At 43.9% G+C, this 144,179-nt stretch overlaps 4 protein-coding genes across 13 annotated transcripts in view; 3 read left to right on the top strand and 1 right to left on the bottom strand.

Moving 5' to 3' along the window:
• The window catches only part of dennd1b (DENN/MADD domain containing 1B), a 106,228-nt gene extending 71,293 nt beyond the window's left edge, over positions 1-34,935 (bottom strand). The window contains exons 1-3 of one of the 6 annotated variants that reach the window (XM_085137059.1): positions 34,598-34,935; positions 34,051-34,115; positions 11,613-11,656 (exon numbers count right to left, since the gene is read on the bottom strand). In XM_085137059.1, coding sequence (XP_084993185.1) covers positions 11,613-11,656; positions 34,051-34,115; positions 34,598-34,614 — 126 coding nt within the window. In that variant the 5' untranslated portion in view covers positions 34,615-34,935. The other 5 variants (XM_085137056.1, XM_085137058.1, XM_085137057.1 and 2 more) reach the window with 5 other exon arrangements.
• A 5,339-nt stretch (positions 34,936-40,274) lies between these two features.
• Positions 40,275-53,074, top strand: c17h1orf53 (chromosome 17 C1orf53 homolog). 3 transcript variants are annotated; one of them, XM_085137080.1, is made up of 4 exons: positions 40,275-42,616; positions 45,570-45,671; positions 47,582-47,674; positions 49,622-53,074. In XM_085137080.1, exons 1-3 carry the CDS (start codon positions 42,329-42,331, stop codon positions 47,651-47,653), a joined length of 462 nt encoding a protein of 153 aa, XP_084993206.1. In that variant the 5' UTR covers positions 40,275-42,328; the 3' UTR covers positions 47,654-47,674; positions 49,622-53,074. The 3 variants fall into 3 exon arrangements, with proteins under 3 accessions (XP_084993206.1, XP_084993205.1, XP_084993204.1); XM_085137079.1 differs by having other exon boundaries at positions 47,953-53,074; XM_085137078.1 differs by lacking the exon at positions 49,622-53,074 and having other exon boundaries at positions 40,278-42,616; positions 47,582-47,796.
• A 3,921-nt stretch (positions 53,075-56,995) lies between these two features.
• lhx9 (LIM homeobox 9) lies at positions 56,996-73,856 on the top strand. Of its 2 annotated transcripts, none has more exons than XM_085137074.1 (5): positions 56,996-57,175; positions 57,915-58,117; positions 58,964-59,322; positions 62,175-62,377; positions 65,403-73,856. In XM_085137074.1, the coding sequence occupies exons 1-5, from the start codon at positions 56,996-56,998 to the stop codon at positions 65,457-65,459; spliced, it is 1,002 nt and encodes a 333-aa protein (XP_084993200.1). In that variant the 3' UTR covers positions 65,460-73,856. The 2 variants fall into 2 exon arrangements, with proteins under 2 accessions (XP_084993200.1, XP_084993199.1); XM_085137073.1 differs by lacking the exon at positions 65,403-73,856 and adding an exon at positions 62,966-65,396.
• A 204-nt stretch (positions 73,857-74,060) lies between these two features.
• nek7 (NIMA-related kinase 7) lies at positions 74,061-142,035 on the top strand. 2 transcript variants are annotated; one of them, XM_085137077.1, is made up of 11 exons: positions 74,061-74,327; positions 88,487-88,690; positions 99,577-99,664; positions 110,664-110,804; positions 111,490-111,552; positions 115,888-115,998; positions 121,653-121,761; positions 122,813-122,920; positions 129,743-129,837; positions 137,967-138,080; positions 139,934-142,035. In XM_085137077.1, exons 3-11 carry the CDS (start codon positions 99,605-99,607, stop codon positions 140,042-140,044), a joined length of 912 nt encoding a protein of 303 aa, XP_084993203.1. In that variant the 5' UTR covers positions 74,061-74,327; positions 88,487-88,690; positions 99,577-99,604; the 3' UTR covers positions 140,045-142,035. The 2 variants fall into 2 exon arrangements, with proteins under 2 accessions (XP_084993203.1, XP_084993202.1); XM_085137076.1 differs by lacking the exon at positions 88,487-88,690 and having other exon boundaries at positions 74,063-74,327.
• Positions 142,036-144,179: the final 2,144 nt, after the last annotated feature.

The raw sequence follows: 144,179 nt of genomic DNA, 5'->3' as shown, positions 1-144,179 counted from the left end.
GTCTATGTTGGCGCTCAACGTCACAAATGCATTTCCTTATCTGAGGGAGTTTCATGTCATGATTCCAAGATGTCTCCGCTTACATTTTCCAGGCAGCTCATCAGATTGGAGATGCCCGATGCAAACACGTGTAGAGGGGAATTTTTCAGCAGATGTCGAGCACGGACAAGACAGAGACGAGGACTGAGATGGCAGGGAGACGGGGGAGACGGGGGAGATGCCGGATTTAGCGATGGAATAAAAAAACTACAAAATGAGAGAGAAGAGCGAGGAGACGAGCAGAAGAACAATGGGCAGAGGCAGAGCTTCCTCTGGCCGCTGCAGACCTCAGACCCTGCAGAGATTCCTTTCATTAGGCTTTAATAGTATGCTGCCGGCTTGCCATTCTGACCTGCACTCTGTGCCGGTAATAAGAACGGCCTTCAGAGCCGGACCAAAGCAACAGAGCTGCTTGAGAATAGTGGGGGAAGTGGGATGGGGAGGCGGTGGGGAGAGAGGTGGAGGGGCACATGAGCCTATAAAGTGCACTTTCAAATTGACACGGGGGCGTTGCATTTTCACATTCTTGCTCGCTCTGCCCCGGCTGATTGGAGAGGGAGACGGAGGGAAGAAGGAGTTTTGCCCTTCTGGATTTTTTTCTAATTCCCTCTACGAGTTCCTGTTCCCGGTGACCCCCTCTGGTGCAGCGCGTCTCGACTGAAGGAGGTTATTTTTGATTAACAACATCCCCGTGTTGTCAGAGCCACTGCTCAGATGGTGCTAAAGCTGGCAGACTGATCCCGCGGCCTTTTAAAGCACCTACCGACACCTGACAGTCGCATTTGCCTATTCCTGCTATATGTGAATTCGCCACCTCTACAGCCGGAGACACACTTTGGGGTCGTGTCAGGAAGGGCGTCCGGCACAAAACTCATCCAGATCAAACAGCGAAGCTACCTGCTGTGGAGACCTTCTGCAGTAAACGAGCAGCCCAAAGTACCACAGCAAGAATTAAAAAAAAGACAGAGCACCCCTCGACTAAAAACGTGACGTCACGTTGCATTCACGAGCAGATTGACTCGGTAATATCCAACAAGGGGAGGAAACCGTTTCTCCGATTGCTTTTCTACATTTTTAGGACACAACACACACGCATTCAGTTATAAGTCAGTAATAATAAAACACACGACATCCCCTTAACCTCCGTCTGTCCAACCCCGAACTCGCTCCATGGCCAACAGCTGTAAACGAGTCACCTCCGATTTTAAAGCGCTCTACTGGGGTCGGTACATGGCATCTACTGTATTACACCAATTTATTTTCAGTTTATTCCTCAATGGGTGCATTTATGTTACGAGGAGGGGCGTCAACAATAACACTGCACATTATTCCAGTGCTAATACCCGTCCTGCTGATGTCCTGTCTACATATCACAGATGGGCTCAGACAGGGGAGAGCAGCAGTATTATGCCTCTGCTGAGATCTTCCACTGAATATATAACCACGTGATAGGGAGTGAGACATCTCCCCCTAACACACACACACACACACACACACACACACACACACACACACACACACACACACACACAGACACACACACACAGTTTTGGGCCAAGAGAGCTGCATATGCCCCAAACATACAAGCATGGGTTTCATTAATGAAGTGCCAGGAGGAGAGGGAGAGGGATATAGAGAGACAGCACGTGTGTGTGCGTGCATGTGTGTGTGTGTGCGTGCATGCATATGTGTGTGTGTGCACTGAGCAGCCGGGGGGGGATTTCCTTCTTTAAGCTTTCAACTCCCACCGGGCTTAGCTCGACTGTATGAACCCTGATGTGGGCCTGCCTCTAACACATGGCGTCACACACTCTCGACACACACACGCACACACACACACACACACACACACAAACAGAATGTATACACTGAAGCTCAGCAGGGCGCAGTAGTGCAACACCGGCTCCTAAACATTTGGCGGTGGACGTCTCATTGACAGATGTACAAGGAATCTAGCAGAGAGGGTCAGGGCGTCGCTGCGTCCTCCTCTTCCTCCTTCTCCTCTCCATCCTCCTCTCCCTTTACACCCTATTCATTTGTCATTTTTGCCATTTCTGCCTCTGACTGGTGGCTGCTGGTTGCGCCTTGTATGGGGTAGTTAAGGGAAGAAAAAAAAAAAGCATGCCCAATTAAGCCACATTGTTGTGCGTGTGATAGCTCTCCTGGCAACGGCGGTATGCAGTTCGTCTGCAACCATTAAAAAAGAGGCTTTCCTGGTTGACAGGAGCAACCTGTTTGCAAGTGTAAAGCATTCGTTTCCTCATCTGTGAGTTCGGCCATAACACACAAAGAGTTCGGCAGGATTCTCACGTTTTTTGGAGCAGATGAGAATCTGAGGGTCTCTTTAAAGCCAGTTTGCAGACGTTCAAGCTGCGAACTCATCGGCTGCAGTCGGCAGACTCTGTTTGGGGACTTCTGGGTAGCCAGGCCAAGACTTCCTGTTTCAGGAGGAGGTTACAGGTTTACGACTAGGGATGGGTACCGGTATCCGGTTCTGACATAAACGGTAGTAACCAGACCGAAAAGCAGCGCACATTTCGGTGCTTTATTTTCCTGAGATGTGATACTTTCTTCTTCCTTACATTTGTATTGGCGGTTGGCAAACAAGTGAAAGGTGCATTACCGCCACCAACTGGTATGGAATGATACACTTTAGATTCTAGCCAATCATTTTACGTTTCTGAGGATAGTAGGCGGGTCCAGGTACGTACGTTCTTTTAGAGCAGAGCTACAGATTAAAAATGCCCAAGGTGAAGCGGTCAAAGTCTGGCTGTACTTCACAGCAAAAGATACAAACTCAGCAGCTGCAACAAGTGCTTTAAGCTGATACTGTGATGCTGTCAAAGGAGGTAACACCTCAAATCTGATGAAACACCTGGCGACGCATAGCGTTTTTTTAAAAGCCGAGAAATGCGCCGTATTTGATAGCTTGCTGCGAGACCTCACACCGAGCACATCTACTGCGGGTGTGGTGCCTGTTATCGACCCGGAGTTAGCAACATCCCCCAAAAACCCGAAGAGGAGAGTCCTGGCCCCTAGCCCTGCCAGTGTAGCAGAAATGATGAGGATGATGATGCAGCAGCAGCCGTTCTTCTCTGCGTGAGTAGCTTAATTAATTTACGTTGAGTAGGCTAACCACGTTATTAAATTAATGCATGTAAGGTGAACTAGCAAACACCATCATAGCTACATGCAGCTGTCTTCTTGTTTGATGGCAGATACTCCCTTCACCCTGGACAAAAAGGCTAAAATGACCAAAGAAAAAGTGGAAAACAGTTAAACATGAGAGGTTTTTGGACAAAGTTTGTGTTTTTTTCCATTGTTTAAGCTGCTTCCAGCCAAGAGTGATTCCATATATGCCCCATAGCTGCAGAAAAGGCTAACATTGTTATCTTTTTACAAAAAAACAGCTGAACATGAGAGGTTTTTGGACCAATTTTGTGTTCTCCATTCTTTAAGCACCGTTTAAGCACCGGTTTGAGCACCGTTTAAGCACCGGCACCATTTCAAAAGGACCGGTTTGGCACCAGTATCGGATAAAACCTAAACGATACCCATCCCTATTTACGACCGCAGATAAATTTATCATCAGACGATAGCAAGCACCAGACATCCATGGATGTTAATTTCTGGGGTAAAAAGAAAAAATGACTCGTTTCTGCCTAAATTTAGTCAGGAGGTGAAAGGACGCTGTTGAAAAGTGGAGGGCTTCAAGTTTAATGGCAGCACAACCAAATTATCACTGTGATTATTATAGCTGTGTATATATGAGCTGGTTCGCATGGGTCTCATTTTGACTGTCCAGAGTCTGTCTGGATGCGACTCTGCATCCTTTCAGTTTTCAAACACATCCAATGACGTCTTTTCCTAAAACGTCCTAAAAGAAAAGCCGTAAACTTTTTATCCAACGTTGTGTTGACAGCAGGCAAAAATCCGCTTTTTGGCGTCTCTTCAAAAACAACCAAAGCCCGTCCAGACACGGCGGCTCAACACAAAATGCGACGACGGAGATTCAAGTGCAGAACCTGTTTGCAGATAGCAGCACGTTGAACAAAGACCTCCGATGACCCGTGCAGAAGGAGGTGGAAGGATGTTTTGTCACGTCGCTAAAACTCTCCCGGTTCCCCGTTTCTAAATTTCTGTTCCCTCGCCGCGGCCACGTGTGCAACAGCTGCCTCCAACACAGCTTCCCGGCTTGCACGTATAAAACGGAGGAACATAATAAACTTACTAGTTTATTCTTCCAGATAATGTACAGATTAACTGCATACATCTGTGTATGTAGCTGAATCCTCTACTCTTCACCTGCAGGGAAACAGCCAACACTTCTTTCCTACCGATTTCTTTTCGCCAGTCATTCGCCGATATCGGAGAGATGTGAGCAACGGGGCGTGAAAACACTTCCCCTGCTCTCCTTTTCCCTCTCTACTACTCTTCTTCTCCCAGGAAGGCAGCCCAGAGGTCAGCGCAATCAAGACCCATGAGCAACAAAGGGCCCCTAGTTAGGCGTCCAGCTCAGTGCCTGAGCCAAAGGCCAGCTTAGTGGGGCGAGACTGTCCATTAGGCAGGACCCTGGAACACCCGAGGGATGTGAGGTGAAAAGGGTTAGAAGGAAGAATAAAAACAGTATCAACCCCGTCACACACACACACACATTCTCAAAGACATACACAGATCATACGAGGCCTTGTTTGACACTGCTGTCAGGGTGCAGTGAAGGGGAAAGACAAGGCCCTGTGACACGCTGAGCACACACACACACACACACACACACACACACACACACACACGCTTACATCTCTCCATACGTGTAAACCCAAAGAAGGTAATAATTTCCATGTTTTTACAGACTTTCACAACAGATTCTCGCAGCTTCTCGATCTACAGCACTTCCTCCAACCTCCGTCGCCGTCTTCTCCTTTTACTCTAATCTAATTCAAATTATTATATCCATCTGTTCTCCTACTGCTTTTCTATTTTGCTCCACTGCGCATCAACCGACAGCAACGCATCATCGTCTTGAAGTTAGCATGTCTGGGCCCTGCCACCCAACCTTCGCACACCCACAAGGACTCCTTCACCACCGCCCTCGCCCACTTTATCCTCTTCTCCTTGGGGTCAACCCTCAGTTCCCTCAGGGCTGAAGTCACCAATCATGTCCACCGGTTCCTCCGCTTTACCTCCATCCCTCAGACCGCTGCTGTCTCACCAATCCAATCGACCTCCCTTTCCCTGCCTCCCCCACCCAGGGCCAAGTCCACAGAACTGTGGCCACCAATCACAGCGTGTCAGGCAGCCGGTCCTGATGGAGCGCGGTGTCAGAGCAACGCTGAAAGCTGCCGAGGATGAAGCCTCGAGAGACCGCTGCCTCTCTTCGCTCTTTCTCTTCCTCTGTCTGTCCCTCCCCTTCTTCCTGTCTGGCTGATGACTCGGTGAGCTTTCCAGCAGAGACAGATATACGGGACTGTGTGAAGGGGAAACACGTCAAGTTTAGCCTGAAGTCATGACATCTCGGTGACAACGGTGGTCACAATTAAAGAACCACAAAGACAACAGCTCTGTGAGGCTTTAGGTGTCAGGGTGAAAACAACCCAGTCATCTTTACAACATCACAGTTTACACTCTCTCATTAATATTAAATTAAATCAATGCAAATGCAGAAGCAGTGAGTAGTACTGAACACTTTTTAGGTTCGACTGTATCAGTCAGACATGTTTGTGATCTTTAGCTGACTGAGGTTTGTGGGCATTTGCCCTCGTTTCAGTTTGAGTGTCCTCGCAGCACCGTTCGGTCGTAGATCTGCTGCTGTGCTTGCCGTTATTTCCTGTTTTATGACCCAATTTTAGGCCATACTTGTCTTTAATACAAAGAGGTTCAAGCCCAGATCACCTCCTCTACTCACACCACCGTGCTCGACGATTGGTGGTGATATGCCGTAAGGTTGGGAGATTGGACGAATATATCGACAATCGATAGGCCGAGCCCTTCACCCATCGTTTTTCAAGAGCCGTTTATTTATTTGTCCAAGAGTAAGTTTGCTAATAAGGTTGGTTGAAGCTAAGAGAAGCAGTCAACGGAAAAAATAACAGCGTTTTAATGGCGGCGTCTCCAGCTACAAGCAAAAGCAGCGATTCATTTACTTAAACTTGTAACAGAAAGAAAGAACGGCAGCAGCCTGTGTTCAGAAAAAACACAAAACATTTTATTTAAATTAAAAAACAGAATGGAGACGAGGGAAACAACAAATACAAGATTAAACAAAAAAAGTGGTCTCTTCCAGCACACGTTAAAAAAAATTGATTTTGTGATTTGGCACATTTAAAAAAAAAAAAAATCCAAAAAGTAGCTGCATTATGAATCTCATCTCTCTCATCTGCATTAATACTGGTGGTGCAACGGATCACTGTAGATCCGTAATCTGAACCCACTCAACGGTTCGGCACGCACGTGATCCAAAGATTCGAAAAAGAGGAAAAATAGGTTCGTGTATGGTGGCGTGGCGGGTCTGACAAGCATAGTTATGGTCAGCGGTCCAGGTGGAGGAGCAGAGGAGTTTGCGGTATTTAAGCAGCCCTTTGCTGCCCAGTCCGACCGGCTGAAGCTGTTACAGAAGCTATTGGGGTGTTTAGCTGCAGACGGGAGGCCGTCGTGTGTTGTTCAAAACAAGGGGTTTAAACTATGATGAACGTGCTTGAGCCACGCTATGATTTCCTGTTGCGCGTCCACTTTAGTAGCAAGATCGTTCCAAGCATGTATGAGCAGTTAAAGTTTAAAGTTATGGCTGAACTGATCCAGACACCTTCTGTTGCCCAACTACTACAAATGGGTGGAGCTGCAGGGCAACGGAAAGCTACGTGACCGTCACAGCTCATTATATCACAGTGGAGTGCGATATAATGAGTGGTGTGTATTATTGTAGGGTCTACCTTACATTATAAAGCGCCTTGAGGCGACTGTTGTTGTGATTTGGCGTTTTATAAATAAAATTGAATTGAGTGGTAGATACAAAGACTGTACTGCCCTATATTGTACCATAATTTTTTTTAATAATTGTGTGGAGTCTTGAGTTGAATGTTTTTAACAGGCAAAAAATACTTCAATAAATAAATGTTCAATTTTTTTTTGATGATCCGAAAATTGATCCGATCCGTGACTTAAAACCGTGATCCGATCCGAACCGTGAGACTAATTAATACTGAAACAAACAAGAAGAGAAGGTAAAATATTCCCTCCAAACAAAGCTTAGAAATTATAAATGCGCAAATCAGCCCGTGCATGGTTACGTTGCTCCGCCCATTAAAAAGTCAGCGCCTGTGCGAGTATATCGCCTATCATCGGTTATTTATGGAAGCCTGTTTCCACCACTAAAAAATAAAAAACAAATCCATAACTTGAAATTCTGAGTTATTTTCTCGAAATTTCGAGCTAATGAGTCGAAATTTCGAATTATGGATACTTTTTTTTGGCAGAAACGGGCTTCCATAGTTTGTTGGACTGACGATTGTTGGTTGGAAAATTTTTATATATCGCCAAACCGTAATATGCCGTGTTTGGTTCACGCCAAACGTAGAGGCGTATCGTGACCAAACGTCTCCATCCTTCGATCGGATGAAATTTTGCAAACCTGAGCTGTGAATCCACACAAACACACAGCAGGTCTGTCCCGAGGAAACAAAGCGAATTTTAACTTAAAAATGCACGGCAGCAAAAGAAACGCACACAGCGAAGAGGAAAAGTACATTACTATAATTTCTCCACAGAATAAGTCCCAGAATGCATTTAATAAAAACCTGATTTCTACACAGCGATGTATCAAAGCACAGATATTTCCTTAAAATCGAATTTGAACCGCAGCCTTGGCATAAATGAAAAACAGCGTGTTTTACAGTCAACTCGATGCAGTTTGTAGCAGGAAGATCAAAGCGTCCTTATTACAGTAAAATGTGTGGAATAGCCACGGAGAGTTAACATCAACCTTAATAGTTAAAAGAAGGCCTCGCAGTAAAAACTATTCATAATTCAATATTTCCTTTATTTCTCTCTTGATATTATGCTGAAACAAGAGTGGATGAGAAAAAAAAAGCGTGTGTATAATTTGCAATTTCATGCAACAGTGGCTCATGAGGGGAAATATGAGAAGGATTGTGGAGACGTGAAGGCTGATGAAGCAGAGGGGAGCGTAAGGACGGACGGATCTGTGTGTGCAGAGATGATGTGACAGCCACAACAAGACCATCGTTACAAACATAAGATGAGACCACTCAGGAAATCGACTCAGCGTGGATTTCCTGAGAATAACAACAACTCGTTTCAGTCGCCACAATCATCTTCAGCAGATATGAAACAGCCCAACAACACGTGCAAACATCTATTCTCCTGATATCAAATGGTATGGATAACAGAAACACTCCCACTGGGGGGTTCAGGGTCAATTTGGATTTCTGTTTCGACGTTACTAAAAATAAATCGGATTTTTCCAACCAATCGCTGTCCAGGTAAGTGGACTGTGGCGATGCATCGACTCTGTCTCATCGTTTTTCCACACTTACATAAATTTAAGTCTTAACCTTCTCGTTCCCCGAGATGATTCACGTGTTTCATTTTATGCAAAGCTTAAAGGGCTCAACTACGTGACTATTTGTTAAACTGGTTAACTAATTAAACAGAGTGAACCCATATGGAAAAGATATATATAAATCTTATAGTTTATAAGTTTTTATCTGTCTTGTATGAAACTTGTATTAAAAGCATACAAGAGTGAAAGATTCAAGATCCCTTGAAAAATTATATGATGAAACTTGTATGTTTTGTATACTTACTAAAAAAATATATGAAAGTAATGAGAAAGTGGCCACTTTCATGAGTAAGTCATATATGTTTTTACTATTTCTTTTCCATATGGGAAAGTAAAAACAAGGAAATAAAACTGCAGCGTTGGAGATGGAAAACTGAGTTTTACACTCAAAGCAGAGCAATTTGCAGAAGGGAGTGTCCGAGTGACGAACTGCACATTTTGAAATATGGTGGAGCTGCTGACAGTTTCTGCAAGTTGGTGGAACTTGCTGAGTGTTTATCATATCATCCTCTGTTCTTTACACAGAAGTGGGCCTTCTATACGCCACACTGTGTGTGTCTGTGTGTGTGTGTGTGTGTGTGTGTGTGTGTGTTTCCACTACTTTGGGATGAGATCTGAGAGGAAACGGACAGATTTCCATCTGTCTGCTTCATTTGCAAAAAAGAAGAAAAAAAAAGTCCTTCTTATGATTCAAATATATGCTTTAGCCACCTCTCCCTCCCCTCCCTCTCTCCCCCTCCTCCCTCCCTCCCTTCCTCTCTCCTCCATCTCTGCTTCTCTCCGTCCAAATGGCATCTGTGGATGACCAGGGCACAAGTCTCAGGGGTTGCTAGAGGAATCGTGTTGGGGGGAGAGAAGCGAGCACCTCTCGCTTCACATTTCCCTAGCACCACCCCGGCATGCCAGCCAGCCTGCAGTCTGTTCTCCTTTGAGCTTTCTATTCTACCACTGAACAGGAGAAAAAAAATCAATTCATATTTCCATAATCCACACTCCTGTCTGTCTGCATGTCTTTGCCTCTCCCCCCTCCTTCCATCCCACTCTCTCTCCCTGTCTCTCTCCCTCTCTCCACCCCGTCTCCCCTGGGGTAGACTAACCCCTCCACCCTGATCCTACGGCCTACAAATGTCATTACGCTGAGCAACAATAACGGCCTAAACAAAAGGAGGCCTCGCTCTGAGCCGCGAGCCCCTCTGCAGAGATCGCTGGCTGCTGCCGCCATATGCCGGCCAGCTCGGGCCACAGAAAGAGAGCGAGACTGTGGCTACAGAGGACTCCAGCCTTCAGAGCCACAAAGGAGGAAAGGAGCCTTAATCCTGGTAATGAGGCCCGTGAATACAGCCTTTATGTATACGGGGGAAAGGGCCAATCCCTCTGTACACAGCAGGCTAACTGGCCATCTTAAGGGCCATCTTATCCACACAAACGATCTGGTCGACAACAGAATGAAAGAAAAGCGAGGTTGCGGGGGGCTAAAAAGGACAGCCACGCTGGAGGATGCACGAGGCCCGCGTCAACACAAAAACCGTGTTGGGCCTATGTTTACGTCTTCATTTCAGTTCCCCCCCCTTCGCTTCCATTTCCTGTTCTTCCCTCTGCAAGTGTGTAATTTCTTGCTCGCTCTCCCATTCCCTCCCTGCCTTTACCTCTTACTCTGATAGCACGCTCTGGTTCTTGTGGGGCAGGCAGACGTAGCCTGAAGCATCTTTCTACAACTCAGTTTATTTCTCAAAGTGGATCAGAGAGGCAGGAGAGCTGTTTAAACTCACTAGCTATGCCGCTGTGTTGAAGTCTATCGTAACCTTCGCCACATATTGGAGTCTATCAGCTACACGTCTGGTTATTCCCTCCTCTCAGCTGACAGGCTGCCCAAAGTCATCCGTCCACAACGCACAGCCCGTCCTGTCTTCTCTCTCTCAGCCTCCGCTCGCCGATGATGGGCACACGCACGTTGTTAAAGGCTGCGTTACTGTTTTGATCGAGTTGGGTTTAAACTGTAAAGGCGAATCGACAATAGAGAAAACACGACGCCCCGCTGGGCTGCTGTATTTTTCTGAGGGTAAAAGACTTTTAAATGAAACGATATTTAAGAGTTCACGATTTCCCCGTGAGAAGCTGAGAAAAGCTGTGACGAGCATTAGGAAGGTTTTCAGGTCACATTCACTCCCTCATTGCTTCAAATAAGAACCAATGAGGGAGTGATGAGGCTCGGGGACTGTTTGCGTCCCAGGAGAGACCACGGCACTGGATTTTAACCAAAAACAACGTGTATTTAATGTGAACCTGTGGTTAATGTCTGCCATATAGGACTGGAGCATCCTTAGAGGGACCCAGGATTGAGCAGCTGGACGTTTGGACAGACTCAGGCTTAAAACGTTTGCAGCCCGTTCGACCCTGTGATCACCTGACTGCTTAACTTCATCGCACAAATGGTTTTCCCACATTCTCTGCTTTGGTAAGAAACTCCATTAAAGTAAAGAAAAATAAATAAAGTCGGAGTATGATTGGAATTTAAGTCACACAAACTGGTAACAGACACCAACCCTCGAGTGATTTCTATCAGAACGCTGAGCCAAAGAGCACAAAACAGATGTTTTATTCTTATTTCCGATTTCAAATGAGCACAATAAATGGAAACAAAAGGCAAACAGGAGGACAATGAGACAGAGAGGAAAACAGAGGTGCGCATTCCTGTCACGGTTGCATGATAATTACTGATTCGTCAGTTATTGAAGACCTGCTCACTGCTTTTCATTACCAACAACAGACGTACAGTGAGACGGAGAGTAGGAGGGGAGAGAGAAGGAACGGCGGAGGTGGTGGTGGTGGGTTTTGGGGAAGGTTACCACAGGATGGCAGGGTGAGTGAGGGCATTAGGAAAAGGAAGGAAGGGAGATGCGAGAAGAGGAGGTGGTAGAGGTTGTCTGTAACGTTGAACCAGGGGAAGATTTGGGGGGAGAGACAGACAGAGGAATGAAAAAGCAGAATGTGTTCCAACCTGGTCTGTGTGGTCCTGGGGGAAGCTCCACAGCACGGTTGGATCTGGAGGTAATTGACAGACAGCATTAATCAGCGGGTGAGAAACACACCGTCTTTGCTAGCTGCCTCAGAACACATACATATTAATGAGAGGGGTGGGGGCAAGGGTGGCTGCTGTGAGTCTGTGCACGCACGCACACATGCGTACTCGCACACACACACACGTGCATGCACAGAGTGAGCAGCGCACAGTGAAAGACAAGACACAGAGTGTCTCGGCTGCATGTGCTGCAAATATGCAAATCCATACTCTCGTTGTAGATATGAGTTTATACTACACACCAAATCATGCACGTTTAAGCCGCAGTAACACGTACCCCAGTTTATTTGCTTAATTATTGCTACATTGATTCAAGCCTGGTTTTGCTGAGGAGATAAATCTTACACTAAAAGGTTTATTATTATTATTGTTATTATTATTCTACAGCAGCGCTGCATGAAACCGAGCACACTGTGATATCCATTTGTAGTAAACAACTTAAAACAACACTGATGCTGACAGATTAGCCAAGGTGATTAACTGGGTTTGAATAAAGGAAATGAAATATGTCTGATACCCGTTTTATCAGTGATAAGAATACAGGAAATAAGGCGTGTTCGGCGTAGAGAGCGCTTCTATAAAACACTCTGTGGTGCACTTTTGGCTTCTGATCAGACAAAATTCAACTTCTGGTGAGAGAATTCGGTGTTTTAGCAGGAAAGCCTCCACATATCGTATCCTTGCTGCACCAGATACAAACTGGTAAGTTAATAACAGACAGACCAGCCAACAGTACTGCAATCATCCAGCAGTCCTATGTATTTAGCAAAGACAGAGCACAGAAACAATTTCCAGAATATCTGGATAGTGAATAAGGGCGTGTTTGGCACACGTTAGGGCTGCCACAAACGATTATTTTGATAGTCGACTAATCAGATCATCATCCATTCAACTTAAAATGTACAGCTTATTGCACTAGCATGCATCTGCTCTTATATAACTATCATTAGCTTACAGCTTTAAGTGTTTAAGGTCTGTGCTAACTAAAAATAAAGGCAAGATGATAGTTTATTAAATTTGACTTATATATCATGTTTAACCTGAGTAGCGAAAGACGGCGGTGGGTTTGAAAACTATTAGCCGGGAGTCCGGTGTTCTCACGGCTCTAGTTAGCCTAGCCCCCGGCTAGCTATCGAGCTAGTGGCTAACAGACGTCTCCGAAAACGTCGGAGCGCTTTTGAAAATATGTGGTGTCTTGATAAACTGAGCAGATATTTGAGGTTTACACAGCTACATTCTCGCCTGAAAATATGTTAAACGTTTATTTTGTGACCCAGAAAGAATAATAAGAGTAATATTAAAACTAACTAGCTGCCGCCATTGTTGTAAACTGAGCTGGGCTGCGCTATGAATTCTGGGACACAGCTTCTTCTTCTTCAGGGTTTAACAGCAGCTGGCATCCTTGTACATGCAGTGCTGCCATCTTCTGTTTCAGTCCGTTATTACACTCTTAAATCCTACTACTTATTCCTGCGTCTTTTGGGATCTTACAAAGCTTCAAACGACACGTTGACTATTAAATCAGTCGTCGACATAATCATGACTAGTTGACTAATCGTGGCAGCCCTAGCACACGTGATAAAGAACCGCGTAATCGGCGCCTCGGCCGACGGTTGGCTCAGTGTGATCCACGAGCGTCCAAACTACACACACTAGTTTCTCTCAGGCTTAATGCTTCGTGTTTGAAATGAAGCGATCACCGAGCCACAGCCAGAACACAGGGGTCTGTGGTAAACATGGCTTCCACAGCTCCAAGGTCACCCCGTGACCCTGGCGAGAACAGCGAGGGTTTGCACAGACAAGCTCACACATGCCAAGTTCACTGTCACGGCCGCAGAAAAAGGCCCACGGGCTCATAAACACACCCCCACCTCTATGTAAACAAAGCCGAACGATGAGAAAGTTCACGTGAAAGCAGCAAACCTCTGCGAGAGTTCACCCGGCCTGAAGCGCGAGGACGACTGAGCCCTCTAACAGAAAGCTGAATTTACTCGATGGACCTCGAGCCTAAAAATAACGCTGAGAAGAGAAGACGACGGATGAAGACGATGTGCAACACCACGAGTAGCTTTGCGGCTAACGCACCGGGCTGTCCACGAGAGACAGGGGGACACAAAGGACCCACGGATGACAGGACGCAGCACAATCAATGATGGCTTACATAATCCTGTTGGATCATTTCATGGGCCCCATCCTGAAAAGACTGACAGAAAAAAAAAACTCCAAGCTCTACGACCCCCCATCGCCCCGACAGTTCGGCCTATTTTATGCTTATTTACTGGGTGAGAGGATGGGAACTGCTGCTGGCGAACGATGCAGGACAGAGGAACCAGACACCACCTCAAGTATTGATGAGGAGATATTCCAACCTATTCACGGCGTATGAAAACCATACGACCTTTAAATCGGCCCCTTCGATCCAGGAAAAGTCCCTGCGTGCCGACCTGACACGTTCATTTTGAGTTTGGAGTCATGCCTCGAGCAGAGAGAGAGACTACACGCAAAGACTTTTCTCGTGCAGCAGGAAGAACTTCTGAACATCACAAACACCCTCCTTTATCATTCATATGTCCTTCTTTCCTCCAGCTGTTTATTCTTTCGCCTCGATTCATTTTCTCCATCCCAGCGATTTCAGCTCTATCGCTGCTCCTTTCACACTCCCCTCGTTTCTCCCCCCTTCTTTATTTTTCTCACCGTCTTGCAATCACATACCCCTCCCCTTCAGAACGACCAGGGCGTGTGGTGGACGCAAGAGGGGGCCCGAAGGGGGTTAAGGCTGAAAGTTGAAGGTTACAGAGGTGAAGAGGACCCCCGCTGCTCCTCCAGGGGACACAAATGTCACTATGACAGATCCTGCACTGGTTTCTCCTCCCTCCCCTCCTGCACACGTGCACACACAGTGAGATACGTCTCATTCTGAAAAACACCAGAGACACCTGAACTCTGCAAAGACCGCTCCGATTTATTTCCCTCTGAGAACGACGTGCAAACAACCTTTCATATTGTTTATGACGTGATTTGCACGTGCACTCTCTCCGCTGTGGGTCCAGTATGATGTGGACGTCATACTTGCATGTTTTCTGTTGCTAACAAGGACAAAAACCACTTCCTGTGTCCAGCAGACAAGGCTAGCAGTGTGTGTATGAGCACATAGAATAATTAAAGGTAAAGGTGCTTATAGGGAACCTTTCTAGTCAAATCAGTTTCTGCTACAAGTCTTATTCATCACACACACACAGCGTTTTTGTCTAACATCCAAACAGACACACTCACACCCTGATGGATGGATCTCTGAGTATCTTGCATACTTTAGCACGCGGGCGCTTCCGACTGGTAGACGACCCCCACTCTCCCGTATCCCAAATGACGGGACACTCGTGCATTTGAACTGGAAAAACTTCAGCGCCGTGGTCGAGGACACCTCTGAAATGTCCATAAAACCAAGCTACTGCTTCCTGCTGTTTGCTTAGACGTCCATCACGCACGGGTCTTTGGGCCCACGTGCAGAACAGACTGATCTGATAGACGTACACGTCTCCATGTCAATCAAACTACAGCTGACAGATTCTATACAGAGCTGTTGCCGCCCAGATTAAAACAGGACATTTTAGCTAGAGTGGCAAGGTGAAAACAACCTCTAGCATATTTCACCCCGGTGGGGTGTAAACAGATTCAGTGGGTGAGAATTGAATTGAAATCACCTATCGAGGGTTAGATTCCTCCATTCGCACCTGAGAAAATTGATGTGGGCAAACGTGGCGATGAGTGAGGACTGACCACTGGTCTGTTTGCAAAGCGTGTGCGTGCCCCGTGTGCAAATGTGCACCGTGTGAGTAGATGCGTGTTTACAGATAGACAGCGAGCTCAGGAGTGAATATTTACAGTACACTAGCTTGTCCATTGATCCCCGAGGGCTTTGAGCATGGCTGAACCCCAACAGTCACAATGGGGGCAACAAGCCGGCAGCCCCTGAGCCGTGACACAGATACTGGTGAGAGGAGGGCGGTGCTGGTTGATCAAAAATCAGTGTTTTGGCAATTTCTGAGACATCTGCCTTTGAAAGTCAGTGGAGAAATGGATTAATGGGGAAAGGGTGCTGGGGGCGGCGTGCAGGGCGATGTGAGGAGAGGGGGTGCGTTGCCTAAAGGCCGTCCGCAGATGAAGCAATTTGCTCGTCACCCTTCGCTTTGCAGCTGACGGTTGGTCACTAGTGAACACGCCAGGCTCTGGTAACCATATTGAAAGTCAGTGAGCCCACTGGCAGTCACCTCGATGCCTCACCCAACAGCTGATGAAGTTTAGTCCGAACCCACCAATTTGCTGCTAATGGCAAGATTTCACAGTCGCCATATTGCTGCTAGTGTTCACCAGCAGAACGATGTGGTTAAACAAAAATAGACCCGCGAGCAACAACGAGGAGGCCGACAATTTCTGCAGGGCACGAAATCTAAACCGGACCCGTCGAAAGCTTGCAAAGGCAGTCGACGTATCAGTGCCCTCGCGTCCTTTTTAGGATGAAATTTGGTGGATTGTAACTGACAAATCGTTTGGATTGTTAAAAAAGAATCTGATTACATCTGTGAGGATTTATTTCGGTGCAGATTCAATAATGTTTATACAGATTTTACAGCGTCTTTTATCCTGTCTTGCTTCTCTCACCCCAACCAATCACAGCAGATGGCCCCGCCCCTCCCTGAGCCTGGTTCTGCTGGAGGTTTCTTCCTGTTAAAAGGGAGTTTTTCCTTCCCACTGTCACCAAAGTGCTGCTCATAGGGGGTCATATGATTGTTGGGTTTTTCTCTGTATCTATGAAGCGCCTTGAGGCAACTTTTGTTGTGATTTGGCGCTTTATAAATAAAATTGAAGTGAATTGAATTGAATGCAACATAAATATGGTCAACATGACGAGTTGTCAGGTTTCATCCTTGGATTTTGCAAGATACAGCAGGTAAAACAAGTACTGAACACCTCACCAGTTTTCCAGGTAAATCTACTTCTAAAGGTGCTGTTGACATGAAATTCTCACCAGAGAACGACCTATCCACTCCACACATGCACAGAAATCAAACCACAGGTGTCCATAAATTATGTGTAATAATGAGAAACGAGACGGGGAGAAGTATTGAACGCATGAAGAACGGGAGAAGCATAAAGGCAGCGCAGTCACGACACCATGTGACATCTATCAGTAATTAGAGTCCTGCCACTTGGTGCAAATTAATATCAGCAGGTTCATTTACAGCTGATGGCAGATAAAATGCGTCATACAAGAAACATCTCATGATGGGTAAAACCAGTGAGCTCTCTCAAGCAAATAAAGCTACTAGATGACCCAATTCAAACCTATGTAAGAACTAAAGGTCAAAGTTCATTGAAGACGCCCATGAAACCTTTATGTGGAAGGCTGGGCCAAAATCACACCTGAGTTTCTGCACACAGGAGGCGTCTTGGAGCACGAGGAGCATTAACCCTTTAAGACCTACCATAGAACCAAGTCCGCCAGAGCTTATATTATATGTTTACATGCTGTGGAGCCATTTTTGGGAGCATTTCAAGTTGCTATACATCAATACAACCATTATAGCCCAGATTTTAATAATATGTCTGCATTAAGTGCATAGTAATTACATAAATTGCAAAAAAGTGCAATAAACTACAAAAAAAATTAAAATCGTTTTTGTTTTTTTAACATATATTTCTAGTTAGAGAAATTTAAGAGGCTTATCCCTCAAAACTGTAAATACAAAAAAGTTGCACAAAATAGTTTCCCACCACAGGAAATTTATTTTGAGTGTCTTCATAGTTTTATTTTTGAAATACACCAATTTTTATAAACTGCAGGAAAAACAAAAATAAATATTATAATGCAAATTTGCAAAAAAGCAGCATATGCATCAAAATAAACTATTTCCAGCAGCAATATGAGTCCTAAGCATCCCAGAAACCACACAGAAAGTCATGAAGTCAAAGATAACTTTTAAAAACACCAGTATAGGCTCATGAGGCCCGGACGGTAAAAAACTACATTTCTGCGAAAATGACGTCACTTCCGGTTTCGGGCAGGTCATGGCGGATATGCAAAAGTTCGCGCTGACGTTCGTGCCGCTCCGACCGGCTTTAAAGGGTTAAAGCATGTTCAACACTGTTTTCTCTTTGTAATTTCTCATCATTGCAAAAACCTTAATTTATGGACATCTATAACATTTAGACATTTGCATGTCTGGATCGGACGGTTTGTTACCGTTATGTCAACAGCGCCTTTAGAAATAGATTTAATTGGAAAAATGGTGAAGTGTTCAACACGTATTAACCTGGTGCATATCAGACACTAACAAAATGCCAATAAAGACAAAACACATTTCTGCAGCCGTCCATCACATGAGTTATTAGTTTGAACAACCTCAGGAACGGGCGACGGGTCCGACACAAACTCGTTTCTTCCCGTTTCACCGCCGATTTGATTTGAGAGTAAAAATCTGAATCTAGACCCAAGTTTTTTCAGTTTTGGTAAAGATATGAGATCAGCACAGTTCGACTGACTGGTTTTGGTCACTGGTGGAAGAACGTATGAGACAAACCAATAAACACGACGTGGTAACTCTACCTTTCCTCCGATATCTTTAAGTCTTTGTATAAATTTCTATCCGATACTTCTGGCACATTCAAGTAAGCAAAAAAAAGAAAAACGCTGGCATGTTCGACTTGGCATAAATCTATTGCTTCTTGGGATTTTCAAGTAGGCTAAAAAGAAGCTGTTGGCAGAGGATGTCATTCCTAACGCTGCTGGTCGGGAGAAAAAGTTGGCTCGTTACAGCAGCGTGTCAGAAACCTCTCGCTGCCCAGTGCAGCATGGCAACTCGCTCGACTTCAAGTCACTTTGTCACCAAACTAAAAAAAGCACGATGCTAAATAAAAACGAGTCTTTTCAAACTATTCGAAGAACCCCGATGATGATGGCGGTTTACGCTGCGCTGCAGAGGCGTGTGCGCGTCCTTCTATAGGATCGCCTCAACAACAGCAACCTGAATGCGCGGCTTTAAAACTGTTTTCAGCAAAAAGCCCTAAATCCAGTGTGAATACACATTTAGATGAAAGCCCCTATTTTATAATTCTCTATACTATGTGAATCAAACAGACTCGCAGCCCTCGTGGCCATCCACTGTTCTAAAGGCATAAGAAATGCACTTTTTTCACCTTATTCCACGAACGACTGTGTGTTGCGAGTGAATAGGGGGCCTGTTTGTTAAGAGAGGCCAAATCCCATATGGTGAACAGCAGCTCCTCTGGTGAGAAGAGAATCTGCGAAAGCCACCGGCAGCCCCTCTCCTCCATCCGAGCTGCAGAGATGAAGGGATGTAGCGCCTGCCTCTCCTTGTTCCTCCTTTCTCCCACTCCCTTTGCCTCCCTTTCTTGGCCAGGGGTTAAACTGCTGCACTCTAACCTCCTTGGCAATGATTTCATTCATTTCAGTTTCTCTCACTCACTCTCATCTCTGAGAGATTTATTTCACAGTGTGCAGTGGATTAGGCCCCCCTCGTATGCCCCGGGACAAAAGCATTGTTTTAGCGCCGGCCCGTTCGCTGTAACTGGAGGAAGCCGCCGCTACCCGGCGTCCACAATATGGCCATTGTGGACACGGGGCTAGAGGGACCCTGCCTCCGAGGCCGTCTAGACTTTGAGCCTGGGCCGAGTGGAGAAACGGGGAGAAAATCCCATCAGGCAGTGGAGTGAAAGTTAACTAAGGTAACCTGCTGTGAACCTGATGAAGATGTCAAGCCAACATATGGCAAAAAATGTCTATTGTCAGCTTTCTTCCCTCTGAGGGAGGGTACGGTAGGAGGAGGCGAAGGGTGGCTAAAGAAAACCGGGGATGGGAAGGGGGTATGCAACCTAAAGAAAGGAATAACTGCGGTGGTCATCGTTTTACTTCTGGATCAGTAGTCTTTTTCTGGCCGGGAGGAGGCCCAACCCCTCCGCTCGCAATTAAAGGCGTAAGCAGATTAACTGGCATCTCTCAAAGGCGAGAAAGAAAAACACTCGCAGGCGCTTTAAACTGTTTTTCCCTTTTTGCCCATCGAGGCTTACATTTCATGCCGATTTAGCGAGCAGAGGTTCGGAAAGAGAAACTTCTTAAACCATGATATGGTTCTTAGGTGTTCTAACACCGATTGGTCACACCGTGTCGGTACACGATTAAATTAACTGACGCCGCAACACAAAACACCGTATAATCGTTCCGCTGCGTGGCACCGCTGATCTAGATTGAATCCATAAATAGGTCTTGATGATATTTAATTCCAATGCTTCGAATCTGAATAAACAAAAGGAGAAAAGAAGAAAAAAAACCCTCTAAGGTAGAGCCTGCTTTACCAGCCAAAAAACCCAACTGGCAGGCTTCACATGCGAGAGATGTCGGCCTCGGGGATTTCGAAGCCATCTCTACAGCTACATCTGAAGAAGATAAACAACAGTCTCAGCTGGAAGGAGAAGAAAGAAAGAGCTGCATGGAGATGATGTGACCCTATTAATGCCACATTAGTTGTTCTGTCTTTCCAGCTATGAGAGAAAAATGCTTCAGTGGGATGTGCGGAGAGAGAGAGCGAGGGAGTGAAAGCGATACTGTCTCCAGGCTAGTTGGGATGCAACCCAATTTCACAGCTTCACGAATGAGCGGCACAGCATATGGATGCAACCTTTGTGACAGCCTCTGTGTATCACCACGTATCAGCGGTGATATTCCCAGTCAGATTCCATACTGGTCCAACATTATGTCAAACGCTGGCTCCGCATGACTGCATCTTCAGCGCGACACCGGCGTGTTTGTCGGGAGGAGGCGGGTGTTAGCCTCCTAAGCTAAGAAGAAAAAAAACAAACTGGCGTCTCCCAGGACAGACTCCTCTCTACACTTCCTGCTCGACAACAATGAAACCGATGATGGCAATAAAAATCCCTAAAATCTGAGATATAACCTGGAATCTAGTTATGACCTAGATTTTTCTCTGTGATACTAAAGCAGACGAGTTTTGATTACAGCAGCACAAGTTTAAGGTGAGGATCTCGCCGCCTGGCTGCCGGCTGATTGGTTGGAAAAACCCAACATATCTGCACATAGTCACGGATTTCCTTCCATATGGTCCAACCATCTGCCTCATCTATAAAAGCAATGTAAACGAACGACTCTATTATTAGGCTAATATGCATAAGAACAAGAGTGAGGGAGCAACTTTGGTCATTTTTTCCTCTTTTATTCCACAAATCTTGTTGAAACTTCCAGAAAACGTTTGTAAAAGACACTTTGTTGCAAAGCAGAATTTGCTGGGTCATGTGACAGACAGAGATGGGCAGTAACGCGTTACTTGTGACGCGTTACTGTAATCCGATTACTTCTTTCAAGTAACGAGTAAAGTAAGGGATTACTATTGCAAAAACGGTAATTAGATTACCGTTACTTACCGTAGGAACGCTGCGTTACTGCGTTACTAAAACCGTGATTTTTTGCGAGAATGTCTCATGACAGTGACGTAAGCGAGTGCGACATTTGTGACAACAGCTGTGTGCAGATCAACAATGGATCATATATCGAGTGCAGAGAGAGTATGAGCGTGCAGCGTTTAAAGCGTGGAAGTACTGACCTTACTTTGAGTTTGATTCCATAAAAAGTGACAAAAACATTAGTGTCCGTTGTGCGTGGGAAGAAAACTTCTTTTTACAGCGAAAAAAACCCCTAAACTTCCAAACAAGCACCGAGTAGCTACGACGTAATGGGAAACTCACAGAGAAACTCGCGGATTCTTCCACTGACCGCTGCACACCTGCACCAGGGTAACCCTCCGCCTACCCCACTCCTGCTTTACAGGTGAAAATAGAGCAACAGGACCGCTAGTCTTTGACTTTATTTATTTTCTGCTGTGTTTTACTTGCATCTATTTGAAAGACTGAGTGTAAACACACAAAATATTTTATTTTATGTGCTGGAATGTGCAGAAAATATGTTTAAATGTTAAACTAATTTCTTCCAGTCAGAGAATGTTGCAGATAATTAAATCTTTGCTTGATGAATAAAGTTAAAAGATTAAAACTAATAAAACAAGTTTTAAAAAGAGACTTTTCCATTTGATTACATTTTGTATGATGATTATGTAGAAAAAGTAGAATTGGGCTGAAAGATCTATCACTTTATCACCTATTCAGGTTGTAAATCGTGTTTTTAAAAAGTAACTAAGTAACTAAGTAATTAATTACTTTTGAAAATAAGTAATCAGTAAAGTAATGGGATTACTTTTTTGGGGAAGTAATCAGTAATTAGTTACTGATTACTTTTTTCAAGTAACTTGACCAACACTGGTGACAGATAACGTATACGGTTTACGGTCATTGTCAGTCGGATACTTGGGAGAGACTTCCTTTCCTTTTCTCTGAGGTGGCGGCAGCAGCATCAGAGGAAACGCTGTGCAGAACAGCAGCTCCTTGAGATGCTGAGGGGATCGATCTCTGTTAATGTCATATGGCACAGCACCCAGAGGCAGCCGCGTGGTACTGATGACAGTGTAAAGCCTTGCCTTTGGCGGCTACATGCTCGGTGCTGCCGAGCTGTGATTTGAAGTTCACATGTAAAGGCTGGCAGACAGACAGCTCTCAGTCAGGCAGTCAGTCAGTCTTTCCACAGGGATGACAATACAGCTGTTAAAAGCATACAATAGCTCCTAATCTCCAACACGTTCACAGGGATCTCGGTGCTCTGCAGGACTGATGGACAAAGGACTGACAGAAACACACACACACTTCTCAGAAATGTAATTGGCTTCTGCAGAAAAGTGCGCGCCAAGTTTTGCAGAACAACAACTTATAAGGGGAACACAGCACGTCCTGCAGAACGCCATCTCTAAAAATAAAGGTAAATAACAGCTTGCATTACCTTTTCAATCACACATCACCGTGTAAGCATCCTGTTATTTAAGAAAAAAAATCATCATTACTCACTTAATCATTCTGCAAACAGAACAATGAGTCAGCAAAACTCCTCCAGAACAAACTCGCACCCAACACAACATTTATCAATAGGCTTCATATTAAAGTAAAACCACTGTGTGTCGATACAAAAACAAAGGCCCGGTGGCTAAATGATGATTTGCAATGATAAATGGTCTCAGACATCCACACTGACCTATATTCTCCGTCCTGAAAAAATAGGCCAGAACCCAAATTAAGGGCCAGCAGGGGCGACTCCACGGATGTAAACGCCATCGTCTTCAGAGTAATTGTGGGGTGTTAGGCAACGTCGGAGCAGCCTTGGGTGGAGAGACGTAGCCTGAGGGCAAAGCTGCTGGCATGTAAATAGTGAGAATAGAAGCTGAGGTGACAGCACAGACAGTTTTATTTGGCATTAGACACTAAATTAAGGTCTAAAGGACAACAGCCTGGATGTCAGGATACCAGCGCTCGCATCACGTCAGTAAGTAGGCTGATTTCCTTAATTGCCGGGGGAAACGTTTCTGTCTTTTACATCACTTTACGTCGCTCTATGTGGCATCAGCCCAGCGAGATTTGTGGTCGTTTCCCAGTTTTCCTGTCTTTTTTACAAAAAGCTGGGAATCTTTCACAAACAGGACGACCTGAGAAGCAGAGAGCGGTCTGCTTTTTTGTTTTTAAATCACACAAAGTGGTGTACCGTTTAACACGGTTGGTAACCATATTACTCGCCTCATTCCCGCTGCACACGATACAGGAAGCGGGCCAATTCATGCAGTCATGAAACGTGACTCAACCCCTAATCCTTTTAAAACGCCGTCACCGCGGCGCTCTACATGACAGGCGCAGAAGTCCACGTATTTCCCAGCACAACTTTTTTGCCTTAATGAATCTAATTTGCAGACCAGGTCAGATTCAAACTCTGCAACATTAAAACAGGGTCTGTGCTAATCCTGTTCATCGGTGGGCTAAAGTAGGCCACGCTGGTATTACACGCATACGAACCAGCCAATCATTATTCTTTCAGTCTGAATAATTGGTTGTGTGTGTGTTTGTACCATCTGCTGCTCTGCACACACACACTCCTGCCCATCAGCTGAGTTTAGCAGCAGGAAACAAGCCACCGACACATCTTAAGCTGCGAGTGGAGGTAATGTCATGAAACTCTTCTGCTTTCATCAAATTCATTTTAAATTATTGATCCATCCCTGCGTTCTCCCACTTTTCTTCTCCCCTCCTGTGGAAGGGGAGAAAGTCTAAAAATAGCCGGTGAGCGTCGGTGCCTAGAAGTCTTTCCATGTTCTCCCAGTCTGGCAGCGCGAGTGAATTCAGATGAGCCTCCTGCAGCTCCCACAGCCGCTGCGTCTCATCTCATGCGCAGCCTCGCACATCCGTACCGATGTGCATACGCGTGCACGGCCTATACATTTAAAACACGTACCTGCTATCACGCAGTCTCACACACACAAAGAACTGTTTGCCCTCGAGTTCGAGTGCTGTGTCAGTCCGTCGGAGAGCTCAGCGAGCAACCCCCCCAACGATTCCCACCTCTCCGTTTATAAACCACCGCCATCAGCATAATTCTTCCTCGCATACCTGCCTGCCACACCCTGCCTCAGTTTGCCCCAGTTCCTCACACTTTAGCCAAAAAGACTCTATTTTAAAGAAACAGCAGTTAAGATGATGCATGGATCGGCGAAGCAGCATCACCGTCAGTCCTGGTGAAAACAAGAGACGACAGAAAGAAAAGGAAACTTTTTAATGACCGCAAAAGCAACGGTGTGATCTCACTGGAAGCTGAGAACAACACCTTTAAAACTCGTGGGCTTGAAAAATGCACCAGAATGAACGAGCAGAGAATAACGACAGTTTGGTGTCCACACGAGGAGGCCTCAGCGTCCTGCTGCCACACCAGCAACATCGGATTAACAAAAGCACCAAAGGGGTTATTTTTTTCAGTTTTCCTCCCATAAAAACTGAAGTGTAACATTCATAGGTCACGATCGCAGCCAAAACCAGTTACCCCAGCAAACACAGACACTTCTGGGGAGCAATTATGGGGAAAATTCAAAAAGAGCTGGAAGCAGGGGATGACATCGTGGCTGAGCGACAAATGAGTCCAGAGCAAAGCAGCGGCGACCAAAACAGCCTCTGTTGTCATCTGTAACCAGAAATCTAAACACAAACGAGTTTTAGCGACACGCTGCAGCTCACTGTGTATCAGTGTTGTTGTGGATAAAAACCACAAAGCCATCCTTTCATATCCAAACTGCTTATTCTTAGTTTTTTTACTACATACGCCTTATTTCATCCAACTTAATGATGATGCTGTAAAACAGACTCATGCACCTGTTACTGCTGCTAATATGATAAAGAACAGGGTGCAGCACAACCAGCACCAACTTCAACCTGAATAGGCTCGATAAAGTCCGAGCAGCAGGAAGTCGAGGGACTCACGCCGTGCAAACCTGGGGTTTAGTGTCATACCTGAGCATACGTGCAGGGGTCAGGGATCGAACGACGAACCCTGTGATTAGCGGACAACCCGCGTTAACACCCGAGCCGCTGCCAGCAGGAAACGGATAAAAGATAACAAAGAGTTTGAATATTCTGTGCAAAAAGAGCCAATTTACCAAAGTCATGAGGGTGAGACGAGAGAGAAAGGCTGAGAGATAAACAAAGTGTGAGACCCTAGGGTCCTCTCAGGAGTGCGAGTGGAGGAGTGTGGGCTCTCTAATGATCAATCAACACCCTCCTTGCTGCCATGGCATCTGTTAGTACTCCAATGGCCTCCCGTCTGAGTGTGAGCCCGCTGCAAACTCGACACACAGCTGGTATCCAATCAAACTTCACAACTCGCAGAGCCTGGGTCAAGGAGCAATTCTGACATTTTGTCGAATGTCAGCGTTCAACCTTTTCTAAAAGTTCGACGACACGGGAGTTTGGCTCTGTGAATACTGAAGGGTGGAAATGGGGAGGAGTGAAAGGCAAAGGAACGAAATGAACATTATAGAGCTGCTCGAGGGCGCTACAGCGGAGAGAGGCGGACCGATGACTAACAGGGGACGCCGTGAGACCTTCGCATCTCAGCGAAAAAGTTCCCAGTAGGTAGAATAAAACTAACTTTTCATAATTGGACAAAGTAAAGCCATTAGGCTGCACCTTACTTTCTTAAAAACCCTCCCAGAGTCCCCGAAAATCAGCGCATTCGCAGTCCTCCTGCAGCAGGTTTGAACACTGGCAGGAAGCTACGCCGAGCACTGAAACCTGTCACTTATCTCAGACAAAAGCAGACACTTGCTCAAAGGTATACAACTGACAGGCACAAACACGGCATGGAAACAAGATCACAAAAAGTGCTTTCATCCATCCTCCAAGGGCAGAGGATCTCATGCTTCACACATTGAAGACGTCAGTCTATCGGCAGGTTTTGGGGAAACAGTCGCGAATATTCATTCAGAAATTCACTGACAATTTGTAGGCCGCAGTTTTTGAACTGTGGAGACAGTGCAGACAGAAAATAGGTTGTAGTTTATCGAACAGAGAGTAAACGGGAGCCGCGTTTCAAAATAAAAGACCTCCGTGCATCGTTCAACTTTCCTCTGTTTCATTTTTAAACAGTAAATCGTTCCCTTAATTGCAGCATGAATGTTGCTGTAAAACTGATATGCTGATCTATTAAGTTTATTGCTTTGTTAGTGGGAACAATCTGGCTGGAGGGAGCGGGCGAGGACAGGTAGCATCTGTCCCCACCTACTGCCTTGGCAGCATTAGCGTCATCTGCTAGCTTTGGCAGCATCTTGGAAGCACATCAATATGGCTTTATGTAGCCAGGGCCGCTAGTAGCTAGCATGCCAGTCATGCTCTTAGGCGACGCCTGCTCACAGCCTGAGCATCCACAGAGCAGCGAGCCAACAGAGCTAAGCGGAACTGAGCTGAGGCTGAACAGGGAGGCCAGGTCTCCGTGGACCAGGACCAGTATCTGTCATCTATCCACACATCCAAGCGTTGGGCCAAGTCCTGCGCACACTGCCATCATTGTCAGCTTTCTGTCTCCTTTTGCTAAACAGCACTTCTGTTGGGGAATGCTGAGGCTCTTTAGATTTACTGATGCATTTGTTAAGGAGACTGACAGTTGAAGCATCTTTGATTTTTTAAGATCATTTCACTTGTAGGGCAGTGGACTACCCCGACGAACTACTGCTGTTACGTTGTTATCAGCATTTGCCAAAAAAAGGAAAAGAAAAACAAGCCCACCCTCGGGATTAATAACTGGGAGCCAGTCCAACAGGACACACTGGAGTTAATTATTCTAAATAACATGCTTTAAGCGCCACACTTACAAATTAGCGCCATTCTTCTTATTTACACGCAAACGTGATGTAGATTGCAGTGAGTCAGACTTTATTTTAGGGCGCAGGAAAGGTCAGGTATCGATAGCAACAAAGCCTGTGACGTTCACGGCGACTAAATGGCCGCGCTGGCCGAACATCACAGATCCTTGTAGTTATAACTGATCTCTGTGAGCACAACAGAGAAACGAGCCCAGCGCACATCTTAGACTGGTCTGCTGCCAGCTGAACAACAACGTGACAAAATGTATTGACCTGTGTTGCCTTTGCATTATCCTTCACGATGCTTAGGCACGCCAATTTTAGGCAGCTTCCTGAATCATATTTCCAGCTTAATACCCGATCAATCATCAGAGACTTGCTAAACAACAAAGTATATGTCACAGAAAGGACATTTGCCATTTTTAAGCACAAAATTGGGAGATTAATTAGCTTTTCTTAAACTGCAGTTTATCAAACTGTCTTCTTGCTCTTTATTTATTTAGCAGAAGGCTACACAATATTCAAACAATTAAAAATAACAAATGGGCCTACACTACACCCCCTTCCTTGAAGGGCCACTTTTTAATCCCACATTGGCAACTACAGGTAGGCATGGGAGGCTTTACGCATAATAGCTAATGAAACATTGTTTGTGTGGAGCCTGCGAGCCCAACAGCGGGCATGATCAAACAGTATGTGCAGTATTTTTGGCCTTTCTGAGTCAATATGTTGGGTTTGGATTCATTCAGTTCAGTTTTATTTTTCCCGAAACAAATCACAACAAAAGTCGCCTCAAGGTGCTTTATACTGTAAGGTAGATCCTACAATAATACATACAGAGATGAACCCAACAATCATATGACCCCCTATGAGCAGCACTTTGGCGACAGTGGGAAGGAAAAACTCCCTTTTAACAGGAAGAAACCTCCAGCAGAATCAGGCTCAGGGAGGGGCGGGGCCATCTGCCATCTTTGAGATTAAGCTGTGTGGGAGGTCTCACATACTGGTAGCAAACAAGGCAAGTTGACTATTAAGTAAAGATGTCACCAGAACTTATGCTCAGGGCATCAAAAATTCTAAAAATGCAACGACATTGTTTTTCTTTGGTACCACAGACAGCATAAGCACAGAGGCAGAGCGAGTGGCGTAAAACTACAAGTGTTGTAGTCCGTCCTTACATGCAGACAGAACCGCAAGAACAGGAAGAACTACAAGTGGCACAACATAAACTACAGCTGAGGAAGTCCAAGGGGTGATGATCAATTAGCAAAAGGTAATATGCAACTAACACTACTGTGCTTTGAAATACCTCCAATCTAGCAGCGCTCATAACACACCTGCATTAATATCAGTTCAATGAATTCACCCCATGAGTCACCTCAACCAATCACAGCAGATGGCCCCGCCCCTCCCTGAGCCTGGTTCTGCTGGAGGTTTCTTCCTGTTAAAAGGGAGTTTTTCCTTCCCACTGTCACCAAAGTGCTGCTCATAGGGGGTCATATGATTGTTGGGTTTTTCTCTGTAAGTATTATTGTAGGATCTGCCTTACAGTATAAAGCACCTTGAGGAGACTGTTGTTGTGATTTGGTGCTGTAAATAAAATTTAATTGAATTAATTTAATTGAGAGTCTGTTCACTTCACAGTAATAACACCTAAAGTATTATTCTTCTAATGTCAGGTCACCATATTTATTTTTGAAGAAGCTGGCACCGCTGTTGTGAAACCAGCTTTTGTTCCATCGGCTGAAATGTTTGCAATGGCAACATTAACGCTTATGCTAACACAGCGTAACAGTGCGACATTAGCCGGCTACATGGCAACCATCCTAACATTTCAATCCACGTCTCATCAACATAAAGTCAACACTTTAAATAAATGATCTGCCAGCATGTCAGCGTTTTACAATGTGCTTTATTTTAGGATCTTATATTTAAGTACACGGGATGATCATTTTGTTTTGGTATTGAATGGATAAGTATGTTCTACTGGTGCTGGAACCAAGCTTCTGGTATTGTGACATCCCTACTATTAACTATAGATTACCAATACTTTAATTCTGGTGTATTGATCAAACCCACTTTATGGAAACAGGAGTCTGAATCTCGGTGTGCTTCAAACAGACGGATCGTGTGTTAAACATGACAGCTACACACAAGTCAAACGTAATTACTGGCTTTCACTAAAGCACTACATGCACCAGTAAGAACACTGTTGTTCCTAAATAAGCCCGTCCACAACATTAACGTTCAAGAAACGAAGAGCCTGCACCACAATAATGTGTTTACAGATGACAGATGATGTCTGAGTACTTCCCCCTGAAATGTCAAACCTGCTATTATTGTTTCTGTAACGATCTCCGACCCGTGTTGTTGAAACTGCAATAGACTGATCTTTCAAAACTTAAAAGCAATAACAACAGGAAGGAAGTGAAAGTCATTATTAGCAGTCACAAAGGGGAAACATCTGACAGACGAGACTTTGTTAGATGGACTCGGTCAGATGCTGGCGAGTAAGAGTTAACGACCAGCTGACCTAATCTGGTATCATTAGGTTTCGGTTCTCTTGGAGGGAACACTTAAACAAATCCTAATTCATGCTTACAATGAATAAACCCCACAAATGACCACATAAAACAGAAGCAGCACACGGCTTCAGTGAACTGGTTAATGGAAAAGTTGCAGGTTGGTTACTTACGTTTGTCCCATTAACACAATTCATTAAGGTTTAACCCTTTATGGACTGCACTGCTGATTCAGACAAAGGTTTTCTAAGTCGATGCCTTTGAGCCATCAAAGCTGTTACAGTGCTGGTTACTTATATCCACATTAGGGCTGCCACAAACGATTATTTTGATAGTCGACGATTATTTTTGCGATTAGTCGACTAATCAGATCATCATCCATTCAACGTAAAACTTACAGCTTATTGCACCAGCAGCATCTGCTCTTATATAACTATCATTAGCTTACAGCTTTAAGTGTTTAAGGTATGTGCTAACTAACAATAAAGACAAGATGATAGTTTATTAAATTTGACTTATATATCATGTTTAACCTGAGTAGCAAAAGACAGCGGTGGGTTTGAAAACGATTAGCGGGAGTCCGGTGTTCTCACGGCTCTAGTTAGCCTAGCCCCCGGCTAGCTATCGAGCTAGTGGGTAACAGACGTCTCCGAAAACGTCGGAGCGCTTTTGAAAATATGCGGTGTCTTGATAAACTGAGCAGATATTTGAGGTTTACACAGCTACATTCTCGCCTGAAAATATGTTAAACGTTTATTTTGTGACCCAGAAAGAATAATGAGAGTAATATTAAAACTAACTAGCTGCCGCCATTGTTGCAAACTGAGCTGGGCTGCGCTATGAATTCTGGGACACAGCTTCTTCTTCTTCGGGGTTTAACGGCAGCTGGCATCCTTGTACATGCAGTGCTGCCATCTTCTGTTTCAGTCCGTTATTACACTCTTAAATCCTACTACTTATTCCTGCGTCTTTCAGGATCTTACAAAGCTTCAAACGATGCGTCGACTATTAAATCAGTCGTCGACAATTTTAATAATCGACGTAATCGTGACTAGTCGACTAATCGTGGCAGCTCTAATTCACATAGGAACTAATGACATCACACAGATCTCAAATGTCAGCCTTTGTGTCGGGCAAAAATAATTAGCTACCAACTAATAAATGTTTATTCTGCACACTGAGGAAAGTCATCATGAAACAACTAAAGCAGGGCTCGCAAAATCGCTAGCCCGACATCCCGGGGCTAGCAATTTTTCCAGTCGGGCTACCAAAATCTATCTCTGCCCTGCCCGTCGGGCTGTCATAGGAAGGAAAATATATGTCTATGCTTTTGCATTCTTTCGCCAGTGTAGCTGGGTAATTATGTCATTGGCATCGCTTGTTTTTTACTTTCACTTTCATTTTGCGATCACGGAAAGGTGTGTAGAGAGCGGCAGCACTGATTGGTGAGTGACGATTACTTGCGCACCAATTCCTCTGACATCGACTTATCAATCGTTAGCTTACTATTCAAACAAAAATTTCTGTTCAATTTGAACCAAGTATTTGAGTTGATGGTTGTAATTTCTAGACAGTTGTTGTAATTTGTATTTTAACGATTTTTTGATTAATTTTTGTTTCCGTTACAATATTTATTTATATTTATATTATATTTATATATATTTATAATATTTATTTATTTATTTATTGTACTTTAAAGTACAATAAAGGAAACAAAACATAAAAAATTGCTTTTTTTATTTGGGCTACTTAAATTTATTTTGGGCTACCAAAAACTGAAGAATGCCTGCCCGAAGGGCTACCAGAGATTTTGAAATTTTGCGAGCCTTGTAAAGACAGGTTAAGCTTTTCTTTAAGCGTGTGGGTGTTGGCTTTTTGCACAGTGCTGACTGCAGGAGGTGTGAAACACAGTTAACACAGGAAGTTTGAGGGTCGACACACTGACCAACTATCAAAAGGTCTGAGCTAATTTTACCTGCACTTTGAAACACGACTGAAAGCAACAAGAGGATGCTGCTTTTAACACTGCAGGGGTAACGCTGCCGCACATGGATCTGGTTTCAAACCTGCAGGACCAGGATGTGGTGAAAAGTGGCACAACAGTGATGCAGCATCAGCAAAACTCACACAGGCTCTTTACTCACTCAAAGGAGACTCCTCCTCAGTCGCCTGAAAGCATTTGAGTTGAAACCAAACTGCTGGAAGAGGGCGTGCACACAACAAGTGAAATCCAGCCAAGAAATCCGTCTAAAATTAAACTTGTATTCCCTAAACTGTGGAGGAGATGTGAGAACAGCACAAGGAAACTTAAACCCTCCTCCACTTCTGCAAACGCTCGCACGTTCTACATCATGTTGCTATGACAATTTAATTATAGTCTATCATGACTGCATTTTTGTTTATGTGTCTATGTGAGGCAGTTGGAAGATTATGTGTGAATGTGAAGTGGCACTCTTTGGCAAAGTACCTAATATTCGGTTGCAGGGAAAACAGCTCTAGCTTGTGGCGAGCGAGCGTGTTGGTTTCACAGCGCGGCCAGAGCCCGTTTGTTGTGAGTCACAGCATTAACTCATTCAGCTCCAGAGGAAGGAGAATCGCACATGTCAGGGCTTCTCGCATGAGTACATATAGAATATCGACGCGCCGGTAAAACAATAGACCGTTCTGACAGCTGTAACCTTTGCAAAGTGTTTTGTTTCACGCTCGCTTCACCGAAAGCCAAGTCAAAGAAAGGGAAATTGGTGAGAATCAGAGGAGAAGTGACTCATTCCTCATACGCTCGTCTGAAACTGCTGCTTTTAAAAAGAAACATAAAACAACCGCAAACACGAGTCCCGCCGGGCAGACGGGACACATTAACGTCACGGCGACTTCTCCAACGGCGGCTGTTCTCATGTCGTCCTAAACCTCAGCACAGTATCTACGTCTCATCGAAGCCGCGGCGTGCACACGCAGCTCCGTGGCTCCGCGCCAGAGAGCAGGGGGTCCGGATATGAGTCCAACCCCAGATCATATGGAGAGGAAGTCGGTTATTACAGAGCGTGCTAGTGGTTTATGAGTTTGGTTTTAAAATCCAATATGAGAATTTGATCCAAGGGCAACTGTCGGTCTGCTCTGGTCAGCCCGGCGGCTGCACACGTGAACCGTCCAATAGCACCTCTTTCTCGTCAGCACCGAGCAGCAGACGAAGACAGCTGGCCTGACACGCAGCTACAATACGCTTAAGTGATCGCCGACTTATGAGCAACACTGGATATGGATGTGAAGCATGGGTTACTCGATTTCACATATTCAGAAAAAGGTAGAAGCCGATGTTGTTCTTCAGCGGCTGCAGTCGTTTCCCAGGATAGTCCCACTGCGGGAATGTCTGACCGCTGCAGAGAGCCCAACAGTTAATGCAGCCTGCTGACCCGAGCACCGTCTTTCTCCAAACAATCCTCGTGGGGTCACGGCTGCCAGAAAAATGTCTACATTGGTGAACTCGTGCAAATCTGTCAAATAAATGAAGACTGTACGACGCTAACAGTACGACATTACAGCTGCTCCCAGTTTCACTTTTACAGCCAAAGGTCATGACCTCCTCTCGTCCCGAGGATCTTGACAGACTAAACTCTGAATCACATAAAACCAAAACCATAATGAGCACCCTCATTGTTCAAGTCTGGACTCATGCAGGAGTGAAGTGCCTGCTGTTACTCCAGCGTGTTTACAAACTACCCCATCACACACGGCGTCCTTACTGCGTTACAATTACTGCTGTTACAAACTGAGAAAAACGTCTATATCAGAAAGCAGAAGACGACTTTGTCACATGTCAGTGAAATGACCGTGAATTTTCATTTTCCAGCTAAGGTCGTCTCTTTGCGTGAGCCCACACACTTTCTCTAATTTCTTGTTCCATCGTCCCACAGTATCTGTTACTTCACAAGAGTCTGCGCGTTTGACTCTCGCAAGAGGCCTCGGGGTCGACACGAGACGCAGGGATCCAAAGATTAGCAGACGGGACTGGAACAGTTTAAAGGTTCACGTGCAGAAAAAAGGAATCTGCAAGTGAAAGAAGACTATTGAGGAAGACCCTGAAAGCAAACTTTCACTTCCATTTATGTACTTAGTGATAGAGCTGGGGGAAACTGCACTCAGATCAAATGCAGTATACCTGAGCTTCAATGGAGCAGTACAAATGTGCTTCCTGCATGCGTTTATTAAGTTAGGAAATCAAAAGGCATACTCGTCCTCTCAGTTGCTGGAAACTTAAAAATGCTTCTTTCTTACAGAAATGAGCTTCACTGGCATTTTGGTGCAGACATGTGTTAAAACTGAATAAAGTTAGAAGTTGTCTATGAAATGCCACGTCAGGCTTTCATTAACTCAGCAGAAAGGGAACAAATAAGTAAGCAGTTCGTTTATGTTGTTAAACAGGAAATTAACAGACTGATCATTTGATCACAGCTCTACGAATCACGCACAACATTAAAGTTTTATTAATAAGTTGTGCGCACACAGGCTGAAAGTTATAAATAGAAGATCACCTACCCTCATTTTCAGATGTTGGACACGCCACCTGCACAACCAGATCAAATGTTCTTTCTGGATTCGCCCTGAAAAGAACGAAACAGTGTTTACTGAGAGGTGAGGGGGGATAAAAGCAGGTGTTACATCCACAATGCGCGCTAGGACGCACAGCCGCTGGGTCACATTCCAGCGCACAGGTATGCAGGTGTACCCACTTGTGCCATCAGAGCTTTGGATTGAAAGAAAGACGGGCTCTTTGATCTCTAACGCTATCGAGCTCAGGTCACGGGACACGGCTCGTCCACGGCACCGAGCGACCGGTGTCCGCCTGCTCGGCTAGCGGAGCTGCTAATTGGTGGTCAGCTAGCAGACACGCCGACAGACTGACCCAAATGCTGAGCAGCCAGCTGGCCTCGCTGTTAAAGCCACTGCTGGAGATGATGGCTCAAATTACGCCAGACATTCCTTCGCATTTACGCACGCAGCTCCCGTTTAGCGTTGTTCAAGCACGCGTTAGCCTTTAGCATAGAAACGACAGCGCAGAGGGCAAACACTCGGAGGCTCTTACTTTATCCTGCTGTCCATGGTTTGGTTACAACATCGCGGCAGCTCCGTGCTGTCGGGGGGCTTTGCTCTGAGGGCTGTCCGACAGTATTTCCACCTCCTTCTTTCAGCCTCAGCCCGTCTCTGCTTCGCGTTTATCGGACACTGCTCGGAAGGTGCCGCGTCCGCATGCCTGGAGGTGCGATATCGTGGCAGTCGGTGCCGTCTTTCCTGCCGCTTATGTGGCCTAAATCCACGATTCAGCGCCGCCGCGGCTATTTCCCACAACAAACACCATCCAGGAAGTGCTGTCAAAGATTTGGTGACGTCAGCGCGTCCGACGAGCACCTTGGCTGCTGCAGTGAGCGGCTGCTGCTCGTCTGCCTGCCGGCGGCTCCCCGCGCTTACGCTGAGTAACAAGCGCGATGCGCACAGCAGGCCTGAGCCGTGTGATTCACGGCTTTGGTATTTTTTCATTATTATTATTAATTTAAACGGCTTTCCCCACGAGACTGTGTTATTAGTTCAACAGCTATGGCACCAGTAGCATCAGCTGCGGCTCCCAAAGTGCGGCCCTGGGAGCCGCTGAGGGGGCTAAAAGTAGAAAAATGTAAAAACAACTGGTTTTGTCCAACAAACACGGATATAAGCTACAAATAGTCTTTGTTTTATTTCTAACTAAATGTGCTTAAAGATTTTTAAAGTCTTCAGTACCTTAAGATAATGAAAACAGTGAAATAGAGTCCAAGTTAAACACACACATGGTTAATAAATGTAAGGCTGAGAGAATAAAGAAGTCTGTTTTTAAACTGACCTCAGGTCAGCGGGCAGCTTACTTCAAGACCAGGACCACCTGAAAGTAGCCTCAGCACAGAGGTGTGACTCTGAGAACAGTTCAAATCTGCACCTGATGACTGAGATGACTCATCGGGTTATAAACTGTGAGTCAGAGATACTGCGGGGCCAGACTATTGAGAGCTTTATGAATTAGGAATTCTAATTCATAAATTCTGTGTTGAGCTGGGAGCCAGTGGAGTGCGTTCAGTTCTCGGACAATATGTTAACATTTCCACTTTTGTTTAAGGACTCAAATTGAGTGTTTACACAGTCAAACCTGCTCGATGTGAATGCACGAGCCAGATTCTCTGAATCCATTTGAGATAAGAAGAGACAGAGAGAGATATTTCCTCAGAGAGGAAATATAACAAATATTTCTGTCTTGTTTCTGTTCAAGAAAACTTTCTAGATCTCCAACAGTGAATGTCATCGGTGCTTATTAGTTTGTGGACAAGTGTTAGATCATCAGAGGGAAGCAACAAGTGCAACGTGGTGGAATACATCATGATTCGTTGTAACGGTTAAAGAGTAATGGACCGAGAACTGATCCCTGTGTTGTTATTTGTGCACATCTAAAGCTACTAACTGAAGCAGTAGCTGCAGGTGTTTTGGTTCTCGAAATGTGCGCTGCTGCTGAGCTGGGACTATTCAGCATATTTACTATATTTGCAGACAAGAGTGACTTAAACCAAAACGCCTCACCCAAAACCACAAAAGCCAAAAATGCTGAAACAGTCAGCAGAGCCGAGAAGACGATTCTCTGTGGGTTTGTTACATACGATAAACCTGTTTCACATCATGCATACAGTGACTGGATGCATTGTTACTGTATTATTATCACACCGTGCACTGATAAACTGTGTGCTGTGTTCATAACACCGGAAATGCTGTTTCTTAGTCCAGCACAAGAATCACATGGTTCTCTAAGCTTATAATGAAGCTGCCATTTGTTGTCTGCTGTGTGACAGGATGCATACACGACGCACAGACGGCAGCCTGCGGGTTCGGGCTCGACAGAAGCAATGTGACAATGATAACATCTTAATCTGTGCTAATGGCTCCTAAAGATCCGAACAGACTCTGAACCCTACAGCTCACTTCCTGTTGGGTTCAGTCTAATCCTGCGACCCTGTCAGGAATAATTAATAGTTAAAAATGTAAAAACTAATGTTATCAGCACCATCTGCACTGCAGCCTTGTAACTTCCTACAACAACTACATCAGCAAGCATACCTTCAGCTCTCTTTACTAGGGCTGCCACAAACGATTATTTTGATAGTCGACTAGTCACCGATTATTTTTGCGATTAGTCGACTAATCAGATCATCATCCATTGGACATAAAACGTACAGCTTATTACACCAGCAGCATCTGCTCTTATATAACTATCATTAGCTTACAGCTTTAAGTGTTTAAGGTCTGTGCTAACTAACAATAAAGACAAGATGATAGTTTATCATCAGTGAGAACACCGGGAGTCCGGTGTACACACGGCTCTAGTGAGCCTAGCCCCCGGCTAGCTATCGAGCTAGTGGCTAACAGACGTCTCCGAAAACGTCGGAGCACTTTTGAAAATATGTGGTGTCTTGATAAACTGAGCAGATATTTGAGGTTTACACAGCTACATTCTCGCCTGAAAATATGTTAAACGTTTATTTTGTGACCCAGAAAGAATAATAAGAGTAATATTAAAACTAACCAGCCGCAGCCATTGTTGGAAACTGAGCAGGGCCGTGCACAGTTTCTTCTTCTTTGGTGTTTAACGGCAGCTGGCATCCTTGTACATGCAGTGCTGCCATCTTCTGTTTCAGTCCGTTATTACACTCTTAAATCCTACTACTTATTCCTGTGTCTTTTATGATCTTACAAAGCGTCGTCGACGATTTTAATAGTCGATGTAATCGTGACTAGTCGACTAATCGTGGCAGCCCTACTCTTTACCATTTTTATCAAACCCCTACAACAGTCTGCTAATTCTCATCATACCTTCCTGCACGCAGGTCCACGTGTCCACCTCTGGAAATGCAAAAACTGCATCTTTTGAGTCCGCTGTGGAGCAGACGTGTGGATTTATGGTTTATGGTCATCAAAATGTCTACATTAGCCATCACATTGCATCAGCGATCTCTTACTTTAGGGTTTATTTCACTCTTTCTTGCCAGGAGCTCTCTGTTGGTAAACCTACCGACTCTAACATGAGCACAGACACCTACGCACATGTATGTTTACAGTTAACACTGGAGCCCCGATTATTAACAGGTGACTCTTACTCAGCGTGTAAATGAATCCTTGGCTCATACAGTTAAATCCACATCCACACAGTTTTTTCTTATCTGGGTCTGTGCAGCACCACAGTGGAGTTTAACTAAAATAATTAATATGTGACCAACTTTCAGGTTTAATGTGTTTTAATATGTTTTCACACAAGGTTCGCATTCACTTTAATTACAGCCTGTGTTGATGGGCTGTGTGGTAGGCAGAAAGGTGGACCCAAGAGCAGGACTCAAAACCTGGAGGTTAAACTCCTCAAAATCACACTCGCAAAACTAAAACTCTGAAGATGGGAACTAAGCAGCGAAACTGAGAGCCTAACAGGCAACAAACACACAGCATGCGGCGGGTCGGACACATTAACGATGCCACAGAGAGCAAAGGCAAACACAGGGCTTATAAACACAGTGGCGTAATCAGGGAACAGGAAACAGGAGGGAGACACAGCTGGGACAAATTAGGGCTAACAAGACGGGGAAGTAAAACTGAGTACACTGACATAGGACATGGCCCTTCAAAGTAAAACAGGAAACCAGAACCAATTTACAAAGACACTGAGAGACAGACAAAGACTATAACAGAGGGAACCAGTGAAGACGGCGATTTAATACTTGGACAAAAATCCTTTGCAGTCAACGAGTGCTGAAGTCCCATAGACACCGACATCACTTCCTTCCTTGAGATGCTCTGCCAGGCCTTTACTGCAGCCAGTTTGTGTTGCTGCTTGTTTGTGTGTCTCTCTGCATTCAGTTTTTTGTGTGTGTGAAGGCTCTCCATCATCCAGGTCATTGGAGTCTAAGGGAGCATCTGGACTTCTTTGGGTTTCTAGAAGTTGACTTTTCAAGATGCTTTTCTTTCCAAGCTCCTTGGATTCAGTTTTGAATAGAATCTTTATTGGGCTGAGATCAGGTGACTCGACTCGGACACTGAAGGTTATCTTTGCTTGAGAATGTCTCGGGTTGCTTTTGCAGTGTGTTTTGGATCCATCTGCACTGAGACGTGGAGTCCAGTCAGTTTTGCAGCATTTGTCTGAATCTCAGCAGAGAGTACAAAGCTTTGCATGTCACAATTCATCCTGTTACTTCTATCATTAATAAACACATCAGAGCACAAACTGTTTCCCTCCTTCCCCACATTTCTCCTGCTGTTGTGGTTCAGGTTAACCTTTGTTTCATCGGAAAAATGAAGAATAAAGAAAAGTATCGGAGCAGTTATGTGCCGTTCTTGGGTCTAACTATTGGTTTGAACCTTATTTTTGTTTATTGCTGTATTTCTGTTTCTGAAGGCATCTCGATTGTAGACCATGACGATGTTACCTCCAGAGTCTTCCTGACTTGGTTAGATGTAAAACATTTTCTTAACTATAGAAATAATTCTGTTCTCAAGTCCCGTAGTTGTCTTCTGTGGTCTTTCTGGCCCTTCGAGGACTTCTTCCATGTTGGAGGAGGTGCTGGAAAAAGGCTTCACCTGACGCTCTGTGGTAGCGGTGAAGTAAAAGCCGTTGTTTGTACGATTGATCTGTGTGATGAACATCAAAGAGTGGTGTTTGCACCTCCCACAACTCCACTGAAGTGTTTGTTGGTATGCAGCAGGTGCAGCGTGGGGTTTGGTGTTATTGTGGAGAAGAGGCTGCGATGACTGGACTTTCAACTGCATAATTACAGAGTGTCACAAGTATGTGCAACAGAATAATCAGTGTTGGGGAGTAACGGAATACATGTACCGCCGTTACGTATTTAAAATACAAAATATGAGTAACTGTATTCCGTTACAGTTACCGTTTAAAAAGGTGGTATTTAGAATACAGTTACTTTGTTGAAATAAATGGATTACACGGCGGTACTTCCCTGTTTCATATTGTGGCGGGTCAGGACTGTTTGGGTTTTGTTTGACAGCTACGTTCTGTTGTTTACGGTTGCCATGGTTACAGGGTGACGCTCTCTCTCTGCGTGTTTCCTGGGTGAGAGAGCGCCTGTTGTTGTTGTTGTGCTAAGCTAACAGGCAGAATGCTACAGGTATAGCTCTAAAGAATGTAGCATCATGGGCAGTGTAGTCCGTGCTGCAGGGAGAATGGACTGCCATACACGTTATGTGTCTGTGAGCGAGGGAGGGAGAAAAAGGAAAAGTACGAGCTGTCATCGAGCAGAAACGGGAGCTGGAAGCATGTAAATATAATAATAACCACTGCAGCCAAGAAGAGAGCCTGACGAGCCCAGCTGTAAGTAAGCTATTAAGACTCGACTGTACACCGTGTTCGTGTTTTCCTCTGAAACAATAAGTTCTGTTGGAGCAGCCTTTCAACGCCTCTCTCTGTCTCTGCTAGCAAAGTTGACCCAGACAACAAAGTAAAGCTAGTTTTCAGCTACGAGCCGACACAGAACCCACCGTATTAGCCAGAGGTCCCTTTACTACGGTTCGGAGCCGCGGACCTTCAGTAACAGTAATAAATCACAGCAATAGTACATTCATGTAGTTGTAAACAGCATGATAATATATTAAGTAATCCAAAGTATTCAGAATACGTTACTCTCATTGAGTAACGTAACGGAATACGTTACAGAATACATTTTAGGGCATGTATTCTGTAATCTGTAATCTGTAGTGGAATACATTTGAAAAGTAACCTTCCCAACACTGAGAATAATATCAATGTCTCAGTGCACAATGATGTTACTGTTAAACTAGTATCAAGCTACTGAAAATGTCCTCAAAGTGCCACAGTAATATAAGCGAACCGTGTGGAGTCCCTATCCTTTTATATGACCACCATAATCTTCTGCAGAACTCTATATTAAAACAATGCTTGTGAAAGCGATGAGTCATTGTCCTCTTAAAGGGAAATGCTTCTGTAATAGCACACTCGCACTATTTTCATTGTAATGGGACAGGGTTTGTTCGCTGCTGTAAACCTCGTGAGCTGAAGCTAATTCGCTTGTAATATCTCAAACAAAGCGAGCCCTCACACTCGATCACTTACTTGTCAAAGGAGCAGCTCTTGGCACTTGATGACACAGTAAATTCAGAACTCGATGCTACTATCTAAAATCTTGAGACACGTTTAAGCCGCTTTTGTCTGATGGTAACCTGGAACCAGTGGCTTAGATACACCTTCTTCTCTCCCCACGAGAGTGTGACGGGATCAGAGGCAGATATCCTCAGGCTGACTGGAAGGTAATTAAATGGCAGCAGCCTGGGCCGTGCTGTTTCAGGCATCCGTATGAAATGATTGTGGAAATGTTGCCATAACATTGTGATTTTTAAAAAAATGCAGACATTTGTGAACATTAAAACAATAAATGCCCAGATAATATTCATTTAAGAGTTCCTGCTACTGAAAAAAGGACAACACACTGTTTCTCTGTCCTTCAGCGATCCCAGTAATCTGTCACAGAACGTCTTCAAACATGTTTTATCTACCTGAGGAGCGAGCGATGTATCTTCTTGAATTGAAATGTCACATAGACGAAAAGAGACAAGCAGGGTTCATGTTGGGACGGTGCAGCAGGGAGTAAATGCAGCCTGCAGCAGAGTTAAGATAAAATCATTCTGGAGTCTATTGCCAAGTGAATTTATAAAGCATCTGTTACATTAATCAGGTCGCTTTTACAGCATGAGATGATGCGCCAAAACTGCCAAATATAGAAAAGGTTTCGATGGAAAACAACGGGCCTCGGAAAATCCATCATTTGTTTGGCTTTTGTTTAAATATGTCTTCCCTTCCATGCTGTGCGTGCAAATATTTTTATCAGTGATGTGTAATTGGTCTGAGGGTAAATTGACCCCACAATGTCAGTCAAAAGACACTTGTCAGGTTTCATTACCCATAATTGTGAAACAGGGGCATCATCAGAAGTGGCTTACAGCAGCGGATAACCTTGAAAGGACTCATTAATGTCCACTCACCAACCTTGCACCAAGGCACCATGTTACTTTATTATTATGGAAAGCTGTCTGCGTTTGTTCTGCAGCGCAATCACGCAAAGAAAGACAGCATGCTGCACCACCCATATACACACAGAAGTATATGTGTGGACAGAAATATCTGCTGGTGGCTTTCATGCTGGTTAGCACTCACAGCAAGAAGGTCCTGGGTTCAGTTCCACCACAGACCTGTCCAGGGTGTACTCTCTGTCTTGACCTAAGACATAGGGGTTAGGGTTGGATGAGTTCTTTAATAGAAAGCTAATTGTAGTCCCAGGAAACATATGTACATAAAACATGTTGCATGTTTACCCCCATGAGGCTACAGAAAACAAGGCCTCAGTTTATCGGTGTGACACTGACTAATAACGCTCCAGCAGGTCGCCACTTTTTCATTCAGTATTTGTGGGTTTTTGGTGATTTTTCTAACAGTGGACTTGTACCTCCGTGTAGTGGCAGCTTTCAACCAGCAGAGGCGCTGCATGAGCCGCTGGGTCGGAGTTACGTGACGGTCACATTGGTGGCACGTGACCAGGGGCCGATGAGGAAGTAAAACACATTTCTGTGCAGCAACATGGGGAGAGGCTGGATTTGACCAGTGTAGATAACATGAGCAGGGAAAGGCGCATTCGCGTTTCTTTCCCTTTCCCACAGAACTCGCGTGTTTCCTCACACAGTGTCACAGTTGTTCTCTTAATAAAAGCCGCTCCCTGCTTGTAACCTACAGATGGTTTTTCGCAGAAGCATGTTTCGCAAAAACTACCCGAGTCAAGCGTTTGTCAGCAGACTCGTTCTTCTCTGTTTCCACTTGAATAAACGACTCGTAGCGATGTCGATGCCAAAGCTGTCGGGAGAAAGCTCCGAGCCACCGGCGAACAGCGGCGCGTCACAGATCGACGAAGGCACGACAGCGGCAGACGTCAGCGACGCGGGGGGCGAAAACGACCCCTCCTCCGCGGGAAAGTTCACAGAGGGCGAGATGGCCATCCACAGAATCCATAGACAAGCGTGTGCGGTAAGATGCATCACTGAGACAGCCAATCGTGTCATGTAGCACAATCGGACCGCAGATCCACGGGTGATTAATTACACGCGCTTTACAGAGAAATGATGATAATTCTGGGGCTGGACGAACTGCAGAGCTGCAGAACCGACGCAGACGCTTTACTTCAGACCAAGAACGGCAGAGTAACAGTTGCGAACTTGGTTACAAAGTACAAGTTTACAAGTATGTGACAGGCGATCAGCACCGGATGGAATAATATGTTAAGTGAGTGCAGCAGCTGATAATCTATAAACGTTTAGTCTCTGTTAGATGCACTGGGCTGGGCTAAATTAAGATTAAAGCACCGGTTGGACGTCCTTTGCCTTTGGAACTGTCTTCATTCTTTGTGGCACAGATTCAAATAATTCCTGGAAACGTTCCTCTGAGATTCTGGTCCCTGTTGACAGGATAGCTTCATGCAGTCACTGCAGATTTGCCTGCACATCCTTGATGTGGCTCTCCTGTTGCACCACATCCTAAAGGTGCCCTGTTGGACTGAGATCTGGTGACTGTGGAGTTGTTTGAGCACAGTGAACTCATTGTTGTGTTCAAGCTTCGAGCTGTGCGACACGGCACAAAATTCTGCTTGGAGGAGACACTGCAAGACGAATACACTGGTCATAAAGGACATGGTCAGCAGCAGTAATGTGATAGGCTGTGACGTTTACAGCGTTACACCTGAACCTCTTAGAAAAGGCAGAATGGATGTTTGTGCGAAATTCCGACCCCACGATCTGAAAGGCACAGCAGAAATCAAGAACGATCATTTTTCCAATCTTCCCGTTGTCACCAAAAATTCTTCAGTCACTTAAATCAACCTGATGTCCAGTTTCTAATTCAGCAGGTCATCTCGACCACATCTACACACCTTAAATTGTGTGATTTATAACTGTTGGACAGTGCTGGGCGTTTGCTGTACTTTTCATTTCACGATGATCCAGATGTTTCCAACTGGTGAAAGGTCTGGACCCGGTCAGCTCAGGACCTAGCCTCTTCTTCTATGAAGCCTGCGGTCATAATAGATGCTGTACGTAATTCAGCAGTGTCGTATGGACGGCAAGCTGCCGCTTCCATCTGCAGCAATGCCAGCCCAGACCATCAGAGATGCTTGCTTTTGAACTTAGCTCCAGTTAGTCTGGAGTTTGCAGCCTCCATGTTTTTCAAAACGACTTTCAAATTTCATTCTTGGTCTGACAAAAGATTCCTGCTTTCCCTCAAAGTAGGAAAGTGTCACCTGCCATCCGCCAATGCAGCGTTTCTGGATCATGTTCGCTTATATCCTGTTCTTTCACCTGCATTTGTGGGCGGCAGGTTGAACTGTGCTCACAGACAGGAACTTCTGGCTGAGGGACAGAAGATGTCGGGCATCTATTATTGATTTTCAGCGTTGTACCTTGCGCACAGAGATTTCTCCAGATTCTCCAAATATTCTGCAGATGATGACATATTCACAGTATTTGGCGTTATTCTGAAAATGTTTCACAATCTGTAAACATGTTTCTGCAGATTGATGAAACTCTGCCTCCCTAAGACGCTCTTTTTATACCCACTCACGTCACTGAGCTGGTGCCAGTTGACCTGATTACTGATAAATGTTGTTTCTTTTTAGCTCCTCCTACTTTTCAGGCTCCAACATTTTTGTTGGAACTGTTTTTTTTATTAGTCTTTTCTCTTAAACATAGTAACAAGTTAAAATATGCAATCGTCCAAAATGACGTCAATAATCTGGAACAATACCAGCATAATGTTTTAAAACTGGCCACCGTGTGTTAACAGCACGATAACCTGGCAGCTATGATGCATCTCCTTCCTGTTCCCAGGGCGGCGCCCCCAACCCTCCTCCACGTCCCCCGAGCCCTTAACCAAGTGACATTTAGGAAGATAAAACCACTTCTGACTCAGTCTTTCCATTCTAACCCGAGATAAACATCTGGATTATTTCGCAGTGAACGCGTAGGTATTGGAAAGAGGTACGAAACAGCGCCTGAACGTGGGAGGTGTCTGTGTCCACCTGTTATTGTTGTGAACTTTCACATAGAGGACCATACCTGCCCGCTGCCCCAAAGAAATGATGCTGATTGTTTGTGCTAGATCCATCATATTCACCAAACCTCACTTGCTCTTCCGTGGAGCAGAACCAGCGAGCTGTGCTGATGACGGCGGTGAATAGGTGTCATCTGCATGCCTTTAGGCTTATCTGTTGTAAATATTGTGCTTCGGAGTGTGGATGAAGTTGAGGCAAGTTGGCCGCGACCTGAGGAGAGCGGTAGGGCCTGGGTGGGAAAAGTACAATACAGAGGGGGCCCAGCTATGCCAGCTTCACTATGTGGCCTTGCAATGGCATGTGAAATGACAAGCCGTGTCACCAAAGGGCCTGGGGCCTTTTTCCCTTTGTGGCCTGTCAAAGCTCACCAACTAGTGGCTCTCAGTTTGAAACAGACTGAGAGATGACATTTTGGAACTTCCTAAGGGATGGCAGAGGAGTTCAGGGTTCTTCCACTTACAGAAGGTGTTTTTGTGCCTATGCAAGACGATTAACTGCACCAAATAAAACAACGACTGTCTGTAAAGTTGATTTTTCACCATCCTGAAAATTGTCAGCTGACGTGCAGATTGCAGGGCTACCAGCGGATTAGTCATAGCGTATTCTCACCTACTGAATTGCACGCTAATTAATTAGTAATATCTTAAGAATGAGGGTGTCTTACATCTGTTTCTATGCTCAGAGGTCACCCAGTCCTTCTTCTCCTCGAACCACAGCAATCTGTCTCTGTATACGTTCTTAGGCACTATTTTTCTTGCAGGCGTTCTTGTGTTTGGGTGAGTATATGTATCGTATGTATTTCTGTGTGCACGGTTCACATCCCGCCACATGTGTTTGTGTGTCGCTCTAATTGAATGATAATATCTTCATTATGCTCAGGCAAAGAAGCAGATGTACGTTGACCCTTCCAGCGGGTATAAGGTGTTCACAGAGTATGCCCACCTTCAGAGAGGGAAGTGCTGCGGCAGCGCGTGCAGACACGTGAGCTCTTTGTTTTTACTGGTTTTTCTCCCTGTTTATGTCCTCTGCCGTGTTTTTCCCACCCTGCACGTTTGATCCTGTCTGTTTCCAACGGTAACCGACCTCATTTGTAAACCGTGGTAATGCCAGAGCAGTTTTGACCAACGTTCGTCATTTATTTTCAGCACAAAACATGAAACAAAAGCAGGTTTGGTGGGTTGGAGCTTCCATGGTGTTGAAGAGGATGAGCTAACAGGGCTAATGATGCTGTGTGTTCGTTTCCAGGCTGCTTTCTGTACGTGCACGTGGATGGAACAAAATAGAAATAAAACAAAATAGATCAAAATATGAAAGGGCACAAACATAGTAAGTATGTAAACTGTCTTTATAACAGCAACTTTCAAGATAAGGATCACAAAGTGCTGCACACCAACAATCAACAAAAAACACAACAGCCTATACAAAGAATGATCGATGTTTTAAACAGTTAGTGCCGTCTAGGGCTGCCACAAACGATTATTTTAATAGTCGACTAGTCACCGATTATTTTTGCGATTAGTCAATTAATCAGATCATCATCCATTGGACATAAAACTACAGCTTATTGCACCAGCAGCATCTGCTCTTATATAACTATCATTAGCTTACAGCTTTAAGTGTTTAAGGTCTGTGCTAACTAAAAATAAAGACAAGATGATAGTTTATTAAATTTTAATGAAATCTGCAGATTGTTTCAGTGAAGTTTAATAAACTCCTTGTTATCTAAAATATAACAGGACACCGGAGTAAATTCTCGAGCATCTCTTTAACTAATCTCAGCCAAACCGATTTACTCAGGAACAAATAAAATACTAAAAAAGCCAAACAATAACATTTTTAAGTTATCTAAGTGACTTATATATCCTGTTTAACCTGAGTAGTGAAAGACGGCGGTGGGTTTGAAAACGATTAGCCGGGAGTCCGGTGTTCTCATGGCTCTAGTTAGCCTAGCCCCCGGCTAGCTATCGAGCTAGTGGGTAACAGACGTCTCCGAAAACGTCGGAGCGCTTTTGAAAATATGTGGTGTCTTGATAAACTGAGCAGATATTTGAGGTTTACACAGCTACATTCTCGCCTGAAAATATGTTCAACGTTTATTTTGTGACTCAGAAAGAATAATAAGAGTAATATTAAAACTAACTAGCTGCCGCCATTGTTGGAAACTGAGCTGGGCTGTGCTATGAATTCTGGGACACAGCTTCTTCTTCTTCGGGGTTTAACGGCAGCTGGCATCCTTGTACATGCAGTGCTGCCATCTTCTGTTTCAGTCCGTTATTACACTCTTAAATCCTACTACTTATTCCTGCGTCTTTTGTGATCTTACAAAGCTTCAAACGACGCGTCGACTATTAAATCAGTCGTCGACGATTTTAATAGTCGACGTAATCGTGACTAGTCGACTAATCGTGGCAGCCCTAGTGCCGTCTATAGTCTCCTTCAGTCTTCAGGTTAGAGCGAAGAACCACCGACGCCGTCAAAGACCTGCACGTTTTATATGGGACAGATCTATTTTCTCAGCATCATTTCTGACCTCTGCTGGTTTAAAGTTTCCAGACTAAGGATCGGTGATGGTGAAATGCAAAGCTGAGTGGTTCATCAGTGTGTAACAAACCAACTACACAGACGTGTTGTGGGTTTCCTGACGGTGTCAGCCCCGCTCTGCTCATATCTGCTTTGCTCTGTCCCACCGAGTCTCGTTGTCCACTCTCCATCCCTGCTCTGGTTTTGCTTTCGCCCCGTCCCATCCCATTCCATCTTCCCCCCGTCCTTATCCGACTCGTCCTTTTTTTCCTTTGCTCGATCTGCTTCTCATGTGTCGTTCTCAGTGTGACTAAAGCTGTGCTCCACATGCAGCTGTTAACCGGCGCTAATTTATCTCTCGTCTCCCCCAGTGTCCATATGGCCAAGTCAACGTGAAGGACCCCGCCACGAAGAAGCGGTTCAATTCCCTGTTTTACGTGTAGACCTTACAGACTCGTGCCAAGGTAACGCACTAGCAGCCTGTTTGGAATGGAACCCACCACACGGTGCTTGTCTTCTGCCTGTCGTTATTTGGACTACTTGAGTCATTTTTTTCTTTTAGCCGTGTAATAAATGATGAAATATGGGTAGTGTCTGTGCAATACCTATCTCTTATGAATCACAACTATTCTTAGGATTATTTTCATTCTGGCAAAATGGGAAAGGAGGAGAACGGATTTGTTCACTAGACCCTCATGCAAAACAGTCTTTTATCACATTTTTGTTTTGTTCTGTTTTGCAGATCCTTGTTTTTTCCTCTCAGTGTCCAGTGAAATGCCTTTGAGCCTCATTTTTTCTTTTCTCTTCAAGAGTATTTAATATTTTGTAGTATTCGGCTCTTCTGATGCATTTACAAGGGTTGTGGGAGTATGGAGATGAAAAACTGAGAGTGCATTTTAGATCTTTGCCCTCCAGATAAAGGGCATATAAGCGAAAGTAACTGTAAGACAGTCAGATGGAGTCTTGTGCTCTTTTGCTTCGCATCGCTTGTTATTTTTTTTCCTCTCCCAAACGTACGACTGCATGAATATTAGCATCATTTACACACCACAAGTGCTTGACTGAACTGTCTACCTTTGACTGAGATGCTGTGTTGTTAAAAATAGGAAGGTGCCAGGGGTCAGCCCTCACACTTGGCTGCGCTGCTTTTACACCACTTGATGGAATCAGGCTGTTAGCAAACATGCCACGGACATCAACAGCAGCCCTCCCCACCGGACTCGCAGCTCAGCCTCCTGGCAACACTCGGCTACAGTGCAGCTCCCCGCGGCTGCTCTCCTGAGCTGCAGCCTAATGAACTCCTGGGCCCTCTCATCCCAGGACTGCAATAGATCAGCTCGGCGCTCACCAGCTCGCTTAGACGCACACATGCACAGGCAGGCTCGCTCCATCGCAACACTGCGTGGCTCCTAATGGGCCAATATAGAATAAAGGTTGCACTTGACCGCGCGCTTCGTAGCCCTGAGCGATAGCGCTAGGTAAGGTCAAGCGCTCGTATAGAGCTACCTATGCCGTGGAAAGATGCGGCGCTTGATTTGCGAGTGCATGTGGGTAGGCGGCGTGACGCCTCCGGGCGCTCGCCGCAAACCCGACGCGCACGCTTGTCCTTCTCCGCCCGATTGGGCAAACGGTGTCGCCGTGAGAGGACGTGTCTTTTCCTCGGCAGGTGGGTCCCAAAGGCGAGTGCTTAGCGATCGGAGCAAAGCCCTGTGAGCGGCTACAAGGAGATGGGTGATCCCGACAGTGCTGGGGAGGACAGGTTCTGGGGACGCGTCGTCAGGCGGGATGAGAGGCGAGTTTATTTGGTGTTATTCTAAACCGAGGCAGCGGAGCGTGCGGCAGCAACATTTCTACAGCGGGACGGCGAAGGTGTCACACTCATCAAGTACCTGGGCCCGCTCGCCTGCCGCGGCTCTGCCGGTTTTGCCTAGGGACTCGTCTGTCACATTAAAGTAGATGCATTGCCATTCAGGGCCTCGGCGGTCCCGCAGCCTGACCATGAAATAGGCCAACTTTCATGTCTGCCTCATCCCTCCACGTCTTCCCGATCCAGTGATGGCACAGTTTGAATTTTTTCCCCCTCCATCGTCTTCCAGCCCAGCAGTTTGTGACTGAGACACAAACAGCACAGCACACCTTCCACAGATTAGCAGAGACATGCACTCGTTTACTAATTCATCCTTAATTCATCCTTAATTCAACCTTAATTCATCCTTAATTCATCCTTAATTCATTAGCGGATTGATGGAGTAGCCTGTGAGGTGCACTGGGACAATGAGTGAGAGCGTTCAGCTAGTTTCTGTTTAATCACTGAAACAAATTAATTTATCTAACGTTGATTAAAGCCCCGCCTTTTATTTGGTTGTCTCTGGGTTGAGCTGCACCACGATCCTTTTCTCTTTTACCCACAGTGCACATGTGCTCCCAGCAGCCGGTCAGACACGTGAGGCGTCTCTTTCAGGCGTTTTGGACTGAACATGTCCGACCCTCAGCTGGAGCATATGCTGCGCCGGAGCAGAGTGGCAGCTCTACGCCGCGTGCCTTTCTGCAGGATGATGGCACTAGCTGCAGAGGAAGAGCGAGCTGTCCAGTTTGGATCTGTGACCAGACGCGCTCCAGTCACAACCAGTTGACAGGCCGAGCAGCAGCCCCCACCCCCATCGCACCCCATCTCAAAGGGGCACAGCAGCCCCGCGGCCAGTGGCCCCGACCACAGTCGGTTACAGCGTCTCCATCACTGCTGGCCAGAGCAGCCAGGAACTGACACGAGGTTGGCGGGGAAAAAAACTTAAGTGTCAGCCATATGATGGCTGAAAGGAACATCAGTCTCAGCAATTGGCCGGGCACCGCTCAGTATGCCTGCCTGCGTGTGTGTGTGTTTGTGTGTTTGTGTGTGTGTGTGTGTGTGTGTGTCTTGATATTGAAGCAGCATTTGAGCAGCCCCTACATCAACGTCTGGTCGTTCTACACAGACAATGTCAGCTCGCCTCGGGGCAGCAGCCTCCACAGTGGTCATATGGACAACCGCATCCCTGTGGTAGAATTAGTGATAAAAAACACACATGGCCACTGAGTGACAGTCAGCGCACCAGATTCCTTTGGACAGACAGGGCTGCAAATAGCACAGAGGAGCAGTTTCTCCCTCAGACCGCAACTGGTGGTCAGACTCATGCCAGGCCGAGCCGCGGTCGCCAGATGAGCCCGGATAAAAGGAGAGTCGGGGGCAGTCAAAGGCACTTAAGTGCCCAAGGAGCACTTTGGCCTGTTTATTTCCCTCCTGCTTTCGCATCGCCGCAGTCGTTCGCAATATCTCATCTGCGCTTTGGACGTGTCGCCGCTTTCTTCAGCTGTCACGCCGTCTAACCTCCAGCTCGCTTCACATTACGCCGTCTTCTGACTCCGTGTCCTCGCTCACTGAAGTAGAAAGACGGCGCTTGTTTGACAGCAAAGCGATATTTACTAACCCTCTCCTGGCAAACGCAGCTCTGCCCCGTAAGGTTATGTAGTGATAAATAACATCCATCTATTATGTTTCCATGTCCTTTCTAGTGTGTCCAGATACGCACTAATACTCGCACCATTCCCCAGAAGGATACCGTGTCCCCAGAGGTGCTGGGGGCGGGTGGGGTGCATGTAGTGGTAGCTGTTCTGGAGGCAGGGAGGGGAGGCAGGCAGCAGTTGGTGTGCAGAGAGCAGCGGCTCAGGCTGGCTAGTTAAGAGCTTCTCTTTCCTATCCTCCATCTGCCAGGGACCGGGGTTGTGATTTGAGCTCCAGCAGAGCAGAGCAGGGAGGAGATCGAAGGAGGGGTGGATGGCGAGAGGGAGGGGGGGGGGTTGCTTGGAAGAGGCAGAAAAGGGAAAGTGGTAGAAGCAGGATGAGGCGGGGGAGAAATGACCAGCAGGAGGAGACGTGGAGATTCTCGTATTATCCTCCGTGTCGTTATTTTCTTAAAATCGCCGTTCAGCATTTTGCCTCTTTACCAGACGCCGCCGGGGCGGGCAGGGGGGGCGTTTCCCCTGTTTTGTGCATTTCTGATATGGCCTCTGCTTCAATCATTACAAAGTCACGTCCACTGTGTGTTTGTAAATATTTCCAGGATGTCTCACCATCCAGCCACCCAGGCTCATGTGACTGGGATTCAGCTTCACAGTGCTTCACTCCTCCCTCTGTTCCTCCTCCTCCGCCTCACCCTCTCCCTTCCCTTCCCACCCCTTTCCTTCATTCTGTCAGCGTTTAGCCCGTGGTTCCCTGCACCTCACTGGATCCTGGGAGAGCCTTCCCACCGCCTCCTCCTCTTCCTTTGCTTCTCTCCTACTCCTCGCCTCCTCGCCTCCACCACCTCTCCTAGGCTCCTTTCCTGGCCATGCTTTGGGAGTGACTGAGAGCTCCCTCTGTGAGGCTGAGTGTCACTTGAGGTGACCCAGAAATGATAACTCCAGATGAACCCTGGATGTGTGGTAATCTAACCACCGTGCCCTACAGCAGAGAGGAGCCAGGCACTCGGGGAGGTGCGGGGGTGGGCGGGGGGACAACCAGGCGACCTGCTTGGCGCTGTAGCCGCGGTTTCGCCGATTTAACCAAGCGCGCTGCAGCGCCTGTCTGGGTATCGTGCTCCTAGCGCGCTGTGTGTGCGCTCCGTGTTGTGCTACGCTGTGAAATAGATCTCAGTGTTGCTGCATTATTGATGAGATACACTGTGATGTCAACCCAGGCTGAAGGAGCAAAGCAAAGTGACTGTTAGCAGCGTGCCACGTGATCGTTTGCAGAGGTGTAATTAACTGCCACCCTTTGCTCGTTCACACAATCTTCTATCCACTCGTTTTCAATTGAAACGAGTCCGTCCGTGCACGGCGCCGCTCCGTGGGGAGCACGAGCACGTTTGGGTTCTCCTGTTGTTTTTCTGGATGACCTCCGTTTCTCGTGTTAAAGATGAACGCGCACTTCAGGAGGAGCTAAGTGCTCTTTAAACGCTTTTGCACTCTCGTCCCGGTGATACCGTTTAATGCACGACTGTCAGTTTGTATTTCAGGTGCAGAATAATAAGAAAGAAACCTCGCGCTCCTTGTGTTTACCTCTTAAATTGAGAAAATACGGTCTCATTAAGAGAGACACAACCAAACCGTCCTCACAACATAAACACTATTAATATTTACGAAAATCTTGACATTATTAATTATTGGTGAATTTTTCATCAGCGTTTCTTTTTTTCATTAGATGTTGCAACACAAGGCCACACAAGGCAAGTGTGTGAGTCGACTTCCTGGCTCAACACACTTATTATTGCTTTGAATTTTTATGAAGTTTGTCAGCTCAGTTCCTCAGAAAAGGTGCAGTGTGCCACACACATATGTCTTTTTTTGTCTTATTTGTGTTTTTAATGAAATGCATCAATAAAATTAGACTAAAAAGTCTGGTAGGAGTCACGTGTCGTCTTGTATTAATGGATCCAAACCCTCCTGAGGTCGCACATTTTTATTATTCGTTTGTCGTCACGAAAATATGAAATCAAGGAAGTCAGAGAAGGGGGGAGGCGGGGGGAACAAAAAAAACTGCGACCTTTCCTAATAGGCAACCCTCCGCTGTTTTGGTCCAGTACCCACATGATTAAAATGCGCACAATTCGTCAATTAATGAGCACTTTTATTTTGAAAATGGCTTCGATTTGGTATTTGGTTATTCAATACCAAAACATTTTCCCCTCCAGGCGTGTGTTGCTGCGCTCCCTATCTTTGTCAGATTTGATTGATCCGGTTTGACTTTACACCCTAATTATTTATTCACACAAACCTCTCCAGCCAGTGAGACTGTAACCGTGCTCAGCTCACGTCAGTCTCATATAATACGATCGGTGTGTGTGTATATATTTAAAAATAAAAGGTAAAGAAGCTATGATGGGATTATAACTGTTTAGGCCCAGATGTGCTTTCATTTCTGTGCAAACGCTGGTTTATTCATATTAGGTGCGTAAAATGAATAATAATAATGGTAACCATGCAGGAGCTGGATTCATTTACAGCACAGGCTAAGTTGGGGTGTTTAAAGGACAAATACATATTTAATTGCTACATTTTATTTTATACAGTGATAGTTTTTTTGTTTCATTTGGCGACTTCACCGCTTTAATTCAGAAGCACATCACAGATTATAACCTACATGCTGAGTAGGCCATTGGCTCATGGCTCCCCGTTTTCTGTGTGCTGCGGTGTGTTGAGGGCCGTCTGCCTACGAGAGAGGAATATTTAAATGTCTTGTGTTTTAATTGACGCCCGAACTAGAACTGTAAGCTCAGAAACGAGGAACAGCCCCCCATCTACCGGCAGCCTCTCCTCTGTCTCCTCTGCACACTGCGCACAGTCCGGAGCGGCTCAGTCTGCACGCTGCACAGGGATCTCACACACTGCACAGCCGCAGGTAAGACTTTTTTCCATAGCTATTTATTCTTGAGGGCAACGCTTATAATATTAATAATAATAATAACAATAATAATAATATTAGTAACACAGAGAGGGCTTTGGGGGGGGAAACGAAAGGAGAAGCGGGGAGCGTGTGAAGCAATGCGCGACAGATCTGATGCGTGATAAAGACAGTGACATTGGTGATTTTGTCCAGGATAAAAGCGCAGATTTTATCGATCGTTAAAAAAAAAACCCTTATATATTTTTTTTCTTATTATTATTTTTTTTCTGTTTGCCTAAATCAGTCCTGATTATGCACATAAATAATAGATTGGAGTTTGCACGCCAGTAAAATCGTGCGAAACACAAATGTACGCGTTTTATGAAAATACAGGCAAAATGTCGCTGTGTGCGTGATTGTGATATTATTATTATTATTATTATTTTCATTTTTATTATGTATTTGACAAACGTCAGTGGCCCACTGAGCCGACTCTCGCCATGTCAAACAGAAATGCTGACACTGTGGATTTTTGTGCTTTAGTGCTTTTCCAAAGCCTTAAAATAAAATAAATTCCTTAAAAAAAAAAAAATAATAAATTAATCTTTAACTTGGATAAATCACTCTCCCTGACTAAAGCTGGAATGACACACAAAATCACTCAGTTTTATTTCCTACCGTTTTTTTTTAAAAGACACTTTAAAAATATTGAAGGTGTAACAGTTTTTTTTTTTTTTAATATTTCAAAATAAAAGTGACTTTTTTTCGTTTTGTAAAAAGAAATATACATTTAAATAGTTTGGTCAAAATCCGAAGTGAAATAAAAAGACAATCAGACAAATAAAAAGCTTCAAGAATATTTTTAAATACAGAAAAAAACAAAATAAACCAAACAGCAGCTACAAACACCCCCCCCTCGCCCCCCCCCCCCCCCATCCCCTTGGTGTTCACTGACACATTGGTAAACGCTCTTCAGTCATATTAAATGTCACTGCTGGAGGCAACGGGCCACAACAGCGTTATTTATCGACAATAACGCTTTCATTAAAAAACAAATAATAATCATATTTTCTTTAAAAACTTCTTCATATTCAAAACACCCTTCTGCCTAATCCGCAGAGAAGACGCAGAATGGCAGGAAAACTGCAGTCAAGATTAAAAATCGCACACAGAGCTGAGCTTATCGTTCCACTCGGGGCGTCTTTGTCCAGGTGAAATGAAATCCTCGTGTCCTTTTTGAGTGGCCCTTTTCCCCCACCACTCTGCGGCTGGTGCCGGGACACTGCAGAGCGCAAATGAGCGTCATGGGTTTGACAACAGCTGCACGTCCAGCCCGTCCAGGAGGGTTCAAGCCTCGTCTTATAGCGCTGCTATCAAGGGGCCTCCAATTAAAGCCAACACAACTTCGCTTGGTGCTCGCGCGCGCGGGTGTGTGTGCGCGCGCGTGCGGCGAGGTGGATGGGTGGTGGGAGGTTCACGTGATAATGTAACACGTCTTGAGATGAAGCATCCACACCTGCAAACCTCCCCGAGCTTTGCTAAATCTATTAACGGGACTGATGTTTGTCTGTTTATGAAAATAATGCCGTCATCGATCTTACAAAGACCACAGCACGCTGGCGTGGATCCAGCTGGAAGGTCACGCGGCCAAAATCTCCAATTAATGAACGAATTAATTAAAAGATATAGTTTTGTTGTCACCAAGTCTGCAAACTGGAAGCTGAGCGCGTTATTTCCTGGCTTTATTATTTGGGCAACAAAGCTTTCCACACCCTTTTAAAACTGACACAGATCGTTATTGCAGCCCCCACTGCGCCCTGCGTAAAGCAGACCATCTTTGGAGATAGCGATGGAATTTTAAAAAGCATGAATTTCTAAAAATATGCAATAGCTGGTTGAGGTTTCCCTGTGGCGACCACCAACTGGAGGTCTCTCTCTCATCTCGCCTTTACTTCCACGTTGCTTCTTATAAAGCCCGTAAGAAGAAAAGCGGAAAGAAAGAGAAAAACACAAACAAATGAAATGCGGAGACTACACAGTTCTCGGCTGCTGTCAGATCAACTCTCCAGCAGGTAAACAAGGTTTTGGCCTAATTCTGCAGACAGAGAAAAGACGAAGGGCCGCGTTAATGAATCCTTGACAGTGGATAATGACTGCTTCAAAAGAGCGTTTAAAAGAGGGAGAGAGAGATTTCTATACATGTAAGCGTGCTCGGCTTGTCTGAGTAAGGAGGCTGTCGCTACCTGGATACATTTGATTCATTAATTAATTCAGTTTTTAATCAAATCTCATTCATTTGGGCTGAAAACAAATCACATTGTTTCAAAAATGTTCAATTGAATCTGTCCCCGCCCTCCAGCCTATCACTGATCACTGCCCCGCCCAGACAGAATATTTATGTCACAAACACAAACACTGTGTGTGTGTGTGTGTGTGTGTGTGTGTGTGTGTGTGTGTCGGTCTGGTCCAGCTCACACTTCCCAAAAACTCTTCCAGTCTGACCAACTGAACTTTTATTAGAAAGTGTCTTTAAGCGTGAGACGCGTGTTTATTCCCACTCGTGAGGCGTCCGGTGAAACCACAGAGGGCCTCGGTCGCCTGCTTGCGATGCAGATGATTTCATAAATAAATCTAATATATTTGCACCGACTTTGCGCAGCTTACGTTCCCGTCGTCTCGCCTTTAAATGGCAGAACAAACGTAATGAAAATGTCAGTACCATAAAGCAGTGGTCCAGAGTCGGGGCTTTTTGAGGGGAGAGTGACATCTCTTTGTTGCTGAATAGAAATCAGCGGCGATGCAGGGAGAGAGAGAGGTGGGGAGAGGGAGGGAGGGAGGGAGGGAGGGAGGGAGAGAGGAACTCCTCCTACCAAATTATTCAGACTGGGCCGGCTCTGCTCTCTTCACAAATAGGACACGGTTCTCAAATCCAGGCAGTCCCAACCTGACCTCCAAGCACCGAGGAACCCCGGACTGGGAAACTGGGAGAGAGAGAGAGAGAGAGAGAGAGAGAGTCACCAAAAAGAAACAACAACACACAAAAAAACTTTGTGTCATTATTTTGGCTAGTGTTCACACTCCCTCCTCCCTCCTCAAACTCCACCACCACTTCCACACCGGCCTGTCGCATCATTTGGACTATATGTTTTTTTTTTTTTTGGTTTTTTTTCCTGGAGGAGAGACATTCACAGGAAGAAGGAGAGCTCCTCCTGCCCCACTCATGCTGTAGTTTCTTCGTTTTGTCCTTTTTCTTCTGCTGAGGAGGTGATCTGAATCTCTGGGGTTGTGTCTATTTTTTTTTCCTTCTTCTTCCTTGTGCCTCTTTTTAGAGCCTCAGAGCCCATTTGGATGCGCTGAGAGAGCGGGGCGCAGCGCTGCAGTGCATTATATGGAAGTTGTGGGCTGCAAGACAGAGGCAGGCAGTTGCACGTTGCGTCCAGGACCTGGAGCCATGCTTTTCCACGGGATCTCCGGGGATCACATCCAAGGAATCATGGAGGAGATGGAGAGAAGGTCGAAAACGGAGTCTCGCCTGGCGAAGGGCATGCAGCTGAACGGGAGAGAGTCGGTAAGAGCCAGGCCGAGCCGCGTGTGAAATAATGGCTAAAAAGTCGCGTTAGTCTCACTTACCGCAAGACCGAAAAACGGCACGTTAACGTGCCCGGAAACGTGCTGTGGTAAGTAGGAGGCCAGTGAGGAGGAATCTCGTTTTTATCCATATTATTCTCTCGGATATGATCGATTTCATAGCAGCAGTGTTCTTTTAATGGCTGCGTCTTCTTCTTCTGCACACAAATAATTGGTGAACGACAGCTTTTAATTCTGCTGTCGTTATTTCTAAATCGATTTAAAGCACCGTTTTAGTCTGGTCATCAAATAAAACGAACATTAATGTCGGCGTGTTATTTCTCCGACAGCGTTTTTGCATTTCTCATATTTGCAAATAGAAGCTGACCTGATTTTTTTTAAATTAAAAATTATTAATTTTAGCATTTTAAATTTATTCGTAAATTTAATTTCAAAACACGAACATCATCTGTATTTTTCCTTCTCGATGCTAAAATAAATTCATACCTATAACAGGTAAATAGGCTTAATACATAGATATAATAAGTCAGACCTATTTGCACATTAAGCTGCTGAACCATAACTGAAGCTTTCCAGGTGTAAAAAAGAAAAGTTGAATTTTATGGCCAGCATTTCGTTTTTTTGCTTTTCTTCTTTTAAGCACAATGTTCTGACCATTTTCCCAGCAGTGGTTTGAAGCGATCAGCTGCCATGAGCCTTGTTTTCCTTCTTTGTCCCAGAACATGCCTTCTATGAGCCCAGAGAAGCCAGCCCTGTGTGCCGGCTGTGGCGGCAAGATTTCGGATAGATACTACCTCCTGGCCGTGGACAAACAGTGGCACCTGCGGTGCCTCAAATGCTGTGAATGTAAACTAGCGCTGGAGTCGGAGCTAACGTGTTTTGCCAAGGATGGAAGTATCTATTGCAAGGAGGATTACTACAGGTAAGAAAACTGAAAGTTTTACGGGCTTGCTCCTAAAACCGTGAGTCCCTCTTTCCCCTCTGTAACCTAAACCCAAACCCACTGACCCAGTTAGACAGTGACCTATTTATATATGATATTAGTTTCCGGCTCTTAAATAACCATTTCAGCAATCACTGTGAGCAGGCAGCGTTAATCAACAGGCTGCAGGCCTCGGACTGAAAAACATCCCAGCTGTCACTAACGTGAGCTGCCTGCTGCTAACGGGGATAAGTTTTAACAACGAAACGGTGCTTTCTCTCTGTAGCCTGGTGTGTAACGCAAACACGGACTTAATGCACACGTCACCTTCTTATCCAAACTCTTATTATTATTATTAAATTATTATTATATTAAAGTAATGCGAGTGTAGCTCCAGAAAAACAGCTGGACATAAATGTCTTATCCTATATTCTTAACGCACATTTTACGGCGCTGCTTCGGCTCAGGCTGTTAGTTACTCTCTGTAATTATTACCTGATAGTGTTGCTGAACATATGCGTGTATTATTCGTGTGTCGGGTTAGCGTTCGTGGGTTTATTGTCGAGGTTGTGTAGCGACTCTGCGCGCACATGTACACACCCAGTTCGGGGCCAGATGTGGCTCTCAGAATGCGACCTCAAAATATAGGCCTGCTTCAGTGCTCCAGTGCGGGACGCTGGAGCCGCGCTAAGGCGCGTACAGGCCGCTTAAATAAGGCAGGCCTTACTCTTAGCTCGTGACACTGCGGGTTAGATTTTAGTTTTTAGTACCCCCCCCCCCCCCCCCGTGCTATTTGTCCACTCTGGTCTTTACGGATGAGGAGTCTTGACTGTGTGTCTGTTCCAGAAGGTTCTCCGTGCAGAGGTGCGCGCGTTGCCACCTCGGGATATCGGCCTCGGAGATGGTGATGCGAGCGCGCGACTCCGTGTACCACCTGAGCTGCTTCACGTGCACCACTTGCAACAAGACCCTGACCACGGGCGATCATTTCGGCATGAAGGACAGCCTAGTGTACTGCCGACTCCACTTCGAGACGCTGGTGCAGGGACCGGACTACCACCCCCAGCTCAACTTCGCCGAGCTGGCGGCCAAGGGAGGCGGCCTCACTCTACCCTACTTCAACGGCACCGGCACGGCACAGAAGGGAAGGCCACGCAAGAGGAAGAGTCCGGCCATGGGGATAGATATACCGAGCTACAACACAGGTGAGACAGCTGAGCTGCTCGGAGCTTCTTTTCACATCGAAAACAACGACGACACAGACACGCTCACAATAAAATCCCCTTTTAGTTTTGGTGTGGAAGGAATCGCTCACATCTACTGGAAGTTTTAGTGCAGGGATGTTTCCAGCAGAGGAGGACAGTGAAACCAGGAAAAACACGCCGAGCTATGATGTTGTCATCACACACAAAAACCTATGAAATTAAACATTAAGCAGATTCTCGCGAACATTAACGAAACACCAGTTTAGGAAGCCTCCGCTGCACAGTGAGTGACTGAAATGATAAAGGCTGTCAAACGGTGCTGCCTAAATTCATCTTTTCCATTTCTTTCCTTAAAAAAACAAACAAAAAATCGGGTGAATCAGAAAAAATCCAGAAAAATCTCACAAATTTTTTTTTTTTTTTTTTTTGATGGGCAGTTGCATTTTTTCTGTCGCTTTCTAGTTGTAGTCGGGCCCTTCAGTATCCCCTCTATAACACCTATTATTCCAATAAATGAAATGGATGCATTCGTAACGCAGGCCTTGTTGTAAATGCACGTGAACGTCTTGCACCGGCGCTCGGAGCTGCGGGCTAATTGATCCGTCCACGCGTCTTTTACGCACCGTTTCCGCCAACAGAATGATCGAAAGTTGACCTCGCCGCCAACCTGCTCATCGACTTTTATAATTAGAGCGAATTTAGGTCATAACACGTGAAAAACAATGTGTTTGAATGGAGTAAACGTGATATAGAAAAGAAATCGTGGACAAATAAACGACCGAATATTCCGCGTGTTTCACTTTTATGGGAGGAACAAAAAATAAATTTAAAAAACCGCCGGAAAGCAAATGAAGCCAGTGTTAAACGTGTTGAAAATGCTGCACTGGATCGTCGAGTGTTATAACCCGACCCCGGCCCTCCCTGCAGTGTCCCCATTTTGTTCTTGCTTTCTGCGAATTAGTGCGCGGTTGAGAAAGTTTGGCATTGTGCGCCAAGTTTCCTCTGTTCCTGGTGAATGGGTAGGAATAGGGGTAATCTGCGCGTTAATTGTTCTTTGTTAATTGAAGGTGACGTTGGAATCCCTGGCCTCCCGTGCGGCGGTCAGCACAGTTCTCAGGGACAGAGCAGCGGCGCGCAGAGGGGCCTGCTGCAGGGAGAGGCCGGGGGCTGAGAACACAGCGCCGTACAGTCAGCGCTCCGGTTAAATGAGCTTCGGTTTGTTATTCCTGAACACAATTCTAGGGGATTATGCAAATTCCAGTTTCTCACTGATGCTCTAATAGGAAAAAAGCCACTGTAGTCCCGTGATTTTGTTTCTGCAGTAAGAATAAGAGATTACGCTCATTCTGCCTTATAACAGGACAAGTTCAAATAAAATAGAAATAAAATCCACGCTCGCAGAAAAAGGCCCAAAGCGCAGTTGCAGTGATGTCCACGTGAATTAATTGGTATGCTCCGCAGACACAATAAAAGTCCCAGAGGGAATATAATGTGTTCATTTGGGACTCTTCAGAGAGTCGAGTGGAAACAGCATCAATTTTTAAAAGGATATTTTTGTTTTCAGCCACATGTAATTAATTTAAACGTTAAAATGTTAAAATGACCTCACAAATGAGAGGTTTTATTTTATTTTTTAAAATTAAATTAAAACGGCATCAACTGAAATAAATATATATGCACACATATTTATTTCAAAGCTCTTTTCCCTCCACTCTGCATCACCAACACTTTCATAGCATCACTGTGTTGTTCATACAAATGGCTGCACAGATCAGCAGCCTCTTATTCATAACAAATAGGAAGAGGTTTTGTTTGAGGTTTTTGTTCCTGCTTTTGCAGCACATCCATGTTTGTTTTCACCAGGGAAAGGTGTGTGAGTCTGCTGTGGATTCCACAGCAAAGCTGGGCTTGTTTGGATACAGAGACCCCTAGTGGGTAATGTCTAGTTAAACACAGCAAGACTGGAACAGAAGAGCACAAATGTCAGTGATTGTTAGGATAAAGCTGGATATTCAAACATAATTAAAGCCGTTCACACGTATCGCTGTTCTTCTTTTAAACGATGTGTAATTTAGCCCAAAAACGGCTCAACAGGAAACACTTTAAAATTTAGAAATCCTATATTTCTATATTTTTGCTGCTTTTGCAGCGACGTCAAAGACTCAGATATTTTAGACGTGCTTTCCTGAAACACTTCTTCTATGTGAGGATCAACATAAATACATTTTCATTGTATGTTTTTAGACGAAATCTCATAAATTCTGGGATAATTAAAAAATCAAATTGTGTTTGAAAAAAGCTTTTTTCTTGCAGTGACAAGCAGCACTGCTAAGCAGCGCCTGCGTTTAATTTACTGGATCCGTTTTAAGTATTTTACACACTAAGCTACTGACAAATGAGGCCCATTAGGCCTATTAGTCTTTGCAAACACAAGCAGAAAGGATTCAGCCCCGTCCCAGCGTACAGTTAAAATTCATCATTTTGCTGTTTCTTGTTCAGATGTGCTCACAGACACGAGCCACACACCGCGCTTTATTTCCCTTTTAGCCGCTTCAGTCAGCTTCTCGGCTTGTTGAGGATTTTAATTGTTATCAGCGCTTTGACGAAACGCCGTGACGACACAGAACAGCTGTTTCTGCCTCAGCCTGTCAGTGGAAATCTTTTGTCTCTTTTTTCATCGGCGTCAGTTGGAAATCACCGGGATGAAGCTGTTTTCTTATCGTTACAGCGGCGCTAGTGGCCTGGGGCACAGTGCAAACGAAGTCTGACACACGGGGCTGTTTATCTAAATGTAAACTGACCTGCCGAAGTTTCTTTTTCAAAGCCCGCCTCACGCTCTGCCCTCTCTTCAGGCTGTAACGAGAACGACACCGATCACTTGGACCGGGACCAGCAGGCCTACCCTCCGACGCAGAAGACCAAACGCATGCGGACCTCCTTCAAGCACCATCAGCTGCGGACAATGAAATCCTACTTTGCCATCAACCACAACCCCGACGCCAAGGACTTAAAGCAGCTGGCCCAGAAAACAGGCCTCACTAAGAGAGTCCTACAGGTAAGCAGAGTCATCGCTCCTACTAACGCCGCTCACCCCACGTGTGTGTCTGCACGCCACTCCTCCTCCTCATTGACACCAAAGTGATCATTGATGTCGTCATCTTTTTTAGTTTTGCTTTCTTTTGTCGGTCCATTCAGTCATTAGATGTATATCCAAGGGGTTTATCTTTGTAGATGTTGTTTCTTTCTTCCTTTTTCTTTCTTTTGGAGGGAAAGAAAGGAGAAAGTAGTTAACTCTTCTATTGCTAACTTTGCTAGTAGCCAGAGTGCACTAGGTGTAATGAAACTGTCACAGTTAAAACAACCAAATCAAACAAATCAGTAAATTGTAGCATTTTGTTTTGATTTATATAAAAATCCACATTCTTGTATTGAGTGTTCAGGACAGACTCACTGGTTCATTGTTGCCCCTTAAGCCCCAACTAATGCATCATACAGAGATTCATATACTTGAGACAACTTTGAAACAGTAACAGCTGTGATGACTTGTAAGCTAATGTACACATGATCTGATACTTTCTTTAAAAAAGAAAAGAAAGTTCCTTAAAGCACTAAAAGTAAAAGCCACATTGGGATTGGTTTGCAGGTTTGGTTCCAAAACGCAAGAGCCAAATTCAGAAGGAACGTTTTGCGACAGGAGAATGGAGGTGTTGATAAGGCTGATGGCACCTCACTCCCTCCGCCCTCATCCGACAGTGGGGCCCTGACCCCCCCCTCCAGCGCGGCCACACTAACAGACCTGACAAACCCCTCTATCACTGTAGTGACCTCCGTCACCTCTAGTTTGGACAGCCATGATTCGGGGAGCCCTTCACAAACTACCTTGACAAACCTTTTCTAACAAGCTAGCAGACTGATTCTGTTTGGGTTTGTTTCCCTTTTTTCTTTCTTTTGCTTTTCTTTCTTTGTTTGCTTTCTTCAGTTTCACATTTTATTTTTTTAAAGTGACACCTTTAAGTCAAGCAGAGACAGCTCCCTGGAACACAAAGTGCTGCGCTGTGCAAACAAGAGCAACAAGAGCAACGAGCAGCAGCGGCCGCATTAAGACACGAGGAAACCATTTTAATGTGTAGCATTTGAAACTGCAGATGCAGAGATTGACTCGGGACGGGACGTTTTTGGAGGCGAAGGCTTTAGGAAGGAAAAAAAAGTTTGCCTGGAAAACTTAATTTGTACATTTGTCTTGATTCTGGTTAAAAAAAGAGTGAAAACGAGCCCTCCTTAATTTATGCTTAATTGGTCAAGTTTAAAAACGTGCCGCTACTCTGCCCTCAGACCTGTACATGTATGCACTGTGTTCGCACTATCCGATTTAAATATTTTCTTTCTGTTTTGGACTCATTTGGGAAAAATAAACTTGTAGAATGTTCTGTATATGGGTAACTCCAGAAAACAGGCTTTAATTATTTCCGAATGTTTCGGTCTTAAAGACTGAGTTGGATGGAATCAGAGCTGCACGCGAGAGAAAGAAGACAAAGGAGGAAAACGTGCAGATAGGAAACTTTACTGTGACGAGGAGACAGAAGCGAATCCCTCGATCTGTACAGTGGTAACTGTTCAACGTGCGACGTCGTCACCTTTTCGACAATTAGAAACCGGACGCAGAAATCCTGATTGGAGAGCAGTTAACGATTGTTTTCACGACAGAGCACTTTTTGGTTTTTTGCCTTTTTTTTGTCGTCGTCTTGTCGCAGATTAACACGGAGAAAAGGCCTGGCGAGCGTAGATCCACAGCTAAACTCGATTGCACAGTGACGATACACTGCCCAGTGAGAAGTGCATTATTGTTTTTATCATGTTGCTCAGGGTAACGAAAAAAGAACAGAGCAGGGCGAGGAGCGAAGCGTCGCGACGTAGATTTGCAGAGCTGACATGAACATTCAGATGACCTCATAGAGGTGGAGTCGTGAGAGGCGGCCAGGAAATCGCTGTCCGTGCGTTCTCCTTTTCGGCCGTGTATTTCTGCTTCGTTTAACGACACTTGCCACTGAACAGACCAAAAAAAGGGGAAAAAAAACACGTTTCATCTGGCTGAAAGGTAGAGAGCGAGAGAAAAGGAAAGGGCGAGCAAATCTTCAATGGAGTCGTCGCGAGCGGGCGTCACGGTTCGTTCCGTCGGGGGGCAAAGGTGGCGCCCCCGATCTACTCGATGAAGTAGATGCCTAACTCAGTTCTTCTATGTGCCTTACGCTATAACTTGGGAGAAGTTTGTGAAATTCAGGATCTATGTGTTCTTTGTTAACTGATTCACATCCTTTTTGGCGCCTCACTAGTTTTGTACTGTTTTGCATCTTATCTCCGAAGATCTTTTTATGGTGTATCCTGTTAAAAAGGGGGCAGCGATGTCACAGGAAGCATTTGTGCACTCTTTCAGATATAGTTGGGTAATCCGAGAACCTTATATATTGATCTTCGTGTTAATAGTTGAGTACAGTAAGTGTTCTATCAAGATTGTCCATGTTTCCCTGTTTCTTGACAAAGATGGTGTATAGAAACTATTTCCCCTTAAATATTTATGGACCAAACGGTTGTTATATATCTTATTAAATTTGTGTGAATAAAAAAAAATACTTTGCTTTAAATGGGTTTTTATTTTTCATTACACTCGCCATTTTTCTGTTCTTTCTTGGATACAGTTTTTTTTTTTGAGTTTTGTTTCTCACATCAACAAACGAGAACGCATTCAGTTATTAATGACCAGTTAAACGTCCTCATTTTTGCCTCCATTTTTAATTTCTACTTCCTCTTTTATGATGTTTATGGTTTTAACGTAATGCCCCATGGATTTGCATCTAAACCCTGCAGTCGAAAATATGAAATTGCTTTTTAATGCATGAACATGGCTTTAAATTTTAAATTAAAGGAATGCTGCAAAGCATATATTGATTTCTATCTATATTCGTATATATATATATTTATGCATAACATATTGGTAAACCTAAAATGAAGTAAGAGTAAATGCAGACCGCGTAAAGCCAGGTTGCTCTGTAGTTAATATATTCTTACTCTATCATTTCTTTCAGGGAGAACAAATCTTGGGGCATTACAGCCATACATCCCGACGTTTGAAAATTCCCTAAAGTATTAAGAGAAGGGGAAAACTTTGATGGGAATTCCTCACCATTGAAGACAAAGACAATATTAGCATAAGATTAGAGCGTAATGAGAGCGACAGGGCAACCGACAGCAACAACAACATAAAAGATTAAAACCCTCAAACCCTGTTTCAGTTGCAAATGTCCAACAGGTGATTTTTGTTTTGCTTAAACTTTGTCCATCAGCGGAGGAGACCCCCCCCCAACCCCAACCCCCCCCACGTGTATGATATTTATGATGTGAAAGCAAATCTTTCTGTGCTGGAGTGGTTCGATGCACAAAAGTGATAATAAAATGTAACATAGTGTAGAGAAAGAGAAAAACCGAAGAGGCAGAACGTGATTCGACGCACACACCTGCACACGCCACAGGGTCCGCACTCACATGCACACGCACGTGCGCGCGCGCCGCTGCCCCCGTGCGCCTCATCCAACAACCAGCTTGCTAAATAGAAGTTTTCTTTTGTCACGAGTGTCATTCGGTAAACACGCGGCCTCCTTGAAACTCGGCAGCAGCGGGATGCCCATCAAACATGACGAGTGTATGAAGAGGACTGCAGAGCTGGAGCTTTGCCATCTGGCTGCACCGAGGGAAGGAAGTGAACAGGAAAAAGAAGAGATTCTCATTTTGCATGCACCTCGTCATCTTGTTAACATTTCTTTTCCTTGAGATGTATATTATTATTATTATTATTTCCTTTGATTTACTGTATGATTTATTGTCAGCTGCAAAAATAAAGCATATGAAAATCAAGTCCCCGAAGCACATGCAGTACCTCACGTGGGAAAAAACACTCCAAATGTCAGAGTGAGGACGTTGATAGCGCTGCTTCAAGCTCATTTGTTCTTGACATTCAGCTTGCTGTAAAGGGTGAAGCGTCACTGCTTTCTCACCTCGTCGCCGTGGATATTTATGAAAGCGCCACATCTCCAGTGTCTCGCAACATTCCTAAATATTTTGCTCGGACACCCGAGATTCCTGCTTTTCATGTGTGTATGTCTTAAAAAACCATATTTATGGTGTACTGCCGTTGTTTCAGTGATATAAAATTATTTATTCATCTGAACACGTGATTGTTTTTGTAATAAAGGATAAAAGCAACCACTCAACCTCATACTGACCAGTGTGATTTACGCCACATGAGATATCATGTGGACCGTCTAATATAGGCAAGAATTCCAGCTCATAGGTGTGCTGTGTGCGTGCTTTGTGTAGAAGGAGGATACACACACCATATAAAGAAGGTATGTTGTGGAAAGGGGGAAAAACATGCACAAAGAAAGGAGGAGGAGGAGGAGGAGGGGAGAGACTGGAGCCACATGGGGACCAGTAAACAGGCTGGTGTTGAATTCCAACAATGTGGAAAACAGCAAACACTTCAGTCAGTCCAAGAGGAAACCTCAGTCGCTGGGGTGCCTGTGCGGCGCTGTGGCAGCGGGGCTGTGTTCCACGGCTCTGACGGGAGGACGGTGGGCGGGTTGACGCCGCAGCGCTACAGGAAGCAGGGCTGGAGCAGAAACACAAACAAACACAGCTCGGCGCTCGGAGCTGCAGGATAAAAATTCCGGACCAAATCGCGGCCCTGCCTCGACGAGAATTTCAGGTTGCTGCCGGTGGCTGCGATGCATCTCATCGGTAATGTTTGTGTTTGTCAGAGCAGAGGCAGCGCTGCTCCTTCACCACGGAATATTAAAAGGTGCACATGGATATTTGCATGGAAATAAATCTATAACAACAGTACACTGTAAGCGTTCGTGCACTAAAAGTCTTTTCTTTAACTCAGCGAATGGTTTTAAATTCAAATAAAATATCCTCATTCATGCAAAGGCAAGAACGAGGTTGTGCTCGCAGCAACAGGTGATGAATGCAGGCCCTCCTGCTCTGCCTTTCTTCTGTTAAATGACAGCTGTGTGCTGTGATGATAGAAAACAACGCTGACTACAGTGTGTGCTGATCCCGACATATGTGGTGGTCCAAAAAAAGGGGGAAAAAGTTCATTTACAGATAAACAGATGGGTTTCTGCTCAGCATATAGCGCTTTAGTTTCAGTCTACATCCATTTAATTCCACTTATCCAATTCAAGGTCACGGTGAGGCTGGAGCCCATCCCAGATGGTTGCAGGTTGGCCAGTCCAATCAGTCGATTCAACGTGGATCATGATGCACAATGCAAGAGTGCTTTGATCAAACATGTAAAGCCACAGACGCCATCGTGATTTTTGCTGTAAAAACCTGCAGAAATGCAGCTTCCTGTGGTCAGAGTCGGCTCGTTGGATTTAAAACATGCATTTGTGCAAATTTTGAAGGCTTTGGTTTTTAACGTCGGCTTAAGCTTGTGACATTTGCAACCAAGGTTTGATATTTGATACGCCTGTCTGAAAAATATGTTACACAGAAAGGTCGAATGAGAAACCAGCTCCAAGGATGAGGATTCTGCCTGTCATCACAGGAAGTCCCCGAGAAAATCTCCAGTCCCCGCGAACCAGGTCGACGTCAGATTCAAATGAAATCAGGAACAATAAATACTTCGCTGAGCGAGCATCAAGTGCAACAAGTGCAAAACCCAAAGTGTGTTTCTGCAAGCGCACATCGCACGAGGTCGCACATACATTATCACACATTATCGCACGCAGGGTGACGGGCGACAGGGTCCAAACAAAGTATGGAATAATCACCGAGGCATAGGGCGCACCTGCAGTTTACATGTTGCTCTGATAGTGTTGTTTCTGTTGTCACTGCTTGTGTGTGTGTGTGTGTGAGATATTCTGCCAGTTCCGCCTCAGTTGCCTCCTCTCATTGCTAGGCACCCATTTAACCTCACCTCGCACACCAACCACCCTGCTAACTCAGACACACACCGGCACCGTGACACACACAGACAGATGTCAGAAGGGTGACGATGTGAATGAAACACAGCTCAACAGCTGTGTGTGTGCGAGAGCTGCACGAGTGTGAGACTGAGGCCGGCCCCTCTGGCTGCTGCAGAGCAGGCGGAGAGATCCAGCGCGCTGGGTGTTTGCCAAGAGAAAGGACCACACCAACAAACACGCAGGGAAACGCAACAGACACGGCGAGCAGACGCGCACAAACAAAAGCAGCTTTTGTAAAAGCGATATAGATAGAAATATTATGCCGGTTTTGTCCTTCACGTTATCACAAACGATCTCTCCTGTGCCTCGTTTGCACGGCGCTCTCCACACGCCGTAAATCCTCCATTTCTCTGTTGAGCTGTTATTCTATATTTACACCTGTTTGTTATGTGACGGCTCACATCTAGACAACCTTGAAATGCTGCGATCAAGGCCGATAACTACAGGTTGCAATTGCACTTTGAAGACAAAACAACATTAATTAGCGAATAAAATGGAAATGCAGGCATCACATGCACGCTGCCTCCAAGTTCGCCTGGGTATTTGGAGAGAGAGAGACGGGGAGATACGACATTTCATACATATTTCCATCTGTAATCCCGCTCTCTTTTCCTGTGATAGCTGTGCTCTGTGAGGTACATAAACAGGATGCTCGTCTGCATTGATAAGGCATGCTTCAGCGTGTGACAGGTCATCTTTGTACTGGAGGAGTGTAACCTCTCAGTTCTTGCTAAACCTTCAGGATGCACGCAGATCCTCTCCCCTCCATCTGCTGGTCTCTATGAAGTCTGCACCCGATCACAGGAGCTTTGACTGCAGCTTCTGTCTCTACCACATTGCAGTCATACCTAACCCCTGAGCCAGATCAACAACACGCAGGAAAATAAAAAGACGCCAACATTTTTTTTTCTTTTTAAGTGTTTAAAATGTGCTTTCAGCCTCTGGGTGCAAAAAAAAATCTGCAAATTTAGCAGTGAAAAGCTGGAACGCACGGAAACCTGCACACAAACAAAAACACTGTGTGGGTCTGGTTCACAGCTGATACTGCTGTTGTGCAAATTATGTGAACTTGACCATGTTTTCTTTATTTCACAATGTTTGAGTTTGGCCTAAAGTGCATCATGTTTACAAATAATCAGATGAATTATTGTCTAATTGAGTTGGTCTTTGTGTAAACGACTTCATTGTTTTAATGTAAAAAACATTGCAAGTGAACTAATTTTAAGCTTTCTGTAGTCTTACATATCTAACCTCAACAATGCAAATTTCCATATTATTTCAGGTGGGAGTGTTCGGAGTTACGTTGTGATGGCTGCACTTACAGCCACACAGTGGTAACACCCACCATGTTAGTGTGGAGGCTTATAAGTAACATCGCATTCACATGTCTTTCTTTAAATATAGGAATTAATTTACAGGACAATAAATAACTGGTTTTGGTTTAGAGTTCATTCACATATCCACATGACACTGCATCCTAAAATAAGTGCGCACATTTTAGTTTACACTGTTATGTGTGATTAATCTTTGTTTTCTGAGTTAGCTTAGTTGCAGCTGTTCCAGTCGCTTGATTAAGGAGCCAAGAGGTGGAAAAGGGGCGGAGCCAGCTTTAAAGGAAGACTACAAATTGGTTCATGCCATAACTCGGGACCATGGGGGGGAACTGGAGTTCATTATGTTTGGTTTAGTTAGGTTTTGTGTGTTTTACCCCTTCTCCTGTTTTTGTGGGCTGATCAGCCACTATTTAAGTTTCCCCTTTAGGTCCGTTTGTTTGAGTTATCAGTCGTGTTGTCAACTTTGAGTAGAGTTCTGTTATTTTGACCTCTTTTATGGGCCCAAGATTTTGATTCTTTTTGCATGATTTAACTAATTATGTTTTTTGGGTTAAATAAAAAATCATTTTTTTGGACTGTAACCTGTGCCTAAGTTTCCTTCACTGCTCGGTACATCACATACGTATAACTGAAATTCCACTCTTTTTTTGGGAGTGACCAGTATCCGATCTAGATCACTACTAATCTTGTTTTACATAAACAACTTCGCAACCCGCTGCACCAGAGGTGTCACAGCTTAAGCTCTCTAACATAATAATGATACAATAAATGAGTATAGGACCACCTGTTTTAGCTAACATCCATTCCTAGCATGCTTCCCTGGAATGCTACAGGATTAACGGGCAACTGTAAAGTACGGTCAGCAGACAGATGTTCATCCAGTGGTTCTAAAATTCCAGGTGGGATTAAATAATATGGAATATATTATGGATTATGGAAACTTCAGCTCATCCACTCTGTACAAAGAATTGATACAGATCAATTCAGAACTACAGCACTGTGAAAAAGTCTTGGGCCACCGCTCGTTTCCTTATATTACTTCCAAGGAGTCAGACCTTTGTAAAAAAAATGTAAGCGATATGAGTGATAGTCATCCAGGCTTTATGACGGTCTTTCAGGCTATTTTTGTTTGCTAAGCCACTTAACGCTGACTTATGAATAGAATATTAATTTATTCCAATTTCTTTAGATCTCTGCTAATCTGCCACAAGTGATCAGACTGCACACACCATGACACACTCACTACAACCACTGGACTCTACACTGTCACTTTAAATCTTTACTGCACAAACTGTACCAAACAGTCGTCTTACGTTCTATAATATTTAATACTTTAGTATTTTGTTATTTTTATTATTATTTTCCTCTTTAATATAACTGCATGCTTCTATATGTTCATGTAAAGCTGAGGAGCACAAGCCAAAGAATTTCACGTGGCTACACTGTTTATCTGTACGTGACAATAAAAGTTGAAAAATGCCAGTGTGGCAGATATTAAATAGTATTTTGCTTTGCAGTGTGTTCTATAAGGTAATCTGAGGAAACTGAACAGGTGGAGGGCAAAAGATGAAGCGCCGTGGCTGATGAACAGTATGTGATGCAGATTTTATGTCCTATAGGAAAACAAATCCAGCAAAGACCTGACGCAGCGCATGCAGGAGGCATCTCGCCATTCAGCTGATCCAGCTGCTGTTTGCCTCATCAGAAATGGTCAAGAAGCCATTTTTAATAAAATGCCAAATTACAGTAGGACTGGCTGAAAAGCAGCGGTAGTAGGTTTCATGGAGTGATGAATCCAAATCTAAATGACATCAATATGCAACACTCTCAGTCATGGATGGGGCTCCCCAGAGCCTAGACCTCAGCCGTGCTGAAGCAGTGTGGGATCATTTTGACAGGAAATGGAACAAAAGGCAGCCGACATCTAAAGCAGACCTTTGAATGTCTTTCAATGAGCCTGGAGAACTATTCCTGGAGACTTAAAGAAATGAGAAGAAAGCTTGTCTAAAAGAGTTGAGGAATAAAAGTGGTCATGCCAAATGTTGACGTTCAGAAACTCTGGTTTGGCTCTGCACTGGATTTCCATGTGTTTTTCCAGAGAAATTGGTTGTTGTTTTTATTGCCATCGCTTATGGAATATCGTAACATTCACACTGCGGCCAAATTCTTGTAAATTCAGGCTCGCTGTCATCAGATCTCATTTGTGGGAATTTCGTTCAGCATGTGTGTTCAAACACATCAGAGTTAAATGTCACACTTACAGTAAAAGGTCTCTGTAAACTCAGCGATTCAACCTACTTCATTTCCCCTGGAGGAAGAACCTTTTCCATGCTGGTTACCTGCGAGCGACACCTGAAAGTTTGGAAAGGAACAGAGCGAAATAGATGAGAATGCTTCCCTTTCTAAAAAAAAATATCCCCAAATCAAAAGGAGATCCTCTCTGTTAAATAAACAATAAAAAAAGAACACAAAAAGTTTGCCATTGGTTTAAAGCGCCACATCAGTGCAGAGAGCCACTTTTAGAACAATGGAAACCCAACACGATTATTAAACAGTTTTCTACCAAACACGTGGAGGCATGCGTGTTGAACTACAGGAACTCGGGGTGCAGCTCCCCTCGCAGACTGATGCATTACTTTTCATCCATCCATCTAATTATTCCCTTAGAAACCTGAAATTTGAAGATACAAAAGACCATCCCTATCTGTCACTGAGCGGCATTGATCTTATTGAGAGAAAATGTGGGTGTAGAGGAAACCCAATATAACTCATGCCATTAAATTCCACACAGCATTATTCACATACAGAATTGACAGATTTCTGTGAGACGTTTCTTTTAATCTTCAACTGTTGTTGAAGAAAAAGGGGGAAAAAAATCCCACACTCCAGGCATCTCTCCTTTCTCCATATTTGCAGTGAGGTTAACAAAAAAGGCGATTGAAGTAGGGAGAAAAAACACAGCCCCACCTAACTTGTTGATTATTAACAATGGGGATGGGAAGAAGACAGATGTGTTTCCTGTGTATCAGCGCTGTTTGAATTGTCAGTCTGAAATCACTGCTGAAGCTCTTATCAAAGCAAAGTAAGCTGATCAGTTCCAGTTGCGCTCGCTGTCCACGCGGCACCATTTTTTGCCAATAAATTCTCTTAATATTCCCAATTACAGACTCTGCGCGTGTCATGTGTACACGTGCAGTGATGGCAAGCGAGACTGCGAGCAAATAGCCGAGAGTGTGCGTGTGGATCAGTGGATTCAGCGCAACCTGGCTGCTTCTACACACTTGAACCTTCTTACACTGCCTCAACAGATTGTCATGCAAATTCTGAGCAAAGTTGGAATACCAAATGTTTTAGTTTTGTTGCAACTTAAGAATGACATCCTAGACAGTGGTGGGCGGTATAAAGAGAAACGCAACGATTCTGAGCAAAAATTGCCATTAAAAAACAAACAAAAACAAAACCCAAGTCGAGATAATCGCGGGAGGCTTGGACAACAGGCCCACTTGAAGTGGGCCATCTTGCCCTATGAAAGCTAGGATCATCTTCTGTTCAACCTCAGAAGTGAACGGAAGAGGTGGATGGAATTTGTAACACTAAGGTGCAACTTTTTGGTGTAATGCAACTTCTTTAAACTAAACACAGAGCGATAACTGTAAATCTATTTATCCATCTAAATTATTCGGGTGTGAGCTGCACAGCTTTTGAGATGCCTGCTATAGACATACCTGTTTTTCCTATAATATAAGCAGATGATGTTTGAAAAACCCAGCAGCAATTAAAAGTGAAAAGCTCGAGAAAGAGCCGGTAAATGCACCATAAGTTGAAACAGGAAACTTCTCCTCTGTCCGTAAATAACACGATTCAAAGTAAAGACAGCGTGAGGTGGTGAACAGTGTTGCCAACTCCTCAGCAAGGAAAATCGCTATTGGCTGTCCTAAAAGTCGCTAGAAGTCGCTAAATGACGTCATCACCTAATTTGCATAATTGGTCATGCTAATGTAATTGTAACCTACGCTGCTGGAGAGAGAAATAACATCGTGGACGAGACATAAAGTGAGCAAAAAACGTCCTAAATGCATTTAGAATTTATTTAGAACTACAAATTAAATTTCTTTTAGCAATTATTGTTTTTTGTAATGTCTTTCACGTCTTTTTTTAGCGACTTTTTTTTTTTTTTTTTTAGAAAAAAAGTCGCTAGGGGGTCTGAAAACTCGCTAAATATAGCGACAATATAGCGACAAAGTCGCTAAGTTGGCAACACTGGTGAAGTTGCTCCTTTGAATCTCGCGGTATTTGACAGTTTCCCTTCACTCTTTGACACTCGCCCCGCCCCTGAGCTCCGGGAATGCTGGGTTGTTTACATTACAGTCACACGGGTCAGCGTTGTGGTGATGAGGGGGGCCTAGTAGTGGAGAGTCTGTCCGAAAACACGTACACATCTCGCCTGGCTGTGCGGCACAGGCGCTCTCTGCGAGACAACTTTCCAGCTCAGTGACGGTGCCACGCAGGAACAGAGGCCCACCGAGTCCACTTCTCGCAGCGACCTTGGAAAGAAAGGGAAAGGCAAAACAAAGATAACCGCCATAACCATCAGGAAAAAGCCTCAGCGTGAAGAAGGAATAGCTTAGCAACTGTCTCCCACTTCCTGGTAAGAACTGACACGGCGTTAGCTGACAGTGAACTTTTTGAAACTCAACTACTGCTAATGAACTCCTCGTAAGCTGTTGCCCTTTAAGCTTTAACTTCTTCGGAAAGTGACAGAAAAAGTTTGTAGTAGTCACCAGTTGCCCTTCAGACACAAGTTTGTCACTCATTTGAAGAGGTTTTTCGAAGTTCGCTAGCTAGGCTAGCTTGTTAGCTTCCTAGCATGTCGCTTTGCGGACTTTATCTTTATAAAACCGGACAGTCGAAGGTGTCAGTAAACGCTTCCAGCTGCTTTGTAACGTTTATATTACAATGTGCGCAAAACGGGTTTGTGCTAAAGTGCTAAAGCGGCTAATGCGGTGCCAACATGACAGTGGACACTTGTTGCTACAATGTTACAGTCATGTTACACGTACTACACAACAGCTTTCAAACAGTAGTAATCACACACAGTGATGTAGAAGAACACGACTGTCTTTACAGAGTTTCTTTACATCCTTGATTGTCAGTAGTTTATGATGTGAAGGTGTTTTTCATGTCAAAGGCTTATTTTGTATAATGTGTCAATAGTGATGTGTTACGTGTCTGTCAACGTCGCTTACTATACGTGAAGTCTCAGCTGTGGAGGAATTCCTAGTCGAGTAGTATAACATCCATGAATTTATTTATTTATTTAGGACAGTGCATGTTAATGAACATAAATGTAAAAAAAAAAATTACATGAATGTAAACATACCAGATTATAGCCAAGGGCTAATTTCCATCTGTTGTCCTTAAGCATAAAAAATAGACATAATAATTCATAAAAATTCATCATTCATTCATAATAAAAACTCCATCACCAAACTTACACATACACACCATTCTGTTCCCAAATAAAACATTAAAACTATACAACTCATACATGATCACCATGAACATGACTGCAGCGGGGCCAAGGGTTGGATATGGAGTGGGTGCCTTTCATGAACCTCTGCTTGGCACCCATGCTCTGTAAATGTAAACGCAGTAGTTTACATACGTCCATACTGTAATTTTCCCCTGGATGGAATTTTTTTTAATGTGTGACAACCAAGAGACATTTTGATAGAAAAAAAAATTGAAATCAAGTAAATAATTTTGAGGTTTGGACTGTTGGTCTCACATTCAATAACAATGTGTTCTGATGTTTTATAGATCAAAATCTAAATTGATTTGTCTTAGAATTAAATTAAATTAATAAATTTAATAAAAAATGAAAAATTTGAAGTGAATCTGCTTTAGTTTAGTTTCTTTTAGTTGTCATATGTGGGCTTGTGTTATTAAACTCAAGCCAAAGTAGCTGTCAGACAAATTGCAAATATGTTATAATATGGAAGTTCAAAAAACAAACCCACCTCTGCATTTTCTTTTTTTTTAATCTAGGAAAACATGTAAAGGCGTATTACAAAACACTTGTTTCTTAACCTTTTAGTAATTTTTGGGAAAGCCATACGTGCTTCCAGCTGTCTTTTTGTTCCATGCTGCCAAACACAATAAAAACTATACACTTGGTAGACGAGGTTTATTTGGAAGAGAGCTGCTAGTCGTTACAAAGAAGTAATTTATTCAAATAAAAAATAAATCGGAGATCAGGCCTTTCTCGTTTTACTTCCTTTGTTGTGAGTCACAGTAATTACTGCAAAACCTTTACACACTCATGGCGTCCACAGTTTTGTTGGAACTTTGTAATTTCTCATCTTTAATTTTGAACGTAATAATATTAAAAATACAAATTATAATAATAATGGCATGAGTAGAAAAACAAGTTGGGGGAAAAAAGGAGTGAATACAAGCCAAAGGCACAACAAACAAAACAAATACCACCAGATTTCCCTGCACAGGTATGTGGGCGGCTTCATCTCCGCTAAGCCTAATCATCTCGGGGTCAGATGTAGGTTGAAAGCAGTATCCCGTGCCACGTTGCTGTCGCTGCCTATCACAGCCAAATATTTCAGGCGTCGTACTATCACGTTTGGCTACGCTGCAGAGAGATGATTCAAACCAGAGTTAGTGGGAGCTGACATACCTTGTTGACCCAATTATTACTCACTTCTCTGTTGCCACATCCGATTATCGTCAGACAACAGGCTCGAGTCTGCCAGCGTCATCAGGTGATTGAGATGAACACTGGCTGGCTCTGTGAAGTTGACTATCAAGGAATGTGTCATGAACCGGATGATCAGAAAATGGCTGCCAAATGTTTGCATCAGTCTCTGTGATGAGGGATTTCTGCCAGTAACATCCCACTTTGAATGTGAGCTGATGAGAGGGGGATTACTTTTGACAGGCTCTGGCAAAAATCGGCTGTTTAGCCCCTTTCTGTTGTTTGGATTTATTAAAAGTGTTACTGAATGGCAGCTCGGGGGAAGTGGAAACTGAAAATTGTTCATATTAGAAATTAATTAAGTCATTATTTATTGTAAGAGGCACTGACGATGCCATAAATTGAAGAAAAAGTTTTGTTTTAGAAGCACAGACATGGATATTTGATGGCGCCCGGGGTCCCATGCATACACATTGTCTGATAGCAGCACGACCTTCAGAGCGAGGACTGAAATGCCATTCATCGGTGTGGAGAAATGTGCAGCACTGCAGCGGTGATTTAGCACAGTGGAATTTACCAAATAGCTCAATCTTGTGTGAGTTTCCTGTTTTAGCCCTGAAGCCGCCCCCCCCCCCCCCCCCTCCTGGATTAAAGATCAGATGAGACATTTGTCATCTGACCACTTTTAACAGTCATCTTGCCTTTGGGTTTTCACAGAGAACAAAAAAACGTTGGCTCTTTTCTTTGCTTTCACAGAGCATATTTGAAGGAAGATGCTTCCCGAGGCCATTTCGAGCTACATTAAACGCTGTCTTTTGCATGATGTCAAAGACCTTGGCCGAGCATTGTGCAGAAAAAAAACTGGCAAAAGTAGCAGATCACTGTATAGGTTTCTCTGTTGTTCAGATTTTGAGATTATTTGCACATAAAAAATAGAAATATAATATAGTAGCTAATATTAAAAAAAAAAGAGCATTTCAGTGTTGAGTCTTTTATTTCCAGGCTTGGAGTTTAAAATAGGTTCTTTGGCAGTGAGAGTGGGATGTGTGAGCAAGCTTCACACTCCTTAAATTGCCTGCTCGTCAATATTTTTCATATCCATCTCCCCTCTTTGTTATCAGGGGTCGCTGATGTTTCAAGTATTCAAATATCCTTGGTGGATGCCTCGCAGCTCCTTACGTCACGGGAAAGTTCTCAATTTCACTGAAGCCTTTTCTCATTGGGTTGTGTAGTGCTCTGGGGGAAACCCACTACAAAGACATGCAAACACAAAATTACTGACCTAGGACCTCATTCAAAGTTTCTGAAATGCTTTCAGTGCCCGTGGGTCAGCTAATGCTAGGACCGTGGAGTATCATTGAAATGAGAGGAAGGGTTGATTCACATCTTTGCTGTTCTCTTTTTTTAAACAGTCTCTGAAACGCTTTATGAAAGAACTGTGTTTTTATATAATCGCTCTATTAAAGTAATTAAGTAACTAAATGATGCAATTATGCAAAGGTTTTTTCAGTGTACGTCGAGAAAGTTAAACAAGACCTGTTTTAAAATAATGTTCATGTGCACAGCAGACAGAGCTTTAAATGAAGACTGAATAATTTCAGCACAGTTAGCAGTTTTGATTTGGAAATTGCTTTTTAATAAAGCTGCTGCAGGAGGTAAGCGTGGCTCACGCTGCACACTCGCTTTCGTTTTGCACAGTTTTGCCAAATTAAGTAAGTTGTGCAGGATCAGAAACTGACAGCACGTTTGCATTTTAACACTCTGTGTAGATGTTGGTAGACTAGCTGCTCATGCAGATACTGCAGATGTTAAGTAGATGAACAGGTGTTTTCACAATGTATATTAGCTGGTTATCTATACACCTATATATATTGCAGTAGTCATATACAGTGCATTATTGCATTAATACTCATTTGTTTTACAATACCCCCAAATTGCAAGCATAGTAAAATCCACTATTGATCAGGGCTTAGCCTGCAGGTTAAGTCAGTGTACGACTGAAGTACCGAAGCCATCTCGGCATATTGTGAACTGTGCTGTAAAGATGGTTCTCCAGCAGCACCGTCGGATTTTTATCGGTGATCACTCTGCAGTCGTCCCCTCTCCCTCTCTATCGCTTTTGATTATCCACACACAAAAATAAAAAATCCCTCAGGATACAAATTCACTTTCACAGAATAATTACAAGATGCTATATGCCACAGTAAACAGCACATCAGTGACAGTGACAGTATGCATTTGTCATGAGATGAGACAAAAGCAGAATGAATTTGCACTTATGAACAGAAAGAGAGGAGGCTTTTTGTGTGTGTTGCATGCTGAGTGTGCTATGGGCATTTGTTCCAACCTCACCACAAATAAGCCTTAATGTTTCACACGGGATTTGCTGCCGAAGAGAGGAAATTTGTATTAGAACATTTTGTTTTGACAGATTGTCTGTTTTACCCTTCCCCTTTTTAGTGTGAAAATCTGGGGACATTTTTCGCTCTCTCTTGCAGTCTTTGTTCTTTTTTTACAGTTAGTTTTTTTCCATTTCTAGTGACGTCAGAGATAAAACTGCAGGATTCATTTTAGGGAACTTTTTTTTTTTTTTGTCGTTGTGATCAACCATAAAATAGATGATTTGCAGTGTGTTCACTGCTCCAAAGGAAAGGAAGTAAATGCCCCATTCAAATGCTGATACTACCCCATTACCATGATATCGTCAGAGCAGCAAGGAAAAGGAAATTGCTGTGACCCGTTGCTCTCTGGGTCAGAAATAGGGCTGTTGGATATAACGATATAGATCGGATGACGATATGAAAACGTCTGTTTGTTTCGTGGTGTCGCAAAATAAGCTGTTTACGTCAATAATTTTTCATCGTTTTGATCGTCACTGTAGAATTTCTCTCTTGTATTTAACCCTTTAAAACCGATCAGAGCAGCACGCTCTGTTTTGCGTAACTATTTTTAAATCCCGGTAGCTCTGCAACCACGTGAGCTAGCGCAATAATTTTTTTGCATATGAAACTGGAGGAGTTGTACTTACATCTTATGCCATCAGCTTGTCCTCGGTCACAGTTTCCTTCCACATATAGCTTTGCAAAAACTGCATAAAAAGCACTTGCAGCAACAAAAACATAATATTCCAGAAACACGCTTTGCCGATCCGATCAGCTGTTCATAACACTTCCTATGTTGAAATAGACGTCAGCGCAAACTATCGCATGTCCGCCATGACCTGCCCGAAACCGGAAGTGACGTCATTTTCGCGGAAATGTAGTTTTTTACCATCAGGGCCTCATGAGCCTATACTGGTGTTTTTAAAAGTTATCTTTGACTTTATGACTTTCTGTGTCATTTCTGGGATGCTTAGGACTCATATTGCACTGCTGGAAATAGTTTATTTTGATGCATATGCTGCTTTTTTTGCAAATTTGCATTATTATATTTATTTTTGTTTTTCCTGCAGTATATAAAAATTGGTGTATTTCAAAAATAAAACTTTAAAGACACTCAAAATTAATTAAAACTATTTTGTGCAACTTTTTTGTATTTACAGTTTTGAGGGATAAGCCTCTTAAATTTCTCTAACTAGAAATATATGTTAAAAAAGCAAAAACGATTTTCAATTTTTTTGTAGTTTATTGCACTTTTTTGCAATTTATGTAATTACTATGCACTTAATGCAGACATATTATTAAAATTTGGGCTGTAATGGTTGTATTGATGTATAGCAACTTGAAATGCTCCCAAAAATGGCTCCACAGCAGGTTAAAATATAATATAACCTCTGGCGGACTTGGTTCTATGGTCGGTCTTAAAGGGTTAATATCACCACACTACGGACGGACAGGTATATGTTTTATGCGTTGTTGTTAGCAACAACGACGGTAACACCATCGCGTGTCCGCTTGTTTATTTTCCACATAAACCTTTCACAATAAAGCTCAAGATCCTGTTGAGATTTTTCAAAATAAACGGAGTCACATGAAATAGTATGCAGAGTGTTTATGTATGAGAAACAAAAAAAGAGCCGTCAGGTGCAAAAACCTTAGTACAGTCTTTTCCCCGCAGCACGCCGAGTAATAAATGCTCACAAACTCCAGGTACACGACGCCCAGCTGAAAACACTTCACGCAAGTCGAGTTGTTCGAGTTTGACAGAATTTACAGAAAATGTAAAATTTAGCGATTATATATCGTTGTTGGGACGATAAATGTCTGATATGAGATTTTGGTCATATGGCACAGCCCTATTTTAGAAATGTGTCCCTGTGCTCTGTTAGAACGCTGGAACCACCATCAAAGTATTTCTAATGAGCCGAGTTGTGTACAAACGTCTATAAAGCTGTTATATTATTTACAACTTGTAACGTAATGTATGCTTATTTTATCATGGTCAGGTGGTACTTGTTGAAAATATAGACTTGTAATAATTAGGTATAGATAAATATAGGTAGGTGACAGAAATCACTTGGGTCGTAGCTAAAATGAAGAAAGGGTAAAACCATACTCTTTTATTTGAATCCCTGTTACACGACGCTTCATTTACATGTGGGAGACATCTTTCTTCTGCCCCTCCTCCCTCTGTGTTTGTACCCTGACTCAGTCCTCTGTGGTCTCCCTGGTCTCTCGGTTTGGCTCGGGGCTTAGAGGCTGTGGTCAGTGCCTGAGGGCATCGAGAAGGAAGAGGAGTCGGAATGAAAAGGTCCTCTTAACTCCTGCTGCCAAAACTGCCCTCAAGCCCCTTTGTCTCACTCTCTTTCCACTTCCACATCACCCATTTCTTCGATTTGTCCCATATTACTGCTTCTCATTTCAGACGCTCTCCCTGACCTTGGCTTCTGTGACTCCTAAGCCTCTTCCGTTAATCCTCATCAAGTCGCGGGCGTCCGAACATGATGGTTTGATGGCTTTTCATAGTATTTACTCTGAGCCTGTTGCTAGTTATTATTTTAATAACACCATTTGAGAGGATTTGTTATCCATTCATTTATCACATGAGTCTCTCACAATGAGGAGAGACTCATGTGATAAATGAATGGATAACAAATCATAGCTTAATATTAGGGGTGCAACGATACACAACATTCACGGTTTGATATTTTTTGATACAAAAAAAATGTTCATGCCTTTTTAATTTGTCATTTATTAAAATTATAAATATATATTTTAACTCAAACGTACAGTTTTTAAATTTAATGTTGCTGAAACAACAAAGTAATAAAAAATAAATCTATCTGATGGAGAAATCCCTCATCTTTGGAAAAGAGAGTTTATTCCAGAGAAATGTCTCTTTCCAAAATAAAAGCTCTACTATACGCTTCTTCTGGGCTATATTCTCAGCAGCATATTAAACATATCAGGTCCCCATAAGGAGAATCATGTGCTAACGGCTGTCTAAATGACTCGGGTAAAGTTTGTAGCATGCGTGCTTGTTGTTTTTGTCTGCTTCCACTTGTCTTTGCACTAGGATGATGTCGGAGTAAATGTGCAGTCATATTCGTTGTGTTCCCACTAGTGCTGTCAGCGTTAATCTGAAATGACGTTAACGCCACAACACGGCAAATCTCCGTTAACGAGCTACCGCGGATCGCCCCGTGCGTGGGGCTGGACGGCCAACACGTTAACGAGCTAACTGCGCTAACGCATTAGTTCCCACCCATGTAATTGAGCATTGCGTGGCACATCCGACATACTGTTTTACTTTAGTCCATGACGCGCTTACCTTCAGGGTCATACGTCACATGAAGACCAAAATAGTTCCAAACGGCAGATCTGAATGAGGGTGGGGGAGGTTCAATTTGCCATGTTGCAACGAGCTTAGCTTCTGTCTTGCTAGCTTGCGATCAGTAGATCTGCGCTCGACAGTGCAGCCTAGGCGGAGTATTCGAACACAGATCCACTGAGCGCTCCACACAGACAGCATCGTCAGAAGAAAAGTTGATAAAATAAATAAAAAAAATTTTGTATTGTTCATACATATGCGTACCGAACTGAAAGCACTGTATCGAACGGTTCAATACCGATACGAGTATTGTTGCACCCCTACTTAATACTGGTGTTCGGTTGGTCAAAGTCAAGGTAATTTTTTTATAAAGGAGCAGTTTTGTGGCTTCAGTGAGATTAATCTGAGCAGAGTGAGACCGTGAGACAAAGTCTGGAAGTGAGTTTTTGCACCAAGATAGTTTTTTTTTTCTTGCTCAAAGAGTTTTTATGGCATTCTTCAAAACAACTGTGGCTTTGAGTTTGTTGAGCAACTCGAGATACAGGAAAGATACAAAGTTACAATGTTTGACGTGGCCCTGTGTAACGGCGTGCTGTCAGACGTGTGACATGTTGACAAATGTTAGCGGGTCTGACTTGGTGCAGACAATCGACTCAGCCGCACATTCAGACATGATCGAGTGCACACACAGAGACCCTGCTCTTAATGACGGTGAGAAGTACACATTTAAAAGCATGGTGGTTTCTCTTCATGAGGGTTGTTAAACCACAACAAGTCCGGTGCGTTTATCCTCCCCTCAAAAAGCAACCTGATTCGCAGGCATGTCTGAGTAAAGCTAACCTCTGTCAGGATGTTGTCACTTTAACAGACTGATTAAGCCAGCAGTGCTACACATCTTAACTGGAAAGGTCTCAACTCTGTCCTCTTGTTCTTGCTTTACCTCTCCTGGGAGTCCTTTCTACCTGGGGCCTCGCCTCAGTCTCCTCCTTCCTGCCCTGCCTGGCCCACAGTCTGGGAGGCTCGCAGCCTGACTCCCTCAGAGCAGCAGGAAGCTGTAGCAGCAGGAGTTAGGCCTGCGTGGCACTGCCGGCTGGCTCTGTCAGAAGTCCTGCCAAGTCAAGGATGAGAGACCTTTGCCAGTGTGGTGTTGGGGCATCAAATAAAATATTTTACAGATGTCTGATGGCAGACGTCGGGAGACAGCAGAGGCTTACTCAGGCCTAGAGTACGGGGTCTTTAAAGTACAAATGATGAGTGTTAATGTATATGTGTTTAGTATTTATGATAAAGAATATGTGTTTACTTATAAATGAAGGAAAAGGCTGAATAAAGTGGTCCCCGTAGGTAGAGACTATCAGGAAGTAGGCGTGTGGCAGGAGGAGGGAGGTAACGTGATCTGATTTTTGGTTTGGCTGCAAACAGAGTGATTGATTTGGTTTGGTTATGTTTGAAGAAGAGGAGAATCCGATGCTGCTGAACTGTGAGCGCTTGGCTGGGTTCCCAAGCAGTTCTGGCTTGACAGTTTAACAGTGAATATTTAACATTGCACCACACTGCGAGGCTTGGCTGTAAACAGCAGCCAGCAAGCAGCATAGCAGGAAAAGCTTGCGTGACGCTGGGCCTTGGTTGTGAAGCCCACCTTAAAACAACACACAAGCAGAAAGCTCATCTTGAAGTTGTGATTTTAGAAAAAGGCAGATGGCATGGGCTGGTGGTGTCAAACTGTAAAAAACCCCCACCAGGATACCCTGATGAAAGCAGCTCCCGCGTGCTTTGAACAGCGAGTCTGTCATGGTTGGTGTCTGCTGTGTGGCTCCAGGTCAAACTGTGATACGCAACTCCTGGAATTTGCGCTTTTTAAGTTTTTTTTTATGTTCAAATCATCTGAGGGAGGAAAAAAACAGGTGGGAAAAACAGGAAGTCTCATTAATATTAATATTGTAATGTGTGAAAGAAAGAGGCAGGAAAGACCTATCTGATTTAGCTGCTTTCAACCCCTGTTGGGGATCTTCTCTCTTTCCATCTCTCCCTTTTTTCCCCTCTTGCTTCAGTCTTTCTATGCAAATATCGGTAACTGACATTTTCATTTTCTGAATATTGTCAACTCTATTCTGATATAAATAAACCCGACTTTGGTAAAGTATCAGATATACTTCATGCGAAAGAGTGAAAGATTGTGCCAGGTCTGCTAAACACCTACGCAATTTATACTTTTAGCTTGCTAACAAAGCTTGATTGCATTAGCAGCCCAGATGTCGCACCCATCTTTTATGTACTGTATTTTTAAGACCATAAGCTGCATTAAGCAAACCTCGTATTGTGGATGAATTATCTCAGTTGTTCTCCTGACTGAAGTTTGGTCCGTTTACAGCATCCTGCCATGCGATTGCATTTGTCTCTAACCATCAGGAACCCTCACATTAACTTTTATCGAGTGGAAAAAAGTTAGTGTTCATCCTCCAGCTTCACTGTGTTTATGCTAACATAGCTGTGTCGCTAGTGATCACGTAGCACATCATTATATACCAGCTAGCCCAACTTCAGTAACCCTACAAACGTCACTGCTGTTTAGTTTTCTGTCTTCATTTATGTTGGAAGTGATAGCAGAGCTGTACGTTTGGATTTTTCAGAAACCTCTCAGTCAGAACATGCTATATGATGTTTAGGTGGAAGCTAGCGAGCTAACTTCCTGCTAACTTCCTGCTAACTTCTAACTAAATTTAATACATTATGTTTTGGATGCCTGGATGTTAAACTTAATTGTTACACCTGGTAAAGCAGCAACGCTGATCATTTTATTAAAGATGAAAGAATTTAGACAGTTTTTAACTCTCAGTGATGCCGCAGTGTTCGTTTGTTTTTGGGACCTGAACCTGACAGAGTTTAGGACCCAGATGCTCCAACAATCCATCAAGCGTTGCAGCTTTGTAGCTTAGCAAAGTTGTAAAATCGGGTCGAGGTCAGTAAGCACAACCAGAATTCATACATAAGGCACACTGTCGATTTTTGAGAAAATTAAAGGATTTTAAGTGCGCCTTATAGTAGGGTTGTTCGATATAACGATATGTATCGGATGACGATATAAAAACATATCGTTTCATTTTACGCTATCGTTTGCTTCGTGGTGTCGCAAAATAAACTGTTTACCGCAATATTTTTTCATGGTTTTGATGGTCACTGTAGTGGTTATATTCATTTATTAAAGTTCTCTCTTTCTCTTATATTTAATATAACCACACTACAGACGGACAAGCGCCTGTTTTTATGCGTTGTTGTTAGCAACAACGACGGTAACAGCATCGCGTGTCCGCTTGTTTATGTTCCACATAAACCTTTCACAATAAAGCTCAAGATCCTGTTCCAATCTAATGTTAAAGTGACCAGAGTGATGTCTGAAAGACCTCCAGACCTGGAGCTGTGTGCCTGTGGTTGTGTTTGTGCAGTTAACATACATGAATGAAAGCACTCACAGTAAATTTGATAATAATTTGAAATGTCAGAATAAAGTGACCTTTGTCAGCCTTTGTGTAACTGTCATCCTGGACAGGACCACGAGGTGATGCTCATCAAATAATCCCGAAATACGCACATGCGCTCAGTTTTAGAAACGTTAAAGATCACATTACATATATTTATGTTGCAGTGTGATAGGACGCAGCTCTACTGGCTAGTAATTAATGTTGAGTGGAATCCCAAACAATTCTTATAAATGAAACAAAACAACAGGAATTCCTAATTTAATCTCCACACAGTGGTATCGTGTGCAACAGTTCATAACTCCTGCGTGTGACGCTCGGTGTGAAAAGTAATCGGATACATTTGTTGCATGAAGATGAGTCGAGGGCATTTTGATTCAGCTGTCATTCTGTTAAGCTCCGCTTGGCTTTGATTTCCAGAAATGAGGCTGATTTGTGGAGTTTTACAGATGCTGGGTAAATATAGGGCACAGTCCAGCCTCCGTGTGAGGGATGGTGGAACAGGTCTGACATCTCTCATGAACTGAAAAGGGAAATCCCTTCAGGCACAGACTACAGAGGAGGGATAAGGGAGGAGGGCGAGAACGGAGAGAGGTGCGACCCCTTAGGGGTAACGGTATTCTCCGATCGTCAGATCCTTACACATACTCGCATACAGCGATGCTCTGTCGGCGTGCCAGGTAATGCGCTCATGCAAAGAAGGACGAGTGCCTTAGGAATAAAAATAAACATCGAAATGTTTGTGTGTGTAGTTATGCTTCTGTGCATGTTTTATTCTCATGTGCAAGTTTATGTTTTTATATGATATCGGGACCAAAATTGGGAGTTTTTGCCGACTACAGTCGGTGTACTGCAGCCTGCTCACAACATGGACAAATGGCGTTACCAGGCTTGTTTTACTTGATTGCATTGCTGCATTAAAAAAAGGACAGAACTAGGGCTGCCACAAACAATTATTTTGATAGTCGACTAGTCACCAATTATTTTTGCGATTAGTCGACTAATCAGATCATCATCCATTGGACGTAAAACGTACAGCTTATTGCACCAGCAGCATCTGCTCTTATATAACTATCATTAGCTTACAGCTTTAAGTGTTTAAGGTCTGTGCTAACTAAAAATAAAGACAAGATGATAGTTTATTAAATTTTAATGAAATTTGCAGATTGTTTCGGTGAAGTTTAATAAACTCCTTGCTATCTAAAATATAACAGGACACCGGAGTAAATTCTCGAGCATCTCACACTTCTGATAATCAGCTGTCTGCTTGATGTTTATTCAGCTGTGTAAGAACTATAACTTTAATCTCAGCCAAACCGATTTACTCAGGAACAAATAAAATACTGAAAAAAGCCAAACAATAACATTTTTAAGTTATCTAAGTGACTTATATATCATGTTTAACCTGAGTAGTGAAAGACGGCGGTGGGTTTGAAAACGATTTGCGGGAGTCCGGTGTTCTCACGGCTCTAGTTAGCCTAGCCCCCGGCTAGCTATCGAGCTAGTGGGTAACAGACGTCTCCGAAAACGTCGGAGCGCTTTTGAAAATATGTGGTGTCTTGATAAACTGAGCAGATATTTGAGGTTTACACAGCTACATTCTCGCCTGAAAATATGTTAAATGTTTATTTTGTGACCCAGAAAGAATAATAAGAGTAACATTAAAACTAACTAGCTGCCGCCATTGTTGGAAATTGAGCTGGGCTGCGCTATGAATTCTGGGACACAGCTTCTTCTTCTTCTTCGGGGTTTAACGGCAGCTGGCATCCTTGTACATGCAGTGCTGCCATCTTCTGTTTCAGTCCGTTATTACACTCTTAAATCCTACTACTTATTCCTGCGTCTTTTGTGATCTTACAAAGCTTCAAACGACGCGTCGACTATTAAATCAGTCGTTGACGATTTTGATAGTCGACTAATCGTGACTAGTCGACTAATCGTGGCAGCCCTAGACAGAACATACATGTCTTCCCTAAAATACTTGCATGTAATGGAGAAGTTGTGAGGAGAGAAATGAAACAGGGCTCGCAAAATCGCCTGTCGGGCTATATGATGGCCCGACGGGTCAGATAGATTTTGGTCGCCCAACCGGAGATATCACTAGCCCCGGGACGTATTTTATTTTGAGATATACCCGGGCAGAAATGTGGTGCTGCTTTTATATAGTTTGATTTATTCAGATTTATTTTCTGTGCCAACTTGTTGACACGGCTGCGACCGAGTTAAACCTGGTTTTCTAACTGCAGCCCCGTTTTTAATCATCTCACAGTCTACAATCGTCATATTCAGAATCTGTTGAGCTGGTAGAAGCAGCTTCAGCTTAAAGAGTCGCCCTCCCTGGCAGCTTGATAACAAAGCACTCACATGCTGGTGAAGCAACAGAGCAGTATTTGACCTCTGATTGAGGAGCAGCGCTCTGGATCTGGTTAAAGATCGCAGAAGCCACCGCAGAAGCCGCAGCGGGCTGAACCGCAGCCAGACCAAAGCTTGATTTTTGTGGAGCCGTGTTTCCTTGGGCCCACTGTTACTGCACGCTCGGTGTAGGCTTCCAGCTTCATATTCATTCTCTTTTTTTTTCTGCGTCTGTTTGCACGAGATTACGTTTATGACATTAATGTGTTGAGTGAACCACAGTTTGTGTTTGTGCGTCTCTTTCTTTCCTCATCGAGCGCCAGGGTTGAGTAAAGGTTGTTGTGGGTTCAGGGTCTTAGATGTTTCCATTACAAACTGTGGAGAACAGATGCTGGTGCAGAGCATGGAAGAAGGCCTGGGCCCAGAAAAGTCCCAAACATGAGCTCTTAGCAGTCAACTATGTAATGAGACATGCCTGGGAACTGCTCCTCTCACGTTACTAATGATTTGGACATCTTGTGCTTGTCATTTCCTCTTAGACAAACTTCTTTGCTTACACAGGGTAACTGCATCAAACTATGCAAGTGAAAGGGAAAAAGCCTGCGTTGAGGGAATAAGAGAGGCTGCTGGTTTTTGTATGATGGGCAAAGTGGACTCCAGATGTTTTCTGCTAAAGTTTAGTTCTTAGGAAAACGACGACAGCCCCCATCTCCAGCTCAGAGTCGTGCCTTGTCATCTAAGAACCAGACAGTGGCAGACTAAAAGGTAAAGATCATTTTATTATTTGGTCACATGGCTGTTCAGACACGTTAAATATGATTTAGGGCCACTGCTCACTGATGCTGAACCAAACTGCATCTTTGTAAAACGGATTAAGGGACAGGACTGTTTCAGCTGTTTTATTGTAAGTGCTAGAAGCTGAAAGTTTAATGAACATAAAGCGCGAAAGAAGCTTTTTATTACGTTGCTGTTTCTCGTGTTGTGCTTGATTAAGAGCTTCGGCCAAAGGAAACACAGCGAGGAACACTCGACTCTGTCAAAGCTATTTTATTAAAACCAGTATATTTGCCAGTTCTATTGATTGTGATCATCTTCGGCTCAAACGACTCAAAAAACAAATGAGATGGGCCTAAGCAGGGTTTAAGCCTTTATTTGATAAAGTTGTGCACAGTTTCCATTGGCGTGAGTTTTATTCGTTAATGCAGGGTGCACTAAAAGGAAGTGATAAACACATAATCCTGAGTAATTGGTCCCATCGATTCTTGTGATTTAGCACATAGCAGTAGTTAGCACGGTGTTCCCTTGTTTAATTTTTATTTTAAGTCCCTCGTTTGCCCCCGTTGTGTTTTCATTTCTTTATTTTTTAATGTCGGCCCCGTGGTCTGGCAGACAAACACAGCCACAGCCCCGTGGAACAGAATGTCGCATCCAATATCCTGGTGCCAGAGGTGATGCAGCTAATTTGGTGGTCAGTCAGTGACATGGCTAACAAACAAAGCCCTCGTTGGTCCTGGAGGGCAGGAAGCTCTGCTCGGCTGCGCAATACTCTGTTCTTCATTGTGAAAGACCAGGAGTTGTTGCCACAAGGGACTAATGCAGCCTAAAGCTTTGGGATCTTCACCTTACTGCGGTCTGCAACTCTGGGTGTGGATATTTTGGTGCTTTTAAAAACAACAAATCTGTCCTCCATCCATTGTTTCATGGATTAAATGCTTTTTGCATTTCTAATAATATACATGTGAGATTATGGAGTCAGGTTTGATATGCAAATTTAAAAAGTTAATGATATTCAGATTAGTCAGTGTCGCTTATAAAAACAAATCTTGATGTTGTGTTACATAAAGCAAGTTTTGATACGTGCACAGCCCCGCCCCCTGCGGTGACCCAAGTCACATGTTAACCTACTGTTTAAATTACACTAATTAATGGAAACTAAACTGTAAGACATTTTTATTTAGACATTTATTTCTGACTCCTTTGAGGAAACACGGTCATTTTACTTTCCTCTGGTCACTTTGTGAGACTTTTGCATTTTAGTTCAGATCCAGTCTCACAATGGCATTAACTCAGCAGTAGGGCTGCCACGATTAGTCGACTATCAAAATCATCGACGACTGATTTAATAGTCGACGCGTCGTTTGAAGCTTTGTAAGATCACAAAAGACGCAGGAATAAGTAGTAGGATTTAAGAGTGTAATAACGGACTGAAACAGAAGATGGCAGCACTGCATGTACAAGGATGCCAGCTGCCGTTAAACCCCGAAGAAGAAGAAGCTGTGTCCCAGAATTCATAGCGCAGCCCAGCTCAGTTTCCAACAATGGCAGCAGCTAGTTAGCTTTAATATTACTCTTATTATTCTTTCTGGATCACAAAATAAACGTTTAACATATTTTCAGGCGAGAATGTAGCTGTGTAAACCTCAAATATCTGCTCAGTTTATCAAGACACCACATATTTTCAAAAGCGCTCCGACGTTTTCGGAGACGTCTGTTAGCCACTAGCTCGATAGCTAGCCGGGGGCTAGGCTAACTAGAGCCGTGAGAACACCGGACTCCCGGCTAATCGTTTTCAAACCCACCACCGTCTTTCGCTACTCAGGTTAAACATGATATATAAGTCACTTAGATAACTTAAAATGTTATTGTTTGGCTTTTTTTAGTATTTTATTTGTTCCTGAGTAAATCGGTTTGGCTGAGATTAAAGTTATAGTTTTTACACAGCTGAATAAACCTCAAGCAGACAGCTGATTATCAGAAGTGTGAGATGCTCGAGAATTTACTCCGGTGTCCTGTTATATTTTAGATAGCAAGGAGTTTATTAAACTTCACCGAAACAATCTGCAAATTTCATTAAAATTTAATAAACTATCATCTTGTCTTTATTTTTAGTTAGCACAGACCTTAAACACTTAAAGCTGTAAGCTAATGATAGTTATATAAGAGCAGATGCTGCTGGTGCAATAAGCTGTAGTTTTACGTCCAATGGATGATGATCTGATTAGTCGACTAATCGCAAAAATAATCGGTGACTAGTCGACTATCAAAATAATCGTTTGTGGCAGCCCTACTCAGCAGTTGAGGCGACGTTAAAAAACACGGCGTAACTTCCTGGTGGTAAAGAGCCGTGTCCTAAAATATGCCGATAACGATTTCTATTGTCTCCGATCCGGCCACATGAGTGTTTTTAACTTTAAACGGGACTCAAAAAGTTATAATTCTCCAATTGTTTACCAGTCACACTTGGAAATATACCCATAATTAGACCGTTCTCGATGCAGCGGTACAAGGGGAAACGCTTGAAGATAGACAAACCAGTCTAAATGAAATCTCTTGATTTCCTTTCACACGTTATGCATTCGGTTTCTAAGTGATTTTAACCGAGGTGTGATGGCGGTGCAGCGTTTTGAAAGGCTGCGAATGTAGTGAGCGTGCGCCTAAACCCCCAGGGTCCCCTGTGCTGAACGCCTGGGGGGTTCTCTCCTTCACACAGCCTGCTCCCTGACACACTGAGCTGGTTCTGAGGGATCACACAGCTGTCTTAAATGCAGCTCTGTTTTTGCATACTTTGCCCACACGGGTTTGTCTTTCTTTACACAGTCAGCAATTTGTCAATATACCTTGTTTATTCTCAGTGATTGACAGTATGAATTGGTTTTACTTTAGAATGGGGGGGGGGCAGTTTCTTTTTCTGTTGGTAGCATGAATGTCTGTCATTCTCCTTTTATCATTGAAATTGGAGTTTATCTTTTACAAGCCTGAGTGGAATGTATTTGTTTTTCAAGTGATTATTAGCATCCTCCTCGGCTGCCGTCTCCGGCTGATGAGACGAGCACATCAAACGGTGCTCTGTGCTAACGAAGCCGTGCAGGCTGGATGGCTGGCTGCCTCCTGCCTCTTACTGTAAGGCACCTGCTGAAGTGACAGACTGGCAACAAAGGGTCCCTCGCCGTCAGTACCGCTGTAGAGTGGGTAGGACAATGGAGCAGAGAGGTGGCCTGGGCTTTTAGCCGCGTGCCAACTCGTGTCCAAAGCACACGGGAGCGACGGAGCAGGAAGGGGAGGAGGTGGGGAGGAGGAGGAGAGCAAGGGACATGGATAAAGAGGAGGAGAGTGGCTGACACCTGCTTGTGCTTGAGCTCTTTCCTCAATGGCGAACATCTTTAGACGGTGGTGGAAAATGAAAACGAGATGCGCGGGTATACAAACGCACAGGTGTGCGTGCGCGGGGAGACACACAAACAGGAAGACAGAGGAGAGTCCCGCGTTGTTAATGGGATTACTGGGTCATGGAGGTGGGATGAAAGTGTGTAAAGCAGAGCGCTGGATTGTGGGGAAATAAATCAGATTAGGCCTCACATGAAGCCCGGCTAACCGTGCTGTGCTATTTACTTCTGCAGTGAAATAATCATGAGGCTATAAAAATCTGAAGGTGAGAAATGTAAAGCGTGACTATAAATAGTTAGCAAGCCGCATTATGGATCACCGGCCTTTGCAGCGTCTCGGCGGACCGACGCGCAGTTCTTCGTCTTAATTTCCTTTTTTAAATATTATTTTTCTGTCCTCGCTCCACCAGTGAGAGGGTGGAGGTTTGTAACAGCATTACAAACGCACCTTTCTACGTATGAAAAATGAGGATTATTATTATTATGGTTGTTATTTATTTATTTTTTCCATCGATGGCTCGTAGATGTGAAGCGGAGCTTAAACCTCCGAGTGCTGTCTGGGGTCGGTGTTGTTGTTTGGGTCTGTTGCCTGACTGACTTCATGCTTTTGTCACCAGATATGAGGAAATGGAAATTTCTAGCATGTAATCTGTTTGGCTGCCTTTTCTCCACAGTTTTCCTTTTATCACACTGTTGATTTTTTCAGGACAATCTAATGTCCTAACTTCATTTTTTTAGTCCATCGAGTCTTGGACCGTCTTACTCGAAGACCTCAAAGCCCGGCTCACACGCTGAGGTATAATTGGTCTTCTACCCCTCTCTGTCTGTCTCTCAGCTCACGGTCCAATGAACACGAGTGCCTGCACATTTGTGCTAATGATTTTGAATAGTGATTAAAATGAATTGGAAAGTGCGCTGCTTCTGTAGTATCTGGACCCCTCCATCATTAGTGGCTCTCTTCCTCTTCTCCTCTTTCTGTGTCATCACTGTTAGTGTAGCGGGGGTTTTGAGAAGAGGTCCGGGGTGGGCTTTCATGAGCGCAGACTCAAAGGTTTCTCCATTTCTTGTAATCATGGACACCACTCTTCCAGCACTTTCGCTGTCGTCTTCTGGCTCCTCAAAGGTGCCTTTGATTCTCTCGCATCGTGCACTCGGGCCGGATAGTGTCACGTTATATTTTTCCTCTTTACCCCCCCAGTCGCTTTCCTCTTCTCCTTAAACCCGAGGTCATCGGTTTGCGTTCGTATTTATTGTCCCGGGATGGAGAGCTGATTGTGCACTCTGCTCTTTGAGACTGCTAAATCTCAGGACCCTTCCCCTTCACTTTTTCCTTCATCCCTCCTCCATCCCAGTTTGCCTTGATCCACCTTTTTATAATCATCTCCCTCCCTTTAGCTCTCTTTGTTTTCGCTGTTCTCCTGTTTTAAATGATTTATGCAGAAAGGAGGAAATGAGGATTAAAGAGGAGCTGAAGCCAGTGCCAGTGTCTGTGGCACACGCCGACTCTTTCAGGACCACGAGCACATCAGGGCTAACAAGCTGCTTTTTTCTGTCTGCTGGCACTTTTCATAGTTTTGCATCTGTCCCTCTCTTTCCTGCACAACCCCGGCTTTATCCCTACTCAGTTTTCCAACTTACACTCAGCTTCTTCCCATTTGAATGAAGATGTGCTTTTTCTTATCAAGGTTGGGAAAGTTGTTGTCAACTATGTTACAGAAGCTTTCTCTCAGCCTTTTGGTAAATGGTTTACATGGTTCATAACTCCTTTTGCACAGTTTTGCACGATTCCTCGAGACGATCAAACTAGGGCTGAGCGATATGGCCTAAAATCCATATTGTGGTATAATTTGAAGCATGTGCAGTAACGATATACATCGCACTATATTATTTTCTTCTGTATATACATGTCAAAATGACTGAGCAGTATAGCATGCCATTTTAAGAACATTTATTGTGCAAAACTTTTCTTAAAAATTTGTAAAATTACAAAACTTTTCAAATCATTTTTAAGATGTAACAGATCTTTTTCCAAACAATGTAACACAAAATTCTTAAATACCAAATAAAAATGAAGATAAATGTGCAAACATGTGGCGGTCTGCCCTGACTAGTATGACGTGTCTGCTTCAGAGCAGCTATTCCTTTTGTTTGTCGTGGAAACGGCATCGTCTGCACATGACTTACAACAACACAATCACTCTTTAAGTATAAGCAGTAATCCAATGTTAACAGCAGGTATTGTAGCCAGTTCATCATCAGTGAACTGTGTTTGTAGTAGGGCTGCCACGATTAGTCGACTAGTCACGATTACGTCGACTATCAAAATCGTCGACGACTGATTTAATAGTCGACGCGTCGTTTGAAGCTTTGTAAGATCACAAAAGACGCAGGAATAAGTAGTAGGATTTAAGAGTGTAATAACGGACTGAAACAGAAGATGGCAGCACTGCATGTACAAGGATGCCAGCTGCCGTTAAACCCCGAAGAAGAAGAAGCTGTGTCCCAGAATTCATAGCGCAGCCCAGCTCAGTTTCCAACAATGGCGGCAGCTAGTTAGTTTTAATATTACTCTTATTATTCTTTCTGGGTCACAAAATAAACGTTTAACATATTTTCAGGCGAGAATGTAGCTGTGTAAACCTCAACTATCTGCTCAGTTTATCAAGACACCACATATTTTCAAAAGCGCTCCGACGTTTTCGGAGACGTCTGTTAGCCACTAGCTCGATAGCTAGCCGGGGGCTAGGCTAACTAGAGCCGTGAGAACACCGGACTCCCGGCTAATCGTTTTCAAACCCACCACCGTCTTTCGCTACTCAGGTTAAACATGATATATAAGTCACTTAGATAACTTAAAATGTTATTGTTTGGCTTTTTTTAGTATTTTATTTGTTCCTGAGTAAATCGGTTTGGCTGAGATTAAAGTTATAGTTTTTACACAGCTGAATAAACCTCAAGCAGACAGCTGATTATCAGAAGTGTGAGATGCTCGAGAATATACTCCGGTGTCCTGTTATATTTTAGATAGCAAGGAGTTTATTAAACTTCACCGAAACAATCTGCAAATTTCATTAAAATTTAATAAACTATCATCTTGTCTTTATTTTTAGTTAGCACAGACCTTAAACACTTAAAGCTGTAAGCTAATGATAGTTATATAAGAGCAGATGCTGCTGGTGCAATAAGCTGTACGTTTTAGTCCAATGGATGATGATCTGATTAGTCGACTAATCGCAAAAATAATCGGTGACTAGTCGACTATCAAAATAATCGTTTGTGGCAGCCCTAGTCCAAAGCTTTTAAAAACCTGAGTGGATTCATTGTTTTTCTCCTGAAATGAACGACCTTCTTCTTGGAGCTGTGTTGATGCCACCAGGCCAATCCATGACTGATAGTGTTCCTGTTTGTCTGCTTGTTTATTTGCTTCTTCTTTCTTTGTCCTGTACAGGTGTGTGTTACTGCACTGCCAACGTGTTTGGGATCATTGTCATGCTGAAGCCTTCCCAATTAAACACCTGCCAGATGGCATTGCATGGTGGATCAAAATTTCCACCATATAATCCCATCTGGTACTTTCTGCGTTGATAATTCCATAAATTTTGACAAGATCCCAACACTACTGGCTGAAATCCTGATTTTCAGTCCAGTTCTTCTGTAATTTAGCAAAGCTTTGCCCTTTCTTCTTGTTTCCTTTCCTTAAGAATGGCTTCATGACAGCTGCATTTCCACTGAAACCTCACTAATGAGTGAAAATTTGTTAAAAACCAGCCAGAGGACAGAGGAAAACTTTGAAAGATATTTAGAAATCTATTGCTCGAGACAAGCGTAGGAATGAAAGAAGCTAAATATAAGAAAACGAGGCGTGGCTCAAGACTATTTCACAGCAGTGGAAAAGCAGGAAACAGGGCTAAAAATGCAAAAAACAAAATCAACAAAAACAAGATTTGAGATGGGAATAAAAAAAAAAAGGCAAATCTGTTGTGCTGGAAGTGTGAGAACAAATAAAACTGTTCAGTCCGCCTCGCTCTGTTTTTCCTTTCTCCTCTTTCATATAATTACCTCGGTGTGATGGGCCCACTGTGAGAACGCTGGGCTGGAGTCTCACATTAGATGGAACGCAGTCAGAAAACAGTGTTTGTTTTCATTGAGTGGTTGGTGGTCTGCGTGGAGACGGTGTTTTCAGTCTTTCGGATGGACTCACGGCGTCTCAGAAACAACATGTTTGTGCACATTTACATTTCATAGACGATCTATAGTGATGAAAATGTTTGTGCAGAAATAATTGTAATAAAGTCAGCCTGACAGGATATCAGTGTAAAAGTCAAACTCTTATTCCAGGCAAACTCCAGTCGTATGTGTCTGCACATTTAGCATAAAATGTCTCTGCTCGTCTGTCCTGTTGTGTATTTGCAGCTGTCTCTCACCAAAGGTCCAAATGTGACTCTGACATGCATCTATGAATAGGTAGGGGATTTAGCTTTTAGCTGTTACCAGAAAGGCAGCCACCATTTCTCACCCGCATGACAGAAATGCAAGCGAGAGCGGCACATCGAGCTTCCGTGTGTTTTGAAAGTCAGGAATTCCCGTCTGTGGTGAGCAACCTTTCGGGGATATCGAGACAGCGAGAGGAACAGTTAAGATGTGTGATGAAAGGGATTTAAGGTCGGCGTGATGAAGCCAGTTGTGTATTTGCGCAGTCACTGTCCTCCTGATCGAGTATGATTTGTTAATTGTGTTGTTTCCTCGTGTGTGTTAATCTAACGTGGCAGTCTTAATTGATCTTGTTAACGTGGGATGTAGGAGGCGAAAGGGCGTCCTCTGATGCCCTGCGGTTATTTTGACACTCAGGCGGTTAGAAACACGATGGTTGGGGAGCGAAGGAAGGGTGCCAGCCTCAATCTGACACAACACGGGGCTGAAGTGCAAAGATTCACGGCAACAGCCGCGAAGGCCGGCCGGGCGGGTGACTCGAAAGTCCACTGTGACCGCGAAATCCAAATGTCACGACACACAGCTCGTTCAAACGAAGAGGCCCCGACTTCACCTGGTATTAAAATATCCTGTAATAGCTCAAAGCTCTCGAGTGATGATTTTAAAGTGTGGTTTGGGTGATAGATGCACAGAGGAGCTCCTCACACGACGCTCGAACATTTCGCTTGTGCAAAATTAACATGGCACAATATATGACCGTTGGATATTGATATTGGTATTTGTTCTGGGTCAATATTCTGATACCAATCAAAAAGAGCAACATATGATGTAGGGCTGATGTACGGGTGCGGCCTGAGGCTCTGTCCAGATGTTCACGGGGATCTTAGTAAATGCAGCCTTTTCTCTGTTTCGTTAACGCTCTGTTAGGACCTCCAGGGTGATTTTCACCTCCTTTTTCAAACGACCTTGAGGGCGTCTGTCTGTTTAACACCCAGTATGACCCAGTATGAACCTTCCAGATCCCTCAGCTCATCTGGATCCGGTCTTTTATCAGCTCCCAGAGTCAGAACCAGACACGGAGAAGCTGCATTCAGCTTTTATGCTCCTTATATCTGGAACAAACTCCCAGAAAGCCTCAGATCAGCTGAAACACTCAGTTTATTTAAATCCAGGTTGAAGACTCACCTGTTCTCAGCTGCATTTGAATAAAACACCAAATCTGCACTTAAGCTTAAATTTCAAAACGTACATTTTAACTACTGATTTTATCTGTTTTGATTTTATCTGTTTTGATTTTATCTGTTTTGATTTTATCTGTTTTGATTTTATCTACTGTTTTGTTTGTTTGTTTGTTTTAATCAGTTTTAAATCATGCTTTTTATTTGTTTTTGTTTCTAAGGTCTCTGTGAAGCACTTTGAATCACCTTGTTGTTGAATTGTGCTGTACAAATAAGCTTGCCTTGCCTAACATATTGTTGCTGCACGTTTGTGTTGATGGTCAAACAGTCAAACAACCTTTCCAGGTGTTTTTAAAAACCACCACAGCTGGTTGTTTTCAAAAACACTTTTTCTCCAGCAGGTTTATTAACGAGTCAGGATCATTTAGCGTTTAACGCTGTTCTGCATTTAAAAATGTCAACCTTATTAATAAATGATCATTAACCATTACATAAGTAAAGAGAATCATCAGTATAGCCGATGTAAATAATTTTGTGATTCCAAACTTACATGAACACCAAGAAAAAGCTAATCCGTGATTTTAGCACAGCAATAAAGTGCATAGACACACATCATGAAAATATTAAACTGCCCAAAGAATCTGTGTATCAACCTATTAATCAGTTATATGGTTAGATAGCTATATAATTGCTCTATTGATCAGATGATTGATTGATATACACACAGAGACTGCTTTTCAGTGTTATTCTCGTCTACGTTACACCGGCACATTTTAATTGGCCCAGAGAGGCTCAATGCAACAGAGACGAGAGACTGTGACCAATACACGAGTGACACACCAACAGATCTGCAAACCGGCTTTAGAGGAAAAACATGCAAATGGCCCACTGTGAAGTGTGCTTTCTTTCCCTCCTGTGTGGAACTTTTCTTTTTGCATGTTTGTGCGCTTGCATGTTTGTGTGCGTGTCTGCTTGAGTGCTATTCCTGTGAATAAGTCCCTAAGAAGACAAAACCATGGTTGAGTTGTAATTCCTCGTATTTCTTTTATCCTCTGTTCCCAATCATTAGTCATTTGCTTCCTATCAACGAGCAGTCGGCATGAGTGCACATGTGCGTGCACGTGTGTGTGCACGTGTGTGTGCACGCTCGTCCTTGGCTACGTTTCTGTGATGCTGAAAACATACAAATATCTCACCTCACGTGTTGCCTCGTGGATGGCACATGGTTTGTGTTAAACAGGCGGGTGTCTCGTGCAAATCACAAGTAATTCTGTGTTAATTTCGAAACGCTGAGTGTAGACGGGAATCATAAGCTAATTTCAAGTGTGAATATAATTGTGCATCATAATTTTAAAGCTGTAAATTATTCATTCAGGTGATTTTTTTCTATTATTGCATTGTCTGTGATGATGAGGCAACTTGTTGTAGCTTCCTTCTCAGCCACATGTCAGGACGTGCAATTAAAGAAAAACATGACATGTACACATACTGCACCTCGTCACCCTGAGGTGACTTATATTTTCCCGGAAAAGAGAAAATAAAGTGGAATTGCTTAAACCAGTAACTGGTGTAACCTGCAATTCCCAGGAAAGGTTCCTTGGGAGAATGCCAAGCAGCTTTATCTCTGCCGAAGCTCGGTCACGGCGCAACTCGAGAGGGACCCAGACAAAGAGTATCACATCCAGAGACGTGATCTAGGTTTCAGCGGAAACTCAACACCGGGGCAGACGTCACTCCTCAGTTTGATGCTGCAGAACGAACATTGCTCCACATTTGAATACAATTTAATCGTACTGTTGAAAGGAAATGATCGACTTTTGTTGACGATCAGCGTTGCATCGTCTAACTGCGAGTCCTGTTTTGTTTGTGTGATTCGCAGAGGTGTACGGGATCAAGCTCCTAACACCATGGATATGGACACGCAGCCACAAGGACAGCAAGCAGCTGTGCCAGTGTTTCAACCCCAGGTAACCCCACACACAGACACACACAGACACACACTGCAACACCAGCCACAAGGACTTAGGATCTGAAGTAGGATGCAGACTAAGATAAAAATGGAATTACTCAGCCTCGGCATCCTGCGGTCAGCACCTGTCTTAGCCTTTATTTAACAGGTGTGTTCAATGCCGTTTAGTTTGATTATAGATTGAAAAATGATGGGAAATCCCTTCATCTGTTGTATTCCTCCTAATTCCTGTTTCAAACTGTAAATATTTCATGCTCATCTCTTCTCTCTGCATCAATCGAGATGTATCGTTCAGCCTGATCTTCATTCAGACCTCTGTAGCCTGTGTAAGACAGACAGTGGATGAATGTCGAGTTGTTACTATTGATCAGAGATCTGGAGCCCGGCCTTTCGGTTCGATACAACTCAAGTTTGCTCTGCGCAGATCGGGCCGTTGTTGGATTTTAATATCGTCTTCCAACTTCAGGCGCATTGATTTCTTTACAGAAGGATGTTTTTGCCTCCATAAGTATCGAATAGACTTTAAACAAAGAAGATCATCCATATGCCCCTGAGTAAACGTGGAGTCCTTTTGAGAAAGAAGCACTAAAAATAGGCTCCGTACTCATTGTTGTTTTTGTTTCTTTTTTTTATCTGTTTATTTTTTCAATGCGTATGCGAGGGCACGGCAACATTAACACTGGAACTGCCAAGGGGCTCGATTATTCTGAGATTTGTAATTGCAAAATTAAGGATAATTGGGTTGCACACAGAAGAAAGTCGGATAAAAGCTCTAATAATTAATTTGACTTAGGCAACCGTCCCCCCACGCACACGCACACATACAGTAGATCTCCAGCTGATCTCCCAGCAGTTCGTTAGGTGCTGTTGTTCAGTCTTAATGATCTCTCTCGCTCTGTTGTTCCATCTATTTCCAGCAGTTTACATCAGTGTTAATTCTAGGCTCACCTCTTTCGCTTAGGTACTCGGGTGCACGGTGAACTTTCCGTATTGCATCATTTTTTCAGTCTCACAGAACATGTTTGAACCGATTCCACATTCAGTGGGAGATGGAGTCAGATTATGCAGATGACTGTCTAACCAGCATCCAGATGGGTGTCTTTCAACAAGTCCTGTATCCGTTTCGCAGTTTTCCTAAGGTTCAGTCTCCTCGGCAGCAAAGGGAGAAAAAAACCCTACCTACTCTTCCTGGAGAAATCTGAATTGTATATGTGATGAAGGATATTCTGTATCACTTGCAATATAATTTCTCTTGGTCCCGGAGGTATGATGCATATGCATTAGTTAAACGAGATGAGCTGGTAAGATGTGCATTTTTAATGGTGCATTTGCTCTTGAGTGAGTGGGAGGGTTAGTGGGGACCCCCCCACCCTCCACCACCATCCCCCCGGAGTTTGATCGTCACTGCAGAGTTTGACAGACACAGATCTGTCTGTAAGCGCTGAGACAAGGTGGTGTGGAAGCAGAAGAAGCACCTTTGGGGTGAATCCTGCCTGCCTGGCTCGCTGGCTGACTGGCTGAGGATGAATATTGCATGGTGCCTTCTCAAGGGGGCTGGTGACTGGTGAGAGTGGGAGTCGCTCCCCCCCCCCTCTCACCGCAGGGCTGCTAGTTGCCGTGTCTGTCTCTTCTTGTATTCCTGGCTGTCTTATCGTATATCCGTCTCTGTCTGTTTTGGACTACAGCCGAGCTAATTCCACATCTTTTGTAAACACTGTTTTCATGTGAGAACGACGTCTGTCCACAGCTCAGTCTGATAGCATTTTGGTCGAGATCTCTCGAGACCGTGTTTCTTCCTGTTTATCCTGTTTCGAGATTAAACTGACATTACTGACGACAACGCTCTGCATCACAGCCAACATCTGGACAGTGGTGAGAAAGAAAGTGTATTCGTGGAGTCTTGGATTAAACATCTGGAGAGCTTAGCTGATCATTTAGTTATTTTAATATATGCACTTTTTATTTTTGCATTGCTGTTTATAAATATTATGTTAACACGTTTTGGTTTTATAATTGTGAACTGGTCTTCTTCTACGTTTCCACTGGTGTCTGCGTCGTAGGTCATTTTCTTCTTCTTCCCTTTTTTGCCTTTGATTGATTTTTCTGGTGTTAACTGTTAAGTCTCCACATCCACAACAAACAGACGTGCACCCACTGATTATTAACTCTGGAGTCTATTTTTGAAAACCTCTGCTGTCTAAAAAGCTGTTCACTGCAGGAGAGTGACGAGCTTTCAACTTTAGCCTCCCTCGTACGTCTGTGCCCCGACTTTCTCTTTCCCGGCGTCTCAGTCTCTCTCCGTGTGAGACATCACCTCTCTGCTGCCGCCGGCCTTTCTGTGGCAGCCGTCGGCACTGCTGGGCTGTCACGTCGGCCCTCTCTTCTCTGCCGCTCGTCCCCCACTGCCCCCCACCCTATCTTTATCCCGTCTTCCCTCTTCCACTCTCCATGTGTCTTGTCAGTTGTGTTTGGCAACGGTGTCATTATCGGGCAGCCCATATCACACCTCCTCCAATGAGCTGTCTGTCTGCTCCCCGTCTGTCTCTCGCTCTACTTTCCTCTCTCCTTTTCAGTCCCCCTGCTAGCTCGCGGTGGCTGTGTGTCACCTTTATACCCGAGACGTTCTGTCCCTCACCCACGTTACCCATAATGCCTTGCACAGCTGCCACTTTATCTTCATGTCCTGCAGCTTGTCCTCAAGCTGGAATAATGTGAATGATGTGAGCGTGCTGTGAGAGTTGACCAGTATGTTTTATTTTATTTTATTTTTTAGACAACAACACTGATGTTGCTGATTATCAGTAAGTGGAGACACTAAACGTCAATATTTGGAAACATTTACAGTTAAAAATCTTTGGGCCAAAATTTAGAAGAGCTCAAAACTTAGTTTCAGGTTTTAAATAACAACAATAGCGAGACATTCAAAGTCAGGCTGCTTTTTATTGATAACTACTGTAGTAATATATGAACTAATTGCAAAAATAGCCTATTTATGATTACACTGCTGTCTGTGGTTACATTGTAGTTAGGGATGCACCGATACCAATACTGATACTGGTATCGAGTATCGGTGCCGATACTGTAAAATGTGTGTGTACTCATACTCGTAAAAGTTAACCGATACCATGAACCGATACCAACTTATTTCATTAATCAGAGGGTGGCTTGTCATTTCTGTTGTAGTTTTTTAGATTGGCCACTAGGGGGACATGCCGCGCTAAACAGGCACAGGGTTAGACGAGTGAGACTGGCAGCTCCAGATAAAAAAGAGAAACTGGAGGCTGCTGTAGCTAGGCTAAACAAAATGTCAGCAGTGTGGAACAGCCAACTTTAACTCAGGTTTTGGAAAAGCGAAGAAAAATGTCAAGAGAAAATCCACAGGCAGTTTAAATAACAGAGGCTCTGACTCATTTTATCGCTCTGGATGACCAGCCAATGCCGGTCGTGGAAAACAGAGGATTGCACCGTCTTCTCAGCATACTCGAGCTGCGATATGAAATATAATAAATGAACAGAAGTGTTTATTTATTATTCTGAAAGCTCGAGACAGTGCCAATAGTTCAGTGATATTTTGTAAAATTACAATGTGGAGACTCTGCAATAATTTAACAGAAGTGCTTATTTTTCACTTGAAATTTTTTTGTGGTCATTTTTATTAAGATTTTATTTTTTATCGGCAGAGAATAAAATAAAACCTGTCTTCCAATTCATTGCATTTGTGTGTGTGTGTGTGTGTGTGTGTGTGTGTGTGTGTGTGTGTGTGTGGTAGAAGTATCAGTTTTTGTACTCAGTATCGGCAAGTACTCAGATCCAAGAATCGGTATCGTATCGGTTTGAAAAAATTGGTATCGTTGCATCCCTAATTGTAGTCACTGTGGACCCAGATGATGATGATGATGATGATGATGATGTGCAGTAGCACTAAATAAAAATTTAAAAACATTTACTTTAAATTTTTACTTGGATCTGAAGTTGTTCTATTTTGACGAGTTAATTTTCGTCTCACCGTCTCTCCTGTGCACACCTTCCCCTTCGCTCTTCGTCGACTGCACCGGGTGGGAGACGTGATAAAAGAGCCTTTTCCCAAACGTGGTGACATTATGCTGTTTTTATTTTTAACATCCATCCTAAAGTGAGAAATATCCTCTTTCTGTTTCCTCTCATCTGATGATGACTGTGAGCGATCGGTGTGGCCGCGCGACGCACAAATGTAGCCGTGAGCCGCTGTGCGCGCCCGTGTGTGTCCACATGTGTCGCTGTTACAGGTGTTTGTTGTATGTGGAGGTACAACATCAAGATATGGCTTTGCACATTTAATTAATAATGAATCTCAGCATAATGACACATTTTTCAGTGCATCACTGAGGAAATGGGATCAAGGGGGCGATCGCCAAGCTGTCGCCATCCCTGACATCGTCGTCCGTCAGCACAACCCCGACACAGACTACCCAAAACAAACAGACATTCAATGACCTCCTTTATCTGCACAGACCCATGTCTATACGACAGTGTGGGAAGAGTGTTTGAAAGCTCCCGCCATCGAAATGTTTCTGTTCGGACAAAGTCGCGAACTACGTAGTGGCACTACGGAGAAGTGGAGCGTGAAGAGGACATTCAGAGTTCAGCAGAAAGAGTTGCATTAACTTGCAACATGTTGAGGTCACAGGCTGTGGATTCATTATGTGACTATAACAGCTCATTATCTCACAGAGGACTGGCGACCGCTAACGTCCAACACTCCTGTAATCGTGGATTAGTGCTGACAGTTAGTGTGGGCCGGGCTGGCAGGTGCAACATTCAGGACCGTGATGGTCAGTCTGTGACGCTTTGATCCCACTTTGCACCAATAAAAATAAAATAGTAACAAGACAAAAAGATAACATTGTATCTATCACATTCTTTGTTAATATTAAACATAGGGCTGCACGATTTTGCATAAAATGAGAATCACGATTTTTTTGCTTAGAATTGAGATCGCGATTCTCTCACGATTTTCTTTTCCAGTATAAATATTTATTGCACTTATTAACTGCACATCAACTTCGTAACAGTTGAGACTGAACATAAAAACAACAAATGTCTCACATTTTGTCGTTGCAGCAAAATGTTGTACTGCTTGAAATTGCGTCTCCACCGTTGCTCAACGCTGCGTGTATAGAGCAGGTAGTGCAACAATAGAAAAATAGTTGCGGGACGGCACTGTGTAGCGTTTGTCTAGGGTGTTGATCATTTTCCTAAATCCCTCGTTTTGCACAGTGTTGATGGAGCCATATCTTTGGTCAGGTGATAAGTGATAGCCTCCGTAATTTCTTTGTGCCTGCGGGAGTTCGACGGGTATAGGGAAGCGCTGTATAAGGTTCCCGTTATTGATGTTTGGGTGGTTGACCGGGACGGATTTTCTCCTGTCACTTTCTCGTCATCCCTGACGTGCTCTCCGTTGTTTTTCCTGCCAATTTTAGCAGCCAGCTTCTGTATCACGTGGTATAAGGCTCCGCCCTCGTCATTTGTTGAGCAGGAAGAGTGAGCGCTTGTTTTCATGCAGATTACGTCCCGGATCAAAATGCGGTACAATCGTCGTCGTCTTTTTTTAAAAAAAATCGTTGTCATTTGGAAATGAGATCGCGATTTTCTAACGATTAATCGTGCAGCCCTAATTAAATATATTGCAAAGTGTTTAAAGTTGCAGTAATGGGTGCTGCTTTACCTCAGTGGTTGAGGAGGTGACCACAAGCCGTAGAGCCAAATGCATCGTCTTCCACGACTCCCAGCTGTTCGGTCTCCTCTTCAACATAACTGTCGAAAAAAGGATTCCCACCTTTACTTTCACTGCAGACTCGTGACCTGCAACCTTTCACAGAGTGTGGGTCAGACATCGATCGAGAGCGGTGACTGCAGATGGAAAGAGGCAGTTGCATCAGAGCCATTTTTAATTTATGTCATCAGAAGTTTTATAAATAAGAGCGGAAGCTACTGAATCACAACTTCAGCAGAGAGCCAGGCTGTCAGTGTGACTGCTGCACTTCATGATACAAAACATATATAGGAGAGAAACCTGTAAGTATGTATTTTGAATGAGATGGTAACAGTATGTGTTGGATTATTGATATGTGAACTATTATTGATATAGTTCTGGGTGTGGGTAAGACGACACGGCCTCCACATGCAAAAACATTTTGGGATAATGATTTTTCAGGGGAAAAAAAAGGAAAACTGAGTGTTTTTATTTATTTTTTGCTCTTCATGTGGGTCCAAGCTGGAAAAGCACAATTTGGATTGTGATTGCGATGCAAACATTTAAATTCAGGATGTACCATGTGTGTATAAACAGAAGGATAAAGTGGTTGCATGGTGGGTCATATGGGTTCAAAATTAAATCGCAATAATCGTATTTTTGACCACATGAAAATGCTGAAAGTTTATTAATGCTTGCAGCTTGCAAGCAGCAGCATTTATAAGTGCATGTAAATCCATGACACACTTCCTAATTCAAAGAGTGCCTGCATGGAAATTATAGTGCAGTAGTCCTAAGAGCATTATATCCAGCGGCACACAATAAGTCAAGTGTAAACAGAAAAGTAGTTTTACCTGGAAATTTGACATAGAAATGTAACTTTTCAACACTTTATAATTTCTTTAGTTTACTCCAGCGGTCCCCAACCCCCGGGCCTCGGACCGGGCCTCGGACCGGGCCTCGGACCGGGCCTCGGACCCGTGAGTCGTTTGGTACCGGGCCGCGAGAGTTGAGGCTCAGGTGTGAAATGTATAGTTTTCAGGGTTTTTATCGGTTTTCAGCGTTATTTTGTTATCGTTTTTATCGTTAACTCGGTTTTCCTGGGTCTTTTCATGTGTGTTATGAATAAATCTTCTTTTTTTAGGTACTAGTTTTATTTTGTTGTATTTATCCGCGACACCTTAAAGGCCGGTCCATGAAAATATTGTCGGGCATAAACCGGTCCGTGGCGCAAAAAAGGTTGGAGACCGCTGGTTTACTCGATGGTGTGTTAGCCTAAAGCGGCTAAACAAGTTTGTCGTTTCCATGTTGAGCAACAACAATTTTCTTGCATATTTTGCAAAGTGCTCTGCTTTTCAGGAGGCCGTTGAAGGAGTTTCCTTTCTAAGCACTAAATTGTCACTGCAGGCTTTTGCCCTCAGACATGCCTGGGCCTGAGCGTCGCTGTGACGTTGTGTAGTGAGGTTTTTATATGTACAACTTTACAGTATTATTGCAGCTCCGGTCACATACCAATGTGTCATCGACATAATATTGGTCAGGTTTTTAGATTGAGTGTTAACAGTAAGAGAGGGATGGAGATAAATTCAGTGTAAACCCGCCTCGATGTTTCAGGTAAACGGGTGAAATTTCATAAACACGTAACCTGATCGTTATTGCTTTTTAAAATGATTTCTTTTTCAACGTGAACTAATATGTGTAAAAAGAATAATGGGGACAGTTTTTTTTAACGTGGTACTTATATTAACGTAACAGTTGCACCATTTGCATTAGAAAAACAAAAATGGACGGTGCTCAGGCGCGGTCCGGGCTCGGTTCAGTCGACCGGTCTCGGCATTCTCTGGCAGATGTTGCACACAAACGCATAAATACGCGAGCCCTGATTAACAACCACGTTTGTGTTTGAGGTCGTGATATTTGTCCGTCACATGAACAGTCAGATTTAGATCCGTCCAAAATCCCCGTCTCCTGTTTTTGGCCAGACTGTGACCTCTGCGTCACTCGGGGACGTTCCTCTGTGACTTCCTTTGTAGGTGTGCGTGTGTGTGTGTGGCCTTGTCTTTCAGCTGGGAGCTCCTGATTGTGTGACACCCATGTGCGGCAGATGAGACGGCCTGTCAGTCAGCTGTGGCCTGGCTGCCCTTTGAAGGCCAGGCCAGGGGGCGAAGAGGTGCCGCAAATGGCCTGTGAAGTTTACATACACTGCCCACTGCTAAACAGATTAGCTCTAATGAAGTGTCTAATGTCGGGGCCACTGGCTGACATAATCCTGCCTGGCAGCCCGGCCCCTTGGCTGCCAGAAAAGCCGCCCTCCCTCCAGCCCTCTCTTCCGCCCTCGCATGGCCTCTGCTGCCACCCAGGGCGACTCCACACGGGGAGGTGCCCACTGTTAATCACGCTGGACAGTGTGCGATCTGACATGCAAATGTAGGTCATTGCATATGTAAATGTGTGATTACGAGGCTGGCATGCCAGGACACATTAGCGAGACTGTGCTCTCAGCAGGCGGTTGTCACAGCGCTTTAGAGGCTCATGCTAACATTTGTCAAGCTACCACGCAGCGAATGAAAGCAATGCCCTCTTGTCCTCAAAGCTCCATCCTTTGCTCTCTCTCCCTCTCTGTCCATCCAACTGCAACGTTGCATCAGTGCTTCTGTCACATTATGCGAAATCATCCCCCAATATGGTTGCATTTTCAGTGCAACACACCTTGGAGATAATAATGAGTATGTGTAGGTTTAATTTAACTAACTCTCCATAAAATGCATGGATATAGATCTTTCAGTCAGATGTCAGTGTTTTCCGTGTTGTCGTAGTGAATCCTCGTAGTCCCTCCTTCAGACGTACGGTTGTGATGAAGGGTTTGTTGTGGATTGTGGAAGAGTGCATCATCTGTGAGTCCTGACAGCTCGGGATGACGGCGGCGTCACGCTGAAAAATGCACACACCTCAGCGGTGTTAATTGGGCAGGGCATTTGATTGGCTTGCGCCTCTTCCTTTGGCTGTCAGCTGCAGAAAAACATTGAAACGTATGAATCGGTGCCCCCCCCAAAAAAAATAAATCATCCATTCTAGTGTCAACAATCCAGTTTGATATTGTGCTTCTCATCATTGTCTGAACTTCATGCCTTTTTATTCTTATTTTACTTGTTTTTTTGCAGAATAAATAATTTCAGGTCATTTCTTCCTGATATATTCGTTGGCTTTAAGTGTTTTTACTTTAACGATGCCTCGTGCCTCTCACAGGTGAGTCAGCTGCATCGTGTATGTTTTTCAGTGGGTGCCCACTGTAACTCTGTGTAGAGCGAACAGCTGTAATGACACACCCTTCCTGTGTGTTTTAGCACCCAGCAGATTCATTTTTGACCCTCTCCACCTTTTTATTTCCCTCCCCTCGATCCCAGGTCACTCGCGCCCTGAGCTGCTCCCACAGCAGCGCTGGTGACATGCAGCATTCTGATATCTGTCACCTTGTGTTTGTTCCTGCTGACGCCTTTTACAAGTTTACCAAAAGGCTGGAAAGGTCACACAGCACGCTATGTGTATTATTCACACATTATATCCAAGGGGCTCATTCTGGTTTATTTTTGAGTGTTTTTAATTGCGGAGGTGAGTGACTCAGTAGGTACAATCACTCACGCAGTGAGGAGAGGTGTGGAGCACTTTGTTCTGTGGCCCAGTGCCAGACTGTCAGTGATGGGACTCGACAGATGAAGGGAGAGGATTTCGCGGGTGCCGTTTGATCAAACACACAAACAGAAAAAACATTAAATAATATGAAGCCTATATTTACGTGACTATTTCCCCGTCCACATTGGAAAATAGTTAAGTCACCTTTGCTCTGCTCTGTTTTTGCTACAGAACAGCGTGTTAGCCTCCCTAGATGTCGCAAAGTGTAAGTGCACGCTCTAATACAATATCATGTTACTGTAGCAATAAAGTGTTACATTTGGCAACATGTTACCGTTTTGCTACCTGCAAAAAGTTGAATTGATTAAATGAAGCATTTAATGTGGCAGATCTCCAGGGGATTTGTGCGTACGCGTGTAAATAACAAAGTAAAGATTATCCTTAGTTAACCCTTTAAAGCTGGTCGGAGCAGCACGCTCTGTTTTGCGTAACTATTTTTAAATCCCGGTAGCTCTGCAACCACGTGAGCTAGCGCAATAATTTTTTTGCATATGAAACCGGAGGAGTTGTACTTACATCTTCTGCCATCAGCTTGTCCTCGGTCACAGTTTCCTTCCACATATAACTTTGCAAAAACTGCATAAAAAGCACTTGCAGCAACAAAAACATAATATTCCAGAAACACGCTTTGCTGATCCGATCAGCTGTTCATAACACTTCCTACGTCCATCAGCGCGAACTATCGCATGTCCGCCATGACCAGCCCGAAACCGGAAGTGACGTCATTTTGCAGAAATGTAGTTTTTACCATCAGGGCCTCATGAGCCTATACTGGTGTTTTTAAAAGTTATCTTTGACTTTATGACTTTCTGTGTGGTTTCTGGGATGCTTAGGACTCATATTGCACTGCTGGAAATAGTTTATTTTGATGCATATGCTGCTTTTTTGCAAATTTGCATTATAATATTTATTTTCGTTTTTCCTGCAGTATATAAAAATTGGTGTATTTCACAAATAAAACTATGAAGACACTCAAAATAAATTTCCTGTGGTGGGAAACTATTTTGTGCAACTTTTTTGTATTTACAGTTTTGAGGGATAAGCCTCTTAAATTTCTCTAACTAGAAATATATGTTAAAAAAACAAAAATGATTTTCAATTTTTTTGTAGTTTATTGCACTTTTTTGCAATTTATGTAATTACTATGCACTTAATGCAGACATATTATTAAAATCTGGGCTGTAATGGTTGTATTGATGTATAGCAACTAGAAATGTTCCCAAAAATGGCTCCACAGCATGTAAACATATAATATAAGCTCTGGCGGACTTGGTTCTATGGTCGGTCTTAAAGGGTTAACAGTCTTCAGTGTGACTCTGAATGATCGTCCTTGAAGACCTTTATGAGCATCTTTGGCAGCGTCTAACACGTCCTCCAGCCCTCGTCTTTTTTATCTTTCAGTAATGCACAGATGGTTTCACCTCAGTGACAAACTAGTGGCAACAGCAAAAATCCTGCAAACACTTTGTTTTTTATTTGTTTTCCTCTTATACAGAGAAAGAGAGAGTGTGCACGTGTTCATGGACTGATATCATGCGTGAGTAGTTACTAGTTGCATTTTTCCTGTTTCCTCCAGAAACCGTTGCAGCCAGATATGGGCCATAATTCACTGGCTAACTTCCAGATTGAGAAGAAGATCGGACGCGGCCAGTTCAGCGAGGTGTACCGAGCGAGGTATCTGCTGGACAACACGTCTGTGGCCCTGAAGAAAATTCAGGTGAGGAGCGTAAAAGCAGCGACACGTTTAGTTAAATCTGTCACGAGGCCAATGCTGATATATTCACACCAGCGGGTGTTTCGGTTCACCTCAGCTGTACACGGAGCGTTTACAGTAGAAGCTCACAGAAATGCTGCTGCTGTTTCTGGACAAACACAGCTCGGTCACACTCGCTGAGCTCGACTTGTCACGACGTAGAGAAATTAAAGAGAATGTAATTGTGATTGTGTTAGTGCCGCCAGAGCGGTCAGCGTTCAACAAAGTCACATTTGTGAGTTATTTGCCTGTGAAGTGCAGTTTGACTCACAGTGTGACTCTGCACTTGTGTGTATCTGCACTTGTGTGACTCTGCACTTGTGTGTATCTGCACTTGTGTGTATCTGCACTTGTGTGTATCTGTGGTATTCACTGCCTTCTACACTCGCACACACTGATAAGAGGACATGTTGTGTACACACACACACACACCTCAGATATACGGGCTTGTTACTCAGATATGAAACACCTGTAGACACTCCAGCGCCACCCTCTAGATAACAGTAACCATGTTCTCTGTTTAGTGTTTTTTCCACCCGTAGTTTTCTGCATGTCTCCATCTTACATTTTTTGAATATGTCATAACACCTCCTCTCTGTCCTCTCTCACCCTCTCTCTCTCTCTCTCTCCCCTTTTGATCTCTTGATAGATATTCGACTTGATGGATGCCAAAGCTCGGCAAGATTGCATCAAAGAGATAGATCTCCTTAAGGTAAAGAACCAGAGAAGAGGGAGACGGCGCCATGCGCTGCGCTCTGTTCTCTTAAGGTGCCTCAGCTGAGACCTTCTACCACATGAAAACAATTGATCTGCACCAGACGGCGTGGATCTGTGTGTGCGTGCGTTTCCTCGGATTGATACAAATGCAGAGGGGTGTTGGAGCATTTGTGCACACGAGTGAGAATGTGAATATGTGTGTGTGTGTGCGTGCAGAGGTACAGCAGTGTTAAATCCCCCCAGGCACACATCGGCTCCTTTTTAATGCCAAAACTATTGTGTTTTTTTGTGTTGTTGTTTTTTAACAATCTTTTTGTAATGTTTAAAACCAGCCATCAGCGCGGAGACGCAGCAGCGTCTCTCATGTGTCTCCTCACTTTGCTTAATTTAGCTTTGCTGTTTTTTCTTTGTGCAACGAAGTTTTTGTGCTTATTAAACCACCTTTAACACGTGTCAGCCGGGCTGCTCTTAAGCACTAATGAACAAACTAACGACAGCTCCGATGTCTTTCCTGTCGGAGACATCCTAGATGTGTGTCAGAATCCTGCCTGTGTTGTCTGTATGTGTTTGTGTGTGTGTGTGCAGTTCTGGCAGCCCTATCTGTAGCTTTCCTTCACGGACGCGTGTGCACTGCAGGCAGTTTGGGCTCATGTGTACGCTCAGACGTACACATTAGACAGAAACACAAAACACAACCAATTAGTTTGTGCCACTCAGACTTCATTGGAGCTCCCGGGGCTTTTTGGGCCAATCAAAGACAACGATACTCTGATGCAGACGAGACCGGGCTGTAATCTGGGTAGCAGACTGTGGAGTCGATGGCAGAAGACAGCAGGGTTTTCCTGTTTGTAGTCCTGACCTCCTAAAAGAGGTCAGGACAGAGTTAAACGTTACACTGACCCCAGTGACCGTGTCTCTCGTTTCCTGTATGCAACGCCTACATTTCTGCTTCCCTTTAATCGTCTTTGAATCTATAGAATTTATTTCTCCCGTCTCGGCTGCTTTTGCTTTTTTTGATTTTCCATTTTCTCCTTCGCTGCCTTGTTTCCTTCATCCGTTTTCTTTCCTTCTTTTTTATCGTACGAGCTGATTCTTGGTAAACACGGAGCTGTGCCTGGCCCCGGCTGCCCAGCCAGCCTGATAATAAAGGACTGAGTGAGAGAGAGAGTCCTTCTCCCTTATCCTCCACTAGACAGGCCAACAGGAGACAGAGCCAAATCAGAATAATGAGAGGCACACTGGCATGGTTCGACTGGAGTGACGCACAGTCGCCCATGATCACGCACACACACACACACACACACACGCTCTGCTGAGACCTTTCAACAGTATGTCTGTTTGTTTGTTTGTCTGTCTGTGTTTGTCTGCTCATTCATCTGTTATTTCTCGCTGTGGCATGATGACTTCAACTCGAGAATCTCCCTTCTCCTTCTGTCCTTTTGTCTAAATTTTTCCTGATGGGAATGTTGGTTGTAGGAAGAGCCAGCGCTCTGCCGCTCTGATGATTTCACCATTCTTGAAATCTAAGAGCGGCGTATTCCTCTTACTTACGGTTACTGTCTTGGGTCGTATTCTGATTAATTGTCTTCCCTAATGAGCAGTGAAAGGCTGTTATGATGTCAGATTTATCAGATTGTGCTGTTGGTGGACAGTTCAGTGGAGGACATGTTATCAAACCTCACGTTTAATTCTCCACTGTGTCGTGATCCAATAAGGCAAAGGCAGCTGAAGCTCTTGTGCTATACGCTGCCATATTTGAACAATATGCCCGGGTTTTATCTTGATCTCTGTATGAGCAATAATATATTCTTTAACCCTTTAAAACCGGTCAGAGCAGCACGCTCTGTTTTGCGTAACTATTTTTAAATCCCGGTAGCTCTGCAACACGTGAGCTAGCGCAATAATTTTTTTGCATATGTAACCGGAGGAGTTGTACTTACATCTTATGCCATCAGCTTGTCCTCGGTCACAGTTTCCTTCCACATATAGCTTTGCAAAAACTGCATAAAAAGCACTTGCAGCAACAAAAACATAATATTCCAGAAACACGCTTTGCCGATCCGATCAGCTGTTCGTAACACTTCCTACGTTGGAATAGACGTCAGCGCGAACTTTTGCATGTCCGCCATGACCTGCCCGAAACCGGAAGTGACGTCATTTTGCGGAAATCTAGTTTTTTACCATCAGGGCCTCATGAGCCTATACTGGTGTTTTTAAAAGTTATCTTTGACTTTATGACTTTCTGTGTCGTTTCTGGGATGCTTAGGACTCATATTGCACTGCTGGAAATAGTTTATTTTGATGCATATGCTGCTTTTTTGCAAATTTGCATTATAATATTTATTTTCGTTTTTCCTGCAGTGTATAGAAATTTGTGTATTTCAAAAATAAAACTATGAAGACACTCAAAATAAATTTCCTGTGGTGGGAAACTATTTTGTGCAACTTTTTTGTATTTACAGTTTTGAGGGATAAGCCTCTTAAATTTCTCTAACTAGAAATATATGTTAAAAAAACAAAAACGATTTTAATTTTTTTGTAGTTTATTGCACTTTTTTGCAATTTATGTAATTACTATGCACTTAATGCAAACATATTATTAAAATCTGGGCTGTAATGGTTGTATTGATGTATATCAACTTGAAATGCTCCCAAAAATGGCTCCACAGCATGTAAACATATAATATAAGCTCTGGTGGACTTGGTTCTATGGTAGGTCTTAAAGGGTTAAACATTAAAATGTACTTTAAATGTGTTTTATTATGTGTGTTTCATCCATCCTTCTTCTAACAAGCTAAAGTGGATTATCTTTACATTTGGTGAAGTGGAAAACACGTTAGTGGAACGCAAACTCTTCCTTTCTGCCGGAGAGGCCGAGTAAACGCCGATTCCCATCTAAACGAAGCGTTTCCATTCCTACCAGCTGCTTTCCTGTTGGCGTCTAATTTCATTTATAATTACGCTGTTACTTAATTTGCTAGCATGCTTAATTTTGTGCCATCACGTTACATTAGTCAGCGTCTCGTTCTTCTTTGGAGCACATCACCAGCTCAACAAATATCTCACATCGAGTCGTGCATGATTAAGTAATTACACACACCGGTGGGTCTCAGCCAGCATGTGTAATTACATAATCATGCGAGACTCTATGCGATATTTCCCAACGAATGGCTGTTGCATCGCAGTAAGGTCCCATCCATCATTTACATAAACATCTGCATGCGAACATATCTGTATCCTTCGCCTGGGGTTGAAGTTGTGGGAGAGGAGCGGGGCGAGGAGGGGAGGGAGAACTTGTCATCGCTCCTCGGCTGTGCTGCAGCGCCGAGCCGTGCAGAACTGCCACTCCGAGCCAAAAATACATCTGGCGAGAGAGGACAAGGGAGGGAGAAGGAAAGATGGAGACATGAGGAAGGGAGCGGGAGAACAAATGAGAGAGGGGAATGTGGAAGGATGCAGAGATGGAGTGGAGAGTATAGCGTACTGTACTGTACTGTGCTCCTCTCAGCATCATCCAGAGCATGAACATTTCTTTAATCACAGCACAGAAAGCAGAGCGGAGGACGCGTGTCACACCACTCCGTCTGCTCACATCACCGCCGCGACTCTTCGCACAGCACCGCCACGCTTTCCCTCCCCCTCTGCTCCAACTCGGCTCACCGTACCGCTCTCCTGTTCTTTCTTCCTTCCTCACCTTTGTTCTCGTTCCCTAGCTCTTCACCTTGCCCTGTCTCCATCATCCGCCTTGCTTGTCTGTGTCACTGTGTCATTTGCTTGTTCCTCTTCACTGCTCCTCCCCCCTCCCCCCTTTCCCTCTTCTTGCTCTGGATGGATTGAAACTTTTTGTTTACTACAAGGAATGCTGTTCCTGCCTTATTGACCAACCAACAGGAAGGAATCTCAGCTGCAGCAGAGGCTGGGATGCTTGTTTTTCTGACTGCCAGCCGTGTCAGCCTGTCAGGCGTGCGTGTGTGTGCGTGTGTGTGTGTCTGTCTCACACATGAGTTGTTGTCATCAGAGACAGGGGGCTGTTTTGACATGTCAGCCAGCTTTGTCACACTTGGGGACTAAACCTTCTCATTAGGTCCACATGTATGAATCCCATGTACGGTTTAAACAGTCTTGTTTTAATTGGTGGTCAAAGTTCATGACACAAACCTGTGTTTGTTACCGTCAGGCTCATTTTATATAAATGGTGTAATAAGTTTGCAAGACGCCTGAGGAATGTGACCATGTCGGCTCTTAATGTGACAAGTGTCACCAGCGAGTCTTATTTTTGCTTTTTATGCTTCCTGAATGACACGTCTGTCTTTTTCTTTCCCCCTGTCAGCAATTGAACCATCCCAATGTGATAAAATACCACGCATCTTTTATTGAGGACAATGAGCTGAACATAGTACTGGAGCTAGCAGATGCTGGAGACCTCTCTCGTATGATCAAGGTAAGAAAGTCTTTACACCAGCTGCACGTCTAAGACAGCAGGAAGAACAGCTGATTTGCGAAATATTTTGAACATTCAGCCCAGGAGCTGTTAAGGACACAGGCTGTGTGGTTCTTCAGATGCAGCAAAAATCCTGTAGTTTTATTTTTCACGAGGGAGTGATGGTGCCAGCGCTGATTGTTTGTAGTTTTTGGGTTTTTAAACGACTTTACTCGACCCGAGTCACAAATACAGCATCGGCTCTTCACGGCGTTTTTTATAATTAGGAGCAGTTTCACCTTAAAGGTACAGTAATAGGATATTGTACTTTTAAATATACACTGATTAGTGTTTAGTTATATCTTCCAATAACTATTTGTGTTCTTATAAACTTAAAAATACTGTATTTTTCGGCCCTTAAGGTGCACCAGATTATAAGGCACATTAAGTGAAACAAGCGTTAGCGTTCATCCTCCAGCTTCACTGTGCTAATGTTATGCTAACATAGCTGCGTCGCTAGCCATAGCACATCATTATCTACCAGCTAGCCCAACTTCAGTAACCCTACAAACGTCACTGCTGTTTAGTTTTCTGTCTTCATTTATGTTGGAAGTGATAACAGAGCTGTACGTTTGAATTTTTCAGAAATCTCTCAGTCAGAACATGGTATATCAAGTTTAGGTGGAAGCTAGCGAGCTAACTTCCTGCTAGCGAGCTAACTTCCTGCTAACTTCTAACTCTGTTAAATGTAATAAATTCTGTTTTCATGGATGCCTGGACGTTAAACTTAATTGTTACACCTGGTAAAGCAGCAACGCTGATCATTTTATTAAAGATGAAACAATTTAGACAGTTTTTAACTCTCAGTGATGCTGCAGTGTTCCTTTGACTTTGGGAACTGAGGCAGACGGAGTTTAGGACCCAGATTACTCCGCGAGGCTCCTGACTACGGCAGCTGCAATGCTCCAAAATCCATCAGGTGCTGCGGCTTCGTAGCAACCAAAGTCGTACTAAAACATTTTTGACAGATGTCTGAGCGCCTTGTAGCACATAAAATCGGGTCGAGGTCGGTAAGCACAACCAGAATTTATACATAAGGCGCACTGTTGATTTTTGAGATAATTAAGGATTTTAAGTGCACCTTAGTGCGGCGAATACGGTACACATGAGTGGCACTGACTGTTGCCCTGTCATCTTAAATACAGTGGCTGAGACGGACAACGGTGCGTTTTAATTTTAAGATCATAAATAGGTGTTTCAAACTATATGTGACCATTTAACAGTTGTGCAGGTATTTATTTCATTTTGAAAGAGAGCGTTTTCAGAGTTTTACAGCCTCCTTCAGACTGTCGATGTGTTGAGGTGGACTACAGATGCACACAGCAGGAGCAGATCCACTGCAGACATTGCAGCAGTGTTGTGTTCGTACTCTGGGTTGGGCTACAGTGCAGAGAATGACTTCAGAGATACACAACTGATCGCACAGTATGAAGTATGGTCAGGATGAATAATACCTGGTCACAATAATAGCCGGTCAAACACGGCATCGTTTGGTGTCAGAAGGAATTACCGGCAAAGAGGCAAATAAGTGCTGACTATGCGTTATAATTACAAGATTAGCAAACGTTTTATTTGACTGAAGGAATGAAGCCAGGAAGTCTGTGGTCTCCTGTCGTTACAGGATTTGGACTTGCTGGACATTGAGTCAATGTGAATCATCCATTCCTTTCTGAAACTAAACACTAGCTAGCACCGGGCCTCCCACAGCCTCCTTTTATCTCAGCACCACATGTTGGTGTTTGCCACAGCTGTGAAATAGACATGGTTAAAAAAACAAGCAATGATTATTGGTCATAAAGGCCAAGCGAGTGCGGTTTGTAACAGGATACTGCATCAGACGTTTAGGAGAAGCTGTGTTTTAGTTATGTTTTAATGAGTTTTAATGTCATTAACATTAAAATCTGCGTACAGGGTCGAGAGGTTTTAGTTCTGAGTTCAGGAAACCAAAGAAAAATTCATTATGAAATTTACAAGTCAATTCAAGTTTAATTTCAATTCATGAAAATTGAAAAAAGTTCAAATTAGGGTTCAAAACTGCGTTTTTTTGAAACACTGGCTGAACGTCACCTTCGTTGTCTCTGCATCTCATGTTTGAGCCAACCGACTCTGGAAGGAAGCTAACGCCAAGCAGCGTTCACAGTGACTTTAAGTTGACATAGCGGGACATTGAACAGTGTGTTGTGGTTGACTAACCTGTCAGCCTGTAACGTACGAAGTGGTTTAGCTTGCAGTCGAGAGAAAGAGCGTCAAAAAAACAAGAAGCGAGGTGAAGCCAGAAAAAGTTCACGGTGAACTGTTCGTCGAGTGACCACGGGAGGCTCCTGAAGCAGGTTGCTGGTTAGAACACAGAAATATGGCAGAAACACATTTTTATAGCCTCATACAAGGAAAAAAATCAGTCCTCTCCACGTTTGGAGCCTCGGTTAATCACCAGGCTCTTTATTGCATGTCTAAAAAGTCAACACAGCAGCACCAACAATCGAACACTGAGGCCTCAAAACAGGGACAAACCAGCGTCGTAGTTGCCACACATGGAATGAATCATTGGTTTTAATGTAAATGTAATGATAAAAATATTCTGTGCACAAATGTTTTTTTTGTTGTTGTTTTTTACTACACCACTACGATTTTTATGCCATGTGACCCTCCTGTCAGTCCTCCTGGATGGAGACAAATACCGGATGGATTTGTCTCCATCTGGGCTCAAACCAGTACACTATGGAAACACTCACTTTGTTAAGTGTTTACACGTCCGAGAACAAATGTCTGATTTATTTATTTATCTTTTTCATTTGCAGTTCAATTCAGTTTATTTGAGGTTTTATGCATTTTTGCATCAGTACCTGAACGACTGTACCCTTCACAAGCGCCGACCAATAAGCTAAATGCAGAGTGAAATTCAGATCAAATGTGTAATAGCATTAAGCACATACTGTGTTGCTTTGATCCACACCACCGTGCATTAAGCCTCAGCCTGTTAGCTTTCTCTGCGCAGGAAGTAGCAGTGATTATATCCCAGGCTCACCCTCGTCTTTGAGCTCGACCAAACCTCCCGTTATTATAAAAACCTGCCAGTATAGCAAATTAGTGGCGTGCATGTAAAAAGCCTGGTCTTCTCCCATGCATAAATGATGCTGCAGCGTTGTATCAGCACAGCTCGACAAGCTGTTTGCAGTCATACTCAGCAGCTCCACATCCGCATAGTTCAACACAGCAAATTAGGAGAGGCGAAGATTAGTGGTACAAGAGAGTGAACATGGCAGGCTCAGCAGCACACACACAGATATATACCCGGTGCACATACACTCGATACATATGGCGCACTGTGTAAGCAAACAATATACGAGCATGCCACCAAATGTTCGGAGATGCACTTTACAGAGACGTAACGCGGCAGTCTGCAGAGGTGAGACGACCAACCGCGGAGCGTCACCTCTATCTTAGCTAAGCTGCCGAGGACGCTGGGAGCTGTGTCACATCCTTATGGCTGCTGACAACACACGCTCACGTGTACACGCCTCTTCTCTGCACCATTTGTCTTCTGCACCGCTCTAAATGATATGTTTTTGCAGTGTAACAGTGGCAGTCCAGATGTGCGTGCCAGGGCTCAGTCGCCCCCCCTGCGTGGCCATAATGTGAAGTAAACACATAAGTACAGTGTGCCATATGTAAAGCAGACGCACCCCCCATGCACGAGTTTAACATTTTTTATTCTGTTTGATTTCTCGTCCTCCACGCTGCTCTAACATATTCTCTCTCTCTCTCTCTCGCTTCTCTATTACTCTCTCTCTTTTTGACCATCTCAGAATTCAAATGAAATCAAATGGTCCTTGATTTGCATGCACTTACAGAATATTGCATGTGCAGTGTTTGCTGTTAAAGGCGTGGAGAAGAGCGCAGTGGTGGTGTCGGTGGGCGTCTATGTGCTCCCCCATTGACATCAAACGGTCCTCTGATATGGAAATGGGAGGGCAAAGGAAGAATGGCTCCTCACTGAGGCTTTGTTTGGATGTAGGCCAAGGTCTATCCCTCCCTCTCTCCTTCCATCCATCTCTATCCTTCCTTTCTTCCTAACCTTAATTTTCTGCATCCCTCACCTGCATCGTTTCCTTTACTGGCTCCCATCGTGTTTACACTCTCACATCTTACATTTCCTCTTTTTTTTAAATCTCTTTTTATATTCTGCAATAATTAACAGCCCTATCCTGTGACTTGCTTCTTCTTCACTGATGATCACGTTCTTCTGCGTGGCACAAACGCAGAAACGGTCGGGATGCACAGATTGCATAATGCAGCGATATCAAACATCAGACGTTTGGCTCGCTGAAATTGTTCACGTTGACTGATTTTAACATATCGACAAACAAGATTGTTGTCACAGTGTCGAGGGCATGTTTTTAGTTGTAGCATGATTTCCACTTTATGTTTGCTAAATGTTTCAGATGAAATGTGATGAAGACGGGAACGACCTTAAAACTGCAGCTTGTTACTAAATAAAGAGCCCAGCCTGAAGCTAGGTGTGACTGTGTAAACAGAAAAATGTTTACAAACAGAAAATAAGGAAACAAAAGATGTTTATTGATGATCATTTTAAGCATTGCAGTTGCCCCTGAAGTTTAGAATTGTTTATAGTAACATTGTTTATAGTAACATTGTTTATAGTAACATTGTTTATAGTAACAATGTTTATAGTAACAATTTTAAAAGTAGCCACTTTTGTTACTATTTGTTCTCCCGGAATCATTCAATTTGGTCTGATTTGAAGCAGAGCAGCGGCAGCCAGTGCCACGGGCCGATACAGTCAGTTTCCACTAGTATTACTCAATCATCATATTCAGTTACATATGTTATTAACCTTTGGTGGTGTGTGAGCAGTGCATCGGCGTTTCAGGCAGGTAACTTACTGGAGTGTTCCACTTTGAATTTTTCTAAATAATTTGTTCTAAATACTTAATTCTTGTATGCACGCCTCTCATTCAGGCGTGCATACAAGCCAGGCTTTTTTTCCCACCCTGCAAATGGAGCCACCCCATAAAACTCTGATGTCAGCCATACTTTATGCATTTGGTTAGTCTGCACTGCTGTTTGAGGAGGAGCTCCTATCATCGGTTCTTAGTTTCAGCCATCGTAGATCAATAAGCTCTGTCATCACGAGGCCTTTTCTCGACAGGGACCAGTGTGATGAACGACAACACTCGGCTCTCCGGAAATAAATAAATAAACTTTTTAAACTGCTGGAGCCACCGTGCCACAGAAAGCTGCACCTAACAAAAGTGCTGCGTGCCAGATGGGAGAGTTTTAGATGGTACCACAAATTTCTTCTGCCCGTCTCTGAGGATGCATGTGCTTTCTATTGTAGAGCATAGAGAAAATGAGACGGAGCTCGGTTAAGCAAATGGACAGAGCTAGACGAGAGTCTGGCTCGCATTAGGAGCGGAGTCGCAGAGGACGGGAGCGATACTATACAAAGACACACACTTGAAATTGTATTCTGTGCCACACGGGACTTTTTCCATTTATAATAAAAATGTTTTGTTTGTTCCTTCCTTCACTTGTATGTCATTTTTACTTTGATGTCCTGATTGTGTGTGTGTGTGTTTGTATTTACTTCACAGCACTTTAAGAAGCAGAGAAGGCTTATCCCAGAGAGAACAGTGTGGAAGTACTTTGTGCAGCTCTGCAGTGCGCTTGAACATATGCACTCTCGGAGAGTCATGCACAGAGGTATGCACACAACACGCTCTTATTAACACAAACAATTAGACTTTTTCATTCATTACAAGTCTTGGAAAATCCCTTAAATTTGTTGTTTATTTTAGTTTTTGGGATTCTGTGCTACCTTGAATATTTAAGATTACAAATTGGTGTGCACTGATCAGCTCTCAGCACGGGAGTGACAAGAAATGGATTTAACTACGAGACCCAGTAGAGCTCATATAAAATCTGATGTAATCCTGAGTGTGTTATTACACAACATAAGGAAAAAGAGCTTGTGAGTAGTTTGTGGCGCTGGCTGTCAGTAGGTTTCCCAGACGTGGACTAAGTCTAGTCCAAGACTAAAAGAAACGTTCAGTGAAGACGTCCACTTAAAAACAGTTTATGGTCTATAACTGTTAGTAAGTTGGATCCACGTCTGGCAACGTGAGCTGCTCAAGTATTTTTAGTAGCTCGCTGAACTGAAGTGAGAACGCTGGAAAATGTTCAGTGTTTTTCTGTAAAGGTGCTTTTTAGTTCAAAGTCAATGTGCTTAAAGTGAATTTTCTTTAGTGTGAATGAGCGCGTTTCATAAGGCGGGGGCTTAAGTGTAGGTGTTAAACAATACATAGACCAGAGAACACAGTGTTTATGGGCGCACGTGCTTTGAATAGGGCCCAGTCAAGTCGAGTCTCTCTCACACACACACACACACACACACACACACACACACACACACACACACACACACACACAGCTACAGGTGATGTACTTCCGTTTGGACTGACTTTGATTAGGGCTCAGGGACACTAATGAACCCTGAGCTCTGAGCTTTAATGACCACTTAGCAGAGACGGCCTATTCAAAAGCCGCTTACAGTTATACGGGAGTAGTAAATTTCAAAGCCGACGTGGGTCACATTACCAAGGAGTTTGAAACTATGTTAAAATGATATTTCCAATAATGGACTTTAAGCTTCCAGTTCAGTCATGTTTATTTAGCAGAGACTAAAAGTCAAACTTTCCTGAGTTAATATGAAGGAATCATCGTTTGCAAGCTGTCACTTTTCCTTCACTTTCAGATATCAAGCCAGCCAACGTATTCATCACAGCTACTGGAGTAGTTAAGCTAGGAGACTTGGGACTGGGGCGATTCTTCAGCTCTAAAACAACTGCCGCTCACTCGCTGGGTAAGTTATAGCACTGTGTGCATATGTGGATACACCAACGACCCCCACCGCTCAGTAATCTCCCAGTGTTGGATGTGTTTCATTAGGCACGGGCAGCTCAGAGCCATGTGTCATGTAGTCATTCTGCCTGCGCCGTTCTGTGCCCGGCACCTCCGCCGGCCACTTAGCTGCTTCCTGTTACCTTGACCTTTAACCCTGACACAGATGAAAACCGAGGCTGGCGACACAGAGGTCCGATTGAGACCGCGCCGCTTTACAATCGCGGTTATTGTAGAGTTGATGGGTGTTTGTGTCACAGAGGAAATAAAACGGCGTTATTTTTGTTTCAGGAAGTGAGAACTGTCATGGAAGCCGCCGCAGTAATTAAGTCTTTGTCCATTTTAATTTTAAAATGTGACATATCATACAGCCACATGACTGTTGGGATGACCTGACGGCCAATAGTTTGGTTTTTAGCACAAAAAAGATCTTTGCATTCAAGTTATTAGTTTTCTGCACTGTTTGGTGTTTTTAGTCCGTCTCCTCTTTGTGTGTAATAGACTGAACAGATGTGTCACTATGTTAAATCTGGAACATGTCAACAGGAGTGAGGACAGCATTGTGCTGAGTGTGTTTAATAAAGTATAGACACAGACGCATGCTGGCAATCTTCCCCAAGTAAGAAAAAAATTCTCTTTTTTAGAATAATTATTGGTTAAAATTCGTAAAATTCCCCTTTTTTTTGTTGTTGTGTTTAAACGCAGCATCTTAGCAACAGCACATACAAATAAGCGACGGCTGCTTATTTCATGCAAATGATTTTTAATATTTTATTGGGTGTTTTAGAAATATAGCCCAGAACCTGCACATGTGTTCTTTGTTGTGCTCGTCTGTCCTTTTTCTGCACGTTCTGCATTAAAACGCTCGAGCGATGTGTTGCACTGCTTTAGCAAAATAGTCGAACGCCCAGAAAAATAGAATAAATCGTGTTACTGATCAATGATGGGACTCGGTAACACCGGTTATAACTTGGCCTTTGTGCGGTACGTGAAGGTGCTATCCAGTATCCCCCGGGCAATTTCAGATACTTCATAGATTGGAAAAAGTAGGAAAAAAAGAAGAATTCCTTGGACAAATATAAGCACTGCCGTTCACACCGTCTCACTTCCCTATGTCAGACTGTTATTACCACAAACAGCGTGCTATTCTCAGCCTCGTGCAGCAGCGGCTCAGCCTTTGAGAAAGTGTGAATCACATGATCAAGTCAACAGAAGCCCTATCAGCTAAGCATCCTGCCGCGCCTGCAGAGCGGGGTGAAAGCGCCTGTGATTGCTCATTAAACGCTGAGTCCACAGCGCCCTCTTTAGGCCGACAGAGGACAAGCAGAGGGGTCAACTTGAATACCCCCATTAATCTGATGCTGTCAACATATTTCTTTAGATTAAGTATGCAAATAATATTTTTATAATGTTTTTTTGTTTATTCTATAATATTATTAATTAAAGTTCATACAAAGTGCAGTAAACAACGAAACTAAATTAAATCAAACCTTGGCATAAATATATTTAGTTCCATCTCTCCGGGGCTGTCTCATGGTCTTCCATGAATTTGAATAAGCTTGTGAAGGATACATGTGAGATGTTTGAAACATTAATTGCACACATGCAGATATTTATGTATGATGTCGTTCTAGGCGTGTAGCGTCTGTAGGTTAGTGAGACATGTCCACGTTAGGGACTCGGAGCGTGTCGTGCTTTCGCCCTCTTTCCCTTTGACACTTCCGAATCCCTGCAGATCTCCTCTCTGACTATAGCTTTTCTCCATCCCTCCCTCTGGTGCTTTGACTTTAGTCAGATAAGGATGAAGGTGTAGGTGAAGGAGAGAGATGGAGAAGGTGCGAGGATACTAGAATCTGAGAGTAGAAGGGAAGCAATACTGAGAGAGTGAAGTGAGAAAGAGAGGAGAAAGCAAAATGTCACAAAAGGAAAGAAGCATAAGAAATGAAGAAAGGGTGACAAAGAAACAGAAAAAGAAGTGTACAGTGTCCCAGGTGTTAGAGAAGAGTGTGACAGAGTGACAGAAGAAGAGGAGAAAAGGAAAGAAAAGTTAGTAGGAGCAGAGTAAGAGCAGAATATGACAAAAGTGACAGGAAAACGGAGGAGAAGAAGGAACGCGAGAGAGAAGGATGGAAAGAAAAACTGTGAGGAAGAGGTGTGTGTGTCTGTGTGTGTGCGATCGTGTGGGTATGTAATGAGCCCAGCCACACAGCTGAACAGTAGAGCAGGGCGGTGGAGCTGAGATGGAGGTCCAGGCATACAGCCTGTCAGCTCCCAGGCTTTCAAGTCAGCTGCAGACCCCCTACACACACACACACACACACACACACACACACACACACACACACACACACACACACACACACACACACACACACATTTTCTCTTTACACTCTTGCCCACGCTGAGAGAGACAGTCTTTTTGTCTCATGTATGGATGTGTCTGTGCACACAGATGCACATTCATACGGTCTGAATTTATGCACACACTCATGCAGAGGTAGATAATCATGCAGAAATTTGCACTATGCGCGCACATTAATGTGCACAGCATCCAAACTTCCAGATATAATAGCAACCAAAAAATCAAATCAGCATTAAGAACAGCGAGCTGCTGAGGTTACTCAGATTTAAGGTGGATACTTGCATTTAAGCAAAAGAAAGAGCAGGACCAGGACCAGGAAGTGAATAACGACTTATTACTGCCAATTGGCAATAATATAATATACCTGTAATTAACACCTGTAATGAGAAAGGTGTTAACGATGAGTTCTGGGAGTGAACGAGGAAAAGGGAAAAACAGAAGGAGAATGATTTTGGGATTTTACGCGTTCGTATAAAGCCTCGGTTATGTTATAAAAGCAGGCATAAACACAGGCGTAATATAAATGCAAAGAAAACCATAAAGGCTTCGCTGGTGTGGGGTTGGTTCGGCTGCTAATGAGAAATGCAGCGATAGCTTTGGAGTGGCACACAGATTAGAGGAGGGTTATCCTGCTAATGTAAATGCTTTACTTAGCATTAACACGACAGAGTTACAAGCTGCAGCGAGTGCAGACTAATCAATAGTTGTATCTAAAAGGCGACGAGCTCTGGTTGCATCTGCAGCAGATTCACGAGTGCACGGCTTTATTGTGGATGGCTTCTCACCTCCTATACAACACTTATCCTGTTAGGCAGAGAATACAGTGTTGTCATTGCTATTCACAATAATGGAAATCAATCCCAACATGACTTTCAATTTATTTGCATGAATAAGTAATGTGGCCTTAATTCAGCTCGCTGAAGGAGCCGCCGCCGCCGCCTTTTTTATGCCACTATTAGCATAAGAGAAGCTCATTCTTTTTAATCAACTAATAATGAATGTTAAGGGAGCCTGTTCAGACCGCACCATGAGACCTCACACACACACACACACACACACACACACACACACACACACACACACACACACACACACACACACACTGATGACCAATTAAAACATTCCCAGTATCACGTATTCTTCCGCTGGCTCTCCGGCTTCTTCTCCGTGCAGATGCTGATTATTTTCGGACTGACAGGTAACACTTCATTATTCACAATCACACATTTAACAGAAAAACACGTTTTCTGCACCGAAATTAAAGCCGTTTGCTTTCATTTCAGTTCCCACAGACTCCAAATCGAATGCCCCCTCTGTAATCGTTTTATTAAATGCAATTACAGGATTCGAGCTTCCTCAGACCTGTTAATGTGCAGAATAGCCCCGCACGCCAGCGTAAGAGGATGCTAAGACGACGGTTACGTTTGCACGCAGGCTGACGTTTCTCCCGAGTTCTTTCCACTCGAGAGGCGTTCCCGCCCTCCCAGCTTCCCTCAGCGTTTGTGTTTATTTTAAACTCAACAAGTCCATGAAAACTCTTCCTCCCGGCTCTGCACGCTTCCTGTGTCACGTTTTGTTTATGCGCTCGAGGCAAGACTGATCAGTTTGGATCAAACTCCATTTAATTAATACTTTTTGTGTGTTTAAGCCATAAAAACACTCCTGCAATGATTTGTCTGTAACGTCAAGTAATGTTTAAGATTTAATTCTATTGGTTACACCTCAGAATATGAGGCGGGGCTTGGACTGAAGTTCAACATACTGAACCAGGTTATATGTTTTTGTTTTTTTGGCTTCGCTGCGAGAGAGGAGGATAACAAAAAGGTGCTTCTGCAGTCTTGTTTTAGGATCAGCCTGTTGCAATAAATAAATGTTCCTTCTCTCATTGATGCTCCTTAACAAAATCAAAGGGTTCAGATCTCCAACATCGAGAGTCTGTTTGACTTTGTTCTGATCTCTGATAAATTTTCTGAGTGGTGACATTATTTTCTAAGAGGATTCATGACTCAGCACGAAGCGTTTTTGTTTAACTGGTGATGTTATTCTGAAGCGCTGTCGTCACATTGGTTACACTAAAGCTAAAATCAGGCTTTGCAGAGGTCCGCCAACATCTGGGCTTAGAGGAAACGTCGATTACACGCGAATTGACTTTTAAGTTAAAGTTAAAAACTGACCGTTGAAGTGATAAAGCTTGATACAAAATAACCGCTTAGTGTCAGGTTAATAATCAGCGTGGAGCCTAAAGTGCATTCAAGCTAATGTTGATTATTATTGAGCATATTTAGCTGTTTAACTTTAGCTTTATTCACCTGATCTGAGGTGTTTTCAGCAGGTTAAGGTGCTGGTGAAATTTCCATCTTTTATATATGACTAATAAAAAGCCTCTGCTGGTGTGCTAAGGTAAGGTAACTTTATTTATACCCATAGGCACGGTAAATTTGCTTTACAGAAAAAATGACAGCATTTGGCTTCCCTTTAAAAACACACATACCTAAAGATATAAACCTCCCTGTGGCACATATATAGTAATTTTAATATTTCGAATCAAAAACAGTTCTTATTTAATTCAGTGACAGCAACGGGGACAAAGCTGTTTTTATAACGCTTTGTCCCTCGGAAATAGAAACCTCTGTCCTGAGGGAAGAAGCTGAAATTCACCCCTTAGCGGATGGGAACCATTTTTAACCCTTTAAAGCCGGTCAGAGCAGCACGCTCTGTTTTGCGTAACTATTTTTAAATCCCGGTAGCTCTGCAACCACGTGAGCTAGCGCAATAATTTTTTTTGCATATGAAACCGGAGGAGTTGTACTTACATCTTATGCCATCAGCTTGTCCTCGGTCACAGTTTCCTTCCACATATAGCTTTGCAAAAACTGCATAAAAAGCACTTGCAGCAACAAAAACATAATATTCCAGAAACACGCTTTGCCGATCCGATCAGCTGTTCATAACACTTCCTACGTCCATCAGCGCGAACTATCGCATGTCCGCCATGACCTGCCTGAAACCGGAAGTGACGTCATTTTGCGGAAATGTAGTTTTTTACCATCATGGCCTCATGAGCCTATACTGGTGTTTTTAAAAGTTATCTTTGACTTTATGACTTTCTGTGTGGTTTCTGGGATGCTTAGGACTCATATTGCACTGCTGGAAATAGTTTATTTTGATGCAGATGCTGCTTTTTTGCAAATTTGCATCATAATATTTATTTTCGTTTTTCCTGCAGTGTATAAAAATTGGTGTATTTCAAAAATAAAACTATGAAGACACTCAAAATAAATTTCCTGTGGTGGGAAACTAGTTTGTGCAACTTTTTTGTATTTACAGTTTTGAGGGATAAGCCTCTTAAATTTCTCTAACTACAAATATATGTTAAAAAAACAAAAACTATTTTCAATTTTTTTGTAGTTTATTGCACTCTTTTGCAATTTATGTAATTACTATGCACTTAATGCAGACATATTATTAAAATTTAGGCTGTAATGGTTGTATTGATGTATAGCAACTTGAAATGCTCCCAAAAATGGCTCCACAGCATGTAAACATATAATATAAGCTCTGGCAGACTTGGTTCTATGGTAGGTCTTAAAGGGTTAAAGGATTGATAAAGCCATCCTCTGTACCTGCTTGGAACACAGGGAGGCTAAACAAGACTGTGGCTCAGCTATCAGACGACTGGACCATCTCAATATCTGATTTAGAGTTTTTCTCTGTGACAGAGGTCTGACCGAACCATGCCACCAAACAAAAGGATAAAACAGACTCAATAAAAGAACGATAAAACAAAGTTTTTGGTCAATGTGGAAATGAGCAAGTTTCCTATGATAATAAAGGTGCTGGTGACCCTTTTTGGTGCTTGGTAGACGTTTCCATGGGAAATCACAATAAACAGAAAGCAGATGAAAAAAATCAAAGCTTGCATCAAACTCATCCTGCAGAGTCACGACTGTATGCCGAGCTGCGGCTCCTGGTTGTGTCCAGTTGGGCGACGGTCTGATTTTCTGGAGCGCTGCCATTCGCTGCGGCAGTTTGGGATTCTTGAGTTTCAAAACCAGAGACGGGCCGACCGCTCCCCGGGCGTATCCTCTGACTGCTGCTTCAGATCATTACGGAGCCCCAGTAATCAAAAGTGATTGATAAATGTTGTGTGTGTGTGTGTACACAGCTTTGTGTTGTCTTGAACTTGCATGCACGGTCCTGGTATGTGTGCTGATATGTGACCTCACAGCCAAGCTTATTTCAAAACGACACAGACGACACTTTGTTACAAAAACACGGTGAAGCTGCATCATGAGGCGTGTGGGCGTCGTTGTTGGTGTGGAGGAAAAACAAGTTTGCAAAATGTTAACGCTCATTTTGTTTTTGTCCTGTTTCCTGTTTCGTCCACTTCTCTCCCCCCTCCCTCCTCCCACCGTGTTCCAGTGGGGACTCCTTACTACATGTCACCGGAGAGGATACATGAAAACGGCTACAACTTCAAATCTGACATCTGGTCGCTAGGATGCCTGCTCTATGAGGTAAACTGGGAGCGCGTGCACACACTGTCACCTCGCACTCGACGGCCGGAGTGACACGAGGACACACGAGCTGACACGTGTAAACAACCCGTTCTCATCCGTCGTCGTGCAGTAATGGGAAAAATACAAACACGCACGCTTTGTTAGTTAGTTTGTTTTCCTCTCGTCTGGTCGCGGCTCGTTCGGGCCTCGCCGTCTGTAGACCTGCTAAACATTGAGAGTCTGCAGAGTGAAGGGAGCTGACGCGGCCATGTGTTTTAGATGAAGCTTTCCGGTGACACTGACTAGTTTGATTAGTGGGGAGCAAACCACCACAGGGCGCTGCTGCAGACCACACTGAGCGGAGACAAGCCCGGGAGGAGCACACACAGAGGGAACAAAGGGAAAGGAGTGAGGAGCAGAACGATGATAGACACGGATGATAGCAGTCAATCTGACATCGCAGCTCGCCGGCGTTCCCGTGCAGCGCGCGCGCAGACACACACTGCGGGCTGAGGAAATGCCCACATTTTCCTCCCCTCGTCTCTCCCAACTCCCCCGAGCTGCTGATCATTTGGGCTGCATTTCAACGCACCAGTGACTACACCTTCTCTAAAGCGCCTCAGGCGCAGAGGTGGAGAACGCGTGAGGAAGAAGTTTGAGCTCAGCTTGCAGGTCATGGTTGCTCAGAGACCACAGTCCTTCATGCTAATTAGCTCCCCACAATGCACTGCGGCAGCGCACGTCTGTGGTTGGCTGAAGGATGTGGATGCTGTAGGTCACACTCGGTGTTTCTGTGTGTTTGTGCGATCGCTTGCATGGAAGCCGCTCCTGTTACTGCTAAGAAAACAGCTGCACAGGGTCGGGCACGCCTACAACAGTCCCAGCCTTTACTCTTTACACACATCAGACTCACATTAACATTTTCCAACAGGCCGCTGTCCATTTAAAACTTTCATCATGTGCTGCATCGATTGTTTTCCGCTTTTAGCTGGCACACAGCACTTTGATCTTTCATGCATTTCACTGGCGTCACAGTCTAGACCGAATACAGAGGAAGTGAGATGGAGAGCAGAGATGAGGAGAATCTGGGAGCGAGCTCGAGAGCAAAAGTGAAAAATGGATGAGACTGTTTCTCTTTGAGTAAGCCAGAAGGCGAGGAAAGATGGAGGGTGAAAAAGTTTAGGAATCTATATACGAACAATATAGGAAGCTGGAGAAGGGCGGGGGAATAGGCAGGAGTCATAAGAGTGAATGAAAAGAGAGGAGATGGAGGGTTTGGGAGCAGAGGGGAAGGAGTGAAAGAGGAAAAAAGCGAGAGCGGGGTTATAGATTGCTGGAGCGAGGAGAAGGATGGGGGGTGCTCAGTACTGCAGGTACAAGAGCAAAGACAGAACTCCAGCCATCGGGTCAAGGTGAGCCGTGCAAGGGGCCTGTGGAGATAAAGATTTTACAAGCTTATTGTTACCAGAGCAGCGCTCGCCACGCCATGCATATTCTCTTTGAAGAGCAGTCTCTCGCCTCGCACTTTTCTCACTGAGAGGGCTCCGCGGTGCATTCGTTGTCAGGAAACTCGCCTCTCTCCAAAACTCTCTTTGCTCACATCTTCAGCTTTCTCCGAACGCCTTCCTTTTCCTCACTTAACCTTCAGGCATGAGGAATTCACACAGAAATCCACGCCTGATCCCTTCGGTGCTCATTGATTTCAGTACAATAGGAGGATCGCGCTGGTTTTCGAGCGCGCGCGTCCGCGAGCGTGCGTGCGTTTGTAACCCGGGGAGTTCGAGAGAGCCTGCGTTTTTCATCCTCGTGCCTGGGGGGTTAAGTTCGGGTCCAGGGGGCCGCACGTCAATACCTGGTCATTGTATCTGCGTCCGTCTTCATCTCCCATTCTGTTTGATCCCCTTCTTGTTGTGTCCGACTTCATTACATCGTCTGGCCCCGCCCCCTCCGCCCAAACCGTTGACACTGCCGTAAACGGGGACGCTCAGCTGGGTTGTCTCCCACGGCGACATGGTCACATGGTTGCAGGGCAGGCAATGAGACTGCTGTCTGCTAGCGCTCGTTACAGTGAAACCACCTCATACTTGAATCAGTACCACACACACACACACACACACACACACACACTCGCACACACACTCGCACACACACACACACACACTGTGGGTCGCCTGCTTGCATAGATCTCTTGCGGTTTCTGTTTTGCTCTTAAAGTTGGAGGAGGAGAATATGTCGACGTTTTACTGGAATGCGTCTCCTTCCTGTATGAAGCGTAACCATCCGTACCTCTGACTGTGCCCACGCCCCCTCCCCTCTTGTTTTGCTGGAGCTTTTACGAGGCCCAAAAATGCCGGGTCCTCCGAGCAGCTGGCGTTTGCATGTGATGAGCTGTGGTTAACCCTCTGTGTGGCAGTAACAGAGATTTTTGGTTTTAACCCTTTAAAGCCGGTCGGAGCAGCACGCTCTGTTTTGCGTAACTATTTTTAAATCCCTGTAGCTCTGCAACCACGTGAGCTAGCGCAATAATTTTTTTTGCATATGAAACCGGAGGAGTTGTACTTACATCTTATGCCATCAGCTTGTCCTCGGTCACAGTTTCCTTCCACATATAGCTTTGCAAAAACTGCATAAAAAGCACTTGCAGCAACAAAAACATAATATTCCAGAAACACGCTTTGCCGATCCGATCAGCTGTTTGTAACACTTCCTACGTCCATCAGAGCAAACTATCGCATGTCCGCCATGACCTGCCCGAAACCGGAAGTGACGTCATTTTTGCAGAAATGTAGTTTTTTACCATCAGGGCCTCATGAGCCTATACTGGTGTTTTTAAAAGTTATCTTTGACTTTATGACTTTCTGTGTGGTTTCTGGGATGCTCAGGACTCATATTGCACTGCTGGAAATAGTTTATTTTGATGCATATGCTGCTTTTTTGCAAATTTGCATTATAATATTTATTTTCGTTTTTCCTGCAGTGTATAAAAATTGGTGTATTTCAAAAATAAAACTATGAAGACACTCAAAATAAATTTCCTGTGGTGGGAAACTATTTTGTGCAACTTTTTTGTATTTACAGTTTTGAGGGATAAGCCTCTTAAATTTCTCTAACTAGAAATATATGTTAAAAAACAAAAACGATTTTCAATTTTTTTGTAGTTTATTGCACTTTTTTGCAATTTATGTAATTACTATGCACTTAATTCAGACATATTATTAAAATCTGGGCTGTAATGGTTGTTTTGATGTATATCAACTTGAAATGCTCCCAAAAATGGCTCCACAGCAGGTAAACATATAATATAAGCTCTGATGGACTTGGTTCTATGGTCGGTCTTAAAGGGTTAAAGGCTTTTTTCTGTGTTGTTGAATCTCCTCGTTTGCTCTCGAAGCCTGAAGCCTGAATAAAAGTGTCTCTACCTGATTATCTGTCAAACTTTATTAACAAAATATTATTTGTAGATTTTAATTAGGCAGTCGATCTCACACACACACACACACACACACACTCTGTGTCTAAAGGCAGGCCTAACGTTGTGATGTGAAACCAAACTAGTGCTGCAGGCGTGTAGGTGCATATGTGAGAAAGAGAGAGGATGAAAACACAAATCTAGTTTTTATTTTGATACATTTACGGTTCGATGTGTATTTTTATTTATAACTGAGGATTTGTGAGGAGCTCTTGAGTCTCAGGCCGTAAAGGCTCGAGGGATGAAGGTGGTCGGGAGGGGGGAGGCGGGAGTCTCACGCAGCTCCTTTAATTGGCGTACAGGGAGAGGAGCTGGAGAGCGAGCGTGTGAGATTAATGTTAATTAAACTGGAAGGCCCTATGCAGACCTTTTAGGGAGGGATGCTACCTATACATGACCCGGCCTAACGCAGGGCAGAGTGGGAACGTTTGACGTGAGGCTATTCTGATAGTCGTCACTTTATGATGGACTTTGAAACAGCTGCTCGAGGGTTACGAGTTGGTTTAGAGTTAGGATATAAATCAGCTAAGGTGGTGTTAAGGTGGTGGTTTGCATTGGGGTTTCCCCGTGAAGCCGTGATGTTACATTTCAGGACGAGGGGCTGGTGTCAGCGAGGGTCCTCACAAATATAGAAGCACAAACCTACGTGTGCGTGTGTTCTGCCACCAGCAGCTCACAGCCCTCAGACAGACAGCAGGCATGCGTGTGCATTGTGTGTCTCTCGAATATCAATGAAGCATGCACACACACACACAATCGCGCACACACACCGGGGGCTCAGGGGTCAGAGAGTGAGTCAATCATCTAAACCGTTGCGACGACACAGTCTGAAAAAAGGAGTGAGTGTGTGTTTGTGTGTGTGTGTGGGTATGCATCTTTATGGTGTGTGTGTGTGTGTGTGTGTGTGTGTGTGAGCAGGGGGCCGGCAGCTGTCAGGGGCTAGGAGCAGCAGGCACTAATGAAGCAGATGAATAGTGCAAAAACTCCCAAATACAAACAGGACAGTTGACATTTTTCATCTGTCAAAAGCAGAAGATGCATGAAAATACGACGGGGTCTTGTTTAACCCTTCACACGCTGCCGTGTGCAGCTCTTCTTTCTCTCCTTTCTCTCCCTCAGTCTCACTCACTAATTGGGGAATCTGGATTTCTGGAAACTGCTAATTCTTACATGGATACCTCAAAATATAAAACCTGCACATGGACAGAAATGTGTATTTTTACACGTAGAAATGAATCGAGAAATGATGATGATGATGATCTTTGTATTTTATTTTCTGTTTTTGTCTTGTTGTTGTTTTTTAACATGAGAATGAGCCGAGCGCCTAACACTGCGAGCTTTGGCATTTTCAAGTATCGACTGTGGTTATTCAGAAGCGATTGGATTCTGAAATGAAAGGGCGAGATGTCCACTGACCTCGGCGGCAAATGACTCATAGGTTCAGCAGCTTTGTTGGGCAGATGATTTATTTACAAGCTGCAATGAATGACTAATTAGATGGTCATTTAATTGCAGGTAGGGAGCTGTTGTCTATGGAAACGCATGTTAAATAAGGGTCCATAGCAATAGCACTCTGAGTAATTAACATGTTGGAATAATGATACCGTAACTTGTTGCCACCTGTGTTAATGGTTTTTTAAATGTAGTATGGTGTGTGTGTGTGTGTGTGCAAACGTTCACCAGTATTACTTGTTCTTGTTGAGTCCACGCGTGTGCTAACCATCAGCTGTTTAGCATCCTTCAGTCGTCCTGTGAGTGTGCACACGGCTGCTTCTGCTCGCCTTGGTAACGACAGGATCAGGTTTTAAATTGTGACTTTGCTAATTACAGAAGTGCATCATTGATGACGTGCATGAATATTCAGCACCGTCAGCTGCTGGTCTCGCAGTCGAGGCAGAGAGGCGTTCACAGACAACAGAGGGAGATTCTCTTTCACTGGATGTGTTTTGTGAGCATGAACAGTAGAGCAGGGCGACCAACAATATTTATCACGATGTACATTTGAAAATTTGCAATAACGATATAACTGAAGATATAATTGACACGAGACAAAATACTTTACAACTCCTCAACTTTATTAGTGCAAAAAAAACAACATAAATGTATTTTCACTTAAACAAGCAGCTGTTTTAAGTGCATTAAAATAAATATAAAAATGTAACAGTGCAAATGCAAATTCTTTGCTGACAGTTTAACCAAAAGGCATTTCCAGTGGAAACTGGCCGACATATCCTCAGCATAACCATGTATAATATCCACAACACTTAAAAAGAGGTTAAACACACACAATACGGTAATATTATGTTGAAGCACAGTACGTATCACTCCGCGAGGCTCCGCCTACGATAGCCGTAATGCTCCGACAATCCATCAAGCGGTGCGGCTTCGTAGCAGTGTTGCCAACTTAGCGACTTTGTCGCTATATTTAGCGAGTTTTCAGAAAGTGTTTTCAAAAAAAGACGTAAAAGACATTAAAAAAAACAATAATTGCTAAAAGAAATTTAATTTGTAGTTCTAAATAAACTCTAAATGCATTTAGGACGTTTTTTGCTCACTTTATGTCTCGTCCACGATGTTATTTCTCTCTCCAGCAGCGTAGGTTACAATTACATTAGCATGACCAATTATGCAAATTAGGCGATGATGTCATTTAGCGACTTCTAGCGACTTTTAGGACAACCAATAGCGATTTTCCTTACTGAGGAGTTGGCAACACTGCTTCGTAGCTTAGCAAAGTCGTACTGAAACACTTGACAGATTTTCGAGCACCGTGCACATAAAATCGTTTCGAGGTCAGTAAACACAACCAGAGTTCATACATAAGGCACACGGGATTATAAAGGGCTCTGTCGACTTTCAGAAAAATCAAAGGATGATTTTAAGTGTCGTATTTTCCAAACAACACGGTAATAACGACGGCCCGCTAGCATGCGCTACCAAAAATAGTGCTTTGTTGTGTATCTGACGGACGAAAGCTAAACCGGTTCCACACCAGTGAAGCTGCAGCATTTTTACAAACCAGTTCAGGTTCATCTGTTTCATTTAACGATCCACTTTCGCTCTTCTCATTCTGCGTCGCCGAAATGTGCGTATGTAAACAAAGGCACTGCACATGCGCGTTTTACCCATATTCTATCGCGATATTTAATTTTCTTATTGTTGCCCAACATTACGCCGGTATTACCGTGAACGTTAATATAGCCCAGCCCTAATGAACAGTATTCATGTAATAATTAACACGCTTGTAAACGCTGCTGCTGTCGTCTTGATTTCCCTCCGCGGGCTCGGACAGCCGAGATCTGGCTGATGGTTTCATTGAAGGCAGCCATGATTAAGCCAGCTACTTTTTACCGGTGCATTAGAAACACCAGCACACTAGGCGAGACTGTTTCCTTGTCTCTGCAGCGCTCGACTGTACGTGTTAGCTGATGGAGACAGAAAAATAGTCTGTGAGGAAGCTGAAATAATCCAACGAGTTTGTGTGTGACACTAGATGGCCTCTTTATTCTTTTACCTCAAACACTTCCTCCTTTTTCTTTGTCGGTCCGATTCACACAGACACATTTTCCTCTGCAGCTTGAAGGTGGTTTATTCTCACTAACCTGCTGTACTCTGTGGAAGCTTTGTGTTTGGATTCACGTATGGAGGCTTTGTTCTCATCTGTTTTCACGCTACCAATTAGCAGATTGTCAAACACACACTGTACTTTCTCCAAGGGACACCTGAGCAACGCTTCAAATAGGAAGGTGCAATCTTCCCACTGATTGGCTCGCTCTTCTTTCCAGCTGCTTTTCTGAAGTTTGGAACAAGCTCACGTACCGGTCACTAGTTCTGTTACAGACACACGATCGTCAGCCTGCAGACAAACAAATGTTTCTCACAAATAGACCGTACAGATCATGAGATCACCCAGGAGTGATTAGATTTGATTGCACTCTTACTGCATCTCACAATTTCCTATTTAATGTTTTTGTGGTGAATACAAACGAAGCTCTGAGCGCTTTCTCACACACAGCAGTGATAATGACCGAGCACTTACACGCTGCTTGTTTGTGAAAGCACTGAATCAGAAAAGCAGTAAGCATTTGGCGGCTGCTTGTTATGCAAGTGTGCTGCAGGCTTCACCTTTCTACAAGAGGAAGTGAGTCAGTCACCGAGTCTGGGAAAGATGGCGTGCGTCTTTCATTATTCTTAGAAAGGCAGCGAGGATCCTTCACCTCCTTCCACTCACAAACAAAGGTTTCCACGCTTTCCCGTCTTCCTGCTCGTTCCCACTTGCCCTGCCTCTGCTCTGCTCGCTCGCGTTTGTTTTCTGGAAAATAGACGTGCTCGTCTGGCAGCGTCAGCATCGCGGGAAAGTCCACCAGCCTGCAGCGAGAAGCTTCCGGTGGATTTGTTTTGTTTCGGTTCGGCTGAAGTTGTGCTGATATGTACACAAAGCTCTACATATTGACTTGTTGTCTTCCTTTATTTTCTCCTGCACCCAATCCCCGTAATAATCAATAGGATGCACGTCAGTAGCAGAGCTGCAGACTCTGTTAGCACAGGGTGCAGAGTGTCTGCCACCTGTTGAGAGCTTGATTGGGTTTTACTTCCCGTTTTAACTTCACTCACTGACTGCTCTCGTCTTCTTCCCACTTTCTGTCTCTCTCCACGTCTTCTTATGTCTGTGCTTCAGATGGCAGCCTTACAGAGTCCGTTCTATGGGGATAAGATGAACCTCTACTCACTTTGTAAGAAGATAGAACAGTGTGACTACCCCCCTCTTCCCTCAGATCACTATTCAGAGGAGGTAAGTACTCGTATCAGCTGCCTTTTACTTCTCAGGAACAGAGTAAATATAGACTTGTTCAGTGTTTGTAGAGCAGCCGCCATAGTCTTTAAACAAATCCCCGTCTCTTTCTCTTTGCTTTTACTTATCAAACACTTAAATGATATTTTATGGTGAAATCCACCCGTCTACCTGAGCTGCAGCGCAGGACCGTGATCAGAAGGCTGGATACGATTTTAGCCGCGCGTATCAAAAGCATCTGGCCGCGCTCGACGGTGGGGCGAAACGAAATGCGCCAGAGTGTCGCGTTTCCCTCAGTTAACGTTAAATCGTCTGCCGTAATTCTGCGAAGACCGATCCGTGCGCCGGGCTGCGGTTAAAGATCACCTGATCGCTGATTAGCGCTGACGTGTGCATGAATCTGCGTGTTTTTCTGTGCGTGCCCTCTTTGCGTGGGTGGCGTTCCCCCGTCTGTTTCTTTTAAATGAAACGCTCGCGCTCTGAGTCACAGGCGTACGCGCACGTGCAGGTATTGGAACCTTTTTCGGTTATTGGCGCATTTATTAGATTTGCACTGTTAAAAAGTCGCCTCATATCTGATTAAAGTCAAGAACGCCGCTTTATCATGTTTGAGGCCCGGCGCTGAACGACTGCAGAATGACATCACCCCACAGCTAAGCTTGTGGTTTAGTTTGAGTTTCCAGTTCAGATATATTTAATAAACCCAGTATGAACCATCACGGTCAGGTTTGACTTTAAAGCCTCCGATCTGTAGCCGGTGCGTCTGCAGCGGCTCATTTTAAATGTCTGCTCGTGTCTCCAGCGAGCTCGTTCACCCTGCAGAGAGAGGCTTTTGTTTGACTCTGGTATTTACCTCATTAGCCTGATAAAGGCTAATTGTGAGGTGTTTTAAGCCTCTGCGGTCGCTCTGTGTGTGTTTTAGTTCTTGCAAGTGTATATTTGTCACACGAGCTCCTTCCACGCACACACGAGCGCCACGCTGAGCCTCTGCGTTGCCCCACATGTCACCCCCATCCAGGAGAAAGGAAGACAAAGCGCAGGAGAGAGGGAATGATGGAGCGAGAGACAGGGCGATGGAGAGATGGAGATGAGGGGGGTGCCTGCAGCGCCTGTCTGGATGTAAACAATGCTCCTGAAGGATCGGCAGCAAACTGTCAGCTGCTCATCTTTGTTGTGTCATTTAACCATCTCCATCTACGCTCCCCCCACCACACACTCCCTCCACCAGCGCCGCCGCCCCCCCCACACACGCATGAATATTTTACATATCTGCATCTCGGCGCCCTCCCCATCTCCATTCTGTGCGACTAATTCTCAGACTGTCTGAATTTGCATCTTCGCCTCACTTTCTCGCTCGCACGCACACGCTCGCGCGCCGATACACAAAACTCGGCCGAGCCCGCGCGCCGCGCAACAGCGGCCGGGAAGTCGGCAGACGGTTACCATAGCGACCTCATGTAGATGTTTTTCCCCCCCTTTCTTTCCTCGTCTTTTATTATCTTTTTTTTTTTTAATGATGGCGGTGGCTGTTCCGCCTGCGAGCCTGTCTATCTGCTCCAATCAGCCACCGCGCGCCGCTTCAAGTGGAAGCGCTGTCTCCGGATGGCAGCGGAGTGGCAGCTGTGTGCGTGTGCGTGCATATGGGGGGTGTGCTCAGGTAAAAGTGGATTCAGCAGACCAATAAATGATTAGCGCGCTACCCCAGCCACGCTCACAGTCGGCTTACCTGTTGCTCTGTTGTTGTTGCTATGACGGGAGAGGTCACCTAGAGGGCGCTGTTAGCAACTGTTAGCTTTGTCTGCTCTTGTTTCACTGCATCTCTGACGATGTTTCTCTTCTTTCTGCGCCGCCAGCTGAGGAAATTGGTAGATATGTGCATCAACCCGGACCCGGAGAAGAGGCCGGACATCACCTACGTGTATGACATTGCCAAACACATGCAGAGCATGACGCAGGGCAGCTAAGCCCAGAGTTACGCACACGATGCCTTGCAGAACTCCACGACCTTCTTGCTTTTCAAGCTGGACTCGTCCGTCTTCATTAATAGAAAACTTGCTCCAGTTTCTTGTCATCAATAGTAACACGTTTTTTTTAATTTTCAGAGTGCTCGTTCAGTCTGTAACCTTTCCTCCCCTCGAGTAAAGAATATATTATATTACCAGTGCAGCTCCTTTCCTAGACTTTAATGTGTGTTGTATCTCACCGATGTGTCGCTATGGCTTTCAAACACGTCATCCTGCTCACGTCAGACTGTTTCTCAGTATACGTAGTGCTAAAGCAGAGATGGGCGCAATGTTCAGTATTCATCAACAGTCGATCGGCGCAAAATATCATTAAATTTGACCTCGAAAGCTCTCGATGACCGACAGTCGCCTCAGATGGCACAAAAAAATAAAATTAGTGTCTCAAAACGGAGCGAAGAGACGTTCTGCAGCAGCTCTGCGGAGTCTAATTACGGTTGAAGTGTTGTTGTGTTGCACTTTTTACCCTGGTACTGGGAGGCTGGCAGGGTGATCATGTCTAATGAATGTATTAGAAAAGGAAGGATCGTTTAGAGGGTCGACTACAGCTGTGCTGGGGGGACACGAGCAAATGTCTCCGCAACACTTTGAATGTAAGTCATTGTGACGCCCATGTATTGTCTTTGAAAATATCACAGTGTGTCTTTTCTGACAGCCGAGCAGGCGAAGAAACCGTAACAGCAGCAGTGTTGACGTTCACGTCCTCACGATACCAACGCGCTTCCCTCCATGATTGAACTGACGAGAGATGAGCTGCAGTTTCGTTTGTGTCCGAGCCGTCAGGAAAGTAGATTAGCTACACAAAACTGTTAATGTTGCAGTGTGTGTGTCTTTTATGTAACAAGTGAGAAGTTACTGATCCATGCTAAAAGTACAGCACAGGTAACAGCCAATCAGAGGAGAGGAAATGGTTTATATGTGGGAGAGCATCTTTATGATTTCTAGGCTTTACTGAGGGGGAAACATTTAGTCGTACCTGGAAATAAACACCAAAGAATAACAAAGGAACCATTAAAATGATCCATTTGTGCCTTTAGAGGGAGACGACTTCAATAGAGACAGGAAGTGGTTTACTTAACAGCGACGATACAGCGAAGGTGTAGCCTGTAAACGAGGTTCGATGCTGCTTTATTTCAGTGTCTTACACGTTAGCGTCAGACCCTGTGAACTCACACGTCCTGTTTTTAATGTTTGTTTTTATCAACATCCTTGTGTTACGAAGTCCGAGCTTCCAGGTCCGAGACGGCGCAGGTTATTGTGTGTTCACGGAAAATGTTGCAGTTATTTGTCTGATACTTGCAAACGCAGTGTTTGTGTTTGTGTTTGCTGTCGTCCTAGATTTTGTTCCTTCGTTGTTTTACGTTCCCATGGCGATAAAAGTGTTTCTGCTCAGTGATTCTCTTAAAATCTTCACCTGCAGTCTGTGTAGCACCAAAACATTGCAGTATTTTAGAGTTTTTAAAGGAGCTGTGGCACTATTTTTATTAAATATTTTGCTTTGATGCTATACAGAATCCCTGCGCTCAGTGTTTTAGGGCCTTTTATGCTTTTTCTTTGAAGCATATCTAATTAAGGCTCCTGATCATTTATGTTAAAGTGCGTTTCTAACAGCAGCAGAGCGCCGCAGATGTGGAACGAATGTTAATACGCAGAAACAAAGACGTTGTTTCTTCTGTTGGTCCTCGCACGGCGCTCGTGTTGTCTTGATGCGACGCATCACGGCGCTCCACTGCGCCTCTTTTAGCTTTGCCCTGTTTATCTTCCGCGTCCTCCTCAGCATAGTATTGAAGAGTCCAGGTGTCGGCCACCATGCAAAGTACTGGTAATTGATATTTATTGTTTTGTTAGTTTAGTTTTCTGAACATTTCATGTCAGAAACATACCCGTGACACGCCTTGTATGCAAACTCGATGTAATAAAGCTTTCAAATTTCATTTTTCTTCCTTTTGTCTTGTTTTTCTTGGAGAAGGTTTCGATTGTGACAAATGTGCTTTCTCTGCAAAAACACAAGCAGAGCTACAGGTCACGGAGGCCAAACATGCGGCCCAGGGGCCAAACATGCGGCCCAGGGGCCAAACATGCGGCCCAGGGGCCAAACATGCGGCCCAGGGGCCAAACATGCAGCCCAGGGGCCACTTGTGGCCCACGTCACTCCTACTTGTGGCCCATAAATAAGTTCTTAAAGAGATATTTGAAATGTTAAAAAACATTTTCTGAAATATTTCTGTGTTTTCTTGTTTGTTGTACTACTTGAACACTAAAGCGTCCAATGAGGCTGCAGTGTCAGCAGCTCATGTAAGTTTGAGACCCTGGTTTTAATTTCGGGTTTTAGGGGCCTGGATAGTAAAACTGGTCCTTTTTACTTCATTTCAAAGTAAGAACTGGAATATTTCCCTTGTAAGGATACCACAGTGTTCCAGCTTAAAGGTAAGTTGTAACTTTCATTGGTTTGTACTTCAGAAAACTTTCGTTCCTCATATTTGTTCAATTCAGCTCAACTTGTCATCTGTGCAGATAAATTAGGCTCGTCCTGAAAACTGAACTCACTGACGTCATTTCAGTGTTATTTACTGATAGAATAGCTGCATGTTATAAGAAATTTAGTTTTATTACAAACAGGAAATCACCGTATAAATGTAACAACATGTAACAAGTATCAAGTTTGCTGTAAAAGAACCTTTGATGTCGTCTTTTCTACAGAATAGTTTCAAATGTAAAAGCCCAAAAATAAAATGTTAACAAATCATTTCCTCTAAAGGTATTTAGACCCTCTGCTACTTCCATGTTTACTTTTGCTTTTATTTAATGGAAGCTAGTATTTAATTTTTCTGCTTATAAAGAGCATAAAAAGAATTATAGCATGATGTCAGAATTGAAAAGGAAAAAAAAGGTCATTGTTATTTATGAACTGAAAGTATACGACACGTGGATCGGCTCCATCAGACTCGTCTGTCTTCTGTTAAGCGTCTGTGGCTGTTTAGTTTCTGGACTTGATGCATTTCAGATGGTCGATCTTGACTCCAACAACCAGGGCCGAAGACGTGATGAAGACACAGATAACAGTGATGACAGCGTTACTATTGTCTGTATAACAGAAGAACATCCAAGTGGTGACATTCAACATGTAGAATAAGACGTATATACATTTAATATGGTTTTATGAAAGAACAGGAAATGCTTCTGACCAGTAGGGTTATTAATATGGTTTATAGAGAGAGTCAGCTGGTGCTACAGTCAAAGAAAAAAGCATTTCCTCTCACATCCATCAGAACTATTGAATGAATTTACACAGATCAGACTAATGACATCAACCTCTGGCAACAAGATTCGTGTGTTTTTAAATCTTACTCACACTGTGGAGGCTCAGCAGGTGTTTCAGTGGCTGCAGGACGTTCAGATCAGATGAGAAGGTAAAACAAAATCGAAATATGTTCATATGCAGCAAAAGCACGGAAATAATCAGGATGTGCACCTATATTTACTCTACTTTTATATTTACAAAATTACAACTACAGAGTCACGATCAGACCCTCCTGATTCAACCTCCTTGGACCTGAACTCTTTCATGGCTTTTTTAATTTCTCTTTGCTATTTGGGCTGATGGGGACCTGATGAATGTAAAAACAAAGAATTACCAGATTTTTGCTTCTGAAAAAATAAATAAAATCCACATGTGAAGGTTTTAAATTTCAATAGAACAATGGCAGCAGAGCAAAGTTTAGTATTTTTGTCTGGACAACCCAAAACCAGGTCCTAGGAGGTTCAAATTCAAAGGCAAAGACCATGCGTTAAATACAGGCTCCTGTAGAGTACGGTGAGGATATGGAAAGACTCAGTTATACAAAGTGTTTTTTTCCTTTTTTACTTGTTTGTTGAAACACTGAACATCATATATGAGTCAATCAAGCATAAAAAAGGCACTTAAATCAAAGTAATAACCAGTTTTGTGATTGAATCCAACAGACGACTTAGTTTCAAATTGGCTGTTTGCTATCTGTAGGTAGTTCAGTGAGCCCGTTGTAAAAACAAATAATTGTTCTATTTTATTTTGTTGAATCTATGAAAAATGTCAATGAAT

This window comes from Neolamprologus multifasciatus, chromosome 17 (genome assembly GCF_963576455.1).
Source record: "Neolamprologus multifasciatus chromosome 17, fNeoMul1.2, whole genome shotgun sequence".
Taxonomy (NCBI): domain Eukaryota; kingdom Metazoa; phylum Chordata; class Actinopteri; order Cichliformes; family Cichlidae; genus Neolamprologus; species Neolamprologus multifasciatus.
Note: the sequence above shows the minus strand (reverse complement) of the source record. Positions and strands in the feature narration are given on the sequence as shown.

Bases quoted from the DNA above. Each gene is read 5' to 3' on its own strand.
- lhx9 (XM_085137073.1), top strand. From the start codon at position 56,996: ATGGAAGTTGTGGGCTGCAAGACAGAGGCAGGCAGTTGCACGTTGCGT. The intron at 58,118-58,963 runs GTAAGAAAACTG...TGTCTGTTCCAG, and splicing joins TGCAAGGAGGATTACTACAG to AAGGTTCTCCGTGCAGAGGT. The intron at 59,323-62,174 runs GTGAGACAGCTG...CCCTCTCTTCAG, and splicing joins TATACCGAGCTACAACACAG to GCTGTAACGAGAACGACACC.
- c17h1orf53 (XM_085137080.1), top strand. From the start codon at position 42,329: ATGGTTTTTCGCAGAAGCATGTTTCGCAAAAACTACCCGAGTCAAGCG. The intron at 42,617-45,569 runs GTAAGATGCATC...CATTATGCTCAG, and splicing joins TCCATAGACAAGCGTGTGCG to GCAAAGAAGCAGATGTACGT. The intron at 45,672-47,581 runs GTGAGCTCTTTG...CGTCTCCCCCAG, and splicing joins GCGGCAGCGCGTGCAGACAC to TGTCCATATGGCCAAGTCAA.
- nek7 (XM_085137077.1), top strand. From the start codon at position 99,605: ATGGATATGGACACGCAGCCACAAGGACAGCAAGCAGCTGTGCCAGTG. The intron at 121,762-122,812 runs GTATGCACACAA...CTTCACTTTCAG, and splicing joins TCGGAGAGTCATGCACAGAG to ATATCAAGCCAGCCAACGTA. The intron at 138,081-139,933 runs GTAAGTACTCGT...CTGCGCCGCCAG, and splicing joins CAGATCACTATTCAGAGGAG to CTGAGGAAATTGGTAGATAT.